Source organism: Oxyura jamaicensis, chromosome 1 (genome assembly GCF_011077185.1).
Source record: "Oxyura jamaicensis isolate SHBP4307 breed ruddy duck chromosome 1, BPBGC_Ojam_1.0, whole genome shotgun sequence".
Lineage (NCBI taxonomy): Eukaryota > Metazoa > Chordata > Aves > Anseriformes > Anatidae > Oxyura > Oxyura jamaicensis.
This window is the reverse complement of record NC_048893.1, coordinates 95,055,680-95,159,649: the sequence shown is the minus strand read 5'-3', so window position 1 is coordinate 95,159,649 and position 103,970 is coordinate 95,055,680. Positions and strand designations below refer to the sequence as shown.

The following is a 103,970-nucleotide window of genomic DNA, read 5'->3' as shown; positions in this document are numbered from 1 at the left end:
CCCCCCCCCCCCCCCCCCCCCCCGCTGTCCCACGCGTCCCTTTCACCCTCCTCAGCAGGCTGTCTGGCGTGAAACAAGTCTCTGGACGCACCCGGCACTGGAGGGCAGTCGATTTGGGCAGCTTGAGCCTCCACATGGTCTCCATTGGGGGGGCTCTTCACAGCTTCACTGGAGACCACTGACATCGCAATTCCGTCATCCTTTTCGTCCTCTGCAAAGCCAAAATCAGAGACTTGAAAGGAAGAGGCCCCCAGCAGCACTGGCACGTCCATGGCGAGGCCAGGCCTCCAGCACCTGCTCACGGCTCCCCCTCACATGGCTCTGGCCCTGCTCCCAGAGCAGACAGATGCCAGCACGGAGGGCCACAGCCGGCCTGCCAGAGACCAGCATGGCCGTGCTGGCAGGATCACAGCTTGAGGTGGCTGCTCAGGCAGAGAGCGCTTGGGGACAGGTGCTCACAGGATGGCCAGCAGAAGCCATCGGGTTCCTTCAGGACCAGGCCCAAATGAGGCTCAATTTTCTTGCCCATAGAAAAGGTTTTGCTGTGTTCCTTTCTGGCACATGCTAGCAAATGGGAATTGAATAAAGGAAAAGCACGGTTTTCTTCAAGACCCCATCAGTCCTAACAGTTGCCTATCAGCAAGTAGGTTTCTGCTCCACTGGGTCAAGAGAGAGCTGGATAGAAAAAGAGTATCCACCAAGGTGAAACCAGTTCATGCTGGGGCCATTTCTGCCCCAGCCCGTACACACACTGTCCCCTGGGAGACCCATCCCAGGGGCAAGAGAGCTCCCCACTCACTCACCTGAAGGCACTGGGATGAACTTGTGCTTCCTCTTCATGCAGCAGCAGATGACCGAGGACACAGCCATCACCAGGATAGCTGCACCCCCTGCGCATCCTGCCAGGATGTAAATGAACAACGGGTACTGCAGCAGGTCTCCTGCAAGAAGGACAGCATTGTTAGTTACCAGGGCAGGCAAGCTTCTTTCTCCCAGCTGGAGAAAGCTCCACACCAGATTAGGGCCTGTGGGCATTACTGTTGCTTTGGATCAAGGATGTTTGAGAGAAATTATGAGCTGTAGAACATCATCATTTATGTCACATCATTCAATCACAGTATGGAATTTTTCAGTATAAAAAGAGACTCGCACAACTGTGTACATCTGCTTCTGTCTACTCTGAACAGTAACATCTCAGATAATCCACACTTGATCAAATTTAATGGAGGAGGTGGTGGTTTTAAAGATGCTACATTTCACAAAACTTTGTGAAAACAGGAAGCCCAGAAGGAGACCTAAGCTAGCATCTCCTGCTGAAAGAAGAGCCACAGTCTGCCCTCAGTGCTCAGATTAGGCCTCAGAGAATCCACTTGAGATAGCAGTATAGCAACTACAAAGAAAGTGCAGTATAGCAACCTCAAAGAAAGTGCAGGCTCTGATCTGACTATGTCAGACACCAGAGGATCCAGCCACCAGAGCCAAAGCAGTAGGAAAGAGATTTCATTGCTGCTCAGGGAAGGATTTTTCTTTATTGTTCTCCCCAGCCGAGATCATGCAAAACTCCTAGCAGGAGGCTAAGGCTGCAGATGGTGGAGCAGAAGGCCAGGCGCAGGCCGGTGGTATTTATTACCCAGCTCAGAGCCCCTTGCTCAAGGCTGCTGTGACAGGTCGGACAAGCATGGACTGCTGTAGCGAAGGTGAGCAGCAAGCAGGCAGAGGGCATCACAGGCTTGCAGGAGAGAGAGAGATCCATCGAGACACGCTCCTTCAGGACGATTTGTTCCACCCTGGGGCAGCCAGTAAGAAAACTCTTCTTCCCAACATGGAAAAAGGCAACTCAAATATCGCTGTACTACACGTTCCTTAAAAGCACGCTAAACCTCACCATAGCTTTTTGAATCATTGGGACCTCTTCTTGCCTGCTACTCAACCCTGTCGAACAAGACAGCAGTAGCTTCACGTAGTGAGGCTGAGCAGCTAGCAACCAGCTACCCAAACACAGCACTTCTTCACTTTCCCTGCATCTCTCTTTTTCAAAACGCGCTGGCTAAACTCTGGGCAGCACCACTCAGGGTCCTCTGAGAAGGCTGCAGACAAGCTCCTTCCTGAGCAGGGCACAGCACAGCACCAGCACAATTCTCCTGCTTGGCCAGCCTCTATAGGGACAGCTAAAACATTTTTAAAGGTCTAGGCTCAAAATTAAACTGCCAGCAAATGAGAAGTTATTGCCCTGATCATTTATTTCCTTTTTCAGGACAACCTAAGAGAATATTGTCCAAGGCATAAAATATGTTGAAAATAGTCCTGAATGTTTCTTAAAAATTTGCCATTCGTTCAGAAGGTCTTTCCGATATGAAGTATATGTTAAAAATCAGAAATAAAACAAGCAGTAATTAAAATATGAATAATAAAATCATTTTATGTATGTTGACTTGTTAAATTCTGAGCAATTTGTTTCAGATCCTCCACAATCAGAGTCCTCTGGTGCCTTGGAAATTTATAGTAGTTCTGCCAAATTGTCTTAAACATTTAAAAATAATTTCATCAGCCAACAGGTTGCCCAAATGAGTGCTTTTACTATAGATCTTGTATCTGTATTGGAACAACTGTGGAAAAACTATATTTATCCCTTTGTCTGGAACAAATAACCCACAAAATTAGTCAGTCTTTAATTCATTTATTGAACTTATTTATCTCCATTTTTCTAGTATCCGTAACAGCTTTATCTCACTTCTTACGAGCACGGCTGCATTTGGTGACTAAAAAGTAAAATTGCTGCTACTTCCTTGCTCTCACACCCTTCCCGATACGTGTTTATGCATGCGCTCATCCCAACAGAGCTATCATCAAATTCCCTCGTGGGCTTTTGAAGAGGAAATGAGAAACTGATATCGCACCCAGGGGACTGGGCAGCCACCCAGAATAAACAATGGTAACTGTCAGCACTCATGTAGTTTACCACAGGGCTTGATTCAGAGCTCACAGACATTTGCATCCTCATTCCCCTGTGTCTCAGTTAACTTGGGTCTGACCATGCTGAACAACTGTTGGCCAATTCAACTGGACAAAATTAGGATTGCTGCTCCACAATCACAAATGCCAAACTTGTACAGGCAGGACAACTCTCCGGCAGCACCCACGCAACCAAGCACAAACAGCCTGAGGCATTTCTGTGGAGTGCCAGAGCACACAGTTCAGTGCTTAGGTCAGTGTTTTTGCTTTCAAACCAACTCTATGCCAGCCATGAGAAAAGACAGTACCCAATCTGCTGCAGAGTTGGAGCATTTCAGACAATTTCTAAAACACTAGGTGCTATATCACAGTACAATTTCTCTATCAGCAAAGCTATGTTACATTACTTATGACTAAATCAGTCAAAAATCTTATCTTTAAATTATGTTATCCTGACACAGTTCTGATGACCATCTTCACTTCCCGAGAGGACAAAAACCTTCAAATCTTCACTACTGGAGATGCAAGTGAATATCTAATCAATTTGATTTTGTTCTTTATTAAAAGTCAGTTTACAACACTGCCCAGTACTTTGCATCCTGAGGTTATGGCAGTCCTAGGTTCCAGATTTACTCTCTCATTAAAGCACCACTCATTCAAGCAGGTTACTCAGCATTTACGGAGAGCTTGCAAATGCATCAAGTCATGGCCTTCTCACAGAAGTGCATACCCAAGCAGGGACACAGAAAAAAATTAAGTGACTTGCATCTTTACCTCACCTCTGATAATGCAGGACTGATAAAGGTATTTATATAGCCTGGTATATCTTTGTGTTGCTGGTCTAGACAAGGAGAAAATAGATGAGGCAAAACACCCCAGCTGAGTCCAGCAGCAACAGGGCTGAATTAGTAGAAGTGTTTTTCCAAGGATGTTGCAGAAATTGGAAGGCAGTGAGGGTAACGGGTGAATGTTAGAGTAGGAAGCATCTCGTGTTTCTACACTGACTCTTAAGAGCATGTAAAATACCCATCACTGCAGGTAGAAAAAGAAATACAGAGATCCTTCCCTGCAGCACAGTTGGGTAGAAGGACCTGCTGAACAAACCTTCACCCTTTCTGTGACTGTAGGCTCAGTCTGGGACAGAGCACGAAGAAGGAAGTCACTGGGACACTTTCTAACGGAGGATGTGGTAAGTCTGGAAGGCAGGTGCCTGAGGAGAGAAGACCTCATTTTTATACCAACAGCAACAGGTCCTAAGATTCCCACCACAAAAGACCAAGAGGGAAATTTTCTGGCATTGCCATTACTCACCGTAGTTGCAAGACAGTACGATGGGTCCGCACCTCATGACGCCGTTCCTGTGGTGAACCTCACATACAAATTCCCCAGGCGTAGTTCTGTCCAGGCGGACCTTCTTCCCACCATCCTTAATGCAAGCCTCGGAGGTCTTCAGCTCACTGCCATTCAGCAGCCACTCAAATCTCATCCTCTCGTTGCTGGGCACGTTGCAGGACAACTCTCCGGTCCCATTGGGGAAGCACTGGATAGCAATGGCTGGCTCTGGCCATGCAGCATGAGGCAACGGGAATGGGGAGGGAAGAGAGACAATGAGCAGACTCAGCACTGACTGAGAGCTGGGCAGGAGCCTTTCCCCCCAGGGAGACTCCCACAGCATTTGTTGTTAGCCAGGGTGCACAGCAATCAGTAACTACTCTTCAGCGTCTGCTCCCAGCCCCTGGCAGCACTCACCCAACCCTACTGCTGACTCTTGGTCAATGTTCTGGGGACACCGCAAAAATACAGCCTCTCTTCATTTTCCATGTAGAAGCTGACAAAGATAACAACAGAAGCCCATGATCTGAGGATCATGGACACACCTTAAGCATCTGGTGGCCAGAGGCTTCCTCCATAATCAATGGATAACCGTAGCTTCAGAGGAGAGTCAGACCTCTCCTTGAACAGGTCCTTTTGCTTTCACTGACTCTACCGTTTTAGTGAGGAATTAGTAGAGATCACGTCTAACATAGGTACCAACACAAGACACCCACAGTTAGACAGAACGGCCCAGACTAGGACAACCAAAACTGAAGGAATGCAATCATATTATGTTTTCCTGATTTTCTCTCTGTCTACTGTAAGGAACCAAGCTACTTCTGACATTTCCCACTTTGCAAATACAGACTAAACAGAGAGGTTGTATGGTTTTATGACCATAAGAGTCACATTGAGAATATCTATGCAAATCATCCATGTAAACAAGCTCAGAAATCACCCTCCTCAGCTATGACATCATCTTTAGCTAAAATTACTGCCTCCAGAAATACCTTTACTGTGAAATTGTTTCCCTAACTTTATGTGGCAACAGAACACAAGGAGGAGACAGAAGTTCCTAAAGTAAATTCACTGAAATAGAGGTAAAAACCTGGACACTTTGCAATCTCTGCCTACTTCCAGTCTAAGTCCCTGATCTTTTTTGCCAAGGAGTCACATCTTTGACCTACTCTGTGGCAGTTCTGCTTGTTTGCACTTGAACAGTGTAAGGATTCATTTGTCTTCACTGAGATCAGTTTGCTTTGACATTTTCATTACACTTTCATGCACTTCAATTTCTCTTAAAAACTTTTAAGTGAAAGCTTTGTAAAAGGAACGGTGGAGATGAGGACAAGACCCATGGTGAGCGGCTATCTAGAGCACTGTTCAGCCAGGGGCTGAGCCTGTTTAAGCCTTCTCTGTATTAACCCAAGCAACAAGCTGTATTCTGTATCAGTGACTTCATTTCCTTATTTTCAGTCCACAGGGGGATGACCAGGCAAATGAAGGGAAGTGGGAATGCTGAGGTCACAGGGATGACATCAGAGAGACTATCAAGGTAAGGTACCTACTGCAGGTCTCTACACAGACCCAGGAGATACTGACCTCAAAGCTGATGGTGGACAGGAGAGAATCAGAAAATCATACCTGGACTCTTTCGCTACCTTTTCTCAACTGCACAAAGCAGTCTCTTCATGAGACCCATCAGGAAGATTGCTCTAGAAATGGACTGAAATCTCCAGCTGCATGTCTATATACTGTAGGCTCAGCTTTAAAAACACTTTATGCTGCTGCCTCTTACATCAGGAAAAAATAGTACATAGCTCAACTGACTGGCTACTCGAAGGGAGGCTCAACAGATGGGAAAGACTGACAACATGGATGTGCAAAAAGCAGTCTTTAGCTTACGCTTACCATTCCTACTCTGAGAGTTATGAAGCTGTGTGTTCTGTTCCAGAGGCACCTATACCTCCTGCAAGCTCAAAAGGTGTCTTTTTTTGAAAGAAATTCAAGGCAGCAGCTTCCAGACAGGCTCACAGGTTCACAGGCTATTTATTGCTAACAAAGTCACTTACCAAACACTTCCAGTGCAAAGGATTTACTGATGTTGTTAAAAACAAATTCATAATTTCCTTCATCCTCCTTCTCCACACTCCTTAGCACTAGAGAGCCATTCTGCAAGTTCAGACGTCTGTAACATGTGCCACAGCCAGCCAACCAAGTACCATTTACCACATCTATGAAGCATCTCTCATTGTCCTTGCTCATTTTGGAGAGGTTCTGCAGGTTTTCAATTCCTATAGAAAACATTGCTGAGCTGCCGCTGAGCACACCAATCGTGGTGACAGAGCCTGGAAGGAGAGCACAGAGTGTGGGCAGTGAGCTTTCTGTGTCTGTTTGTTCATCCATCCTCAGCTGCCCCCCAGCAGGGGGGAAACCGAGGTGAGATGTAAGAGGGACCCACCCCTATCAATAGGCTGGGGACACCAGGAATCAAAAAAGGGTGGGAAGGGTGACAGTATGCCTTCTATAAAAGCTAGCTTTCTTCCTTGCTACCGTGAGGGTCGTACACACACCATGCACATAGCGACACAAGTCTGAACAGCTGGTCTTTCCTCTCCCCAAATTCTACATGGCCCTACCCTTTCTCTACCACTTCTCCTGGTTGCTGGGTGTCTGTGCAGAGAAAAACGCTTAGGGCATTAATGCCATAGGCGGAGTGTAGATGGTAGCAGAAGCAATTGCTGCTTGCACAGCTTCTTTTACCCAGATAATACAGTCGCAGTGTCCGCACGAACAAGCCTCACAGTATCCCTGCACATTATTAAGTTGCCGTACTCAGATCACAGATGGGTAAATGGCAGGGTGACAGCAGCTCAGGGACTGACCAAGGTCACACCGAGTGTTAGGAACAGGACCACATCGCTCTCCAACCCTCCAACCAGCAATTTGCATACAAGGATCTTATGTTCTCTGTTGAAATGCTTTTACAGTCACAGTACACTGAGAAAGTACTATATTGTTAGTTATAATTAGTTTACCTAAAAAATAAATATCTTACTGTAGTCCGACTGCCCCTTTCATGCATTAGCAGTTACACTACTTGATGTATCCCAGAGCCTGGTAGAGTCCTTAAAGATCTTGGAATAAAATTAAGGTGTCCACCCATCTAGGCAAATCTGTGCCACAAAGCCATAAAGAAAAATCTCACTTACCATCAGTAACAGTTATTATCACCAGCAAGCACTGCAGAATAAAAGGAGAGTTGAAATCCATTTTAAAGAGCTCCTTGCATCATATGCAGAGACGACGATCTGGCTACAGAGCTCAGTGAATTTAGCGTTCAGGAAATGATGTCAGAAGCAAGAGTGAAGAAAAAAAAAAAAAAAGAAAAACCCCATACTGGACAGATTGAATAATGTTACAAAATAGACCTGCAAGGTTTTGGGTGACTGAATTCAGACTGAACCAACACGAGCCACAATGTGCTTTGCAAAGTCCTGCACCTTGGAGCAGCTTGCAAGTGTGAGAGTAGGACTGGGAGGTGAGGAGAAGGAAGAGGTCTCCTGGTCAACTCACCCCACTTAGCAAGATGCCAACACAGACTGGGCAAAGGTGAAACGTCTATTTCTTTCAGCTTTTTCCAGTTTGTTGAAGTACAGAATCCCCACGTAGGGAAGAGAAGTCTGTCCAGTCAGATAAAGCACTGCATATACAGACAGGCTGATTTTCTGCAGTACCAACAACTGTCCCTCACCAGCAGTAGGTGTGGGAGAAGACTCTCCCTCTGTATACAAACATACCTTGCCAGCCTGAACTTTGCTGGACTCTGCCAGTGTTGTGATGGTACCTGCCAGGCGGGAAAAGGCTCTCTGTACAACCACCCCAAGAAAACACAGGCTACAGAAAGCTAAGTTGCATTCCAAAACCTGACCAAGTACAGCCTGAAAGCCATTCTGGCTTCATTTGGAGTACACCTCCCGGAGATGAGACCAAAAAGCCAACCCCAAAGAACCACTGTGGAACATGTATCCACAGGGCCAGTGCGACTGCTCCACTTCGTTCACACTTGCTGAGAGGACTTAAAACTCACTGGTATTTCACACAGAGCGTGGAGGAGTGCTACACATGATCATCACTGCAGAATCTGCCTCAGCGTTAGAGCCAGCATCTGGATGTTTTCAGACACGCTTTGCAGATGTGCTTAGGAACAACTGCGACAGGAGTTCAGGATGCAGCTGGTGATCTTGTGTTGTTTCACTGGACACGCAGCCCGTTAAGTTACGGAAGCTCCACGTGGTGAAATTCTGTATGTAGGCACAATTCTAAGAAATGGTTAAATCCCTTACACATGCTGTTTTTCAAACAGTTTGGCTCTGCTTGATAATTCCATATTTTGGTCAGTGTTTTGGCCCCTCCAACTTCTTAGCAATGACGATTAAACCTACCTTCTGCTCCTAGTGTCTAAAACCTACAAGTCAGTTCAAGGCTACCACAGCACCATCCTGTCTTTACCATACATGCATAGGACAGTCCTAAATTGATCTACGATGTGACAGAAATAGCCTTCTCTGAGAAAAGCAGTGAAGTGAGTCTTCAGACACTTGCAGCATAGCAGTGGAAGGAGGAAAGAGGAAAGTATTTACAGCAAGAAACACTTTCATTTCCTTCTGTACAGCTGAAATTACTTGAAGAAACTCTCCCTCCAAATACTGCTGCAAGACTGCGGCTAGCCATCTGCCTTGGATGTGCATGTCCATCTTCATTTCACCTCCATGTTTGAAGGGTGAGCTGGTCGAGCTTAGGATTGCAGTGCTGTGGTGGAGACAGGAGGCAAAAAAGATGGCACGTGCAAGGGTCGCTTCAGACCAGAACCCCAAAAAGCTCAGAGCCTCAGAAAAACAGCAAAAGGCAGAGGGGGTCAGCCCACAGCAAAATCCAGCAAAAATTCACCTTCTCTCCTAGTCAATGACAGCAGCCTTGCAGAGCTCATTTGCAGATTTGCAGTAAAATGAAAGAAAAATACGGCCTTTCTGCTGTAGCTTCTTTGTTACAGAATAGACTGCATGACGGTGACATTGTGGTGTCCTGCGTTTAGTCTCCCTCGCAGTGACTCCAGGGCAAATGAGTACATTTATGAGTTCAATATTTCTGACTGCTAGCGCCCCATACATCACACAGGGTATGAAGTCCCATTAGGCTCCTTCTGTCCCTCAACATCCCAGCCAGTGAAAAAAAACGAAGTCACAGCCAGGATGAAGAGGACAGCACATGCACTGCCTGTGTTGCCATCAATCAGCAGTCCCTCCTTAAGATCAACCCTCCCAAATTTTGTACATAAGGAATTTTTAGGTGAGATCAAACACTAACTTCTGACATTAACTAATGAATGCTCACAACACCCCAAAGTAGCCGGAGAGAATACTTCCCCTTTTTATATAAAGATGCATGAAGTTTTCTGTGACAAAAAACACCTTGTGAGACTTAAGAGAAACCTCAAGAAAGAAAAAAAAATTGCAGTTGGAAGGTGAACTAAAATCTTTTTTACTTGGTGAGCTGCAAGTGGCTGCCCTTACAGCCACTAATGGCACTGCTAACCACTTTTAACAGAGGAAAGACACTCATTCGCTACACACCTTAAGTCCCTCTTGGAGCAGAGGAGACTGAGAAACCTGAGCTAATGAAGTAGGAAATAAGCTGTGAAGCGCTATGAAGTAAATTTGTACATCTGAGCTCTGCATACCTTCCTTTAAATAGGCCGGTGACCACCAGCAGCACACCTATTTTTATGGCAGCCTGCCTTCACGCAGGGAGGCTGCAGAGCCCAGCACCACAGCCTCAGTGCATGGAAATGAAAACAACGCAGCAGCTCTGCTGATGCACAGGACCACCTCTGCACGCTGCAGCATCTCCCCCAGGCATGAAGACCCACAGCTCGGTTGCTCAGCGGTGTAATTGTATGGCCACAACCTAAAGAGCTGCAGTCCTGGGAGGAAGGAGGCCTGTTGCCCTGTTAGTATTCCTGTCCCATCCACACCTACAACTATCGGTGCATGAGAAAATAAAATAAAAAAAAACACACTTTGAGTGCAGCCATGAGGCAGGAACAGGGTGCAGGCCTGAGAGATGCTTCCGAGCGGTGGCAGCAGGACCCCTGAGACCACAGGGAGAAGAGGTGAGGGCAGGGAAAAGTAATATGAATTGTTTGTTACATGGAAATAGCCAGAGCACTATGCTTGGACCCTGAACTCCTTCTTGATCTACATTATATATAGATCTGTATATATGATACAGAGTTCAATAAATTATAATAATTTTATATAAGTTTTATATAATTATAATACTTCCTATTATATATGTAGAGCAAGTAAGTTTTCAAAGATAAACACAAAGCTGTATGCTTACATGGTGATAAAGAGAGTGCCATGCAGCTTGTTTCTCTAACTACAAAGTTGCAGAGATCATAGCTACCCAATAACTTATTTAGGAAGTAGAATTACCCAGTCTGGGTACTCCTCTGGATCATGTTCAGAGCAAGTGACTTTTGGACAAAATATGATGCACCAGGATAGCAGGACAATGGTCATAGATGAAAACCTTTTTGTGTCAGGGAATCTACAGCCCCACACAGAGCTGTAAAATGGAAATAAACCTGTACCCTCCTAAACTCCTACCTACAGCCAACCATCAACTGAGGCATGTGTAGGATTTCCCCATCAGCTCCTGCCAAACACCGTGAGCTCAGCATGAGACCTGCCCCATTGGCCCTTGCCTCAGCTGCTCTACCACAGCTCTCATACTCGACACGTTTGTTGCACAGCACAGCAGCTCTGCTGCTTTGGGACTCCGCATCTCAAATAAAAGCAGTCAGCCTGATCCACGACATGCAGCCAGCTGCACCTTGTTGACATGGTCCTGCAGGGGCAGAGAGAGGCTGTGGACAGACAGACCTACAGCAGCCCCTTCTCACAGGTAACCCACACCTTAAATGCACATGCCATGCACTTGAACAGATGCATGCCACACCACCTGATAGTATGTCTGACAGATTCATGTTCTTACCACCACGCAAACCAGAGCGGAGAGGTCCCACGTGCCAAGCTTTAGGGAAGCGGACAGGCCAGACCCAGGTCACTGATGCTTCTCCCCACCTCCCGAAATCACTCCTTTGTTGCCATTCCTATAGAAAGTTGTACCCAGAGAATTTCATCTCGCCAGTTCTTAACCTGGGTGCTGAATAAGGCAGATTAAGGAACTGGACTTTAGCTCTCATTTCTCTTGCCTTTATCCCAGAGACATCCCGCAGGTGATCCCCTTTTCGGCCCAATCCATGCAAACTGTACAGGCTGAAATAAGCCCACACAGACACACGTGCTGAGGCACAGACAAAGAAGGACCTGGGGATCTCCTGCGGAAGGTCCACGGTACCTCAGACATCTCCATGAAACACACACCACTGGTCCTCGTCTCACGCTTCCTGCCACAGCACTGACTTTTGCTGTGCAATGCTGAGGCCGTCTGAGACCCACTGAACCAGACACTGCTCTTCTGTCTAAAATGGACCACCCAAGTAACGGGGCATGGCATGCAGGTTCCTGAAGCGGCAAAGGAGACAAGGTTCTGCACAGCAGCCTGGGGACCTAATCTGCAGAAACCCTCTGCTCAAAATAAACCAAGCAGAAAACCCACAGTAGCACTTTCATTTGCTGCATATTGCCTTATATTTTGGGGGAGCAGACTTATTTGCTGACCTGTAATGCAGAGCAGAAAAGTCCCATGTTTTCAAAACATGGAGAAGACAAACTGGAGAGAGATTTTCAGCTCCCATCTCTGACAAGATAAATTCCACGTGTTTGTCACATTCATACGCAAGCTTCCCCCTCCAGCTCTCTCTGACGTTGAAATGAGACCGATCAGGGTTACAGAAGGAAATCAGACATCTGCACATTAACAGTTGCTGTCATTCTCCCCCTTGTTATATCTGAGCCTTTCCCACTTCTACCCAGCCATCAGACAGCTCCAGGGGGAGCACCACACATTCCTCCCACCCACATGAAAACCTCAACTCCACTTAGTGCTGAGCAGCTACATGGGGAGAGACCCAGGCAGGTCCACTGAGCAGCACACACGGGGCAGCACCGTGCCACAGTGCTCCTCGGGGCGCTGGAGTACACCAAGTGCCAAGTTCCAGGTGAACGGTCTGGCGATGGCAGAACACTGCATCATCTGTCTCAACGCTCCTGCCACGTACTCACAGCCTTGGCACTCACACCGCCTGGGGCACAGGCTCAGGCTGCCCCCAGTGAGGGCACTGGTTCTGCTGCCAAAGGTCCCAGCACACCTACTACCTGCCATCTCAGTGCTCGTCCATCACCTTGCTGCCAGGGGACAAGAACATGAGGATCCCAGCTGTCCAAGCCAAGAGCAATGATCACACACATTTTCTCTGACACAGCTCTCCTACTTTAGCCCATGATAATGATATATATAAAAAAGAGTCTATATATTAAATAATTGCCAAAAACTGCACAATTTATATTCAGTCTCACTGTGTGCAGGGTGAAATGCTTTTCATTTGCTTTGTGGAGAAAAAAAAAACTTTATCATTACAAAGCTATTGGGACATATGGCTTCAGACAAGCTGCTACAAGATGAGAACTTGACTGAACAGCCCTACCAACGACAGCAAGCAAAGCCTGTAGTCTCTAGGCTTTGGCCATTTTCACTAGAATTACAGGAAAATCTGTCTCTGTGAGTGGACAACACTTGGAGAAGTCAAATTAGGATCCAAGCTGCCACAGGTTGTTCCAGGTCAGCTGTGCTTTTATTTCCCCTTTGTACCTTCTGCTGAAGCTTTGCTATGAGACACAAGAAATGCATCTGCTGATACCTGGAGCAAATTAGAGCATTTAAGAGCTTTAAGTTTTTTGTTTGTTTGTTTTGTTTTTTAATAGCACATACATACTCTTTGATCAAGCGTATGTGTGTATATCTAGCTCATCTAACTTTGTATTGCCACTTTAAATGCTTAGCAAATCCAGACTAAGATATGTAGAAAAAAAATTCTTGTCAGAAGACTGAATTTTTTTTATAAGATCCAGATCTCTACTGGGAATGTTTTAGGGGGTCTATGTACTAAATGGGGCTGAGAAGCATTTTTTTTGTGGGATCAAAACTTTAGCTTGTGAAGTTGAATCTAAAAGGCAAGTGGAAAAGTCCTGGTTGAGGCCAAGACAGCAAAAATAAATATGACCTTTTTAGGCTAGATAATTCTTGCATACACCGAAAATCTGAAATGAACAACTTTTTTTTAGAAAGTGCAAGTAATTCTGTGTATTTGGCAATGCCAAGAGGCTGACAAATGTTTCTCCCATACTCAGTGGAAACAGACATGGCCTTTTGGCCTGACAGCTTAGCTCATGGCAGAATGGACTGGGTCAAATCTGAATACGGAGGAAGGCAGAACATCAGAACACCCAGTTCTGTGCAAATGGAGTGGTCCCTGAACCCCACACCGCAACAGAGATTCAGCTCCACGGAAATAAAACCAAAGTACTGCCAGATCTAAGTCTTCTGAAAATCAGGAAGGCTACCAGGAGATGACTTTCACATGCTGAAAGTTTAAGAACATGGACTGTAGGGCTTTCTACCTTATATTTCCCAGTGGTCTACAGAAGCAGTTCTGATTACTTCCAAGTGTAGACAGTTATTCCAGTGGAGGTGTATACTCTATTAAATGAATTTCCAGCAATGCTGACAACCTTAAAGTACTCCCTGGATATCGAGGTTTACAGATCAAGTTCATACTCACCCATGGTTCTTTTCTCTAGAGAACTTCTTCCTAAATTTTTCTTGTTGTCTCACTGGAAACTGAAATTTGGGTCTATTCACCAGAGTTTTGGATCTGGGGATCTCTCCAGGAGTAAAAATCATGAAAAAAAAGGCAGAGTAATAAAATGACAACTTGAAAAACACATCACTTAGGTTTTTCTGCCTCAATCCATATAAGATTTTTTGCAAAAATATCTCACATTACTTACTGTGTTTATTCAAAAAGCAGTGGAAAACTCAATCACAGACAGAGATAACATGCATTTTCACATTTCTGTTGAAAAGACTCCATTCCTAACCATATCATAGAGACAGCATTTATAGGTTGCTTAAAATTCTTTTATGTGCCACAAGGAATGTGACGGAAGGATAAAAGTAACAGCCTGAGACACTCAATACAGCACAATAAAACACTGTGCTTAAGACTTTTAAACCTACCTTACAGATGTAGTTGAAATACTCTTTTTAAGAGAAGATCACCAGATACATCATACCTCCTGACAGCATACTGTTCTCAATCCTCTTGCAGTGCACTCTTGAGAATTAAGGTATTATTAAAGAAAGGCACAAAAACTACTGCTGTCTGAAGAGCGCTGATTCCTCTGATCATCCACGAAGGAAGAAGAAAAGTTGTACCAGACAACCTGATGAGATTGTCACTGGAGCAGAATACATTCCTGGGCAATAAAATGTTACAGGGATGCAGGGCTCTAACTGTAGGATAGCCATGTAGAACGGATTAGAAATGGAACTGGAAATTCATACAGTTCTACCCCAAAGCTGCTCCCAATTGGCCATATAATCCCTAAGAGCGTTTCTATGTTCCTCTTCTTTATTTACTGTACCTGCAAAGTGTCAACTATGGACCAGTAACGAAGTAAAACATTTAATTAAATACCTTGCAACCTACCAGTTCTTTAGGAGGCACAAGAGGCATCATATCCTAGGACAAACTCGCAAGATTTTCTTTTGGAGAAAAAAAAAAATCACTAATTCTGGATGGTTTTTTAAGTAACATTTCCATCCAGAGAGAAAATGCTTTTAACAGTTTCCAGAAGAACCTCTTTGTCTGCCTCAGATGTCTACAACAGGCTGGACCTTTTTTCTCAAAGTCTTCAGAACCACCCACTCAATGCAAGGGATGCCCTGAGGAACTTGTATACTTTAACTAAGCCATGTCACAGGCCTCTATAATTTAGGCAAAAATTGGGCCACTGGAGGTACGTCACACTGAGTCCCAGCTATTACGTTCTACTGTGACACAAACGCAACTGAAGACAGCACTCACTTCTCACAAGAGCTCTGCTCTTTTACCTCTTTCCCCTCACACCACATTTACAGCCTTTGGTAGCTGTACCTGGTTCCACGAAAGGTCACCTGCCCTTTTCCAGAACAGTCCCCCTCAAACACAAAGTGTGATGCAGTGAATTAAACTGGTGCTAGGGGGACGTTGCTTCACTTCTGCTGTTTCACCAAGAGCACAGACCTAAAAGCCAGCAGGGCACACACATTCATGCTGGAAAAATCCCCCAAAGATACAACCCCCCCCCCCCTTGTGAGTATACACTCACAAGGAAAGAATCAAAGAAAGAACAGCTGTGCCCTGAGTCTGCATCCTCTTAAACGAAGCGTTGGGAAATTACAGGAACTGGATTAGCATCTTCAACAGCAATACGTGGCCCTGTCCCGTCTGCCCGTGCAGCCCAGGGAACCCAAACAAACAGCCTTCTGTTTCAAGAGGAATGACATTTCTTTGGCGACCCATAAATTTGGGTGTGCAAATATAAGCACCAGTGAAGAACCACTACCCACACAAAGAGGAAAAGCCACAAGTATCTCCACTAGCCAGGCTCCTCTCCTGTCTCCAGTTGAAGATCACTGACCAGAGTTCTGAATGCACACACCCCAATCAATACAGACCAGTTAACCAGATCCACACAGCTCCCTGCACAGGACTCCATTCCACCCGCCACCCAACAGACCTACTGTAAGGTTTCTGAGGCTCATTTCAGGCCCTAGAGAGCCTACTAGTTTGAGCACGAGCCTACTAGTTCTCTACAAGTGCAGAATTTCAACCAGTCCCATCTAATTTTTTGTCAAGTTAGGCTGCTCTGGCCACAGATGAGCAACTAGTCATTGATTATTTTTTTTTTCATCTTTACTCTCTTAATTTTATATCCACTGACACTGAGATGAGCATACAACAAAATTATTGTCCTTTCAATAAGACTGGATGCTAGCCCTAAGAAATTCTGTATATAGTTTCCATCACCTTATCCCAGGCCCTGTGTGTTTTAGCTGTCACAGACACTTAACATGCAAACTATAGCAGCATTCCGGAATCAGCAGTGCAAATCCCTTAGGAGAAACTTAAGCATCTTGTGCTAAAAGTAAAGAGTACTTTGCAAGAGAAGATTTCATAACACTATTAATTCCACTGAGAAAATAAATCTATACATTCTGAGTGAACAGAAGAATACTGTTATCTCCGTGTCTACAATTTTTCCTCACCGGAGTGAGGATGTGCCATCAGTCTGTCTTCATCTTCACATGGCTGTCTTCAAGTTTTGTGACTCTGTCCTTCAGGGGTCACTACAATATGAGTGCATGCCATTCCATAGCTGACCCAATTGGAGCAGGACGTTGGTCTAGATAAGTTGTTCATCCTATGATCCTAGGTGAAGAAGTACACAATTTAAAAATCAATAAGCATAATATCTCCTTCTCTCTTCCAATAGTCCCTGAAATGTTCTCAAATTCCCCATCCTCGAGTGACCTAGGACTGCTCCACATACACATCCTGTTCCTCCACATTACCCACCAAGCCTTGGCTCTTTACGTTGTTTCTCCTCTGTCTCCAAGAATGATCCAAACCCATCCCAGCATGATCAGTAAGCCAATGGTTGCACTAGGGAATCCATCTTTGCATTTCCTAATTTCTGTAACTGGTCCTCCTTCCGTTACTAATGAGAGACTTCATTATTGCTGCCAAGGTTCCCCAGCTGAGTGAGAAACCTAGGCTATCATTTCACATAACAAACTAACTGAAGCCCTACCTTTCAGAAGTTAGCTGCTGCACTGCTGAAAAACCTTCACAATGATGCAGAGCATTTTGTTCAACAATTGACTGATCCACAACCCAAATTACAAAGCAAAAGTGTGAAAGATTGCAGAACTTCCAGGACTTTGTTCATGTTTATATATCATGTATATATAATTCATATATATGAACAATTCATTTATGTTCATATATACATGAATTGCTCATAATATTGTTCAAAAAGATTGTTCGTATATTTTATATTTTCATATTCATATAAGTATATTTAGAAATTACAAGACAACCCTTTACCAAAGATTATTTCCCAGGGATCTGTGAGAAGGCCACTGAGAACTGTGGTTACTGCTTCTGGAGATAGTAATTTTTTAGAGGAAATACATCTGAAGAAAATGAGCATAGTTTTCTGTGATTTCACACACTGTTCATGGGGTTAACTCTGGGCCACAGTCTAGTGCTATTGCCCCTGTTCCTTATCTCTGATTGGGAAATGCCACCTCACCACACACACAGGCATTCGTGTAGTAACAAAGCTTCTAGTTACTTCTGCATCTATACTTTTTTGTAATATAACACCACATAACAACTCATCTAACTGGAGGAGAAAAAAAAAAAAGACAGGAAAAATTCTGGACTGATATTCTTGCAGTACTTTGCTGCCCTTAGGAAAACCACTCTGTGTACCACCACCACCACCGAAGAGCAGGGAGGATGGAGAGGCCTAGACTGCAGGCAGAATTTGCTTCTGAGTTTCTGCACATCCTGTCCTATGGCACCCGGCAGCACAACACTGAATGCAGCATGAGGAAGTGAGACAAATTAGAAGAACTGAGTCCCAGCGGTCAGTCTTTGCTGAAAGACAGGCTACAGTTTCTGTCTGCAACTGAAGCCAAGTTGTCTGTAGCACCTGCAAGTACAGCACTTCACAAACTGGAGGGGAAAGCCTTGACCATAAGTCAATTAGTTCTGTAAAAATTTTAAGAGCTCAGAAAACACAAAATACTTCATTATTAAAGATGCAAATGTAGCAGGTCTACATGAAAAAATATTTGCTCAAAATTCAGTGCATTTGAGGGTAACGTGAATTATTTTGCTTACATTTCATTGACTATAGCCTTGAGGTACAGACTTCTATGACTTCAGTAAATTTAGCTCACATATTTTTGGTATAGCTAAATCCGTGCACGCATCTCACATTGCTGCTTCTGTTTCTCATCTCTGTTTAAGAAGCGATACCTTACTACAAGCAAAATTGCTCTTGGGGCATTTAGAACCATTCCGCCTTTGAGTGTACGTACAACACAGCTCTCCTGAAGATAAGGAGAATGGGCTTGTAAGGGACTTCTTTCCCAAGGGAGTAATTTTTCCAGGAAGGTACCTCTTGATACAGGATTTCCTCACGTTGAGCTTCCTGAGCATAGCAGCCCACTATTTAGAGTAAAAGCACCAAAGTAGGGCAATTTCCTCCAAGCCATTATTCACCGAATTAGCTAAAGGAACCTAAGGGAAGTGCCGCAGATTAACAAGGAAACAAGAGACAACGCAGAACAGTCAGGAAAATGTCCAGCACTCCCTTTACACTGACTTTGCTGCTGCTCCATCGCCTTCCTCTTTGTCATCTAACCTCTGCTGAGTACCTGCCCAATCCACACACGACATGCTTTGAAACCCACCACTTAACCACAGTCACTTTCTCTAAAGCTGAATGACCGACACACCATTTCAGAAGTCTCCGTTGGGCACAGCAACTGAGAATGAACAGAATCTTAGACAGCTTTAAAACTGCAGGATATATTTGCGGAACAATTGCATATTTAAGAAGTGTACTCTGGGCCTTCAAATGCCTCATGAAGGGTGCCACGAGGGGCAAGGTTTCTGTGGTTCTCTTGGCTGAAGAGGCTCATGCTTTTAGCACTGAGCACTTCCACCATAGCGTGGAGACACCAGAAGGAAAACTGCTTAGGTAAGGAGTAAAAAAATATAAGGAGACAACCATATTCTGAAACCTTGTGGCTACAGCAATGCCTGAGCAATCATTTCAGTTTCTGAGAAATCAACTGTGAAACATGATAGCAGCATGCAGGACCACTGTGCTGACAAGGTTTGCAACTCCAACTAACGTTGGCTGTCTGTGGAAAGTTCACAAAGCTTCTATGTGGGAATTTCAGCAGCAATACTGAAATCCAAGTGGAGAAATCTTCCCCTGACCTATGAAGACATTGTTTTAGTTACATCACCTGATTTGACAAAAAGATTTGCTTTTGCAGACTTATTTAATTATACATAGAAGCGGGCAAATACATGCAAGAAAAACAAAGCAGAAGAGCGAGAGCTTTCATGCGTTATGAAAGACTGGTACCTTTCTGTTTTCTTTGGAATGCTTATGGGTTTTAACATGTGCCTCCAGGCTTTGGTTTGGTCATACAATCACAGATGTTCTGCATACATTGCCACAGACTTGGAATACTTCTCTTTGCAAGGTTTTACATACTCAGTAGGGCTTGATAGTTAAGGTTTTACTTCCTCTTGCAGAAAGAGTGATAAACAGTTTCTGAGAGACAGTAGGGCACTCGAGACAGACTGACTGTAGCTGTCCTTAAGAGGACACAAAAAGCGTAACTCTGTTAATTTTAGCCACACAGTACAGGGGTTGGAGCGAGGGTTGTCCAAATAAGGTGACATGGAGCATGGGCTGTATGCTAATTCCTCCAGAACCGCTTCTGTCCTCCAGAAATAACACTGATAACTATGTCCACATTTACCGTTCCCATCAAAAACTTCCTCCAGTCTGGTCATCTTCAGACCTGTGTAATTATCACATAACACTCCTCCCAACACTCTGGAGGTACCAGATAGGTAAGTTTTCCATTAATTTTCCTTTTTGTGTGTGCTAGGGAGCCCAGGACTGGATGCCTTTTCAAAGGCAGAGAGAAAAGGATCAATCTGACTGGCCAATATCTAAAAACTAAGACAAACGCTGGTCTCCCGTCAATACTGCACACATCAAAAAGTTGCTGAATACACTATGCCTGAACAGAAACTAGTATTTTTTCAGGCCAAACTCTGTATTTTAGTAGCCTAATTTCAGATGTCTTGCGTTCAAGTCCTGACTTAAGTGTGAATGCTGTGGATGACTAAAATTACATAACCAAAATCAAAGATGTTCTAGCATAACCACCTTAAACCATCAAAGACAGGAGCTGATGATAGCGAAGTGACACTGTAAGAAAAAATGGAGGATATGATCCTTCAGAGTAAGTCACTATGATTACGTACAACTACCACATTTCAGTTTCATTTGTTAATTACCTGATAAAGGTTTCTGTTGCGCTGTTCTGCATCCATTCTAAGCACTGCTGAGGACAACAATTCCATTACAAACACCCAAAAAAATCTACCGATGAGTTCAGTTCTGTAGGAGACTCCCTACCTCCTACCTGCCAGTACGAGCCAGTTGCTCCAAACCAAGACTAACTATCCACTGTCTCACGTACAGTTTTCACACCACCACGCACTGGAAACACAATACATGCAACACCCAGATTCATACATTTCTGAGCTGCAGAATGAGGTGGTCTGGGTGATGCCGGTATCCGAAGCATAAAATAGAAACAAAGACCCACAGGCTGAACTGGAGAGTGGTGCTCAGGAACCGTTGTTAATCCTGTTCCTGACTGTGCTCCTTAGTCACTGTATGAACTCAAGAAAATAATGTCATTCTCCTCCATGTTTCCCCTATCCATACAGTGCAAAATGAAGCTGTGCCAGACTTTTCTAATTTATCTTTCATAAGGATGCTTGAGGCATACTTTATAAATGCATTTATAAAAGATTTTACAAAGCACCCTATTTTGAGGTAAGAAGGATGAATTCACAGTAATTGATCTTAATTTAGTTTTGTAACCACTTCAGGAACCATAACTACCTTCCTGCTTCTCATGAGCCTCCAGAAAACTTGCAAACGATATTAATCTGTTAGGACCTCTGAAGAAAACATGATTTTATGACGAAGTTGTCTAAACATTCAGTATTTATTTTTCCCAATGCTAATGCACTGTGGAGAAATATTATTAAAAGGAACAAATAGATATAACTACTTGCCATAAACTCACTACCCAAAACACTGTCTAGAAGGAAAACATGATAACATTTATCACCCTGAAATCAAAATCGGTCACTGTACACATGACTACTGCTTGCCACAGTGGCGCAGGGGCAGAGAGTGACCATGAAGGAGCAGCGGAGACAAAGCATCAGGGACTGACCACAGCCCCCATTCCCCTGCACCTCTCAGGGCTGAGGAGGTGGAAGAGGGTGGATGGGGGAAAGGTGGTTTGAGTTTGCTTTTGGTTTCTCACTAGTGATAGGCAATAAACTATGTTAATCTCCTTAAGCTGAGTCTGCTTTGCCTGTGATGATAATTGCTGAGTGATCTCCTTGTCTTTATCTCAACCTTTGAGCCCTTTGCATCGTATTTTCTCCCCCACTTTGCAGAGGGGGAGTGAGAGAGCAGCTGTGGTGGAGCTCAGCAGCCCAGCTGGGTAAAACCACCACACATGCACTAGTGCGTCTTAAAAACTCCTGAAGTATTTTTTGCACAGCACAGAATTAATCTGTCCTCTCACTACCACATTAGATACTTTGTGGCCTAACAAATGACTTAGCCTACCTAGTTAGGACTACTCAAAAATAACCCTCCTCGCTCGTTTACTGACCACAAGCAAAAAGAATCCGACCCTGTATGCACCATTTTACAGCAAAAGGCAAGCCATGGTTATGTCTCTGACCCCCTCTGTGCTCGGATAGCATACACAAGAATCAGGAGAAAGTAACAGGTCAGCTTTAAAAACAAGATAGCTTGTTTGGCTTTGCAACCAACATTTTTCAGTCTGTATCCATGGTGGAAAAGGTTGCGTAGCTCTTCTCAGAGCTGTTCTTCCATCAGTCCCGTTACACAACTGTTAGGCTTGAACCTTCTTGCAATCTTTACTGTCATACAGCACACAAAGGAAGATATCCATTTACAGCCAAGTCTTTCTTTTAAAGCACCGGAGCTCAGGAATAACATTTTCAGTCTACATGGAAGTCTACATCTTAAGTCTACAACTTAAAAAGGAAATTATGAGGAATCTCTTAGTATTTCCTACCATTCGCATAGCATTATTCAAGAAAGCAAGTCTTCACAAGCATCCTCCTGTCCAAAAATAAAAATAAAGTGCACCATATCAATAATTAAATTAACTTCACTTAAAGAGTCTGCATTAATATCATTACTACTGCCATCATGTTAATTTCAGGACTGATAGACATGCAACTAAAGTTATTGGCATAGGTATTGTATGTCAGGAAGGGATGATACACTGGAAATCACAAAGAAAATGTAGATAGTGTGCAGTAGAGAAAACAAATGAGCTGTTTGTAGTGTGCCACCTTTCCAACCAAGCAAAGCATACTTCTAGACACACGCTTGCTTTCCTGACAGGTAAGCATCATACTAGACAGCCTGGCTTATAGAGCACTGGAGGGGACAAAACTAAATTCCTGTGTGTGTGAATGCTGGCAAGCAAGACTAAATCAGCCAGGATATGATTTTCAAAGTTGACGTGAAAGTCAATACAAAGAGAGACTTTAAATTACATGTCCTGTGGCCCAGACTGAGACCATAGTTCTGAAGGTGCAACTGAACACAGTCTGCCGAGTTATCTTACACCAGAAAAATGACTTCCATCTTACCTTTTGTTTTATTGAAATTAATAGTTGAGGCTGAGTGGTAAATATGCACAAAAAATTCCCTTGCACAACATCTTCTAGGATGCATCATCTCTATTCTTTCAAAAAACACCTACTAACAGGGACCATGCTCATAGGGAAAACCTCCAACATGTAACTGCTTGAAATGAGACTGTGAATGCAATTCCCACCACCCTTGATCACCCATCCCTTAAGAAAATTAAGCTTCTGTTTCAGAGATTGCCAAACTCTTGGTAGCTCCAGAATAAGGCACTAGATGAAAATCGAGAGGATCCAACTAAAGTGGGAGACAGTAAACCAATTGCTGAGATGCCCAGTTTCCTTCACAGAAACAGTGATGACTAGTTATTTGGTGCAAATTATCTGTATATATAGCGAGAATACATAGTTCTCAGTTCAGCATTCATGTTAATGTTCTCCTGTACAGGTGAATACCCACTCTTGAGCAGACAGAACTGAAATAACACTTTCTGTGTCACACATTGGAAAGGAACTACCCCCAGCAACTCAACATCGTCTTTGGTTTCTTCAAGAGCTGCATTCATAAAGCAGCATATTATAGAGACTAAGACCATTCCCACTCCCATGGTATCTTCACAAACAACAAAATTTTGTTCCATGTTTAGAAGCACTCTAAACATGAGACATCCCACTTCGGATCCCACAGCAGAGAAACGAGGCTGGCAAAGCGGGCAGTTTACAGTCACAGCTTACAATCCTGGACAAGGCAGCAAAGCACAAATTCAGAGACAGTAGCGTTTTTAAAAGAACAATTAAGGAGAAAAGATTGAGACAGTGCTAACCTAATGAAAGCACTAGCTCACAAATGTACTGTCATTTAGCATAACACATGGACTTACCTCTACACTTCATCTACAGAAGAGAGCACTTTGGCCCTCATAAACATACATACATTGCTTGCGTTGATCACACCTGTAAAGAAAGGAAGGGAGGCCAAAGCCCAGGGAGACCCATTTTGTTTCCTATCAGAAGCACAGCTGCAGTCACTCAGCCTCATCTACCCAAGCAAGGTGAAAACCATACCTTCATACCAAGAGAGCCCACTGCAGCAAGATAGGAAGTGTTAAGTGTCTTGAAATAACACTTACTTCATCTGACTAGATGCAAACTGATGGCAAACTGATGACAAACTGATTTGAATCTGGACAAGGGTTTATTTGCCAAAACCAAAAGAAGCCATGCAAGGACAACTCACCAAACTAGAGAACAGTCAGATTTAGTCTACCACCTTCCCTTGCGTGGTGTACGCAACACCAGCACTTAAGAGCACACATGACAGTAATGGCAAGACACATTTTTTTCAACTAAAGAAGCCAAATCACTTCCTCAAGAGAGGTCTGCAATACAAGCATCCATCAAGGTTTGCTCACCTGGGCTCATTCAACAACATTTAAAGCAGAGCATCAACAGAGAGGTTGGACTTGGTTATCTTTCTAACGTATCACCAAGACTAACAAAATCTGCTATTTTAAGAAAGCTTTTCTGCCAGTTTCTGCCACGGCACTTCTGCCATTTCTGTCAGCAATCTGCTGTATGTGAAGAGTGATTGTTTCCTGGCACAGTGTACATTTACTAAAAAAAAAAAAAAAAAAAAAAAAAATTATTTTCAACATCCTCCTGCAGATGTCTGCTCATCTTTTCACAGAGAAGATTATTTTTCATTTTCAGGTTACATAGTAAAATTGATGGTTTTAGAGATTTAAAGCACTTAATAGTTATGCTAATATGACATAGATGATAGCTATATATTTTTTCTTCACAGCCTTGAAGGTGATTTGCATGCATACAACTGTTCATGGTCTCTAAAGAGCAGAGAAATTTATATGAAACACTGCTAGTCTCAATGACAATGCTTATTATAGATAACAAATAGCTTTTCTCCAGAGAAAACCTGAACAGACTGTAGGGGTCAGCAAAGCCAAGCTAACAGTATTTCTCATCTTTTTGATTAACAGTACAGAAGAAAAAATTCCAGCCTGAACCCCACTATAATGCCCTCTTTACTGAACAGTTGCCCTGCCTTTGTCCACAACATTATATCTACCCTGCTCACAACACAAAGCTTCAGACCTGCCTTGGGAAGACAAAAGTAATGAAGGACAAGTCAGCTCTCACATTGGCAGTTATCACCTGCTCAGCACAGCCTTGCTCCCCACTTTATGGCCACAAAAGCCCTGGGGTCCCAATAGCAAGGTCACCTTGTGTTCATATAGATACCTGGATCACACATACTCTTTAGAAGACAGCTTCCGTACATGCACAAAAATCTAGCCATGGTGACTGCAGGGTTTTCTCGTGCTTTTTACTCACTCCCCTCTCTGCTGTGCAGTATTTTGCCCTTTCTTGAGTAGATTAGAACAGCGGCACCATCAGGGTGGCTGCAGGGCTTGGCCATGCCCTGTGGTGGGGCAATGGGAGCCAGGTGGAATCAGTCACATCCTGCACGGGACAGCCACTAGATTCTTCCCACAGAGGCCACACCCAGTAGCAAAAACTTACTGCCTACACTCAATACACATAGCGAGAAGAAGTCAACAAGTAAGAGCTGACAAAGGGCTATTTTAAAAGCAAAGCATATTTGGCTTCTGGCTATGATACATAATTGGAAAACATTTCATTAGAACATCTGCTGCAACAAAGAGCAAAAATAACATTCACAATGGACATCATCCACAGGGTGGGGCATTAAGGAACCCACTTCCACACTGCTCCATCTCACACAAAGTTTTAGAGGAAAAAAAGGAAAAGAATGCATAAAGTTGGCAGGGGAAGAACCAGAAATGGAGAGAAAGCAATGTGAATTCAAAAGTTACCTTGAATCCAGGAGAAATTCACTCAGAAGGACTGGGGTCACAGAATCACCAAATGGTTGAGGTTGGAAGGGGACATTGGAGACCCTCTAGTCCAATCCTCCTGTGCTCAAGCAGGGTCACCTACAGCACACTGCAGAGGACCAGGTACAGATGGGTTTTCAGCCTCTCTGAGCAACCTGTTCCAGTGCTCTGTCACCCTCACAGTGAAGAAGTTTTTCCTCATATTCAGATGGAACTTCCTGTGTTTCAGTTTGTGCTCACTGCTGAGTCTAATGCTGAGGCCCCATCATTTTTATGTCCTCAAGATATTTATATACATTGATAAGATTCCCCCTCTCGGCCTTATGTTCTCCAGGCTAGACAAGCCCAGCTCCCTCAGCCTTTCCTCATAAGAGAAAATCTCCAATCCCCGAATTGTCTTCATAGCCCTCTGCTGGACTCTCTCCAGAAGCTCCAGACTCTTACTGGAGAGCCCAGAACTGGACCCAGTACTCCAGGAGTGGCCTCGCCAGGGCTGAGTTGAGGGGGAGGATCACCTCCCTGGACCTTGACCTGCTGGCAGCACTCTTCCTAATGCACCCCACGATCCCATTTGACTTCTTGGCCACAAGGACACATTTCTGGGTCATGGTTAATGTGTTGCCCACCAGGACTCACAGGTTCTTCTCTGCATAGCTGCTCTCCAGCAGGTCACCCCCGAGCCTGTACTGGTGCTTGAGGTTATTCCTCCCTAGGTGCAGGACCCTGCACTTGTCTTTGCTGAACTCTTTGAGGTTCTCCTCTGCTCAACTCTCTGGATCCCTCTGAATGGCAGCACAGCCTTCTGGTCTGTCAGCCACTCCTCCCAGTGTTGTATCATCAGCAAACTTGTTGAGGATGCACTCTGTCCCTTCTTCCTGGTCATCGATGAATAAATTGCACAGGACCAGACCCAGTACTGACCCCCCAGGGACACCGCTAGCTACAGGCCTCCAACTAGACTCTGTGCAACTGATCACAGCCCTCTGAGCTCTGCCATCCAGCCAGTTCTCAATCTGCCTCACTGACCACTCACCTAACCCACACTTCCTGAGCTTACTTATCTATGAGAATGTCATGGGAGATAGTATCAAAAGCCTTGCTAAAGTCGAGGTAGACAACATTCACTGCTCTCCCCTCCTCTACTCAGCCAGTCATTCCACCATAGAAGGCTATCAGATTGGCTAAACAGGACTTCAACTCGGTGAATCCTCACTGACTCCTCCTGATTGCCTTCTTTTCCTCCACATGCTTAGAGATGACATCCAGGATGAGCTGTTCCATTACCTTTCCAGGGATGGAGGCAAGGCTCTCTGGCCTGTACTTTCCTGGGTCCTCCTTGCCCTTTTGGAAGACTGGAGTGACATTGTCTTTCTTCCAGCCCTGAGGCAGCTTCCCTGTTCTCCAGGCCTTCGTTTTCCCTGGTCTTCCTCCACATCTGATCTCTGAAGAGAAGACGCATTTGAATAAACTTGGTCTTCTAGACAGTCCTTGATAGATTTAATTCCAAACAGACCTTGGCCTTCCTCCTCACATCCCTGAATATTCTGACAGTGTTCCTATATTCCTCCCACGGGGCCTGTCCCTTTTTCCACATTCCATATATTCCTTCTTCTGTTTCAAGATGAGGAAGCTCCTGCCTCATCCAAACAGGCCTCCTGTCCCCTTTGCTTCAATTCTAACTCAGACCAATGCACATATCCTGAGCTTGGAGGAAGCAATGCTTGAATAGCAACCAGCTCTCTCGGAACCCACTTTCTTCTAGGGCCTTAACCGATAGGATTCCCCCAGCTTGGTCCATCCTGCTCAATCCTACTCATTGCCCTGCTTTCTCCATGCAGGATCCTGAACTCCACCACTCACAGGTACTGCAGCCAAAGCTGATGCCAACGTTTACATCTCCAACCAGTCCTCCTTTGTTTGACCCAAGAATACTGCCATGGTCTTCCTCGACAGGCTCCTCCAAAACAGAGCACTAGGCTAACTCATTAAAAAATGAGCACTTCAACCACTACCAATAAATCACCACAGATAATAAAGAACTTGGATAACTTATTTTCAAGCAATTTTACCTCAAATATGGTGATTTTTATATGAAAGCATGTAGACAGATGACTGCTTCACTTGCTACTACTTTAATTCCAATTAATACATACTTAAATTGCAGCACAGCAAATCACAAATCTCCTGCTGCCTGCTAGAGTGGATACTTTGGTTAAAAAAAAAAAAAAAAAAAAAAAAAAGGACACCAAAGACTCAATATTGATTTAACCTTCAGTAGGATTTTATTTGTAGAATTATTTCATTTCTTATATTGAAAATGTATTCTAATTATGATATTCTTACATTAGTTTCATGTTGTAAAAAATCCCAAGTCAACCAGACAGACTAGTCCCAATCACCTTCCCAATCCCCAGCCACAGAATCTGTCCCCCAGCCGGCCAGCCAGAGAAGCATTTACACAATCACTCTTTGCCATTAATATCCGTGCATGAGAACTTAACTAATACAGCCTTTGGCCACCCATCGTGATGCCCCCGCCAGCTCTGACAGTGCCATGACCTACTAAAGGAGGTGGAATGGTTCCTTTGAAGGACACAGCACTCACTCGATACCATAAAGCCGTGTCATCCTGCAGCATCCCCAGCCCGTTGCTATTGTGTCACCCTGTCACAGGCCAAGGCAGTGAATTCTGGCTCCTCTGCACCCTTGTCTTCCCACTGCCACCACCACTGCTGCTGCTCCTGCCACCACCGTCATCCCCTCACCATCACCTCCCTCCATCTGGTGCCCCTCCCCATCTGCGCCTTGTATAGGTCCCCCACCCTCCATTTTGAATGGCACAATCACCAAGCAGCTAACAATCCCTCTCCAGGCTTCACAGCACCCCCATTCTTTCTGGAATCCCCCCCATTCTTTCTGGAACCTTCCGCCTGCTGCCACCCAGCATAGCCAGTCTGTAGCAAATGGCAGGGACATGTGGGAAGTTGGGAAACTTCAGCACTTGAGTCTACAGCCGCAATTACTCCTTCCTTCACCAGCACTGCAGCTTTTAGTAGAATGCCACCTTTCTCACTCAGTTCTCAGATACTTTGCCCTCATCAGACCGTGATTTTTCAAACACCTGTCAGACTGGGCATCTCCAGAAAGGTCATTCACTGTAACCAGATCATGACTGGAAATGAGGAGAAATTTATTCTCAGAAAGAGCAGTCAGGCATTGGAACGAGTTGCCCAGGGAGGTGGTGGAGTCACCATCCCTGCAGGTGTATAACAAAAGGTTGGACCTGGCGCTTAGGGACATGGTTTAGTGACACTGGTGGTTGGGGATGGTTGGACCACATAATCTTGGAGGTCTTTTCCAACCTTAAAGATTCTGTGTAGCTTCTCAGAGAGTCTAAGTCTCTACTCAGTGCATTCTGGCAAATAAACTTGGAGAACTGTGTGCAGTTCTGGGCACCATAGTACAAAAGGACATGAAACTATTGGAGAGTGTCCAGAGCAGGGCTACAAAGATGGTGAAGGGCCCAGAGGGGAAGACGTACAAGGAGCGGCTGAGGTCACTGGGCCTGTTCAGCCTGGAAAAGAGGAGGCTGACGGGGGACCTCATTGCGGCCTACAGCTTCCTCACGAGGGGGAGTGGAGGGACAGGCGCCGATCTGTTCTCTTCAGTGACCAGTGACAGGACCTGAGGGAATGGTGTCAAGCTGTGACAGGGGAGGTTCAGGCTGGATATCAGGAAGAGGTTCTTCACTGAGAGGGTTGTCATGCACTGGAACAGGCTCCCCAGGGATGTAGTCACGGCACCAAGCCCGTCGGAGTTTAAGAAGCGTTTGGACTGTGCTTATAGTCATATGTCATATTAGTCATATGGTCTGAATTTTTGGGTAGATCTGTGTGGTGCCAGGAGTTGGACTTGGTGATCCTTGTAAGTCCCTTCCAACTCAGGATATTCTATGATTCTATGATTCTATAAACAGCTGAATCACCTTCTTGGTATTCTATCAGCACCTATCAGGAATTTAAAGAGGACTTACACCATCAAGACTCAAACTCACACCATAAGCTGGAAAGCAAACCTCAAGTTTCGAACCAAGTGGTTGCTCTGATAAGCCTGAATGCGAGCTAGCAGGTGAGACTCTCAAAATAATAATAATCATCATCATCATCATCGTCGTCGTCATCTAACACCTTTCTGAATGCAGTAAGAAGGGTAAGAGTTGTAAAGACAAGCAGTTATCCTGATAGCTGTAAAATTCAATGGGAAAACTGCACTCAGTTGTGAGAAACCCAGGTGAAGAAAGATGTGGACAGATTGGGTGCACTCTCCACAGCAAAGTAAGAACAACCCTCTGAGAACAAGACAAATAGGTCTCGTTCTGCTTCCCAAGGAAGGGCAGTCAGGAAGTGAGACTGTAATCATGGCCATATCTTTGCTCTAAAGAGCCAAATTATCTCTGTTTAATCTAGGGTTAGAATACAAAGTTGTAGATTCTGTCCACACACAGGGCATTAGGATGTACTTAGTCACATTATATGAACAATCCCAATTCATAGCAATACTCAGCAACAGCTCTTCAGTTATAACAGAAAATACTTTTATTCAGCATTCTATAAGGAAAAATACTTCGTGAAACCTACAAGCAGTGCCTTATACCTGTAATACAAAAACCATCCACAAAAATTACTACACACCATTTGAGATTCAATTTAATATGGGTAATGAAGAAAGCACATCTAATTGCCGTTAATGAACAGCCTTGGTAATTACAGATATGGCTATACCCCTTTGCTAGCAATGTTCTAGTTTCTCTGTGGTCCTTTTTTTCCTTCTAAAAAAAAAAAAAAAAGCAAACAGTTCCTTAATGTGCTGTCTAGCAAACACTATAGTGAAATCATGTCCAGGTCTACTGAGTTACACTGCAGCTTTCGTATCATCATACACCAGATGAAGGCTTTGGCAAGCTGCCCACGTCCACCAAGCTGTTAGGGTGTTCATCGTCTTCCCTGTGCATTTACACAGGTGCATGGACCACACAACAAATGGGGACTGAGGTCTGGGGCCTGACCTGGCCTCCGGACATCTCCAAGGTTCTGCTTTTCTTCAGTGGAGCCTTTTAGCAGAAGCAAAGAGGCAGAGGCTCAGCTCAACTCCTCTCATAGTTAGTTACCATGCCTCTTTTCCAAGGGGTTCCTAAGGGATCCTCCTGGAAGACCTTCGGAAGCACAAAGGGTAGAGAAGGGCTTATCCCTGGAAAACAAGCTAACCCCCAGAGACACTTCTCTTCAGGCTTCTAGCCAATTCTTCTAAGCATGTGAAGCAGCAGATTCATCTCAGCAACAGCAGAACTGCAATGTTAGCTCAAAGCCAGCTGAGAGAGAAGGGAAGAATCCAAACCTCAGTCCAATTCTGTCAACATGTTTCCTGGCAAATCTGATAGTAAGAACTCCATTCCGAATCTCCAGACTTGTCCTCTGTAGACCCCGTTCTGATCAAAGCATACGCAATGGGTTCACCTCCTTCACTGCATTTCCATGATACTTTGCACCTTGAAGATGCATGGTATGCATTGTCCATAACAACACCGTCTTTGTCCTTCAAGTCCTCAAACCCTGGAGGAGGGAACTCCTCAAATTCTGCAGGAGCACTGGCAAACACTGGGGGAGTGGGATAATCAAAATGTGACGGAATGCAGTCCCCAAATGCTGGATGGATGTTGTTCTCAATGCTGGGGACTCCACATACTTCACTAACTGAAGCAGCAGGCTCTGCAGCTTTCCTGCCTTTCAGCTCTGGCAACTTGGGTCTTTCTTCAGCTGGAGGAAAAAGTCAGTTAAACAGAAATCTCCTCAATGCCAACAACTAGACAAGACAGTGAAGGCAACACAGAAAAGAGACAGGGCCGCAAGTGGCAAAGGCTGGCACTGGTGGTAGAAGCAGTCAAAGAACATGTGTGAACAGGACCGCCTTAAATCAAAGGCTGTCTTACTGATTTTCTTTACATGATTTGTAGCCAAGTGGCCAGGTGCCAGCAGAGAAACATGACACCCCAAGCCAGAGCTCACAGTGCACTCTCCCTTGCAGCTTCACAGGGGCACCCACAAGCACAGACTGACCCCACCGCAGGGGACTCTGCTACCTGGACAGGTAAGGGCCTTGGGACACCACAGTCCTGCTGCCTTCCTGGGTTCCCTGTTCCCCTCACCCTGCAAACAGTTTGTACCTGCTCCCCTCACCCTGGCTCAGTTTGTACCTCTGCTTTCTGATGGCACAGGCCCCAACTCTGGACTTGCTTACACCCAGCAATGACACATGGAGAACACCCAGAACATCCCAGTCATGCCTGAGGCAGCAACATGCAAATGGATCCTTCCCTCCATACTGAGCTGGTGGGAGCAGGGCTGCAGGCAAACAGCAAATTGGAAGGACCGCTGCAGTTAAGACAGGAGAGAAACCTGCCCTACGTGATCTGAACAAGCCCCTCTGCCCAGAAAGTGTCATGCCTAACAAATATGCAGGGTAAGCGGAAGAACAGGCAAAAGCACCAGCAGTCCCCAGGCAGTGAGTAGCTACCAGGAACCACAAGCCTGCACAGCGCTGAAGAGAACACTGCTGTGCTGGGGCAAGAAGGATCTGAGACTGCAGAAAGAACTCATTATCTAGATAGTCCCTCGTTGTCTAGATAGTGCAGAGCACATGTGATCATCTTAATATTAATGCTATCGGCAGCTCAAAGTGCAGTCTTTGGATCTTTCAAATTTCAGATGTTTCTATGTTAGATAAAGTTCCCCTTGATTACAGTACTCTGCTTGCATAAGACAATCATGCCTCACCAAAGCAAACTCAGACAAATCACATCACACTCTTAGATCCCTGTCTGTGACCCATAGGAAGGCACATACTGAAACATACTCACCATTTTCAGACCATTCATGTTGCTCGGGATAGTCTCCGTCATCTGTTAGTCTCAAGCTTGAATGCCGTAAGACTGGTACTCCTAACCAGGCGTTAAGCCAAGTCAAGTGAAAAGCAGATAAATATACTCACTCAAAGGGTGGTGAGGTGCTGGAACAGGTTGCCCAAGAGGTGTTCAAGACCAGGTTAGTTGAGGACCTGAACAACCTGGTCTAGTGGGTGGCATCCCTGCCCATGGCAGGGTGTTGGAACTGGATGATCTTTAAGGTCCCTTCCAACACAAGCCATGTTATGATTCTATGAAGTCCTCCCCCTCTGTTCAGCTTTTAAGCCTTTCAAGTAACTATCTACTCCTTCCTACCGGACGGGACAAACTACCTTATGTCTTCATTACCTATGTGCTGGACCAACTTTGCATTTTAACTGCAAAGCACCCCGGGGCAATAACTAACAGCTTCTTGTCAGAAGACCACCCTCTTCCACCCTCTCCTACCATTAAGCATTGCAGCCAGGAAAGGAGATGCTCCATCCCATCTTGCCCACATTTGGGGGTGAGCTACTCAGAACTAAGAAACCAAAAGATCTTCAGGTAGAGGTAAAAACTCACACAGGCCTCAGAGCTAGTGGGGCTCTGGAGCTGCAATCAGCTTCATCCATACTGTGCTACACTGCCAGGCACTTGGGAAGGTTGACTTGGTTTCAGCCCCAGCTCACCAGCTCAGGAGGAAACACAGGTCCCTCCCCTTGCCTGCACTCACCAACTCTGTGCTCCCAGAAGTGACCAATCCCAGGGGAGTTCAAGGGCACAAGTCCCACAAGCAGAGATATGAGGCCCTATCCTACCAGTCAGTGTCCCACCACAGGAAAATAAATAAATAAATAAAAACACAGCTCTCATCGGACTACACACCACACAAACAGGAGAAGGGCAGCTGCCACAGCCTCCTAAGGCCTTGACGCAAATCCACCCTGCAGACACAGGACCAGCCTGGACACTCCCAGCACAGGACCTTGGCAAGCAGGGCTGAAAATTCTCCCATCAGTGTGGAAAGGCCTCGGGCAGTCAGTCCCTACAGCAGAGCCACGTGCTGTCACCAGCACTGACAGCAATGCAAAGCTGCAGCCTGCTCCTCTGGACCAAACTCATACCAAAAACCAGTCAGATATCTCCTGAATGCAGAGAACTGGATCACGCATCACTTGCTATTTAAATAGGTGATTTAGGTGTTGAAGGAGATTTCTTACCTGTCCTATGCCCAGGCTTCTGAAAACCCCATATCAGTGCAACCAAGAAAATAGTAACTACAACAGCTGCTGCTACTATGAGAACATAGAGAGAAGGATTTCTTCCAAGCGTCTCCTTTTGCTCTACAATGAAAATTCAGTTGTCAAAACACTTACAGTACAGCAGGTTGAAGCTACACCATTAGCTTTTGTGATCTTAATCATTTTTTTTTACGTCCTGTAAGTACAATATCAGAAAGCTGACTTCTAAAATGAGAAGCTGTCCTACTGATTTTCCTTAAGTGATCTGCAACCAAGTGGCTGCTTTTCACAAGGTGTATACGGGAACCTCTAACCCAAGGCATTAGGACAGACCTCAGCCAACCTGCCACCAGCTGCTCTTTGTCTCATGCCACCAACTGAGAAATTGGTAAGGTGTAGTGGTAATAATAGCTAGTAAGCTATTTTCACATGGTAGGCAGTTTGCTGTTGCAACACACCTCGCTTAAACTTGTGAGTCTCCCTATATCCCTCTGGTTTGGTTTCTCCATCACAAAAGCTGTGAAGTTTAGAACAAAACCATCATTGTAGGCAGCACTGCATTGAAAGTTTCCCGCTTTCCCCACCACAGGAACCCGTGCAGATGTGCAAGTGTATCTGTTCTCAAGTTGGGGAACAGTCATAAACTCAAATTCACCAGAAAGCCCTTCTGATACATCTAAACCAGCAATCGTTTAAAGATACAGCATTTACTGGACCCCCAAAAGTCATTCTTCTATGGCAGCTCATAGTGTTTCCTACAGTGGAGTAACAAAGTAGAACTCAAATGACATTTTCTGCCACTCTGACTGAAGCACACACTGGCAAAAGAACACCCAGCTTTACCCAGCCAGGCTTACCCCAGGAAGTCTGTGCTTCATCTCTCTGCTAATTACATGACTGCTCGTGCATTTGGGGCCATCTCCTACATAATCCTGTAGGTAAACCAGTACACCATCTCCTACATAATCCAATACACAGACAGGTTTCTGTCTCCAGTCTCGACCCAAGAAAGCTTTGCATTTTTTAGCAATACTCACCAATATTCACATGAGTGATGCCTTCGTACACAACTCTGCCATCTCTGTCTTTCACTTCTATAGAATAGCTGCCACGGTCACTTGTCTCAATCTTGTCTAGTCTAAGGCTGTGACTAGACACAATCTCAGACCTGTTAACGTATTCTCCATGGTACCAAAACCAAGAACCATTTGTCCAAGCTACTTCTGTGTTCTCCTTTTTCCAGACTACCTGGAGGAAGTGTTCCGGCATCATCTCTGTTAGATTCAGGAATATGGACCCACCGATAAGTTCTGTGATTTCTTGAAGAGTTTCCACTTCTGAGGGGAGAAAAACATCAGCTCGTCACTACAGGGTCTTACATGCCACACAGTGACCACAAGCAGGAATATTCCTCGCATTTCTTGTTAGGTGGAAGTGTGCTTTGCTATAATGGATGTATCAGCCCCAGTTCAATACACACAAACTTGTTCTGAGACTGCCCTGATAACTTAACTTTTAACCAGGTAGCTTCTTTTCCATTTTACTAATGCTTCTTCCCTACCACCAGCTTCTTCCCGACAAGGGAGAAAGATAGTAAATGAAGGGCATTGTGAGTGCTGGAAAGAGCAAAGGGAACGTGGCGAAGGACATGTGGATTCGGAGCTAGAGCACGCCTTCACAAGGCCTGGCATGCCTCCCTTCAGGAGCTGGTTTTACATCACACCCAAGAGCCAGGTCTCCTGCACTTTGGAGAAGGCTTGAAATGCACTAGGACTTACAGCTGAAAGGCTGATCTGAATGCAACGAGAACCACCCTCAGGCATATGACTGCCCCAAGCACTCATTCCAGACATTAACCTGTGCATATAGAAACCCTCTCCCCACAGGCAAACTGTTCTGTGGCACAGCACTCACAAGCGGGGATAGGAGCCTGGCTTCTTGTGCCAAAATGTGATTTGAGGTTGATACAAACATGAGATAAACCACAGGAACATGGACCCTGGTCGGACCCTCTCCCATGTCAATGTTTTATAGGGATTGCTTACACCTCTATTTTATTTCATGCTGGCAAGGAAACCACGAGCACACCCTGGCTCAGGGGAAAAGCGACTGGTCTTGGGCCACCATTTTGTTGAATTTCATGAAATAAGACACCTTTGGAAAACAGGCTCTGGAAAAAGAAACTTGCTAGAGTAGCGTACACCGTCTACATGTTATTTTGAGAACTTGCCGTAGAATTAAGTGCATCTCCTTTCTCTGCTACCCCCATCCAAGCTACACATTTAGACTTGAATCCTACAACACAGCTACACTCAGGAAGGGAAGCACAAATGTTTCTCCAGATATTTCATTTGTCAACAACATGCATCACTGGGGAAAAGACTCCTCTAATCATTTTGTAACCCAAAGTGAGGCATGCAAACGCGGAAAGGACACCTGAAAATACATACATTAATGCATGCGTATAGCATGCTCAGACTTACTCTTCAGTTCCAGGTGAAAAATCTGATGCAGATGCAAGCCATCCTGATCATACACTTCTGCCACGTACTCTCCCTGATCTCTCCATTCTGCGGGGCAAAGACTCATGCTGCCGTTGTAGAACACACGGGCCCTCTTGCAGTAGACCTCTGAAGCGTTTACCGGTTGCCTTCTGATCTGTGCCACTCGCTGTCTGTCTTTCTTCCAGATGGCATGGATGTACCCAGCTGACTGCAGGCAGGCCAGGTGAAAAGCAACGCAGTCACCTACAATCCCTCTGACAAGGTATCCTGTTGAAATACATGCATGTGAATATTTACTTCAGGGAGATACAGCACATCCTATACTTCTGCTTTTTGAAATCCTTTACTGCCTTGGAAGCATTTCCACACAGGCTTACAAGTAATCTACCAGGACCTGCACGCCGACAGAGCTTACTTTTAAGAAAAGGCAGATAATGAATTAAGTCCCTGAACAGTTCCCTAAGAGCCCTAAGAAAGTCCATTGCCTCGTCATGCTGAGGAAGCAGTTTACTTGGATTAGATTTAAGAAGGGAGAATCCTACTGGGAGGTCACAAGACATATCAAAAGCGCATTATGAATCGGCATCCGTCATATATATTAATGCCTAGGGACACATCTAGAATATTGTTTTTGACACTGACCAAAACCCAAGGAATAAGTTTTCACAGTTTCCCTACAAAACTGGATCCTGGCGTTTACAACAGCTGCTGTGTCAGAAGTAAATGGAAACAATAAGCCTTATGCCTTTTGTCGTAAGTGGAATTCAGCATGTCTAAGTTATAAAATTACTATAGTCTCTATGGCTGAATGAAAATAATTCCCATGCTAATGATAATTGCTTGTTTCCAAAAAGCTAATCACTTCTGGGCAAAGATTCTTTTGCCCTGACAAGCAAGGATTTTGCTTATCTGTACTTAATTCTTTCATCCCCAAACTCTCAAATCAGTAAATATAGTACTAGAGCCACAAGGAAAAAAATATCTTCAGAATGCAGCATCTAATTTATGCAACACAGAGTAACAACCACCGTGCAACAATAAGCAGAGGGTGGTGTTGACGACATGGAAAGCAGGAAGGCAGAACAGAGCAAAATCCTGACTAATCTTCAAGCAGTGGGTAAGATGACAGCAAAATCAAGATCCGAAATAAAGTCATAGTTGCATTTAAAAGTCTAACTGTAGCATTTGCTTCTAGACCTGTGGCACAAGTGTAGATACTAATCATGAGCACAACAAATGTTTAATCAAAATCATGGCATGCAAGTGTTCACAGAAGGTTAATACGTGAACTCAAGAACAAAAAGGCAGAAGATGCCAGCCAGGATACACAACCCATACATTGTAATGCAAGCTAGCGTCTGATCCAGGCATCCCTACACAGTAAGGGAAGGTTAAAGTGATAACTTGCACCCACCATGTACACGTAACTGAAATGTCCTTTGGTGGAGACAATGCTGAGAGCTGGCGCAGACCTTAGCTGTGTACCGTCCTGCATCCTCCTTCCCAGCAACGCGGAGCCCCAGTGTTCCATTACGAAAGACACGAATCCGCTGGCCGTACCCAGTGCTGCCACGTGTCCCCTGCTTTAAGGGCACGTCTCCCTTGTACCATCTGATCTGAGAACGATGCTCTGACTGGGCATAGCCAGGGTCAAAAATAACATAGTCGCACTCATTCCCATTTACCGTTGTCACATTGCCGTCAGCTGAAAATACAACACACAGAACGAGGTCATTGCAAACAATTTTCTTTCAACATAATCCTCAAATATCGTCCTGATCCCGCAATTAACAAACCAAACCTCTAGGAACACATCCACACCACAACACGTTTTCAATCACAGTTCAGTGTAAAAGCACGTTATGGATACAGGATTAGGAATCAAATTTTTTTAAAAAAATCTTACCTTCAAGAATAACAAGTGCACACAATGCAGCCTGGAAGGTGAAAATAGGTAACATTTTAGAAATGACCGTTTCTTTGCTCTTATGTATACATTTCTGCATGGGCTTGTTCACCAAGAAATCATTAAATCCTACTGGCTTAGGTCACTAATGGATGATGTGACTTGAAGTAGGTGAGGAGAAATGTTTAAAGGATGCTTTTATGCTAACCGCTTCCTTACTGATAAAGTGCATTAATTTCTCAGACAAACAGAATAGCTGTTTTAAAAAAACACACACTGTGGTTTCAGCCTCTGTGTCAGAGACGCGTCAGCTATGAACCTGTGGGTAACCTTCCCTTTTTTCTTTCTTTTTTTTTTTTTAATCACGCCACAATTGCTATCAGACTACTTTTCACAGCAAAGTCCATCAAAAATATGTCTGCCATTGCTACTGTGTGCACAACCTTAGGGCAAATCATGACCTGGAGGTCAGCTGGGTTGCAGCTGGGACAGAGTTAATTTTCTTCCCAGTAGCTAGTATGGTGCTGTGTTTTGGATTTAGGATGCGAATGCCGATAACACGACAATGTTTTAGTTGTTACAGAGCAGTGCTTACAAAAGACCAAGAACATTTCTGCTCCTGGTGCTGCCCTGCCAGTGAGGAGGCTGGGGTGTAGCAGGAGCTGGGAGGGGACACAGCCAGGACAGCTGGCCCGGGCTGCCCAAAGGGATGTCCCATGCCATACAGTGTTCTGCTCAACCCTAAAACCGGGGAGTTGTCTCCAGGGCTGCTGCTGCTTGAGGACTGGCTGGGCATCAGTCATCTGGTGCTGGGCAATTACGTTGTGCACTGCTTTATTCTGAGAAATCTTTTCTTTTTTTTTCCCCTTGCCTTTTCTTTCCCATTGAACTGTCTATCTCAATCCACAAGTTTTACTTTCCCCCCCCCAGTCCTCTTCCCCATCCCACTGGGTGGGAAGTGAGCAAGCAGCTCTGTGGCGCTTTGCTGCCGGTCAGGTTAAACCACAACAGGTGCACAGTTTTATAACCACAAGTGTAAGAACGTCTCCAAAAAAACTTTATCTGCAATACTGGAACTTCCCCCAAGGAAACAATTTAAGTGAAATGGTGTCACACTACACAGCAGCCCAAATAGCGTCACACATCCCGTTCAGCTTCCAGTTGTGCATGAATGTGCACATGACACTAATAAAGCGAGCCATGGGAGACGATGCAAAGTGCTTCTTGATAGGCCAAAGGAACTTCTGCAAGTCTCCAGAGAGGTCCGTGGTGCCAACGCATCTGTCAGCTGGGCAGTCAGCTCAGCAAGTGAATTTATTTCTGGAGTGCACACCATCTGATTTCTCATTCTCAAGCCATAAATTAGGGTGAATTTGCTTTTGCAGTGCACAGGCACCACCACGGCTGCAATTTGTGCACTAAATTATTGATTGAACTTATCTTTGCTGTCTCCTGGTTGCCCCAGAAATGACTGTTTCCACTTGAACAAGAAAGAAGCAGAATTGCACATAGGGCAGAGCTGCCTCAGAGGCCCAGGATGAACAACAAAATGGACAGGATTTCTGGGGAGGAAAGCAGGTTGTCTCTGTGCTTGTGAAGCAATGCCTCATATCCAAGTAGAGCAAGTGCAGGGCCATAGAAAGGCATGTATCTGAGAGCCGGAAGATGAAACAAGTGTCAGCTGGCTAGCACTGACAATCCAAAATAACAGCTTATGTGGTTTACACTCATATAGAAAATGAGACATCCAAAGTGTGCGTCCTGAAGACCACAGCCCAACTAAAAATGTATGCCGCCATACAGGTAATCAACCTGTCAACCACTTCTGCTATGTTAACTTGACCAGAGACTCCATAACCTTCACTGCTACCTTCTTCACTGGACGTGTGTTTAGCCATGAAATATGGCTTTGTGGATCATTTCACTGCCTTGTTTCAGCAAATGCAAACACTGTGGAAACTACAGAAGACTTAAGAAGCTATGACTGCACATTCAGAAGAAAAGAAGAACAACTGCAAACTAGTTTCTTCCAACACAAAAGCATTCAAACCAATAGCAAGAAACAAGCACAAAAAGCCATCAAATACAAGTCTAAACAGTCCCGTTCCAGCTCAGAGTTATAAATGAACCTGCTGTTTATTCGCTGGTGGTGGCACAGGTGCTCTTCTTTCCTGCCCTTCTAAACCGGTGATGCTCCCTGTTAGATGGAAGAAGGTCAGCACTTTTATCAGGTGGTCAGTAATTCATTGAGTCAGCCAAAAATAGTAGCAAGACTTACTAAATAGTGGTAGTCGGCTTTTTAGATGTAGTTTCATGCCAGGCTCAAAGTGGAAAGATGTTGACTGGCACCTTTAGTCACACTGGTCTTGTTAACTTCAGTGTGCCCTTTGCAGTTCTCATGCTGTATGAAGAGCTGTGTGCACGCATGTGTGCATGTGCCCACGTGCAGCTACACTTGAGACTTTTGTTTTAAGCTTTGCCTTGCTTTTTCAGCCCTCAGTCACCATAAATAGAAAAGGCTAACAGAAACCAGCTGAGTGACTCCAGCCCACCTCTGACAGGCTTGCAGACAGAGCCTTCCCTGGGTACTGGCCTCCAGCATTCTCATAATCACCTCAAATGCTAAAAAAGTCTCCTTTGTTAATCACTTCTCAGCGCCCACCCACAGACCGCTGAAGCCCAAATAATTTGCGTACCATTACCTTCAGGCAGATAAGGCATGTGCATGCCATTTGGGGTACACATTTTCACTTGTAACTTGTGAAGCAATCAATTCCAGTTGAAATTACGCTGCCACGGGACCCGAGGCTGCTATCTTTTACTTTGCATAACACAATTACCCTGATGAGGGCTACGAAATACATATTTAAACAAATAACCACGTTAATATAGTTCAATTCCTGTATCAGCCTTCACCCAACATGAAGTAACTCAACACCACGTTGCCCGAGGGAAGAAACGGAGAAAGACTGCCCCCTCCTGTACACAGATACGCAATTCTCGGGATAGCTGACAGCAAAAATCTGTCTTAGCATACCTTGGAATATTGATTTAATTGGAAAAAAAAAATAAAAAATAAAGCATAGTTAAAGCTGTACAAAGAAGCTTCTGTCACTGTTTCTGACAAAGATAAAATAATGAGGGTACTGACTCACTGGTCAAATATGTAAAATCCCCAAATAGGCCTGGCTATTGAAAACACATGAACAAACGCCAAGCTTCAGTAGTACAAGGCTCAAAACACTATGTAGTGCATAACCTATGTTTTTTTCTTTCCTTGAGTGTATTTCCTCCACGTCACTCACCCAAGTCTTTTTTCTTCCTCCAGACTGAAGTGTCACTGGAGACTGCATTATCCTTCTTGCAGTCTGAAACACCTCAACAACACGAAGAACAGCAGCTGGCATTTTAGGGGCAATTCCCCTTGTAGGCATGGATTCCTTCCCACAGACCCCTGGGATCATCTTCTCGCCCTAATTAAAACAGTAGCGCTGTTTATGGACCCAGAAAACCTAGAGAGTAGGGCATTTACTAAAACAACGCACTGACACCTGCGAAGAAGGCGGGACAGAAAAACGTATTTAACCGTAATGCAAGCTCTACCTGAAGCATTCACCCCTGGTCTAAGACCCCTCAGAGACCTCTCCCACCATGCCAGGGCCCCCAAGCCCACCCGACCCTGGGGTTGGGGTTAGCTGTAGGGAAATATGTATTTTTAGTCTTCTCGTTGGTGGAATTGTTGTTCTTTCACCTGGCTGGCTAGTGCTTTATAACAACAGTTCCTTGGAAATTGATGGGTGTTCCTGGATATTTGAGGGCAGATATCCCTAACCTTTCATTTACAGACACACTGAGGGAAGGCTGAACAAAAGAGGGGAGGACGTGGGGCAGCCACGAGATGGACTAAAGTAATCAAATGAGACCTTGGAGAGCACTGTACTACTACAGGGAAGAATCACCTGCCACCAGCGCAGGAAAGGGAGCGTCCCTTTCCTCTGGAACAGGGAAATGGGATGCACAGGGAAGTAAGACGATTTAGACTGTTTAATGAGCAAACTACATAAATTGGGTGTCTTCTAAAGATAACAAGCCATTCAGAACTTCTAGGAAGACGCCTCCATGTAGTTTCTTTGGCCCTACTTGGTTTTGTAAGAGCATTGCCAAACCAATAAATCTAGGTAATGGGCAATGAAGTAATCAGCAACTGAGATAAAGTGACTCCTTTAGCACACAAGTTTTATTGGGTACATACCCGATTGCATAAAGCATAACCTCCATTAACAAGCATTCACCACTCCATTGGCCATCTGTCTCAGTAGCCCTGGGAGCTTGAGGATTTTCTCCAATGGATTCATGCAGAGATTTACATAGTTGTGTTTGCTTTTTCGTTGTTCTAGTCCTCTTGTATAATTTTTCCATTTACTTGATGTTCAGAATGCCTCTGCTTATACAGTGGTGTTTTTTTTTCTTCCCTCAGATATTACCTTCCTTTCTACATTGTTTTGGTTGGTTGTTTTTTGTTTGTTTGTTTTTGTTATCCCTGATCTCTTTCTGTTTTACTTAAGGATTCTTAAAATTATTATACAATGGCAGCTACTCTCTGTTTGGATGAGACAGGAGCCAGTCACAGGTTGCTTATGCTAACCATCATTCACGGCTACAGATTGCTGGTCTACAAGAGTGTACCCGGGCAAACCCCCAATCACTACTTTGTTTTGCAGGGCGTTTGAACACCAAGTCTCCTCAGCTGTAGGTCACCTGCTGAATTATGCAGTGCATCTCATATGTAGTTGGCCAAACACATTCAAGTTACTGATTTCTTCAAAAAGGAAGCGTTATCTATTGCAAACAAAGTAAGACCTTAAAAATAACAGATGCATGGACATGAACTCTTTTTTTTTTTTTTTTTTTTTTTTTTTTTTTCTTTAATTCCTATTTGGAAAATCTGTAAATTATTCAGCAATTTAGGCACACTTGAATCAAACCTACCAAGAAATTTTTTACAATGGGTTGCTGCTATCCCTGGGCAGCCCTGACCTGATGTGTATTATGAGCATGTCTGATATATAATAGCTTTGATGGTCATTTTAGTCCCAGTTGGTCAAAGGTGTCCTTGAAGCTTCTAGCAGAAAGTTCTTTCTGCATTCATTTTCAAGACTGCTAGCAGATTTGATTCAATGCAACATGCTCAAAGCAGCAGTTACTACCAAGATACAACATGAATACCTCAACCTGGAATCCTTCCAGGGAACTGGCACACATTGTAGTCTAAAGAATGTATGTCTTTGAAACACAATTAAGCTGCTCTGAAATACTAAAAAATGATACAGTGATGCTGCTACAGTTCTGAAGTTTGCTTGCTTGTTTATTTGTAAGCACATGCCTAAATTCACGTAGTTCCATTTTTGCACTAATAAAGCAATTGCTTGCTTTCCAATTTTTTAATTAATCTGGTAGTGGTTTGCTTCCTGTCTTTTTTTTTTTTCTGCTGTGAAATGTAACACGGATGTAATGGAGACATACTGATATTCAGAACCTGATTGGATGTGATCCTGGGCAGCCTTCCTTAGGTGGCTCTGCTTGAGGAAGAGGTTGCGCTAGATGATCTCCAGAGGTGCCTTCCAACTTCAGCCATTCAGAGATTCTGTAATTCCCATGTCAGAAACATCTGGGGGGGGGGAATGCTTTTGTACTTCAAATCCAAACCAGGGGATATCATTATCCTCTTGGAAGGCACTACACTGAACGTTTTGCAGCGTAAACAAGCAATCTTACCTAGGCTATGGAAAATTGCATGTGTCACTGGTTTAAAGCTAAAATACTTACAGGAGTGTTTTCTGTCAAATGAAGAAGAAGACAGCAAACTGCTCTCATTGTTTAATTCTCTTCTAGTGGCTGTGCAGAATGTCGGTGCTCTACATATGAGTGATTAATGTATCACTCTGCACAGAACGCTCTTTCAGCGCAGGTGAAAATGGTTGATCAATAGGTAGGTTTAAGAAACAACCTTCAGTGGGCAGACACAATCTTTCAAATGTCTTTAAAACTTTCCTCCATTCTATTCAGATGGCAGTTTAGCTGATTGTAAAGTAATTATTATAAAGACTGTTGGGTAGATATGGCATTCTTCAATATCCAGAGAATGGTAATGCTGAAGGTTAGCTAGAGCTAACGGCAAAGTGGAAAAAATGGTTATTCCCCTGTGTAGAGCTTCTCCTTTTCTACTGTAATTCTCATTGGGGTTTTTTTCATTGCTTTGCTCCAACAAACTCTTCATTAGACACGGGGTTTTGGTCATTTCCGCTGTTGAAACATTGTTGGCTTTTTAACAACAAAAAAGCACTTCTAACACTAAATGCATAGAACCTTTTAAAGCTGATACATCAGCTTTGTCAAAACAAAAAGAGGTACTTCCAAATCATTAGCCAACTGAAGCTCAGAATCACGGAACAGTAAAATTGCTCTGAAGTAGTAAAAAATGGAGCCAAGGCTTGACATGGTGGTGTGTCTGATCTAATACAGCTATTTTGGAATGCAAGAACTTTTTTGAGAGCACATGTCCAGTTTCAGGCAGTTTTATTTAATAGTGACCTAGTAAATGCCAGTTTACCATTTTTATCAACCTGGAGACGCTTTGTTTCTTTTTCTCTTCCTTGAAATATGATTACACTACCCATTTTGAGCACTTTATTGCTTTATGCATTTTTAAGACAGCTAAACTTTCCTGGGAGGATTTCTCCCAGATTACCGACTTGTAATTAATGAATGGTCCGCAGGATGATATGTGTATTGTGTCATGTAATTGCTAACATCTTGCTCATGGAATATGGAATCACAGAAACGTTGATTGGAAGAGTCCTCCAGAGTCCAACCTCCTGCTCAAAGCAGAACTATCACCAGCACCAGATCCAGTCAGCCATGGCTTTGTCTAGCCAAGTTCGAAAAACCTTCAAGAATGAGATCCAGCAACCTCTTTAAGGTAGCCTGTTCCTCTCGTACGCTACCCTCATAATGAAGATTCTCTCAATATCCAGCCTAAATTTTTCAAACCACATTTGCCTTTGTTTTATCATCTCCCACTAAGCAGAACAGTTTGATCCATCACCTTTGTACATCCTTTCAAGTAGTTGTTTGAGCATCCTCTTTGCAAGAACAAACAGCCCCAACTCCCTCAGCTACTGCTCACTGGTTGTGTGCCCTAGGCTCCTAACCACCTCAGGAGCCCTCACCAGTTTTTCCACATCCTTTTTGAACTGAAGGGCCCAAAGCTAGGCACAATATTACAGGCGTGGCCTCAGCAGCTCTGAACAGAAAGGGATGATAACCTCTCTTGATCTACCAGCCATGCTGTTCTGGATGTAGCCCAGTAAGCAGGTTGCCTGAATTGAGCATACTGAGCCGTATTCTGCTTGGCCTACGACCTCGGTGCAGATCCTCTTCAGCTCCCAGCCTGTGCTAATGCACGTACTCTGACATGCGTGAGGAACTTTGCCCTTCTCCTTGTTAAACTATGTCAGGTTTGTTGGCCCAATTCGTGAGTTTCTCAGGTTTCCTTGGAACTGAATCTTTGCTCTATGAATATCTCAGCTCCCGCTCAGCTCAGTATCACCTGCTAACTGGCCATGGATGCATTCTGTTACGGGTCATGAACTAGACATCAAAATGTTGGCTGAGCCTGGAGGACCAGTAAGTTTTCAGCCTCTCAGCTTCCAAAGCAGATGCAGTAACCCATCAGGGGCCTTATTAGAAAGAAGATACATTACATCCCCTGTTCTCTTTTCATCCCTATCACCAGTCATGTCTTGACTGAAGGGAATCAGGGTGGTCCGTTGGGGTTTGTCCATGGTAGATCCGTTCTGAGGTTTTCTAATCACCTCTTTCTCAACGTGTATTTGGAAATTAATTCAGCAGTTTTCTTCACCAATGCTGGACAGCAGGCTGATGCCTGAGCCTGCAGCATCCCCTCGTATCAGTGTTAAAGCCATGGGCAGTACTTTAATTTCATGTGCAGGACTACTTTCCTCTTTCTATCGTCTCTATACATTTGTACTTTGTGAACATATTGGTCCTCTACCCTCCATATTTCTAAGCAGATGTGCTGTGCTGCAAACATGACTGGGATGCAGCAATGCGCCTGACAGTCGTACTGTTTTACAACCTGATGGGGCTGTTTTCCCTTTCATTCTATTTTGGTATTCCCAGCTTATTTTGTTGATGGCCATTTCTCCATCTGTCCGGACCCAGTGAAATTACAGACTGCAAGCCTAACGAGCCCGTATCAGACAGACTTCTCCAACAGAAAGTCTTTAATGCAAATTGATGCTTAAACCTAACAAACAAAGCCTCAGCATGACAAAACAACCTTGCTCATTTCGCTCTTAATTGCAATTCCCATATTGTTTGGGGCACACAGTCACTAAGGTTTCTGACTAATTCAAATCGCTTTTGTGCCTTGCTAACAATAGCTTTAAGCGAAAAGGAAATTTGAGTGGCTTTGGGGGTGGTTTTTATGCTTTGTTTCTAGGAAAGAGTTCCAGATTCCTTGAAAACCACTCGTTCATGTGCTGAGCCAGTCAGTCTCTGTGTACCACCACTAAGCCCAAGCCGTGCATTTCGGCGTTTTAGCTCCTAAAAAAAGCTGGGTAGTTTTCTGTAGTGTGACACTGGAGCGGTGTAGGTCCAGGCCTATGGTAAGGCGGCAGGGAAACCCAAATGTCCCCACGGCGAGAAAACAAACTCCCCCAGGCCACCACGGCAAGAAAGAGGGCTTCCCTAACACACAAGAGGGAAGAACTCGTTCGTGAGGTAAGACCCGGCCATCTCCTCCCACAGCCGCCCCCCGTGCACCCCACCCGGCCTGAGCTCCTGCCTGGCTTGGGGGGGGGCACAGCCGGGAGTCGCCCCCCGCCACCCCATCGTGCCGGCCCCAAATCAGCCCGCCTCGGCCCCGCCGGGCCCGGCTCGGCCCGGCCGCTCCGCCCAGGAAGCGGCGCCCTTTGCCCGCGGAGCAGGAAGCGGCTGCCGCCGGCAGCGGGGCCGGGCGCCCTGCAGGTAGGCACGGCGTGGCTGGGCTGTGGGGAGGGGGGCTCCCATCGCTCCCAACACGAAACCAGTACGTGCTGGGTGAAATCGCGCAGCTGCACCGTTAACTCTTTGTGTGTGTGTGTGTGTGTGATGAAAACGTGCTCGCCTTTGATTTCAGCATTGTGTATCCCGGATACTAATTAGGGAGGGGAAGCTTTGAACGCCTTCTTCTGAATCGCAGGTCCGTGCCTTTGTGCCCGGGGTGACCATGCGGAGAACGCAGCGGCAGCGCTTCGGGAGCCGGCGGCAGGAGCCCGAGGAGCCGGAGGTGTGGAGCTCCACGCTGCCATGGCTCCCGGAGGCTGCACAGCCTGCTGCTGCAGGAGGGCTGCGGGGCTGAGCGGTCCCAGGATGAATATCCGTCTGCAAGGAGCCGAGGTAAAGAAAGTAAGTTGTTGGACCCAGCCACGAAATGTGCTATCGTGATACATGCTATTACTATACTAAAGTCAAAGACCCCAGAATGGTGTGGGGTGTTTGCCAGAGGTCCAAATCAGACACATTTCCCATCTCATTTTAGTAAAGCTGTGGACGTTGCATTCTGTAACCTCCCAAACCTACATTGACAGATGTTCTTACTGTCTTGGTTTTCACATTCAAAGAATAACACCCAAGGATGTGCTTCTGCAGGGTCAGAAGGGAACTAACTCTTCCTTCTACCTTGCCTGCTTGCTTAGAGGCTTACCCAAGTGGTTGTGGTTGGACATTTATCAAGATGGTAGTCCCTCTGAAATGTGGAGGGATCTGCTTCTCTGAAGCTCCTGCTTGTTGACAGCCTTCACAGAGAAACCCTGCTGCTTGTGGTTAGCTGCCTCGGGGGAAGTCTCTGTGTGGATGAGGTTTTGTCTCCTCCTGCTTTAGAATGAGGGCAAGCCATCTGGTACACACTGCAGCATGTGAACAGCTCTGTTGGCTTGTCCCATCAACCTGTTGCAGCAGTTTCTTGGTAGTGGTCAAGTCCTGAGAGCTGTAAGGCTGCAGAAAGCAACCTGCCTTGGAACAGCTTGAAATGCATCTGCAGGGGTGGTCCCCTTCAGCATTCAGGGAATATTTAAAGTAGGCACTCAGATTATTCTAACTTCTACGGTTTCTTTTTTGCATGTCTGTTTTCTCTTGTTTTCTTTCTTCAAGGTTCTATAGTTCAAGAAGTCTCTCTTTTGTTTTCTCCCTTTCTTTCTGTCCAAATGTGTCGCCCGGGATCAAAGACTTCAAGACTGATGTTTTTGTAATCACTGGCGTCTGAAGTCCAAAACCATTACCATCACCTGAGTTGTCTCCTTGATTCTGGCATTATCTAATTCCTTATTAACAACTACCTTTTGGCAAATAACTGCTGGTGATGAAGTGGACCACAGCTGGGTACCCATCACTTTATGGTGTTCGCACCAGAGCCCAGCTGTCCAGTTAGTCAATTGCATCTGGAGCTTGAATAGTTGTCCAGAGGTGTATTTTTCCTTTGGCTCAGCCATAAGCAAAAAGGAAGGATTGGTAGCTTGAAGCACAGTGCAGGGAGTATGTTTCTGAAGTGATGCCTGTACCCTCTACTCAGCAGGGGCAGTAGGTTTTAAGGTATATTACGCGATGCATTCTTACTGAATATTCAACTAAATTTAATTGTTTGCTTTTGTCAGAAGGATTCCTGACTGCTGAACCTGACGTAAATGCCCAGATGGACCAAGGAGAAGAACAAGATCATGAAGATCATGAGGCGCTGGAAGAGATGCATATGGGTGAGAAATAAATCAGAAAAGTTTACAAACAGAGCAAGCAAATTGTTCTTTGAGCTTCCTCAAAGTTATTTAAGCTGCTTCATTTCATCCAGCTCATATTGAGATCTGCTCTTTCCTCCCAAGGGCAGGCAGACCACCTGCCCTTGTCAGCATGCTGTTAAAATATGTATGAGAAGATGTAGTATTAAGATAAAATGTGAAGGTTTTCCTGGGGCAAGAAAAGACCCAGCCCTAGAGGTGTTCAAGGCCAAGCTGGATGGGGCCTTGGCCAACCTGATCTAGTGGGTGGCATCGCTGCCTATGGCAGGGGGGTTGGAGTTACATTATCTTTAAGATCCCTTGCAAACCGAGCCATCCTATGATTCTATCAAAGACCTATAGCATTGCCCTTGGCCCTGCTGTTTGTGGCACACATGCTCTGGGTCCCATGGTGAGGCTACGCTCCTATGGCTAGTTTTCCCTTTGTTCCCCGTCCTTCCCTTTACTGCTTCTCCTACCAGAGCAGGCCAGGCTCCCTGGGAAAAGAGCTTGCCCGTTCTCTGCCACGCCATCTCCAAGCAATAATCACAATAATCACAATTACTTGTGCATTTTTTCCAGGTGGTGAGGTAGATCCCCTTCATGACCAGTTTGCAAGCGCCGATCAGCAGGACATGTTGGCAGTGGGAGCCAGAGGAGGAGAGCAACAGTTGGGTGATGGCCATGGAAGTCAGCGCGGCTCCTCAGAGGCACAGCGAGGTGACTATAGGGCGGCAGAGGAGGCTAAGCTGCCTTGCTCTGCCATCAGCCTGGTGAAAAGACAGGAGAGAGGGGTGGCAGCAGCCTCACGGCGGGCCCATCGCGCAGAGCGGCCCACCATCTGCTCCGAGTGTGGCAAGGGCTTCAGCCGGAGCATCCACCTCATCCAGCACCAGCGAATGCACACCGGGGAGCGCCCGTTCCTGTGCGGGGAGTGCGGCAAGGGCTTCAGCCAGAGCTCCCATCTCATCCAGCACCGGCGGGTCCACACGGGCCAGAAGCCTTACACCTGCGCAGAGTGTGGAAAGAGCTTCAGCCAGAGCTCCAACCTCCTGAAGCACCAGCGCATCCACACCGGGCTCAAACCCTACGTGTGCAGCGAGTGCGGGAAGATCTTCAGCGACAGCTCCACCTGCATCAAGCACCAGCGCATGCACACAGGCGAGCGGCCCTACAAGTGCCCAGCCTGCGGGAAGTGCTTCAGCCAGCACTCCCACCTCCTCCAGCACCAGCGAGCCCACGACGGTGTCCGGCCTTACTCCTGCGGGCAGTGTGGCAAACGTTTTGGGCAGAGCTCTGACCTCATTAATCACGCTCGGACCCACACGGGCGAGAAGCCTTACAAATGCAGCCAGTGTGGCCGGGGCTTCAGCGGCAACTCCAACCTCATCAAGCATACCCGCATCCACACGGGCGAGCAGCCGTACCGCTGCACCCAGTGCGGGGAATGCTTTCGTTTCCAGCCTCAGCTGGTGCGCCACCAGAAACACCACACGGAGTAGCTGGCCCTGGGGACCACGGGCAGCAGCTACCTGGTGCTGCGAAGACACCTGGACACCTCATGTGGGGCGTGAACATGGGGGGAGGGAGCCCTCAGAGCCCGTCCCCTTTTCTTCTGGGTAGGCCTGCTTGTGAGCACTGCCCAGGCGCTCAAGAAAAGAGGGAAGCCACTGCCAAATGAACTAGTGTACGTTCGCTGCAGTGAGGTGGCTGTTCCCAGCCCCTCTTTCAGGGACGAGGAAAAAAAAAAAGGTGCTTACGGTATGGTACGTTCAAGGCCAAGAGGGGAGAACATAGAGTCATTCCAAGGATCAGTGCCTTCTGCTTTTTTTTTCTATGGGGTATGATTTTTGCCCTGGTAAAAACCAGCTGAAATCTGTTTTCTCTACAAGCTGCCTGGATTTTGCCCTTGGGGTAAGGCCACAGCCTTCCGTGATCGCTCCCCTTAGAATCCACATCTCCCACTTGGCAGTTTTCATGGTTTTAGGTGGTGTTAGCAGCTATTTATTTTAAACCCCCACAACACTGCCTATGTCGTAGGCCCAGCCGATACTCTGTGGAGGCCCTGTCTATGGGATTGTGTTTTTGCTGGGTTGTGTGGTTGTTAAATTAACAGTCCCACAAATCATGCTGCTGTTTGACAGCTCAGTCCTCAGCAGCAATTAAGTAAATTAACATCCTAATAGGTATTTCTCCCAGGTTCTTGTTTAGGCGCTCTTGTGGGTGGCACTTTATGAATGTTTTTATAAGGCTTTTAAAAGTATTTAGGATGACTTTTTAAATTGTGATCTTCTAATTGTCAGTTGATGAAAAGGAAGAGAATGATGTTAATGATGCTTGAAAAATAAGCTATGTCAAACTTCGACTTTATATTAAATGTTAAACATTTTTTCTTGCATAAAACTTTTTAACTCAAACACTGGTTTTGAGCTGTTAATGATTACAAAGAGGTGATTACGACAATGATTTCTAGAATTTCTGTGCATTTCTGCAAGCGGTTTTGATGTCATCTTTAGTATCGACTTTCTAAGGAATATGGGGGAGGCAGAATTCTGAGAAAGCAGAATGAGCTGACCTCTGAAGAGATGATCTTCGCCTTGAGGAGGAAAATACTACTACTGGGAATCTGTCCTTAAAAGGAATTCTAGCTCAGACGGCCACTTGGTACGGGGGAGGAGAGAACTGGCAGTAATAACAAAGATGTTAATATCTCTAGCACGGAAGAACTCCTTGTAATGAACGTGGCAGTGTATACTGAAATGCCTGTTCCACCCACGGAGCCAAACAGGAAGCAATCACCGTGTGCTTTAGGCAAGAAAATGCAATGATTGAATCTGTTGTGCTGTAGAATTTTTATTTTCAGCATTGCATATTGGCCTAATGCTCACAGTGAGCTTTCAGATGGAGATGAGCTCCCAAACAGCAGTTATCAATAAGGGCCAGGAGAAGGGCCCATCTCATACAGCGCAGGATCCTGGGGAAAGAAGCAAGCTGTGAGCAAAAACAATGTGACTGGAATTACTGGCGGAGTACTGCAGGCACATCTACATCTCCCTTAACCTCCAGATGGTGCCGTGGAGGGCTCAGCTTCATGCTCCACTGGCAGTAGAGATGGTTTAAGTTATTTGGTTTCACTCCCACCTTCTCCCCCAGAGCCTGAATTAATGTAACTGTGCAGACTAACTGTTCACATGGCAGTGCCCTAAATCAAATCCATGAGATGATCCACATTTTTAAAATGAAAGACTTCAGAGAGTTCATTTTAAACTGTATGAGTCTACTCTAGACCACAGCCTCACAAGCAGTAGGGTGCATACCACTGAGAGGCTTTATGTCAGAGAAGAATGGATGAGCCAACAAGCAAATAAATAACGTGGCCAGTATTGTTGTTAGTTCCCAAACAAGACATCATTTAAGATGTTTCCTTGTTACAGGTTTGGGTTTGCCTGTTTTTTCATCGATGTTTCTAGGGAAGATTAGACATTAGACCTGGAAAGGCCTGACACATTGCCTTTATTATTTCTGCATTCCCCCAGCCACAGTGGGAGGACATGTACCCCCCAATGCTACAGCATGGTGGAAATTACAATTCATTTCTGGTGCCCTTAGTGCATGTCCTGTTATCAAAAAGGATATTGATTCTAAATGGCAGTTGCTTTTCTCCCCCATAAACTGGCTGAAACCCTCTGCCTCTGAGTTGGAATGCCAGCATAGTAAGAAACAACAGCTGAGGACATTTTCTCTCCTACACCTTTCATTTATATACTCTTAGTCATGCATTCAGCAGCTACAGCAGGCAGGAAGGGCAGTAGGCCATTTTGGGACCAGCCTCCTTCCAGGAAAGGCAACTAAAATTCTGTGAGGAGTTGCCTGTAGCTGCATGATTTCATGGAGAGCTGGTTCTCACGATACCTAAGTGCCAGGTTGCCACCTAGCTAGACAGGGCACTACCCACACATTGCTCTTGGTAGATCTGTTCCCTGCTCTCCAAGACATGTCACTGCTGCAGGATATCCTAGTGGACTGCCCTGATCAAGAGGTGGTCCTTTGGCTACAATTAAGAGCTACTGTTTGTGGACTGTTGCAATTTCACTCTGCAATACAGTGCAGAAGTGCACAAATCTGTTATGCAGAGCAGATGATCAGGGACTGGGCACCCATGTTCACTCCCTTGGACTATATTAAACACCAGTGCAGACATAACCTGAGTAATCAGCTAGGATTATCAACATTCATGCAACATTTCTCAGTTCCCTGCATTGCCACTTGATGTGTTGAAGCACACCAGCACACACACCCCATTTTCCTCCTGTGCTTGCTTTTAGTGCTTATCTGCAGGCAGCTGCTTTCCTGTCCTCCTCCAGGCTCTCACTACCAGCTGCTTCACAGTGTCCTCCCTCAGTAGCTTAAACAGTTTATCTAATATTTTGACCAGGGTTTGATATTAATTGGAACAAGATTAATCATGAAATCAGAGTAATTGAGATGCTCAAGCAGGAACCACTTAAGCTTAGCTGCAAAGTCTGTGGGTGTTGTTTTATTTTATTATTGTTATTGATTTGCCTACAAGTGAAGATGAGCTTTTCACAGAAGTGGCCAGATCTCAGGCCTGCCAGGCAATACTTGGGATTCTACCTGCACTTTTCCTTTCAAAGATCTTTGCAGTGGTACAAAAGCATGCTAATGCCTTTCAAATATGTTTTGAAAAGTGTGCTGCACATGCCCAAGTATTGAAACTTTTAGATTTCTAACTTGTTTGAAGGCCTCTAATACCCCATGCTGTTGGGAGCACTGTAACTCCACACCTTGTTGTGATGAGGGGAGTTGAGACACTTTTGTTTCAGCTACAATATGGTACCTTAGCTTGATTAAGAAGTGTTTCATATCAGGAGAGCAGGCCGTTCGTGGAGACCTCTTGATTACAGAGCTCTACTGCAGTAACTTTCCTCTTACAGCTATTTACAAGAACCAGCCTGAGCTGCATGCTACGGAAACTGGAGAGTCATATTCCCTATTCAGGCACCATACTGGGCTGAACAGAAGGCAGCCTCTGATCTCTCTGCTTAGAAACTAAACACAAAAATGACTATATATAAAAACATGTTTCTATAGAAGAAAAAAAAAAAAAAAAAAAAAAAGGCACTACTTAAAGCATACCTTAGTCTCCGAGTCTGCTACCCACACACGTTCTGTCACACCAGTCATTAGGTGAAGGCCTATTTGTGCACAGGACCAGGTGCTCTCCTCATGGTCTCTGCGGCTCAGTTGTTCAGCAGAGATGCAGGTCCCGCATAGCATCATTTGTTGCTGCCTCAGGGGGTGCACAATGCAGCCTCTGTAAATAGGCTGCACCAAGATGCTCACAGATTGTTTTTGCTAATTTGAGTTGTTTCACCTCCACAGAAATCCTGGGTGCTTGACTCTGCTGATGGTTTCAGCACTAGGTGGCAGAACTCCAAGTTCTAAAGAAAACTGTTCCAGGTAGCAGGCCCATACATCCCTTCGGCACGCACTTCGTCGCAGTAACCAGGTACACACAGACACTTTTAGAGTCCTGCATTTTAGGAAGGTATTCCTCGAACTTAACTTTACAGGCCTATCCTTCAAAATCTAAGATTGCCAAAAAGTTTAAAAAGAAACCAGGAAGAGCTTATATAGATAAGCTCATCCTCCTTGCAGAATGTTACTGGTCAGAAGACGAGAGGCAGGTGCTCCTTGTCAAGGTGCTGACAGGGGGCTGCTCCCTAAGGGGAGCCTGTGGCAGGCAGCAGCAAGCCAGGTGGAGCCATGCCAGTCCTTCAGTGCCAGAGGCCTCTGGGCAGTGCTTGTTGGCTGATTTGCATCAGCCATGCCTTACATCCTGCAGTCAGGAGGGATGCTGTTTGCAAGGACCACCAGTGTCTTTTGTGGTTGTATATCAATTTAGTGACGACAAATAGGTGCAGCTGTCCTTAGGTAGGGCACAACAGTATATCAGTAAGAGGTAAAATCTTTAGCATTTTAAGGTTTACCCGATCTCCACCTTCCTGGAGGTTAAAGTCCTTGCCAAAACTTCTAAGAAGTCCAAGGTGAGTAGGACTGAGGCCTGTAGAAATACAAGCTCTGGCTTTACCAGGATACGGGGTACTTCAAGAAACTCATCCCTCTCCATGGCAGGGGGTTGGAACTGGATGGCCTTCAAGGTCCCTTCCAACCCAAGCCGTTCTATGATTCTATGACTAAATAAATTAACCATTTAGCAGGCTCTTGAGTATAGAATGCATCCAGTTGGAACTCAGACACTTGCTACCCTGGAGTACCTATTGAGAGGTAAATATGCTGACAAATCTGTTGCTCACAGAAAAGATGTGATAAAAAGGACATGAAAATCACCAACAGCTGCTCTGGAGAGGGGCTGGTGGAAGTGAACTTGGGAAGTAACCAGGAAGGATTTCTGCCACGCACTAAGGACTGACTGAAAGCACAACACCTCTTGTAATAAGTGGTCCTTTTGCCATGTGAGGCTTTTCTTTTTTTTCAAGCTAATTTCTCTAATTCAGAAATGGGCCTGAAACACCAACCCACACCTAGAGCAGAGCACGCAGGCCCAACTGGATCTGAACACCTCATATGTACACCGGCAGACTCATATGTACACCAGAAGACACCAGCAGAGCTTTCAGAGCCTCTGAGCCCTTGGCCTGGACATGAACAGGGCCATTACCACATGGCCCCTGGGTGCCTGTCCCCATTGTCAGCAGTGGAGCAGCAGGGTCCAGGCCTGGGCCACTCCACAGCGTGTGAGCAGGCGTCCAAAAGCAAAGTGGGTGACCAGGCTGGCGGGCAGCTGCGGGTGAAGCAGGGACAGAATCGAGTCCCCCCAAGTCCTCTCCCCAGCACAGAGGGGTCAGGGGTGGCATTGGGCAGGGGTGTGTCCCCTCAGCTCTGTGCTCCAAGCTGAGGGGTCTGGTGGGTCTCCAAGGATGGAGCTTGCTTACAGGTGTCTGTAGGCTAGGGGACATGGCTGTTGGCTTGGTAGGGTATGAATGTGAGGACTGAGCCTGTGCCTGGATCCATGTTTGCTAAGGAAAGAAGCTGTGGCATGAGCTCAGCATGTAGCAGGGCCACTGACGACGCAGCCCAGCACTCGTGAGTGGCTGCAGGAGTGGGACTGGGCTCACCAGGGCCTGGCCAGCACTGCCCTAGGGAGCAGGCGGCTCTGGATTGCTTCCCTCTTCACAGGGAGGCAACTGAAGAGCCAGGAGGTGACGGTCCTTGCACCATTGGTGCTGCACGCTCTTCTTGCTCCTGCTGGCACTGCCTGGCAGATAGGGATCTGAACACGTAAATGCTGTTCAGATTACACCCGCAAACGGTGAGAATCCACATCCATTATTTACAACAGGGAGACGGGGGCTGCATGAAGGCACTTGCTTAGGAGAGAGGAGAACCATCAATCCACAGTATTGCAGACATGAGGACAAAAAGGTCAAACTGCCAAAATGAGAGAACGTGTCTGTAGAAAAAAAAAAAAAAAAAAAAGAAAAAAAAAAAGGTAAAGTTCCTCAACAAAATCTGCAGGGAAGAAGCTTTTAGGTCTGCAAAGCCAGGGAAGAATCCAGTGAATCTCCATAGGGTACATCGAGGCATTTCTTGTATGAAGGGACAGTGGGCAGAACGTGCTTGTTTATGTTATCCCATGAGCTAAGATATTTATGAAGGGCTCTGCTGCTCCACTGGAATTTTTTTGTTGTATCATCCCTTAATCAAAAAATGTCAACTCAAGTCAACTGCTCATTTCTTAGCAAAAAGTGGGCAAATTGTTTTGCCTGCAGGATAATAAAAAGGCAGATTGGTGGTAGCTTTTCCTGCTTTTATTCGCCATGGTGACAACTCAAAAGCAACAACTGTGAAACTGCAAGCATAGTAAATGCATGGTAATTGGGGTTGAGGATGTGTCCCAAAAAGCTATAAAGTGTTGTATTTTCATTGTACACAGCATTGGTAGGTCTGTCTTACCATCACCCCCCATTTTGAAGATTAATTACAGGAGAGAAAGGAAATCTAAGGAAAATAGCAAAAGCTGAGTACAGCAAGAAAGCCATTCACTCACTGCATAATGGGGGAAGAAACAATTGTTGCAGATAAGCAACCACAATAAAAATAGAAAACTAAACAAATATCTCTTTGATAAACAGCAAGAGGACTATATCCCTGGCTGAGGATTTCGATAGGGTCTGTGAAAAGCCCATGGCAGCAGGGCACCTGGCTCCCACCCAGCATTCTGTCACCTGTTGGGATGCGTGATGGGGACAGCACGGGTGCTCCACAGGTGTGACAGAGATGGGGTGCACAAGAGCCTCCTGTCTTCTGCACACTCATATCGTGCTTTGGGCACAGAGGGCTTGTGGTTCTCAAGTAAAGGCTTTGCAGGGAAAAAAAAAAAAAAAAAAAAAAAAAAAAAAAAAAGTTTTTTCTCTCAGAGTGAGCAGAGATCCACCGAGAGGCACTGGAGATGAAAACCTTGCCACTTCTTTGACCTGAGTTTTGTTTTTTAAATGAGCCTGTCAACTTTTAATTCATGCTTTTAAACTCAGATGTAACTAACAGCATCTTGGAATCCCATTTACTTTCTATGACTCATAAAACGCTGCTTCCCTCTGCCACTGCTCTCACCAAGGACAATGAAATGTGAAGAGATTTGCTTCTGTTGTTTGCACTCCAGAGCTTACTGCAGCTGCCCTGAGGTTGAAAACAATATTTACTTGTTTTCAAATTGTGTTCAGCTAGAATTTTTAAAATATTTCCAGTAATATCCATGCTTGGGCTTCAGAGAATATAGAGCAGGCTTGGGGTTTTCTTTTGTGTCTTCTGTACTTTTTGCCTTTATAGTGTTTTGTTTTTAATTTTTGTTTTTATTTTGCTTTTACGGTGTTTTTTGATATTGTTGTTGTTGTTTGGGTGTTGTTTGTTGTTGTCTTTTTTCAAAGCGCCACTTGGCCCACATCTAAACTGACTGGAACCCCTAGGTGTGAAGCTGAAGGTTATCTGAAAATAGCCAAGGCAAGCAGAGTGGTCAGGGAGGGACTACAAGCTTAACACAAGATGACTGGCAGACAGGGAGAGGAGGGGCAGAGGTCCCTGCACAGGCTGGGGCGAATGTCCAAAAGCAGTTTTAAAGATCACAAGAGAACTAGAATGGGAGTCATGGCAGAGTCCTTCCTTTAGAAGCAGCTAACTTGATTCTTAAGATCATTCTGTGTCTGATGCTGGCAATTCAGCTGGCATTTTTGAGGTGGTATCAAAGCTGATAGCCACCCCGTCCCATTATGTACAGGGATGTCCTTCCTGATCTCCCAGGCAATGGGAAAGAGGCTTCATGACCACCGGGTGAAGATGAAGATGAATTCAGTGGCACAGCTGCTGCAGAAAGCACCTATGCCGGTGCTGTACCGCAGGTTTCAGGAATTCTGCAGCACCTGGCTTATGCCAAAGGCCTCTTTGCTCCTAGACCCCGTCAAGGAATGAGCTATATCCACTTCAGCTTTCATTTCCACATGTCCCAAACCTGTATTTAGTGCCAAAGAGCAGATCCTCCCCCACAACTTCATGTCAAAGGCCCCTAGAGGAAAAAGAAGGTAGATCTACGCATTTCCTCAGTGGAACAGACTCCATGACGTTGTATTTATTTTCAGAATAGCCCAGGCATGATAAACCCTGTGTCTATGTACCTGTAAAAGTCTGTGGCTATGTTTGGCTTGCAAAATGTTTTGTAATTGCTCCTTCTTAGGGATCCGTATCTGTACAGCCCAGGGGCTGCCCTGCCTCTCTTCAGAGAAGCAGCTTTTGAGGGGACCTTGGGTTAAAATGAGACATATAGACACCCCCCCGAGTACGTGTGGAGGGAGCAGTCACTGCGCTCAAGGCAACCTGCAACCGTAGGAGTAGGCTGGCAACTTGGCCGAGAAAAGCTTTTCTGTGCAATGCCAGAAGGAGGCTGGTCACATGCCAGTGGTGCCATCCATATGTGGTTAACTCTCCTAAAACTCCTCGAAAAAAATTATCCGAGAGTGAGAATTTTCTATTTTTAAAAGGCCAGTTTCATCTTAAGGTGCCTGATCTGGATATTTTCTTTGCTGCTCCCTCCCACAAATTTCTCTGGCCAGTTTTAGGTGACTCTTTGAAGGGGATTCATATGTTAAAGTCTTCATTGGCTGCAAAACCATTCATTTTATTTCTGTTGCAGGAGAACTGGTATTACCCACCTAGAGAGGACTTGTCAGAAAAAAAAGGGCAGGGAAGCAGGGTAACTGCTGGCCCATGGCAGTGGTACCCACAGAGTCACCAGCCAGAGCTAAAGCCACGATGCATGGAGCTGCTGAGGGGCCCATGCATCAAAGCAGGAGCAGAAACCTTCCAGGGAAACTCAGCACACGCTTCACAAAAGGTGAGGTGTGCCTGGGGCACCTTGCCGATGGATGTCTCTGACTTAATAACTCGGGCTATGATGTTTACAGTTTCAGTTCCTTCCCTTATATTATATGCTAACACAAAGAATAATGCTGGCTGGCTGGCTGAGCCAGCCATGTCTCTGATGTCTGTTGGAGTTTCTCCAAGTTTCTAAGTATTCAAGGTGCTAGTTTTGTTAATTTTCCATTTCAGTGGAAGTGGATTGGTCTGAGGATATTTGCACTAAAAATTTTGCACATGGAAATTTTGCAATGTACCTTAAAGGAATAATGGGATTACTGAGAAGTCATCACCGTTGGCATTTATTTTCCCATTCCATTACGTCAAAACTTTTTTCAGTAGCCCAGATAACATTTTCGACAGCACAGCCAGATTTACTGCTGATCCTCGATCCTGCTGTTGCTCTGAGGGCTCATATTTTTTTTACAGGATTCACTCGTCATCTTAGTTGTCTTCTTAGCTAGTCACTGTTGTGATGCTTCATTTTAAGGCCACAAAACCATCTGCATCCTTGACATGACTCAGACACCTGTATCCTGTATGAAAAGGATTTTAATTTTATGCCAGCAATAAAAATTGATCACTGGAAAATTTATAATTTGAGACCCCGGTACACCCACGTCAGATTAAGTGCAGTAATCAGGCTCGTTATTTTCCAGCGCCTGCATCCTGCAGGTGCTCTGAACGATGGTGCAGGCACAAAGCTACCGCTACCTCTTCTCTGAAACAAGTGACTCCTTACGGCCCCTCGATCAGCCTCTGGCTCCCTGTTCCTCTCTGCTGCTTACCCAAGAGTCACAAACCATTAGGGCTATGTAGCTATGGAGATGAAAGCCCTGCTCTACGTCACCCCTTGCTTTCTGATTTGGTCCATTTGGTGCCAATGCAGACACATTTCCTGTGGGAAAAATAAAGATGGCTTCAGGACACACACCATCAGTAACTGAGAATTCCTTTGTATAGGGAGACATGAATTGGCTGCTAACGTATTTGGGAAACGTAAAATTTTAGAGCAAAGGCACAGCCAACTGATGGGTGCTGCCCAGATCTGACTTTAGGGAATTAAGACCTGCTCTTTTTTTCTGAGGCTGAATTTTTTATCATCTGGTGAAGCTTGTAGAATCACTCATCATAAAATCTTCAATACTACTCCAGGTACTTGGGTTCAAAAGAAATGTTGGACAGTTCTTACGAACAGTTGTTCCTACCATTAAAATTGTTCTCTTAAGAGAATTAGCTTACAACTACTTTTCTACATGCTAGGTAAATAAAATGGCAACTTCCTAAACACAGTGTGCAAATACACTAAAGTACCAGGCATCAAGCAAACAAAAGTGATTCAGATAAATGAGGGGAAGGATTGCATTTTTAATATACACAACTCATTCCTGAGGGCTTGATCAAATCAACTACAGTGACTGAGATAAGGGACAGACACAAATGAAATGAGATTTCGAAAGCTCTGGCTTTCAGAATGATTTAAAAGATACAGGTATTCAGAGGATGTTAAATCACTGTTTTGGCCCCTTTCTGACACAATTATTGTTGCAGACACACATTCAAATCTCCATGTAAAATGCTTCCTGGGGCTGCTGGATGTCTGATGGAAGGACAGCAGGATAAACTCCCCTAAAATCCTAACATCGGGGTTCCCAAGGTTTTCCAATCCAACAAAACAATACCAGTTTTGCTGGCTGTATCAGCATATGTCAGAGGTGAAGTATTTAATTTTAAATGGCACGTAGTGTAGCTCTGTATGCTTCTTGAGGCATTGGAGACCTCAGATGTAAACCACCTGCCAGCCTTTTGTTAACCATCCTGTGGTTTTCCTAGGAACATACATTAAAGATGAGAAAAGATCAAAATGCTTACAGTTTAGTCTCTCCAGCCACAATGCAAAGCAGAGACAGGTATAGTATGCCCCTACAGGCTAATCCTTCTTTGGCCAGGAAGACCCAGGACTGGAATTTACAAAACTGCACTCACCACTATAGAGAAGCGTGGAGAAGAAAGACATCCTTGTATCATTCACCTAGTGTGAAACACTGGAATGTCATGACAGCTGTGATCATTCACCCTCTCCTCTGACCATTCCTGGTGAACTCATACGGAAGGAGTCGTACAGAAAGTAATCTGCAATTTTTAATGGAGAACTGCAGTGATGTTCATTAATCCAGCGTTCAAAAACGTATTGCTAGAGTGAGCACCTAACAAATTTGAGGCCAGGTAGCTACCAAATTTCCAGAGTTAAAAGAGAGATGGCATTTCAGAGGCTGACAATGTCCGTAACACAACATGGCACTAATTCGTTTCTAGGCCTGACAGCAGTCAAGATATTGGACCTTAAAATATTCCCACCGTTTTCCCTCGCATTATGATTTTAGCAGCTAAAAATTAAAGAAATGACTGCATTATACCCTATGAAATCCAGACTGCATTATACCCTATGAAATCCAGAATGTAAGGCTTCCAGATGGCGCGAAGCACTCACTTCCAAATTCAGCTGTTCCTGAGACAACAGCCACTAAAATCATGTCACAAGTGTAGTGACTGAAACGACTGTAATTGAAAAAGGTGACTTTCAAAGCTTGTGTTCATCCACAGCGTTAATTCTTTATCCATTGCTGTTACTGCTCTGCTCAGTGCCTGAGAACAATGACCAGAAAGGAGTGATACCAATAGCACAGAATGGAGATCTGCAGCCTTCTCACTGCAATCTTTTCCCTTTTGCTTCTTTAAACAAAAAGGCCGCTATGCAGAGAGGTCTGGTGGAAGCAGAACGCCAGCAAAGCTAGAGCACTGCTTCTGATAGGGTGGTGTAGGTGTTCTAGCTTGAAGCTCTACAGGGCCATAGCTCAGCTGCAAGAAAATGCAACTTTATCAAAACAAACCACAGTTGGGGATGGGGGAGAAAAACACATCATGCTCTCATCACAAGAAAAGCTACTTTGATCCACTTTCAAAACAATACATCAATCTCACTTGCAACTCTCATCACAAAATGAACATAACTAAATATATTGAACAAACCAGCCCATACTTGTCTCTCTCTCTCTCTCTCTCTCTCTGTTCAGCCCTTGCCAAAGAAACACCTCATCAGTCCCTGCTCTATGGTGTCTGAAAGGATGTAGGTTTTCTTTCATAATTTAGGGCCTGATCAACTGGAGGCAGTCTGCAGCTGTAAGAATGAGGCCTCCTCCCAGCACGGGGATGATGCTGAATAGGCTCCAGGTTTAAGCATGGGATGATACTGATCCAAACAGAGAAGAGAGGAGACAGAGAGAGCAAGAGGTATGCACACGGACCTCTCCCTGCACGTGAGACAGGGCGAGAGGCACAAAGGCAGCCTCGCTCGTAGTTCAGGGCAGCAGGGGCAGCAGGGACGTGGCTGCCTTCCAGCGCAGAATGGAGGGTGCCAGAGAGAGCCCCGGCCTCATTTTCCTTGCAGACTCCCAGAGCCTCTGAGATCAGGCGCTGTTCGTGGGAGTCTGTCTCTTAGGAAAGCCTCTGCCCCCCTGATGAAATAAATGATTGAAACTGAGTCCCAGGCTGGTGGCTGCAAAGGTTCACGGGGGCCTGTTTTGCTTGTTGCTCTGTATCTTTTCCACCACAGTCACCTTGTGGTATCCAGCCCATCAACATGACATGTCCACAACTTCACACCACGAGGGACATCCTCGTTGGGAAATCGTTCTGAGAGGAAAGAGAGGAGACAAGTGTCAATAGGAAAGCACCCACAGATGGACAAAGACAGATGTAGCTTCGACAGAGACACAACTGGAGAGTGACAACTTTCTGCTCACACCCTCTGTTCTTTCTTGCACAGGCCATTTTGGCTCAGGGTCAAGAGCTGAGCTACTCTTGGCTCCCCCTCCCCAGCAGCCAGTCTCATCAGCCCTCACAAGCCCAGACTGGGGCAGGATGTTTCGCACTTGCTGGCATCCTAGGTGACAGATGCCTTTGGCGTGCATGGCACACGTGCACACAGCTGTGGGCACGCACCCACAGGCATCTGTCACCTCACCCCTTTTATTATGATCCCGTTGAGGTCTCTTGCAGGGCTCCTCGTGCTATCTGGGGTTCCCCACACTCCGACTCCATCCACGCTCTGCCCTCTCCTGGAGAGCCCCCTGCTCCTGAACTCTGCTTTGTGACCCCCGCCTGGCGGCTCACGCCTCAGCGTATTTGGATCAGGATCACCAGACATGGCCTCACTGTTTTCTTGGGCTCCTTTTTCCTCTTCTTGTCAGAGGCGTTGAGGTAGGCCTGCTCCCTGGCCCGGTACGAAGGGCCTCGGCTCAGCTCCCTCTCGCTGTAGGGAGGCAGGGTGTCCTCCCCATCCTCCTGGTCAGACGACGGCGGCTGCTGCGACTGCTGCTGCGACGGCTCGGGCTTGTAGGTAGAGGGTGGTGACCAGGCGTAATACGTTCCCCCTCCTCTCTGGCTGGGCTGCGAGCTCAGCTTTGAGGGGGTTTCACAACGGTCACCGCTTTCATCGTAGCTCCGGGATTTCCTCTCCAGGACGCTGCTGAGGTAGGAGTGATCGTATTTCTGGCTCCCTCCGGGCGTCCGGCTCACCAGCCGGGGCAGGTGCTTCTCCTCGTGGGCCCGTCTCCGGGGCGGGCTGTACGACCAGCCCCGATCCGAGTCCGTCAGCGGCTCTCGGTTCCCCCTGCTGCGCTTGGTGTAGTACTCCTCCAGGGAGCTGTCCTGGTGGTGCAGCCCTCCGCCACGCGACTCCGAGCGCTCGAAACGCCGAGTCTCCTGGCTGTCCGCCCGCCGGGCCCGCTGGCTGTAGGACTCCGCGAAGGCTGCCAGCTCGTCCATGGAGACGGCCGGCACTCCCACAGAGAAACTCTTACGGGACAGCATCTCGGACTTGGATCTCTGCTGGCTGGAGGAAGGAAAAGGTAGGGTTAGAGGCCAGGATTCAGCTGCACTCATCCCCTCGGCAGCCTTCAGAGACCATGGAGGGAAACGGGCGCTCCTGGGGCATGAATCATCTGACCTGTTTTCATCCCTTCCGTAGGAAGAGATGTATCACATCCTAGAAGAGCCTACTTCCCTCTGCTGACTGTAAGGGCAGCCTAGTGTGGATAGCTCAGATTCTACATGCCTGACATTACCAGAGATTAACCCCGGGATGCACCTTCCTTGTCCTCCGCTGGGCAGGGCTGAACTTTCTTTCTTCCCTTAGCCCCAGCACTTGGAGGTGTATGTCCTGCTGGGAAAACCCAAGAACCTGGCTACAAAAGCTCACAGGAGGGCAATTTTGAAGCAGGTTTAAAGGGAGTGAACTGGCACAACGGTCCAGTACTGAGGGGACTAAATCCCTGCCATTCCTTTTGGGAGACTGGGCTGCTGGTATGAGGGAAGAACCACATGACATCTCTTCTAGGGGCCAAAGTGCCGGCCCTTCAGACCTGGAATACAGGTCTTGGTGCACCAAAGCACCAGCGTGTGATTTCTAACACAGTGCACCAGCACTGAAAAGTGCCTGAGGGATCAGGTACAGATCTCAAGGGAGCACTCTGGGAAGGTGACTTTGTTTCCTATTTATCTCACTTTTACATCCTACCTGGAATGGTGTCAGTATCTAGCACTGCCCAGCTGCGGAGGCTTCAGCAGACCTGTAGGAATCAGATCGATTCTGTCCTCACCTACGACATCTTCCATCCCCACCTTTCTCTCCAGCTGCATCCCCTCCATCCTACTAGGCTGGACCAGAGCAGGACGGTACAGAGAAAAAGTACCAGTACATCTGTCCCTTCTCCTTTCCTTACTACTTTGGCAGATACAGTAACCTCCCAGACACAGCCCTCCTCACCTGTGCCGGAAACTGTCCCTCTCATCTCTGTAATCAGAGACAGCCTGTGATCTTGACGTGCTGCCCCCGCCGATCACTCCTGCCCAGTACTCAGCATCCCCATCCAGGTCTCCTGCCGGAGGCAGAGGTTTCCTCCGCACCTGGCGGTACGGCTGTCGGAAGTTCAAGTCGTCCTCATGCAAAGAGCTGAGTTCAGAGATGGTGTTGTTATCTGAAGGGGAGGTTGCAGAAATGAAATGAGATAGGTATCATCTAGTAGCATATGGGAGAGGAGAAGAGAGGACAGGAAGGCTGTGGAAAGCCCGGCTGCAGATTTTTCAGACAGAGGCTGAGCTGCCCTTCATTAGAAAAAAAAAATCAAAATGGAACCCAAGGTCCAAACCCTTGTGTGACTCCTGGGGCTCAGTTTGGACACAGAGCTGATGTTGGACCTACAGGTCTTCTGAACTGGTTAACCAGTAGCCAGAAAGGATATTCTAAGGGTATCTCAACTGGCATCAGATGCTTGTATTCAACCAAGTTCAGTCTTTGTGCAGAAATCCCCCTTCAGCCCTGATTCGCTAGCACGTGTGAGCTCTCCACCCTCACAAGGTGGGCGCTGTGCTTGGTGGTGCATCATCCCAGCAATTGTGCCACCTCCCCCTTTCCTGGTGTGAGACAAGCTGGCTCTGGAATTGGCCTGACTTGCTCAGTTAAAACAAAAACAACCCCCTCAAAAAAAAAAAAAAAAAAAAAAAGTAAGAGACAGTCTGAATCACTGTCAGTCTCTACCCCGTCAAGCACATTGACATCTGGAGGCCTGACATACCAATCTGGAGAGGTCTTTTTATAGTAAATCTTGTGGGTGGAGAAGACAGTGTGCTCAGCAATGACTGTTTTAGAAGTACATATAATTTGTTAGTTATGCCTAATCTGTACAGAGCCTTGATGTAATGTCATTCCCTAAAGCCCCTACCTTCATTGATTTGCAGGATCTCACGTGTCTGTTTTAAAAGAGCCTCTGCCAGTGCCTAATATGGGTTAGCTCTGCATCAGTCGGATGCTGCATGGAGGAACCGAGCCCGCCAGCCTGCTGTTGTCCTCAGAACAGCTAGAGGACAAACACCAGCACTGCAGGCCCTCCTGGTGCACATAAACTGTCCCACCACTGCACCTCTGTCTCCTAATGCAGAAAGATCCCCACTAGGGTTTGTGCTGACACCCACTGAACACCCCTTCGGCTTTATTTAGGATAAATAAATCCTGCAATAGGAAGACAGTGATGAATTCCCAGCAGAAGCTCCCTTCTGAGCTTGCATCACGCCCCTCCCTTTCACCTGCAGTATCTGACTGCCAAGCCATCAGGGCTGCTGCACATAGTGCCTCTGATCTTACATTGACCGGTGTCACCAAACCTCCTGGCAATCCCCTTGCTTCCTGAATCTTTCTTGTAGTCCCTATTGCAGGGCAACAACCACTCCAAACTACCTTTATGCATCATTCAAACCATCCTGAGGGCACTACAAAACAGACCTGGCTTTTCAGACCATGATGCTCAATTACCCAAGCAGCCAATTTTCATGATAGTCTAAGTCTCCCACACCTTGTTTAGTCTAATGAAGGATGATTAGTAAGCGAGCAGTAGCTCTTTAAAATCAAAACCTATTTGTAGATTCCTAAGATCCAGACTTTATCCATCCCAAGATTAATATCCTAGAGGCTAGCTTTAAGACAAAGCCAGTGAACCTTTAGCTCTGAATTTGCAGAGTATTCTTCAGGTCAGTGAAAAACAAAATCAAAGCATTCTCGTTCCTCACATCGTTCTCGCATCCTCCTAGCTGGGTCAAACTGAGCCAGTTCTTTCTCGACGTAGTACAGCACCTTCATGGAGTCCCTTTCCTTGTCAGTCTGGATCCTGTACCCTTTGCGCACTGCTGGGGAGAAAATAAAAGGATTTAGAGGAAAACACATTTAAGTTCGAGGAGATTTTCAGACAACATTGCTTCTACAGCTGAGCTCCCATTTGCAGGCAGGTAGGCTGCATCTTCCTAAACAGTGAGTCAGTCCTTGCTTCAGAAGAAATTTGTCTGTAAGGTGGGATGTGAAGTTGTGAGCAGCTGCATCGTTTAGAAAGTTTGCAGCAACAGCAAAAAATGGCTTGGAAATGCCCGATCTGCACAGCCAAACGCATCAAGTGGTGACATTGCCACAGTGATTCCACCTCCTACAGAGGATGGCAGGGAGAAAGGTAGCAGTCTCTTCCCCTTCCTTAGCACTACCGAAAGGATTTGTCATGGTATGGGAGAAGCAGTGCCAGCAGATCAGGCTTCCTCTATGCAGCAGGGACTGTGAGCTCCCGGGCTGCAGGGGAAGCAGGTGGCTGAGCATGTGGGAGCTGTCACTCTGCAGGAGCACTCCACACTCCCCAGCCCTACGAATTCTGCTCACACAGGTTGAAAAGCATGTGGCAGGAGATGCTCCAGAACACGGAAGGAAACATAGAAAGTCCCATAAAGCACATCGCACTGAGATCTATACCAAATCCAATAATGCGGCCAATCAGGTCACTGGGTAACTGCGAAACTGCTTGCTCTGGCATTCTTTATGTGCCATATTTTACAGAAAAGGTAGGTTTCACACATGCATTAAGTGCTGGGCTCCACTTGCAGGGGAAGTCTGGACAGCTTTTTTGGCTTTGCCGCCTTCCTGTGCATAGAAAAGAAGCTCCTAAACACCCAGAGCCACAGCAGCTCTAACCCTGGCAGGCTGGCTCCATGCACGCTTTATGTGCTAAGCCTGTGAATAGCCTGGCTACCTCAAGGCCAGTCTACAGTCAGCAAGCAAAAACCTATTAGGACTCCGAAGAAAATAAGGCTTCTATAGCAGATTGTTTAAGAAACGTCTCAGCCTGAGGCTATTCGAAGATTGATAGAAACACAGGTCTCAGTCCCAAGGAGCTAACCCTGAAATTCAGCCTCATTAGAGCACTGCTGTAAGGATGAGTCGCTTATCACTACAAAACGGACCTGTCTGCCTTGCACGGGGTTAGTGTATTCCCTTGTGTGAACACTGCAGCGTTGCACGAGCCCTCCTCTTGATGCACTATTTTAAAAAATACTTGGACGGTGGTAGTGAGCCAACCTCTTCCTTCTGTTTTATCCCATACCCCGATACATCCGTACCTAACATATGGGTTTGGTAGTACGTTGCATAGTATGCAGTGTGGGCTGAACAAGGACTTGGCAGTGGTGTTCTTAGGCACCTTCTGTCCTAAACTGCTGTGCTTGTGTCTGTGCACTATGAAATAACCATGCTCTGCCACAGAAATTGGTGGAACAATTCCTGTAATAATCCTGCAAATTGCTTCAGGAGGAAGTGCTTTACTGTGGATTTTAACTGTGTATATGTAAAGTAAATTACTAGATCTTGAACTATTGCCTAGTCTATTTGTATCTGGGAAAGGTATTAGGTGTTAAAATGTAGTACGGGTCTATCACAGTCCTGCTTTCAATGTGTCTCCAGGACAAACCCAGATAGCTCAGCTGATGGCAGTCTGGAGTTTCACAGTTTTATCATCACGGTAAATATGTGTACAATGAGTGTAAATGCACACCGTGACTTACAGAACAAAAGCAACCCTGCCTCTGCCTTCCACAGTGGAAGACCAGCATGTCTCTGCAGGTGAGTTGGACTGACTGGCCTCAGAAGCGGTGACTCGTGCTGCACTGACACAGCAGGAGCAACACCACTGCAAGTTCTCCACTTTGCCTCACCATCACAGTGGACCTCTGGTCTGATACACTGCCAGCTAAGAGTCCTCTCGCTGTTCTTCCTTCCAATGCATCTCCTAGGAGCTCAGCTGAGCTACCACCTCATTTTCACACAGGCCAACAACCAAGCATTAGCTGGAAATGACTCTGACCTACTGATAGCCTTTGGGGGACTTAAGCAGGCAGCTTCCAGATTCTGTCTCGCAAGAACCACTAATCATGCTGAGGCTGTGCCAAATATCTATTTGGGCAACATCTTTAGCTCCTGGAACCGATGGGAGAATTAGCTAGGCTTCATGCTAGCTTCACGCTTGACTTGCTATTGCAGCTATGTATCAAAAGGAAAGTGACTTTCTTGGGTAATTCTGTAAGCATCCAGAAATTAACTTTGGAATTAAATCTGCAAAGATGACTGTGAGCAGCCCATAAAAAGGATTTTCCATTACAGATAAGGCATATTTTTTCTCTACTTTTATTTATTAAATACTTCCGGCAATGATATTGAACATTCAACTTATTAAATCTCTTTATTATTCCTTTGTGTGAGATTCAAAGATATTATTGCTTCTTCCTCATACCCTTCTTCATCCATAAATTGCCAAAATCCTTTAATAAGGTCTGCATATTTTTAGGCCCATCTCAATTATAAGGAAATGAAGATGCAAAGATGTTAAGCGCTTGTCCAGAACCATTCCATTAAGTCAAAGGGAATGGAACATTCTTCCCTGTTAGAGCGTATTTTCTTCTCCTGAACAGTTCATAAATTTCTAATGCTTAATTTGTGTAACTATGGACGCTTTTTTTATTCTTCTGTGGGTGGAACCAAGTCAGACAAAACTGTAAACTGTTTCCCTCCCCAGAAAGGACAGCACTACTATTTTTTTTCAGGCAAGCGTGGTTAGGAAGCGAGTGATTTCTCATCCTTTCCTACTTCTTTTCACTTTCTATATTGGAGGTCTGGAGTTCAGCTCTCAAATTAAAAGCTTCCCTATGTGCATGGTTTAGGGAATCTATGCCAGAGTCTCCAGGTAACCACTGCATTTAAAATAGAGAGCATACATCCTAACTTCTGTGTTGCCAGCAGTCCTCAATACGAGAACCAAACGTTCATTTTTATTTCCTGTTCAGCCCTAAGTTCAGGACCGAGTTCCTAAGCTTCACTGGAGCTTTGTCACACGGCGTTTATGTAACTGTAGGCAAATTTTTTAAATATTCTCGTGCCTTAGTTTGCTCAGTACATCGCCTCACAGGGGTCAGCTACCAGCACAGAAGCTAACTAGGGCAAAGGCTGCGCTTTTTAGACTGGCAGCCAGAGTTACAGAATCCTCCAGTCTCCATCCCCTAGCACTACTGATCCTATTGACCATTGTTAAATTAACAAGACAGAAGTTTTTGGTATCAAAGATACCAAGTTTTTACAAGTTTCAGATCAGACCTGCAATAGCTGTGTGGAGGATGCGGAGACCATAATTAGTGCTCCTCCTGAGCAAAGACCTTCATTATCCATTCAACTATTATCTGTTTTGTTTAGCTTGCTGTCTGGCCAACCAGCAAATAAGCAGCTTGGAAGAGCCACGTAACGTGTTCTCTTCTACAGCATGTAATTAGGGGATATTCTGGAATGATAACAGAGCTTAAGAGACAAGGAAGAGAGCGCAGGGAATCAACCTGCCTTAGCTGCTCAGTTCAAGGAACACCTTCTTTGTGAGGCCCCCTGCACAACAGCAGCATGATCCAGGCTAAGGGCTTGTCCATATTATTACAACAAATATTAATTTAAAAAAAGCCTAAGAACCCGTGTTGCCTCTCCACAATGTTTAAAACTCACTATAGTAATAGTTTTATTTGCAATATGCAGTATTGCCTGTCAAATAGTGAGTTAAGGGTTTACGTCTTGACAGTTTGATTCAGATTATATAATAAACGCATTTTTCTGTTTAATAACCACGGATTCGAAGAGCCATTCCATTTGGTTTCCAAACACATCCACAGTTTTTTATTCAGCATTTGTGCTCTGCTAGTAAAGCACAGCAGAGACAAGCACTGGGTCTGTGATTTGACTCTTAAAAAATCCCTCGGGTTCCCACAGCCAACACCATGTTCTACAAGCAGTGACATTTTGCACAAGAGAAAAAAAAATAAGCACTGTGGCTGTCATTCATCACTTTCTGACAAAGATTTTTGAATCGAATACGTTCTGCTTTGGATCAGTGACTGATTTATTTCCTATTTCAAAATGCACCATTCCAGAACTGTTTTGATTTTGGTGGGGAAAAAAAAAAGTATGACTGTTGAATGAAAATACTTCTGGTAATTCTGGAAAGGTTAATATATTGACTGGGCAGGGGAAGGATGCGGAAGGTTATTCCAAAAGCTTAATTATTTGAGTAGGCTACTTGATTGTGTCTTTTTGGAACTGTCTTATCAACACAGTGTCACGAGTAAATTTAACAATTGATAATTAGTGCAGAGCTTTCAAATCAGACGTGGCTGGATCAATGGAAAACACACTGTCAGTTTGGTGACTATCTTGGTAAGTCACTGCTGCTGCTGCAGTATGTTTGAGTTCAGGCAGCCACTCTGATCCTGAAATGCTGCAAGGATGTGGCTAAACAGCCACCCTCTTCTTCCCTGAAGGCAACTTCCTTTACAGCAGAAATGACCCTCACTGAGACAGAAGCACCATACCCATATTCCCTCTGTCTGACATTGATCTATAACTCCCTTCTAGTTAGAAGCCTTTTATCACACACTTTTCATAAATGGAAAGGCTGAACAAGCCAAGCGACCTACTGACTTCTGTAAGGTATGGGAGGGGATCCAGCTGCAGACGCTCTTGGGCAGAAATGATAAGGGAGCACGTACCTGTGCTCAAATTGCTACAGGGACAGTAAAACATGCTGCAGCAAAAACTGCTGCCAGAGGGGAAGCAGTGCCCTACACAAAGCAGCAAAAGCAGTTTACCAAGACAGAGCAGCTTGCAAGGCATTGGCTCTAAGGGGAAAACAGCCACTGTCTCTGCTCCCCTGCAACCACCTTCATTCATCCTTTTCTCCCCTGCAAGTAAAGGTTTAGAAAGGGTCCCAGAGCACGAACCTGGCCTCTCATTTTCTGCTGGCCTAATTCAGTACGCCCAAACAGACACTTTGCTGATGGCACTAGAGAAGTTGGACCACATGGCCCTAAGGGATGCAAATGTCATTGTCAGCACCAGGATCAAAATGCAGTTTGTCTGCGTTTATCCTGTTTGTGGCACTCTATCAGCAGTGCTTACCCCTCCCTTTCCCAGCCCTGCTCCCAGTAAGAGGACTGAACGCCGTGCTTGGCACTGCAAGTTACCATTTTGGCTTCCTCCGGTGGTGTCACTTGGGGCTAAGGGAGGTGGGTGCGACTTGTCCATCAGCACAGCAGGAGACGGGACACCAGCTACAGGGACGCTGGGGATGTAGTATGGACCTGGCATGGAGGAGACCGCAGGAGGGTACCCTGCCTTTGCTGCCTTGCCTGCTACGTACACTGAAAAAGAAAAAACAGCGGTCAGCATCACACCAGCCTCCCCCAGACCCACACGGCTCGTGGCAGAAACCTGCACATCGCTGCCATTGGTGACAATCCAGCAGGAGACAACTGGACAAGTGAAATGACAGGGACCAATATGAATTTCTCTAAGCCTCAAATAGCACTGAGGGGAGTTTTAGAAGTGTTCACGGCATGTCGCGTGAACACTCCAAGATGCCCAGCATCTGGAAGATTCTCAGCGTGTTAGAGCCAGCATTACTGCTGCCACAACTTAGCGGCAGCTCAGCTTTAAAAACAACTCATGCCTCAAACTGCAGGGGTGAAACTTGACAGATCTGCCTGAGCCTGACCAGGAACCTTGCTGGGTTGCAAGGATTTTGCACTGTTGCAGAGGGCAGCTGCTTTGCACTGTCGGGAAGAAACCTCCCAGGATGCTTTTAGCTCTGCCCCCGCAACACTCGCTGACATGACAGCAACTTTGGAAGGGGAGCATGACACCTTGGAGAAGCAGACGCAGCTGCCAAGGCAGGGAGGCCTCAGAGAATTACATTTGTAATTAACTTTGAGCGCTCAACCATTGAGCAATGGGTCAGATGCTTCACTCCCCGAGAACTAGTTCTGAAGTCAAGCAAAGTGCTCAGGGCAAAGGAAGCAACATGAGCACATTCTCCTCCTGTTCTGCCAGGGAGCAGAAGAGGTAAAGGAGATCCGTGCCAAGCCTGGACAGGGTCACTCACGTGCCCGGGGACAGCAGCAGGACTCGGGACAGCAGGGGCAGCGGACGTAACAACAGCAGCTGTGTGGGCAGCACTGGCACCAGCAGATCCCCACCAGGAGGAAGAACAGGAACGCGCCCAGGATCACCAGGCCCACGAAGACCCACTCTGGAAAACACGGGGAGAAAAAGAGATACGTACAGGATTGCACATCGCTGGGGAAGCAAACAGCAGCAACATCATCCCCGTGGAGAGCACAGGGGCAGAATAGATGGGTGAGGCTTTTAATAGAAATGGACTCCCTGCTGGTTAGGGAACATGTCAAAGCAGAAATGGCACATGGCAGTGAGAAACAGAGCTACCAAAATGTGGTCCCTTCTCAGCCTCTCTGGCTGGCTGAGAGGAGAGCAGCATGGAGGCAAGAGCTCTGGTTCCCCACGCATAAACCCTTCGTCCCATGGCAGACCTGTATGAATGCTGCAAGACATGCCCTATTAGCATTTGGGTCTCATTAAAGACTCATTCTTCTCAGCCATGTTCATGCCCTGCTTATGTGTTTGTTCCCTACCCATATTCTAGTTTTAATGGGACAAACGACGGTGAAAAGCAGGCTATAAATAGCCCAGCAAATGAGCCAGGCCTGCCCCTTCACAGCTAGGCCCACGCACACAATTATTCTTTTGAATGTGCTGAACGAACATCCTATTCAGGCACTGCAGCCAGCCAGGAAACCTAACAACCACTTTTTAAAAAAAAAAAAATTCACTGAAGCCTCAGATGAAGTCTGTACAAGTGACAGGGCAGCAGGGATGGTCCACAAAAACCGTGATGGGGCTGTAATAGGCTCTATTTACATTACATAGGAAGGGGAGCAAGAAAAGGTCCCTAAAAGTCTGCTGCCAGGAAATCAGTAGCAGCAGCAGCCATGCTAAGGGCAGGTGCCCAGCTCTCAGCTTTGTGTCTGGTCACCCTTCACTTCACCGGGGATGGTGGGCGCAAGGCCCCGCATGCTGCCACATGGAAGTTCCCTGGATCAAGGGAACGGTCAGCAAATGCATCTAGAACAAGAAATTTCAAGACTTTGAATGCAGAGGAAGCCTGGGGTTGGATTTACATCAGCGAGATGTACCAGCCTATCTGGAAATCAGGCCACTGGAGAGGGAAAACCTGTGGGGAAAGACACCAGAGGTTCCCAGGTGGTTCTTCAACCACCTTAGAAAGCTGGCAAGAAGGCAAAGAAAGAAGTGGTGGGGCTGCTCAGCAGTGAGGCGGGGTTTATACCACGAGAAGAAAAAGCAGCAGGCCACTCTTTCTGAACTTAAGTCAAGCATTTTGTACAGGGCCTCCTGGCACAATGGCATTTGGGCTGCAGAAGGGTTGATACAAGGGCTGCAATGCAAGTATGGAACGACACGGCGTCAGGTGAGATGAAAAGTTGAGGAAAAGGTTGTTCAGCTTGGAACAACCAAAACGCAAGTTCTTTCTAGTTCTTAATAAAATGCAAAAAAAGAGAGATCTCATTGTTGATTCATCTGCAGCGTTCTGTTTGAACAGAAGCAAAATTCTTTTCTTTGTTCCATTTTCCTTCACTCTTCTACAAATAATTGCCTTTTTAAAATGCAATTTTTAATTTCAAACTTACGAATGTCAGTGAAAGATCTGGCATTTACAAATCAAAACACTTCATTTCAGAAGTGTAAAGTGAAACATTTTATGTTTTTTGAATATTTTATTTCTCTCTTGGCTGAAACAGATGAATTTCATTTAAACTTGCAGATAATTTTGGTCCTTGTGGAATATTTTTTGGTGAAGTTACTCTATGTTGAGAAAAACTCAGCTAATGAATAAGGAAATAGCTGGAGGGAAGCATTCATGAATGGAAAAGTAACAGCTGATAGGAAATTGTTAATACAGTTCCTCAGGTCCCTTCTAGGAGCCATCTTATTCAATGTTTGCATGAATGACCCTGACGCAGAAAATAAGAATGCGCTAATGCAACTTAAGGGGCAGAGGTAGGGAAGCATTACCAGCAAAGATGAAGACTGGAATATCTTACAGAAAGGGCAAGTTGTCGTTGGGCAGGCCTACAATAAGAAACATGTAACACAGCAACATGCTGAATTTCAAGGTGTGCAGCAATACTTTCAGGGTCACGCATTCAAGGATCAAGAACAGTTTCTCCTGTGAAAAGGACTTCATTTCTTGAAAGCAACCAAAAATAAAGGACACACTATGCTATTCCATCACAGGACAACTGTAACCACTTAGGCTACACAGCCACAAAAAATGTAATTGTAATCCTGTGCCCCATAGAGGAGGAATTTCCAGTAGTGTTAAGGAATGCCTTCATACAAGGCCTCCAAGTAACTTCATCTGAAGTTACTGACGCTATACAACTCAGGTCATCATTGTACAAGAAAAGATGGATTCAGGCCGGAGCTCAAGCAAAGCAGGGATTCAAGAGTGAAGAACAGATTCGACAGCCTGCCTTGCACAGAGAGAGCAGAAGCTTGCTGCATTAGCCTGTCATAAAGAAGGCTGCGAGCAGACATAGTCGCTGCCTGGAAATATGCTAGGAGGATGAAACCTAGGGGAAAAAAGCAGTTATTATAGTTAAGGGTCCTAAATAAATGAGCATAAACAGGCTGTGAGTAACGTAGGTGGAAGCTAGAAGCAGCACATCAAAGAAGGCGATCAAATGTGAGAGAGAAAGGCCAAAAACAGGCTACTTTTAAGTTTTTTAAAGTTTACAAAAAGCATGAAATAACATGGTGCTTGGGATAGCATGTAAGATAGTAAGCCAGACGTCTTTCCAGCCCTGTACTTCCTAAGGCTATGCCACTCTGAGCAGGGCAGAAGCTTTCTTCTTCTGTCACGTTCTTGTCATGAAATATTACTGCCTGAGGGAAGTGGCCAGCCACAGCTATGCGATGAAGCTCAGGTGTCAGATCTCCAGAGCTGTGAGTGAACTGTTCGCTAATAAAGGATAAAAGCCTGGTGGAGGAAAAAACAAACAGCAAGTCCACTGAAGTATAAAAAGAGATCAGGTTAGTATGTATGTTATGTGTTACTCAGCACCAGGAGAAAATGTTTGAAATCCATATCCCAGTCACAGGAAGGATTTGATCTCACAGAGTTAGACCGTTTGCTTCTGTGATAAGGTTAAGAAAACAGCAGAAGAGCTCGCTGGCTCCTCCTGAATGCACAGAACTGTGAGTTCAACCCGTTGTTTTACCTGCAATCCCCTAATCCTCGCCCTGCCACAACAGCCATTACCTCCTCTCACTGCCCTTCCAGATACACCTGTGTAACCCTGAGGTGTAAGTGATTACCAAGCTGAAATGCTATGAACCTCACTGTCTGAAACTACACGTCTGTGCTTGAAAGAATATCTGATTTTGTTAGTTCAGGTAACAGGTAATGCAGATGATGTGTAGTCTGTCACTGCCTTTTATACTTATTTTTTGCATTACTTATTTTTAATTTATTACTTTACTATTTATTTTAATTTATTACTTTGCTATTTATTACTTTACTATTCATTACTTATTTTTTTATACAGATGCAGTGGGGTACCAGAAAGCTACCTGGCCAACATACAGGTATGGGTCCTACCCATCCAGTAGGACCGTAAATAGCGGGGGAAAAAAAAGCAGTAGGCAACAGAGAATCAATCTCTGTCTATGCTGAAAAGGCCAATCCTTCTCCTGCCATGCTGAGCTTCCAGGGAGCTCTGGGTTTCACTGGAGGTGGAGGAGTGTCTGCCTTCTCTCCATTTGCATCTCTGGGACAGCTTTGAAAATAGCTTCACACATTTATATGGAGATGTATTTCTGCACAGAAGTGTGAAAGAATGCCTTCCTGGGCACTGTCAGGGGATGATCATGACTCTAGGGCTAAATGTTCCCACAGCTCTTCCCTTTCAAGGACAGTGTGTTGCAGTCTGTTTCCTCTTTAAGGAGTGCCCCAGTTGGTGGCTCTCATTATTTGGCTGGCGAGGGAGTTGTCATGGGCAGAGATCCCTCACAGCCACCTGGAGTTACCTAGGATAATGCCCAGGACACACGGCACGAGAGGGACCGTGCCACTGCCGGGTTGCTAGCCAGTGCTCTGCTTCTAGCACCTCCTGTGCTGCCATCTGGGGCGATGGCTGTAGCAGTACCTGCAGCACAGAGCCCAGGGAGGGGAAGTTACTGGTGCACGAGAGAGGATGACGTACAGGGCCATCTGGGCACACGAGGCTGCTGAGGTCTCCACAGGCTGGAGCAGCGTTGCCTCTGTTCTAGCTGAGAGCTCGATACAAAACTTCTTCTGAACAGCGCTGGCATTTCTGCTCTCACGCTGACCCTGGCATGGCATTAACCATTTCTGTAAGTCACCTCCCAGCACGGCCAGTCCTCCCCCAGACCCAGCATCAGCTCTCAGTTCTCAACCCAACACGCGTTCCCAGTAAGCAATAGGCTTTTTTCTTTTCTTCCCCATATAAAATACACATAAAACGTACACCACATAGAAGATGCTGCAGAGGAATACACAGACAAGATGACAGATGACTGCATAATTAAAGGGTGAAATGGCTGAATACCTGGCATAATCTCCACAGCAAAACTGGGCAAGAGATCAGCAAGCAGCCCTGTCCTGCCTAGAAAAGACAGAAGGAGGAGAAGAAGGAGAGAGGTTACTGCAAGAAAAACACACTTCCCAGCCCCTGCCTTAGCTCCCAGTCCCCTTCCTCATCAGCTCACTCGCACTCCTGGCAACCACAGCTGTCGTCATGCTCAGTGCCTGGTGTCTGCCTCGGCACCTCTGCCATTTCTCTGTCCTTGCACTTTATCAATTTCTCTCTTCCATCAGCAAAGCGTGGGGGGAACAGAGCTTCTCTGATTTGGGCACAAAATGACAAGAAGAGGGGGGTCCCCTTCGTGTGATTACAAGGTAGTATCTTTCTGGAGTTATGCTCTACACATGCAAAAAGCTCCTGGAAACACACAACATCCCTCCAAAAAGATTTGGATTACTTTAAAAATATACAGATGTAGTTTGAAAGGACGTGCAACATCTTTAACCCAAGGCCCTTGACAGCCACGTGCACTGAACACCCAGAGGTGGTGCCCTCCACGTGGGGCTCTGCAGCTCCAGAGACCGCTCCAGGAAAGCACAACTGTGAGTGTGTGCCACTGCTTTCCAGATGCACGAGCAGCTTGGTGAGGCTGTATAATATAAAGCCAACTCTCAAGTGAAGCAAACCAACCAGAGAAGGACTCATGTACAATTTCACAGAATCATTTTGCAAAAGGAAAAGAAAAAAAATAAATAAATAAATAAAAAACAAGAATTTTACTTTTAATTTAGAACTGAATACAAACAGAATCCAAGCTCAAAGGCAGCTTGGTGTCTGTTTGTTTTGGCACTGTGTGTCTGGGATATTTCTAATACACAGCAAACATCCTACACAGCGTTCAGCTATAATTCACATGCACTTGTGCATTGGCAGAACAGGACTGTGTGCAGTTGTGCTTTGTGCTCTTTTAAATAGCACTGGGATCGTGCTCAGTTTTTTTAAGATGTGCTGTAGGGCAGGAGAGCTGCGCTCTAGAGAGGCATACATTGTGTCTGGACCTTAGCTGATGCAGCTGAGGGTTAGCCCGTGTGAAAGGCAGTAGAAAGCTACCCCACGTGTCTTCCAGGTCCCGCACTGAGCAGTGCTCAGACACAATGATGAATGGGACCCCCAAGTTCCTCGGCCTCAAGCCTGTCCTTGAAGTGTGTTATAATAAAAGAGATTGCCACTCTCTGTTTTTCTCAGTGATTCAGCTGAGCTTCTGTAGGGATCAAAAATCCACCAGGATGTCTGCTGGAGCCATAATAAACATCCTCTGAATACAGGCAGTGCTTTGCAACCAGTTGCAACTCATCAAAGGTGTCTAGTGCTCACTGTACCACCACCACGAGGTGCTCCCGAAGCCTCAACAAACGACACAGTTCAGGTAATGGTTCCTCATTTACTACTTTGAAACCGGACTTCGGCCATCCGCCTACTGCGGTATTTTCATCTGCATATACAAAGAGTTTCACGACCCCCGTAGTCCATTTGCTGGAAGGATCAAGTGTCCAAACTGCTGATGGCAAGCTTGTTAAATGAAAACACTTGTGCATACTCTAGATATGGGCATGCACATCACACGCACAGGGTAGGTCTTGGGTGTCACAAGAGGGCTCCGACTGCATGCGTTGTGTCAGGATATACCACATTTACGTTATGTTCCAGACGCACATTAAATATATTCCCTATTTTCTCAGCATGCACAAACAACATGCAATTCTTGCGCAGGACTCGGCGCCTGCCTGTGAACAGCGTACACGGGGGCCACACGCACGTAGAGCACGCAGGCAGACACCTCCACACAAGCTTGCGCGCAGTCCTTGCCTGACAGCAGGTGTCAGTGGGCAAACAGCTGGAAGTAAAGAGCTAATGGGGTTTGGGATGGCAGAGGTCACGTAGCAACAGCTATAGAGCAAAAACTCCATCTTGCTGGTCCACGAAGCTGCCTGCTTTGTTCTGAACCTACCCAAAAAGCCTCTATCCCTGCACGTGCTGGGGCCTCACGATCCCCAGGAGGAACTGAACGTTCAAGGGGTAAGCAGCATCCCTCAAAAACAAAAGTGCTGTGACAATTTTGGTTAAAAGGACAACTGGGGGCTCTGTCCCCATCCCCAAAATAACTCCCCATTAATCCTTCTCCTCGCCGCCAGGTCCAGGCGGGTGGGACCAGGCCTGGCCACAGGGACGAGGTGGGAGGCTCTGGCCAGTGCCCCTCACAGAGGCTGACCTTCCTCCTCTGCCAGCACAGACAAGTAGAGCTGAAACACCCTGGAGCAGACCGCGGGGGCCGAGCTGCAGTGCTGCCCCCCACCCGCAAGGGCTCCACGTCCTCTGCACAAGCTCCCGCCCCTGAGCCCCCACAGGCACCGCGGGATGCAAAAGGGAATAGAGGATACAGAGGACGGCCCCATTTACCAGGGTCATCCAGGAGGCTCTGATCAAGCCAGGTGTGTCCTCGTCCCAGCACGGATCTGGGACACGTTCCCATCTCCATTCCCATGGCGCTGGAGGCTGCGCTCCCCCCGCAGTGGGCACCCCTCCTTCCCCTGGCCAACCCAACAGGGGGGAGGCAACCCACCAGCCCCAGGCTGTTTTGAGGTGGAGGAGAAAGGGGTGAGGGAAGAGCTGAGGGGGTGCAGAGCAGGTCCCGACGGTGCGGAGATACAGGGGGCACGTGGGGACAGCAGTCAATACACAAGAGGAAGGCGGGTGGCAGAGTGAGGGCACAAACAGCAGCGGCTCAAGGAGAAGCAGGAATCAAGCAGCTACTTAGCAAGAGTCTGCAGAGAAAAGACACGAAAATAATTAGGGTAAGTGGTACCGATGAAAAAGAAGTGACGGCAGGAATAAAGTAGGTGCAGGTGCAGTCGGGAACATGGCAATTGGGTAAATACAGGAACATGGTAAACACTGGCGACTGCATAAATGCCATAAATATTGGGTAAATACAGGAATAACTGTTGAATTGGTGTCCCTGTTGGAAACCACCTGCAGCAGCAGGGCCCACGGGGGGCAGCAGCTGCAGAGGGAACAATTTCTTCCTCAGAGGCGGAGAAACGTGCCAAGCCATGCCACGGCCAGAGGCTGCTGGCATGGGACGCTGCCCCGAGGGGAGGCTGGAAAGCACCGGGGAGGAAGTGTGGCGCCTGTAAACCCACTGCTTTTCCAAGGAAGCTGCTGCGAGATTTATTGGGAGAGCAGGGCTCCGCAGCAAGTAGGGCCCTGTAAACTTTATCCTTTCTTCCCATCCTTCTCTTCCCTCTTTTAATCGGAAGGAGAAACAGCAGCAGCCCTTCTCGGAGATCAAAGTTTTAGCAGGCAACAAAGACCTCCGAGGAGGCTGTTGCCATGGCTGCCTTGGTAACGGAGGCCTTTTAATCACGCCAGCCTCCTTTGTGAGCAGCGTGTGGCTGTCACTGGCAAATACGGAGGAAAAGAGGGGTTGGAAAAAAAAAAAAAACCCTTGGCAACAAGTAGCACTTGTAAATGGCGTGAAATAAAGAACCAGGAGCAGCCTGGCATGGGACGAGCGGGATTGGACCGCGATGACAAAGGAGGCAGCGCAGCGGTGCGGGGCAGGGCAGGAGAGCAGTCGACACAGGACGCCCAAGGAGGACAGAGGACGTGCGTGCCAGGGCTGGGGGGAGGCCAGCGGCCTTCCTGGCCTCCAGGCCTCTGCCAGCTTTCTCGGCGGAGGCTCCCACGCCCGTCGCTTCCTTCGCCTGCTGGCGCTACCTGCCTTCGGCCGCGGAGGCGCAGCTCAAGGTCGGAGAGCCCTCACTGGGACGCTGCTCGCGGACACATCCCTGGCGGAGATCTGGCCCTCTCGTCCCCAGCACGTGGCCAACAGCACTGCCATCCCCGTCACCCGCTGCAACCAAGTGCTGGCTCCGATGCTGCTGGCAGGCTCTCAGCGAAACGTAGTGAATCCCAAAATTGTCATCTTGGACGAGAAAATTTTGCCAAGAACTTTCCCGTCTCCGAAACCACATCAACCACATCAGGAGACTCCAAACCTCCCTTTATTTATCCCAGGTATTGAGTCATTTTGCTGAGTAAGAGCCATCTTATTAGCACTCCTTGCCATACACACACGTCCCAGGAGAGACTTATCCTCTCTGAAAGCCAACGCACGTCTCTGTTAGTACATTAGTTACTGTACAATGTGCTGTGTGTACGTGCATCTACCTTCATTCCTACCTATGGGTATTACACTTGCTAAATCTGGGGTTTAGACTCTATCAATATTGACTAGGAATACAAATTACCAAAGATCTTGTTTTACCCCTCAGGTAAGTGTCTGCTGACTTCAGAAATTAAGGAAAACTCACGTGCTAAAACACAGTAACGATAGAAGCTGAAGCATCCGAAAGATTACTTATAAAATAATATTTCACTAATACATCATTTATGCAGTGTTGGCTGCTGAATCGGACGGAGAAAAGGTAGGCAAGAGCTGTCTGGCAAAGCGCATGGCTCACTAACCAAAGCATGAAACCAACAACCAGGATTAGTGGATCACTTTCCTGGCTCATCCAGAAATGTGACATGTTCTGGGGAATGAAGCCGCTGTGTCTCGAAGCATGTCGAAGCAATGCACGATCTCGTCAAGCAAACATTCCTGAGCCTGCACAGACCTACGCGTTTCAGGGCAGCCAGCTGTGCCTGGCTACGCCTATAGCCATTGCCCTCCAGATGTTAACAGCCTGGGAAGGGAGCAGCACAGCTGCTTTCGCAGGACCCCGCAGCTGATTAGCAAATTCTGGCTTTCAGAAAGTCTTACTGGGTATAAGCAGCGCTGTGCAATTAAGCTAGGCAGCTTCCCAGTGTGAGCTGGGTCACATGAAGCTAGGACAGGGTATCTCCTGACAGCAACCTGCACTCCTGATTCCAAGGTTACTCCAGGTACCCTGCACGCGCTGTGCCGATGCTCTCACGGTTTCCTTCAACAGTGAAGGAAATGCCACGCTGAATGACTTTATCAAAGCCCACGGATGTTCTCATACAAAAAGCATTCCTAGGTGCTATGAATAACGTTTTGATTAATAGCACTGTTTGTGTGTTTCTAGAACCAGGTCGCTCCGCTGCTAGCTACTAAGAAAGTCTACATTTCTATCTTAAATTTAGGATTCAGCCTTTTTGGTTCAATCATACATCAGTTCTAAAAAAAAAAAATGTATGAAGTTGCAAATGGATTCACTAGCCCAGATGTCATGCCAGCAAAGAGTTCTAAAATTCTAGTAAAATACAAGTGCAGCAAGCCTTAGATGATTCCTGTTGTGCAATTGCTAAGCAATGCATTAACCCTGATGCAGCAGAAGTGGAGTTCATGCATTTTCTAGCATGCTAGACCCTTTTAGGAGATGCCAAATCAGAACACAAATATTTGATAAAGGTGTAATAATATTTTAAAATTGAAATTCTCTCCTTTCTTTTTCTGGATTCACTCTCTGTGCTTCTGAGGCACAGAGGTTACCATCCCTCCTCCCTTGCCTGCACTGATTTCCGTAGCAAGGGTTAAAGACCCTGATAAGCAAAACCTCCTGAAGGGTCTTTTCCCCAAGTACGTAGGCACGTGGTTAACATCAGGTATGCTTTATAAATCCTGTCAGCTTTGCTGGGCATGAATGGATGTACATAAATGCTTATGTGCTTTTCCGAAATAGGCCTGAAATGAAGACAGCACGTGGGATTCTCTGCAACTACCTGCAGTTGCCCAGTCTCTGTGTGTGCCAATGTGACACACTGAGGCAACAAAACTCAACGTGCAATCCCACCATGACCTAGGCAGACTGGCTACTTAGACTCCGTCAGAAAACAGCAAATAGAGACAGAAGTCTCTGTGATTATTTCCCTAAGGAAAAAAAAAAAAAAGGAATACTGTAATTTATATCAAGTTGTGACAAAGCAGCTTTTGACCACGTGTTAATGTTGTGATTCACCGTGTAAAAGCAGGATCCTCTACTTTGAGCTAACTAAGCTGCTGTTCATGTATTGATACTGCTAGGCACCTACCATTGTTGCCTCTCAGACCTTGCAAGGTTCCTAAGTGACACTAAGCTGCCCTGAGAAGCAGCATCTTTCTCTAACCTAAACACACCTTTATATCTTAGCATTAATATGCAGCAGCCCCAAAACAAGCAATGTAAATTATATCCAAAACACCACTGCCAGCACGGAGCAAACAGCAATGTGCCGTGGGAATGGCAGTAGCTCTTGCAGACACGATCTCTCTGATGCTCCAACCCCTCTCACAAGGAACCTGGGCTCCACTCAAAGAGCAGCAAACAGCAACAAAAATCTCTTACCATGTGTCCCCTAGGACTGCTAAAGTGCTCAGATCTACATTTGTATTCAGTGTCTCCCTGCGAGTCACTAAGATCTGGGAGAACAATGATACGAAATAAAAAATGTCCCTGAAGATGCCAGCATATTAAGAAATGGTATTTTCACCAATGCCTGCCTCCTCCTCCTCCCCTGCCTCCTCTAGCCATCTCTGGGAGAGGTAAAGGGAGAAAAAATACCAGCATAGGCAGAAGGAGACATCTAAGGTGGGAAGAGGAAGAAAGGAAGGAAGACGATTAGGTAACCTGGACTCACTCCAAAAGCGGGAAGGTTGCCTCTGTACACATTACCCAGGAAAAGAAATACACACAGGCTGCACCAAACAGCATGAGGCAGAACAAAGTATGCCCACGATAAGTATGTTTTCATGCTGCTGCCAAACTTAGCTGAGTGCTGCACAAAGTGCAAGGTCAGACCCACGGGCTGTAGTGAACAGAAAAGCAGATGTGGCCAAGATAACACAGCCTAAGCGACATTTCCTCCCAACATGTCCACCACAAACCAGGGGAGCATCACCAGGCCAGCTTCAGAGGAGGGGATTTCTTTGTTTTACCCCACGTAGTCCTCTGTACACACTGAAAACCAGATTCTTCCTGTTACCATGGCACTGCATCATCACTGGTGCCTGAGCGCAGTTGTAGACACAGATACAAGAAGACACCAAATCATGGCAAGGAAGGTGAGGAAAGGACAAAATTCAGCAGTACACCACCACACAGTCAGTCAGCTCCTCTGAGGCTACGTAACAGCTACAGCTCCACAGAGCAGAGAGAACCTCACCTGAATTAAACACAGGTCGGCCTGTTATTAACCAGCACATGATACAAAGGCACGCTGTGGATTTAGATGAGGGTATGACGCTCTTTTGGACGGACCCATTCTCCAGTTGCCTGCCACCTGACTGACACCTGGAGGAATGAGTAGAGGAGATAGCACTGGCCCTAACCCATGCCATTCCATCTGATTTATTTTGTGATGACATCTCCAAATAAAAATGTCAAATAAGTTCTCACCTGAGCCTTGAGACCAAGGGCACTTGACAGACTTGTTCTACTGTATGCCTCCAGGTACCGCTACACACTACAGACACAAGACTTTTTTAACGTCACAGGATGTACAGAATCTGTACGCTCAAAAACCATACGAACACGCTGACCAGGCAAACACTGGTGTCAGCAGGTCTTACAGTAAGTTATACCCTTCTAGAGCAGTACGGTACTACAGCTGGGTTAAGGCAAACTCAAATGCCCCTGAAGGCTCAATTCCACTCTGTCTTCTCTTATAGCTGGGATGGGTCACTTTTTGACCCGTAGAGCGAGGCAGACTGTGGAAGCCAGGGCTGAAAGCTAATCCCATGACTAGGCGAGACCACATTGCACGAGGAAGCCTAACAGACACACGGAGAGAGCCAAGAGTGCATACTGCAGAGAGGACAGGTCCTTGTAGTGGCAGCACCAGCTGAGACCCAACTGAGATCATGGAACTGTAACTCTAAGTGAACAAGTACAATTAGGCAGGCAGAAAAATATCCCAAATTGCCACTTTCAAGCAGATAAACAGTGCTTCTTGACATCCCCACAGGTCAGTAAAGTAGAGCCAAGGGAAGGTCATAAGACTGCAAAAAGCATGTGATTTGATGTCTTCTGGGTGTCTATTTTTGAAAGACTCAATCTCAAGTGTTCACTTTGCTGCAAGTTTATTGTTTTACGCCTTAAAAACAAGGGTTCTGACTTTCCCCAGCCCTGCACTTTCTGTAGTCATTTACGCCTGTGTAATGTGTGAGCAGCGTGGGTGTAAACATTACTATTCTGGTTTGGCAGCATTTGCCACCCACTTTGCCTAGGTGTGAATGACTGCACAAGGTGCAAGGCAATGGTGAAGGTACTGCGGGGACTGTTTTACATAGATTTTACACCCATAGTAATATGGTGCGCGGATATGCAGAGAGGGAGAGAGAGCGCGGAAGGAAAGATACATCAGCTATCGACCCAAGACTCAATCTGGCAAGAGGGCTTACCAAGTACAAGCAGCTCCACCGATTCTTCATTCTTGCCCTCCACGTCATCTGGTGTGATGATAAGGCAGTAATAGAGCCCACTGTCTCCCCACATCAGCTTCCCAATCTGAAGGTCTGCATCTGAAAGGCAAAAAAGAAAAGTCAGGGGTTCCCTCCAGCACCAATTGGTAGAGTGGGTCTGTCTTCAAGTCCCAAATCCAATTAATTTCCTTATGAAGATGAGTGGTCAACCTTACCCAGAATATCAAGAAATCCAGGAAAAAGCTGAACAGACTCGGGACTCTGTGGCTGTAAATGGGAGGACAAGTAATGCCCCAGAGGAAGCTCACTCTGCAAGCACCGAAAGCAGGAAGAATAACTAACACTACTCTGCCTTCCCATCACCACATTCGTGCCATTCAAGAAGGGATTAAACAGTACCTCCTCTGCAGCACTTCAGTCACCTGCCAAGGAGATCATATGGAGACAAAGGAAAACACTCACCCTCGCCAAGGCTGATCACATGCTCGCCTCACCAAGGAGCCCTGTACTTCCCCCGCTTCTGGCTAGGTGGTCTCCTGAGCTGAGCAGAAGCCTCGCACACGTGACAGGGCAAGGTTTCTCACATAGACTCGGTCCAGAGCAAACATTTAAGGACCCACCACCCCCCATCTCCTCCCAAGTTGGCTTCACCCCGTGGAAATCTCCTCCACACTGCCCAAGGCTGTGTTGAGTTTAGGTTCACAACAGGGTGAGCTGGTGAAGTACAGAGCTAAATGAATACAAGCTGCAGGGTAATTTTCTTATTTTGGAAAAATCTGTGGAGTTTGCAAGGAAGAAAAACCCAGCTCACAGAGACTGAAATTACACCTCTCTTGCTGGCGCCCCTGTATTAACGAAAATCTATATACCGAGCAATATGCAGACGCCAGTAATAAAAAGCTTCGTTTTCATCAAAGGGAAAATAACACTGTAGCAGGCTTGGAAGCCTACACACAGCAGCATGAAGTGCAGCACCAAGGGAAATAACCTTTGGGTCCAGGGTTGGTTGGCTGAATCCTAAACATCTGTCATAGGAAAGTCTGCTGGAGGGGAGGGAACTCTTATAAGGGATTTAACTGAACAATTCCTGCCAGCCTCCAGCACCCCAAATTGCAAAGGGTCGATTCCAGCCCCCATGACACATCACGGGGGTAGGAGAGTTACCGTGGACAATGCTGACATCTCGTTCCTTATAGAAGTCCCCTATAGTGATGGCAGATCCTTGCTTGGAGGCCACGACGCGGACCGTCCTCCTGCTGTCCACACAGTCCAGGTAGGGATCCCAGTCCAGGTTCCTCTTGCTCATAGTCTGCACACCAGAAGTCGCCATGCCCAAAGCTTCTCCCATCCGGTCCTGGCAGTAGGATTTATACCTCCATTGTACCACAGCTGGTTGGGTGGAAGAAGTAGAGAAATGGCAGCGAAGCAGAGCAGGCTGGAACAACATGGCCACCTTCTTCTTCTCAGGCACGGTGACTTGCAACCCTTCCACCTCAGCTAAAAGACAAAAACATGAGCATCATATACCTTGGCATTGCCTCAAGAGGAGAACTTTATCATAGCACCACTCTCCCCACGTGCATAAAATTATAGCATCACATCTCTTTGAAGGTCAGGCAGCATGCAGAGCCAGCCCTGCACACCGCCCTGGTGCCCAGCCACTGCTGCTTGCTCTGCCAAACTAGAGATGCAAGAAAGAGTAGATCCAGATCGCAGAGCTCCTGCTGTGGCTGGCATGTAGCGCTGAGAAAAATTGCTCCATGTGGGAGGTGTGGAGAAAAATGGCCCAAACACTCAAGCTTTCACATTCCCACGGAGGATACGGACCTCGACACGTAATGTTTATCTACCAGCTGACAGGAAAGCTGCAGCCTGGAGCTGATGCATTAAGGCTTCTGAGAAGATATATGGGAATGAAATAAATACAGGACTGCTGCCACATCCTTGTGTAGCTTCGGGAGAAGCCAAGAGATGGTGAGCAATGCCAGCAGGGAGCACTCGGGGGAGTGAGGCACTCCATCTACCCGCAGCTGAATGCCCGAAGCCTCCCACACGTGCCCCTCATCGCCTCCTGCACTGCAGGCAGCACTTACACAATGCTGCAAACACACACAGTCGCTTTCCCAAGCCTGGATGTGCCGGCCTGCGGGGGCACAGAAACAGCCCAGGAGCAAAGTGGGGCATCTGAGAGGGAATAAGTGTGTAAACGGGGTCTGCTCGCTGCTGCTGAGGCACATCGGGGCCCGAGAGCAACAGCTCATACGGGAAAAGGAGCCAGTTTCAGTATGACAGCAGCTCCCTACATCCTGCTATGATATACCCCAAGGCCCAGAGCAGCGCGCACTGAAAAAGAGGACAAGGTGCAAGGAAACATTAAAGAGAGGAAAGCAAAAGAGGGCATTTACACTGCATCATGAGAGACTGACGGACTTAGGTGAGGCTTAGGGAGGAATGCAAGACTGAGGACAAAGCAAGGCTTTGGGGGAAGGCAGTAGGAGAGAAGGGCAAACACCAGGAAAGAATAAAACATAGTAAAGTATTAGGGTAAGCACAGGAAGCAGAAGGAGAAGTACACAGATGATAATCAAGGAACCAGCTGGAAAAAGCTGAAGGTGTCTTAGCCTAGGTCAAAATTATTTCAAAGAGCTGGAGCCAGGTTGTGGGAGATGAAGAAAACATGCAGAGAGGAAACAGTCAGCAGAAAATAAACCACCCATTCCAGAAGCTGGAGATGAGAAGGAGCTGGAAGCTAGCAAAAGAAACTGAAATGGCAGGGGATGTCTTTAGGATGGGGGGAAAAAAGGCAGAGAGACAAAGCAGTGGAGCTTAATGCAGAGAGAGAACAGCAAGTATACCAACAGTATGACAACAGCGGGCATGAAGGGACAGGGTCAAGATGGAGACAGCCACAGACCTGAAAAGCAAAAGCAGGCAAAGGTCTCATGAGGAGGAGTCAGAACCACCACAAAGTGAGAAGCTTAGACCAACACTGCATATTCGTCTCAACAAGTTATCAACGTCCACATCATAAATCACAACAAAGCCTATAAACACCAGTGAGGGGATAAATACGCAGTATGGACAGCAGCTAGGAGGAAAGCTTATTTCAGAGGGGTAAGCTAGTCTCTGATAACCACAAAGAGTTACTGATCGAGGCAGAATCTGACCCTGGGGACTACTAAGCAAAGGCTCACAGCGCACAAGGGGTGCTATGGCATTCGCAAGAGGAATGCTGTATTATGCATATAATGAATGCATGGCGTTATGCATACAGCACTTGTGCTATATGGAAATTGCACAGGGGACATCACGAGTTTTCACAGAAGTGCCTGGACCCAAATCCAAACGCTGATGTTCTCCAGAGTACCACGAAAGGCAGCTGAGGTTCCAACAAGATGCTGCCACAGGAGAGGCAGCTCCTGAGGGGCAGGCAGAGACAACTCGAGCAGCACCAGCTGGGACGTTTCTGCTGGGCTTCCTGCTCCCAGGGCCAAAGGGGCAGAAGCAGGGGGGGCGCACAGCACTTGGAGAACATCACCACTCGGTTCTCGTGGTGACGTTGTCTCATCCCCTCCTCCCCTGGGGGCCGTGCCTCCTGGGCTGCATCCGAGCCTGAGAGGCACAACAAACACTTTGAAAAACGAACGGGTCCCGGCCAGACCTACATCTGGCAGCTCTGCCTGGCCCCACGCAGTCTGCGGCCAAAGTCGACACATGACGTGAGCTGACCAAGTGACTCACCACGTTACTTCAGCTTCGGGGACAAAACAGTGACACAGGCAATATTTAAAGCTTTCCCCTGTGAGCGAAGTACGCCGCTCAGTAAACACGGTGCTTTCGGCTGTCTGTGCGCTGTGGCCCTCCTTCCCTGTTAATGAGATTAATGAGTTTGGCAAGCCGGGCTCTGCTTTAATAAATGATTAGCTGAGCTTTAGCAAATTCTCAGCTGACGAACTTTCCCCACCCCACTCCCATGTGAATGTCTATATTGAGAAAAGAAACTTGTAAGCAGCTTTTGGGAAAACACAGGACTTCTTTCCAAAAGTATTTGGGAGATGCTCAGTCAATTATCTGGCATCTTTTATATCCCATCCCCAGGGCTTTATTTACTTTCAAAGTATTCTTTTCGGACCTTTCCCAGAAATAGCATTTGAGAACAACCCAGTGCCTCAGACAGAGACTGGAGCAGTGGAAACTCTCGATCTATTTAAGTCAAATTGTATATAATTATATATGGCTGACCTGGGAAATTATACACCTGTTATTTCCACTGCCAAAACAAAAAAAAAATAAAAGTCAGAATCTATTCATGTGAGGTGTCACTGGCCATCCAAAAGGCCAGGAGGATGCTAGGCCCACATTTTCAAATGTGGATCAAGCCTAACTTAGGACGTTGGACCAAAAAGAAACTGAATTGTGCTCTGCTATGTTTTGACTAACATGGACAGAGTAAGATTAGCCCTTATTTTGAAATCATCACGGAAATATAACTCCTGCACTTCAGAGAATCAACCTGTTTATTGTGAATTTCAAAATGTTTGAACTTCCACAAGAGAAATTTAGCTCGTGGGAGTCATATGACGTGACAATTTTACTTTTTTCTTGTTCTCCTAAATCCCCAGGAGAAAAAAAAAGTCTGCAGATATTAATCAAGAACATCTTAAAACAGAAATACCCTCACTCTCAGAAAGTAAAAGGCATCTGTATGCGAGTGCATATGCACACATAAAGAGCTTAAAAATATCACCCTTCAGAAACGCATGTATGCTTCTTGTCTATTTCTCATGTGCAATGTTTATTTGCCTTTTTTTTTCTCTGAATCTTTCCCTAAACTATTCTCAGATAATGCATGCAAACTGTGCAATCAACATTACACACAAACTATCCCTAATACATTTTAGCTGTGATTAAAGAAAATTCCAGGGAGCGATTATAGAGGGCTGTATTCATATGGGCACATTGGAACCTTGTGAGACCGATCTCCCGAGTACCTTCCGTGAATAAAAAGAAATAGAGAGGGCAGCTGAGAGGGGCTAATTTAGGTTCTCAATTTTCAGTTGTCCTTCAGACACAGGAGAAGCCCGTGCCTCCCTAAGGCCAGATGAATCCCAGAAAGATTTAGGTTCCCCACGCAGCCTTAAGCTAGCCTTTATGAATAGAAAAAAAGTTGATCTGAAGCACTACTCCCTGTAAATAACAACAAAGCCAAACACTGTAGTTCAATGTAATAGGTCTTAAACTGCATCCTTCTACTGCATAAGATAGGAGTCCAAGAGAAGGCAGTACACATTCTTCAGGTCAGCATGGGTGTCCTTATCCGTGCATGCATCACCACATCTCTTTCTTTGCTATTATTTGGCCCACATCACCATTTGCAAGAGGCAGCATGGCTGATGCTATGAAACTACAGAAATTACACGCCTAGATTTTATGCATCTTTACTGGTATGAGTGCCAGATATGCATATGGGAGAATGGAAAGTCCTTATGCCCTGAACCCCTAGCCCACACTTCAGGGCTTAAGGGCTTTGGCAGGAAAACTTATGTTCATAGGTAAAAGGCAGGGGGCTCCTCCTAGGGGAAGCCCACTTTTCCAAACAAAATTAATGTGTAAAAGGATGCTGTATCTGTTTTTATTGTGCTTTGGCTACTGCACATCAATTGTAAGTACTTCCCCCCCCCCAAATACAGGCGCTCAGTCCACATTTTCAAATGTGGATCAAGCCTAGCTTAGGACGTTGAAAGGATGGGCTTTGAGACTGGAAACCTGAGATGATATGCAGAGATGAACGGAGAGCCAGTGGGATCACTGAGATAGCGTTGTACAGATTCTTGCCTACTCAGGCTGCGTTACACCCAATCCATGCAATTAACCAGCAAAAGCCATCACCAGCAGACTGAGTAGTTTGTGGGAAATTAATTACATGTCTTGGTCTAGTTGCTACCAGACTTGTGTTCTTAGCTCCACAGCCACTAATTGACAACTTTTTTAGCCAGCAGGAAACCAATGCCTAAATAGGTCAGCTGCAGCTGAGGTGGAAGGACGGCACTGCTTTATACAGCTCCAAAGCAAAAGAGAGGATTTCGGCTCCTAAACTGCTTAACCTGGGCAGGTGCAAAACCTGAGCAGTGGCAGGAAGGCAGAGCCTTGCACACCCAGCACAGAACCTCAATACAAAAACTCTCCATTAAGGTACAGCTCGGACTCTGCAAACCGACTGCAGTAGACTTGGACTTTCTTGCTCTTCCAGCGTGATCACTCAGCAATCGGTCACCACCAGAAGCCTGAGAACTAAGGCAAGAGATGGCAAGAGTCTCTCCAAGCCTCGTAACAGTGAGGCATGACACCTGTTCTTGAGAGGGCATTGGGATTTCCATCACTACCAGTCCTCCTCCAGGGTGATCTCCCAGGAACAAAAAGTCATTAAAATGTGAGGTTTCTTCCCAGCCGCACTAAGCTTATGCTGGGTGCAGCCAGTCAAGGGAAGTCAGATGAATAGTTTAAATCAAGATAGATAAAACAGTCCATCCATTTTCCTGCCTTCCTGGGGAATCTGCTCAGTCAGCCAGGGAACAGCAAAGCACAACCATACTCCACTGTGCCCCTTCTGCCTGCCTTTCCAAACTGTAGATGGGAAGGCAGGGCAGTAAATCTACCCACCTTTGTATTACACCACGGCATTGCAGTGGCTCTTCTGCACAGAAAAAGCAAACAAGCGCTGAGTGCTAAATTACCGGAGGACAATGACTTCACAGGGAGAGGTCACATTTTAATGTGGACAGAGTCTCCTAACCATAATCTTTCCAGGCTTAGGCTGAGTCTTGAAAGGAAAAGAAAATTTGCTCTGCCTGTTCTGCGGGTAAAACCAGAGTTCAGTCTCCACTGCAACACTTCCCTCTAGTTTGAAATGCATTAGGAATTACTGCATTAATAAGAACGATGGTAAACGCGAGGGGAGAATCCATCCCAGAGTCAAGCAGCACCTGGTAGTTTATGAGAGCCAGCTTTACAGAGGGGCCTGGAGATACTTGACAAACTGTACCTTCTTTTTCTACACGGAGTCAAATAGTCCTGCACATATCCCAACCCACACCACTTCACACGAAGGAATAAAGGATGACCTGCTCTTCATCCTTCTGCTGTTGTTATTAAAACACGAGCTTAAGGCATGTGGGAGAGTAGGGCAGGAGAGAAGCTGAAACAAATCCATCATACTTCACACGGGATTTTTTTAAATTGGCAGTAAGAGGTCACAATGCAAAACCAAACAAAAGATAAACGCAAGAGCCAAAAATTAAAGACAAACAAAGGACAGAAAGGCATTATTGCTGGGAGGAAAGGAACTGCAAGTGCTGATTAGAAATTTCTCAGCCCACCTAGAGGAGGGAGGAGGGGAGAGCAGGGGGCGAGAGCCTCCCTCTCTTTCTTGCTCCCTTTTGTCTCCCTGCTTCCTCCCTGTCTTGAAAGCTCAGTCTCCTACCCTGGCCCCTCCAGCTCCCAGCCCCCACTCCTTTCCTAGAGCAGAGTAGTGCTCCGGCTGGATTAGGGCTCCTTACCTTGGTACAGACCCTTCATTCCTTTGCACAGCCACAGGGGAGAAGAAAATCTTGAATCCGTGTTTGCCAGCCTCTCTCCCTGTTCCGTGCACACGCTCACACTCACTCGCTCACACGCACACACCTTTGCTTATTTGCTTTCTCCCAGCCACTAAAAAGGCCAGCAGCGCCTGCTCTGACCCTGGCTGGCAGCGGCTGGAGGGGAGCGAGCTGACACCGGCTGCCTCCATCTCTCAGCGCACGGCTAACCTGTTGCCTGCCACAAGCCTCTGCCTGCCTGCGGTCGACACCAGCAGCAGCAGCAGCAGCAGGCAGTCCTGTTGCCAAAGCCCAGGACTAGAGGAGACTGGAAGGTCTTCCTACCGCAGCGGTACCTCGCTCTGCACAGACCCTGCACGCTCCACAGGGCGGACGCTGCCAGCAATCACGAGCTGCCTCTAATGGAGGGAGAAAGGTGTCAACAGCCCAGCCTTTTAGCTTGATGGAAAAGTCCTGACTGAGCCAGACACGTCCAGATAACGAAGCTCTTTAAGAAGAGGGAGGAATGCAAAGTCGTGTTTATCTACACCTTGCGCTCCTTCACCAGTCCCTGGATGCTATTTATCGGCACGCTACTACAGCGAGCAGGGAAGGAGCGGTAGTTGTGGGTGCGCTGGCACTCCAGACCAACTCGCAGAAGTGGGATACATTCGGAAGCAGCCAAATGGCAGGGAGGGAGGCGGGGAGGGAGGGAAGATGAGCCGGGAGCTGCCGAAGCCCCAGATGAGGCCGTGAAACCCTGGAAGGGAGCAGTAGGCAGGCACCAGCGCTGAAGATGACTCAGAGTGAAAAAGCAGGGAAAGGGGTGGGTGGGTGGTGGGAGAGAGGTGTTATGACTAAAAGCCGAATTTACTGCTTGTGAATCCTCAATCTGAAGAGGAAGAGGGAAGAGCCCGAGATCTTTTTTTGTGGGATACATCAGCGGCGGTGTGAAATCCAACTGCTTCTGCTTCTTCCCCGAGCCTGTAGCCAGCCTCCCTGGCTCAGCCAGCCTGCTGCAGCCTTTTCCACAGCCTCCTGCGCCCGGCTGCTGCACCGGCCGGGAGGCACAACCATTCCCTGCTGCCCTTGCCCTCCCCTCTCCTCGCTGCCCTCCGCTCACCCCCTGCCCTTCCCCATCCCGGAGCCCCGCTGTGCTCCCCCTCTGCCCGGGGGGACCGGGGGAGCCGTGCCGGGGGGGCCGGCCCCGTCCGGGGCTCACAAAGGGCCGGGCACCGCCGCTCCACAGGCCGGGTCCTGACCCCAGCCCCGACCCCAAGCCCACCAAGCCCGGGCAGGGCAGTTCCCTCCCCTCGCTCCTGCGCTGCGCGGCCGGGACAGCGGCGGACAAGTTCCCACGATCGCTCCCGGCCCGGTGGCGGGGGAGCCCCCCCAGAAACCCGCCGGGAGCCCTTCGGGACGCCCCCCGCCTACCTGCGAGCCACAGGAGGACGATCCAGCCCAGGACGTGCCCCTCCATCTTCTGGCGGGCCGGCGGCCACCATGCCGCGGGGCGGCGGGAGAGGCCCGGGGGGCGCCCGGGGAGCCGCTGCCCGGGCTGGCTCCGTGTGGCTCGGCTCCGCACGGCTCGGATCGGCTCCGCACGGCTCGGATCAGCTCTGCACGGCTCGGATCGGCTCCCCTCGGCTCCTCCCCCGCCGCCGGGGCCGCCCCCGCCGCTGGCCGGGAGGCGGGCGGGGGGCCGCGGCCGTAATTGCCGTCATTTTCGATGGAGCGGAGCTGCGGAGGAGGTGTCGGGGGGAGGGGGGTTAGGTTCTCAGGACAACGCGGGGTTGGAAGGGGACGGAAGTTGTCCCGAGGGAGCCGCCGGGTAGATGTGCTGCTGTGGAAGATCGTTTTGTAACGGGACGGGTGGTGCTGTGAAATCAAACCAACGCGGCCCCACATGTATACACAGTGTGCTTAAAACTTCTGCGCTCCGTGCCAGAGTGAAAGAAGGCGGTGGGAGTCTGTGGGAACTGCTCCGGGGCTCAGAGCTGACTGAACAGCGACCTGGTTTCACAGCATCGCAGAATCATTACGGTTGGAAACGACCTCCAAGATCATCTGGTCCAGCCATCACTCTACTGCCAATGTCCCCGACAAAACTTCTGGTGGGTCAGCGCCTTCCAACGCGGCCCTCGCCAGCACAGCTCCCCTTTGTGTGCTGCTCATCCTCGAGGCGTTTTCTTCCAGGGGCTTGGCTTGCATCTGTAACCGAAGCGTGGATTCTGCAGATGTCAGTGACCCACATGGGAGAAGGGAGTAGTCTTCAACCTCTTCTCATCCAAAATCTGCCAAAGAACATAAACAATCTTGATTTTCTAACACCAAGTTGGGCCCCGGAGGGAGCAGCACGAGGTGTGTCTCTCTGCCAAAGGCACCCTGCAAGTGATGCCTGCAGTAAAACTTTATAAACTATTTGCATTCTAGCAGGTATTTTCCCATTGCCTGTAGATTCCTTATAATTTTGCCTTTCAGACTGAACTTCTCTACAGGCAAAATAAGCTTTTTTTCAAATGAGTGAGCAAAAATAGATCAATAATTTCCAAGTGAAAAAGCAAAACAGCATGTTTGCTGTGATAAAAGATGTGTTGAAACATTTTGGTTGTTTTTGAACAGTTGTAGTTCCTCTGCTAATGTAGTTATAGTGGAACTGGGCAAGGAGACAAGCCCAAGGCAGCCAGTCTGTTTATAAGTGTTTTATTCCAAGCTATTCAGTGTTATTTAAAAATACTTTTCACATAGAAGTTTATTTTTATTCAGCATTACTTAAAAAGAAATACACACCCATCCCCAAATAGTCTCCTGACCTTTTGGGGCTCAGAAGATCCCTCTGATGTATTAGTTTGCAGAACCAGCTAAAAGCCACAATTAAAAACTAAGACCCCGCGATGCTAAATAGCATACATACGCAGCAGCACAGTGCTGTTCTCCTTCAGCTCGCAGTGATCTGACACTTGACTGCCTTCATGCATACTCACAGCTGAAAGGCAAAGTAGAAACTCTTATTAGGGCTGCAATTTCAGCCTCAAGAAATACATGGAGTTCCAGAAAACTCATAGTGCCACGATACTTCAGAACATGAGTGCTTGCCTCACCGCGATTAAACAGCTATAGCGTATAATCCATGAAGGTTTGTATGTACTGAACTAACACTCCTAAAAGGTGAACACAAAGCTATTTTTTCTCTCCCTCCCTCAATCATTTTTCTTAATAACCCTCAAAAATTCAAGTGAAATCCCTGCGCCTTGCCTTTCTTAACTTAATTGGGCAGGAGGCTGATCCAGTTTCCTGAGACAATGTTGATGTGATATTATCTCATATGTTAAAGGTTGGGAGTAGGACAATCCCTTATGTATCACTATTGTTAGCTACTCCCAGCTTTTTTTTTTTTTTTTTTTTTAATCTACTCCAGCTTTTGCAAATAAATTTGGCATACAACAGTTTTGCTAAACTTTTGACTCACAACAAAGGAAGGAAAGATTTTCAATACATGGAAGCACCATTGTTTTGCATGTAACGTTGGATTTATAGCTGCTTTGAAATTTTCATAAACTCAGTGTACAGTTCTTTTTCACGTAAAGTGAGCTGTCATTTGTATACATGCGTGTATGATGGATTAATAGATGTCTGAGCCTTGAATAGATGTTCCAGATCTCTGTAGACCTTTGATCTGAATATTGCAACATCTGTGCTGGCTTAATAGCTAACGTAAGGATGTTGGCTTTCATTTTAGCCAAGTCTTGAAGACAGGAAAGGTGCACTACCACAGTTAGCCCCATTTCACCTTTGGACAGTGGGTGAATTCCTAGCCAATTACCCTGATCACTTCAACCTGCAGTCCAGCAGGGGTTCTTTGTCCCCTGAAAAACAATTCCCCCGTGGCTGTCCTGCATAATTTAGCCACAGACTAAACTGGAAGAATACCACTCTACAACACTGTTTGATGTAAGCAATACCTCAACACTAGCTGAGAGCAGTTCTCTAAGCAATAGGATCATGCAAAATTCAGTTGAGCAATACGGAAACAAACTCACTTCTTGTTACTCACACCGTAGTAACTGATGGCTTTTTTATCTTCTTGCAAACTACTTCATTCCTCCCTTCCTTCTTTGGTCTTCCAGTACCAGTCTTTTGTGGTCATTTCCTCTGTTGATAAGCAGAGTCAGCTTTTTAATATGTTTCCAGCATCTGGAATGATATACACCAGCACCTCACTCAAAATGATCCATCTTGGCAACATCCCCCAAAACCTGATATGTCGCATTAAAATATTTATCTTCATGAGTACTTTTGTACTTCCATTCAGCCCCCTGGATTTCCTTGGAAGAAATTTCCATACAAATTCTCTTGATTTAGTACTGAGACCAGCACATTACAGAAGCTATTAAGTGACGCATCATCAAGTCACGGTGTTTAGCGAGTCTCTTCAGAATAGCTACTAACTAAAACTTTTCCTCATTTGCTTTGTTATCCTGGAATCTCTTACGAATCTTCAATAGCTTCACAGCAAGACATTGCAGAAATATATGCATTCTCTCTGTATATGCTATTTTTTTCTCAGCTGCCTGGCTACATTTGATCTCACAATGATATGGAGTTTTTACTTCCCATTAACATCAGGAGTGGGTGATGTGGGTATATAAACTGCTTTTGTTCTTAACCATGTCATTTGTACCAACTAATATTTAGAATGCTTAATGGAGGAACTTGATTTTCTTATTCTAATGAGAACATAGTATATTGTGTATCTGTAATATAAATTCAGCATTATATATAAAAAAAAAAGAGAACAGCATCTTTCTACAATATTCACTCCTCCATATAAGTTTCCCATGCTGTTCCCAATTATTTCTTAGACACCAAAAATATTAGTTTCTATTTGCTATGCCTTGAGATAGGACCTAAAAATTTGCACTTAAATAAAATACCAAGTGCATATCAGCAGTAGTGTTTTGTGAGGTTAGTATACAGGTACACGTTCAAAAGTGAATCCTCCCAGCTTGTAATCGTTTATGTGTCACTGTACTTAAAAAATACACAGAATAGGAACAAGACAAACTCTACTTCATATCTACAGTTAGCCAAGGATATAACAAGTTGTTAAATTGTCTGTGATTGTTGGCTATAGAGAAACTGTGGCAGCACGAATGCCTTCTGGGAACTGGGATTCAGTTGTGATAGTCTTATCCAGCTTTCTTAATGAAACAAATCACACCACTTTGCCACGCTACATCCTGTTTGAACCACAGCATATCTGTTAGAAAAAGAATTACAGACTACTTCGAGTTGGAAGAGACATCAGCCTGTGCCTAATTTCATCCAACTTCAACTTCTACTACTGGCTAGCCAGATGGAAAAGTCTTCTTAGGGGATTTCTGAACAGAGGCAATGACTGTGATCAAAGCACCCTTTAACGTTTGCTTTGGAAGTTCAACAGACTTTTGTTAATTTGCTATATTCTGGAGCTAACACCAGATCTGGAGAGGGGATCCCAGGCACAGTTGCTAAAAGTATGAAGCTACACCATTGTCTCTACTGCTGATACTTCGTTTTCCTTTCAGGGATGAACAGTTAGTCCTTTTGACATAGCATCACACAGGGAGATCCCATTTGGTGGATATCCCACTCTGTCACACTCATTACTAGCTATTCACTCCATCTTTGTATCCTTTGCAAGTGTCCGTGACAACTGCGTGTTTGTTTCAAAGGTATTAAATATTTAGTTGCACGCAGCCAAGAAATGGCATAAGAGGGATCCTGCTGAAAATGTGCAATAACAATTCCTCATGTAAAATTACATTTTGAGACATCCTAAGCTAATGTTTTAATGCATTTACTGGGGACTACATTGTCTCTGTGTCATTCTGTTTCCTTGATTTAGTGTTGTGTGGTCGAGTCATATGCCTCACATGTCTGAATGCATTACCTTTAGGAACCACACTTAATATCTCTTTGATGCAATTACAAACTAATGTGACAGAATCTATTTTTCTGCAAACCCAGGTTGATTGACATTAATTACGTTAGTTTTCTTTAATTCATTACTGAAGCAACTCCTGTATCAGTGATTCTATTCTCTTGCCTGGGATCCTCATCAGTCTGACAGGTCTATAATCACACGGGTCATCCTATTTAGGGCCAGATCCAAAACAAAGACTTTCAAATTTTTTCAGTACCAAACCGTAGAACTGCAATCTAAAAACCACAAATTCAGCAGCAATTTGAGACATTTGTCAAAGCTGACTGACTATACACTTACACAGTTTTGCTTCCCTGCATGCCCAGACCGTTGTAGGCACATAAGACATTAAACAAGCACCCAAGCTGAGGCTTACATACATGTGGGTTGTCCCGGCCAGCTCCAAGCTTTCGACCAGAGAACTTAGCTGAGGTCTTACCAGATATTAAGGATTTCTAGTATTTGCCCAGGATACTGGACCAGTGTGGTGGCTTCACTGGAGCCACAGCATTACAGGTATTTGGAATACATGGCATAGATGGGATGCAGCTGCACCCCACACGGGCAGCTGGTGACACGTACCTTGTAACGCGTTGAGTGCTTCAGGGACATGCTGATCAGCAGAGATACAGCACAGGCCCGGCAAGCCCCATGCATCCCACAGCCACATGACCTGCTGCACTGCAATTCCCAGCACAAAAGCGACTATTTTGGAAGAGCAGACAGAAGCATAGCAGCACCCTCTTGAGTCCCCCGCAAAACCTGGAAGAAAGATGCCAGTGTCACCTGTGAGGCCTGATCCAAGACATTCACAAGATGTCCGACACTCAACGAAGCCCTGCAAAGGCAGGCAAGGGATCAAGGCAGGGGCATATGGCTTACCTTTTGTAAAAAGGCCTCCTGACTCTTAGGTGTCCAAAGTTACATCCTCAATCACACAGCGGAGATGAACGGCAGTCCCCACTCCTTTTGCAGTTGTGACACTGTTCAGAAAGAAACCCAAGATTCATTAGACCAGGGGTGAGACCAAGAGAAAAGCTGACTGCTAATAGCTTACTGCTTAAATCATTTGCCTGAGGGAGGGGAAGCCTGAAGGTTCTGATTTCTGAAATGCTTATGTACTACATATAAACCATTAATAATTACTGGAAAGCCAAAGTTCCTATTTTATGTCACTCTCCAGGGAAACTGGCATAGGTCTAAAAGCTCCTTTACCAGGCTGAGAAAGAGATAAACTGCAAAATTATGTGGTAAAAACTCATCTGCACACCCACAAAGGAGTGCAGGGAGGCAATGGCACGGGGGGGGGGGGGGGGTAGCCCAAATAATACCCCGCCCTGGCTCCTCCCTGGCCCATCACAAAAGCCCTCAGCCCATCAAAGGCCCACCTCCACTAGTCCAGAGAAGCACAGGAACAAAAGGGCAGGCAGGATCCCAAATTTAGGACTGAGGGGAAGGAACAACTTGTCTGGGCCCCTCCCAGGGCTGTTCCAGAACAGCCCCAGCCCCAGGGTTCAGGTGTGAAACCCATCAAGTCAACACCACAGCAACTCTGGGACTGCAGCTTAAGAATATAGGACACATCATGGGATGCAGGGGAAGAGCAGTTCAGGATTGCACAGGACCGGAACGTTTAGGGGAGGAATCAAAAGCAGAGAACGGGAGGGAGCTAGGTGATTTGGGAAGGGACATGTATGGGGAAAGGGAGGGATGAGGGAATAAGAAGAGCTGGTTGCATGTCAACAGTTTGCTGTTTGATGTGCTTGTCTGGCCATGTCCTGCGCCTGCTCAGCACAGGCTGTCCCATCTTCTAATTAAATTCATTTCTAGCTCTTTTCCTGGGTTAGGGACTGCATTTTGTGTGTATGTGCGTGTATGAGGGGTCTGAGCACCAGCGATGAGACTCAGGCCATGGGTCAGAGGACCTCCATGCCTTGGTGCCAGTGACCGGAGAGACCCAAGTGGACAAAACCAAGTGACCCACTGGGGTGGGCCAGGGCCACAGGAGAAGCTGGCTACTGGATCTCACCCAATTCCCCTGACGTGAACACCAAATATTTCCCACTCTGTGGGACAGGGCTCTAGCCCCAGAGCAGCAGATCCCTGGGTAGCAGCAGATGTAGTTGCCAAGTTTTTTTGTTTGTTTGTTTGTTTTCAGAATATCTTTGCTTGTCCTTTCTAAGGAACAACTGTAAGACACATCTTGGAAAGAAGATGATAGCCGTGAATCCTGAATGAATGAAGATGCGTTACTGGCAGAAAAGTTCCAAATAGATTTTCTCTTTCAATGTATGTAGACTTTTTTGAGACATCTAACAAACTACATGCATTGATGGGAAAGCATAGGTCCCCAGTTGTGGAGCTGGGTTCCCAAGGCCAGCTATTTGAGAGTTAGGTGTTGGCATATCAAGTCATTTAATTGAATTAAGTACTTTAAAAAATAATAAACACTGGCACAACCCTTGCTTTTATTTCCTGGAATGGCCCCAATGTGACCTACAAATCAGCATAAATGGTCTAGAGAACTCATTTGCCAGCTAAGTTAAACAGCAGGCAATCAAACAGTTAAAACATGAGTTTCCAGTTAAAACATGGGGCGCTTCCCAGGGTCCCAGCCAAGAACACTGATGACATGGTGCTCCAAAAATGACCTTTTTCCTTTTTTTTTTTTTTTCTCTCCCCCAACTCCACATATGAAAATCCTTTCTCTCTTCACTGCTTATGAATTTTATTTTCCAACCACACCTCTAGCCCTAGGAGAGCTATTAGTGGAGCCTTGTCTTCTTTAAAGAGTTGATGCGCACATTATCTAATTTTTTTAAGAGGATGGGCTGTTAGAGGGTGGGTCACAAAACTGCACACAAGAAAAGAACATGGTGTGAAGGAAAATAAAGCAACTGTGCACAGATGTACTCCTAGCAACAACTCATACAGTAACACAACAGCAATATTCGCCTTTCAGGCTAAAAAAAATAGACTCTGCAGAAGTTTGTATTTAAAAGATATAAGTTATTTCTTGCAGTCTCTCTTCAGAGATTTAAACTAACGTATCAAGAACTAGTGATGGATATAAGTAATTTTCCACAAGAGTGACAGTGACTTTAAACATGCTCATCTATTCTCATTGAGTTTACATTGTGACTTTATACGTTTTTAACAATGTGATTGGCTGCTCCTGTAAATTTAACAGCAAATTCCGAAAGTGGTTTGTAAACAGCATAAAATTAATTGTTTCATTGGATTTGAGCAAGACAGAAAAGCCTCCAGAAGACTAAACTTCACCATCATATTTTAACCCTCAGAGGAAACCAGCCACCAGTAAGATGCAAGAGCTATGTGATCTGACCTTACCTGCCAGTGGTTCCAGCAGCGACAAACATAATTAGCTGAGCCAAAGATCTAAGCCTACACAGCAGCTACCTCCTTTGGAAATAAACAGACTCACAGTTACCTAACCAGAAGATGAAGAAAGCAGACAGACTGAAGGGAAAAAGCAGTTTTCCAATGAAATGCATTGAAGTCTTCATCACTGTTTTATATCCTCATGTCCAAATTTACAGCAAATTCAAAAGGACTCTGGAATAGAGGGTGGGAAAGAATCTTCCAAGTCAAGGCTGTACCATCCATCTTTAATGAGATTGCTGGGGTAACTTCACTGAAGTCAGATGCACAAGCGTAGTGTGCTGGCTCCTGTTCTGCTACACCATGCAGGCTCCGCAGGAACTGCAACCACATACTGAAGATGGTCCCCCATCAAGATGGCCCCCAAAGACAAAAGGAACAGTGATGACTGCGGGAGATATCATACACCTGGGGTAAAAAAAAAAAAAAAAAAAAAAATGGCCAAAAATTTATTCAGAGCCTTTGCTGATGCTGACACATTGGCAACCCTGCTTCAGGTTAAATTTTGGGTTCTCTACTGCAGGCAAACACATTTCACACCCCCTTATGTAAACTGATTAAACTTTCTTCTACGGCCAGTTGTGTGGATATATATATATTAACAC

General features: G+C 46.1%; 4 protein-coding genes and 1 long non-coding RNA gene across 8 annotated transcripts in view; 2 read left to right on the top strand and 3 right to left on the bottom strand.

Annotated features, from left to right (window-relative positions):
• Positions 1–24,492, bottom strand: part of LOC118160501 — a 28,465-nt gene extending 3,973 nt beyond the window's left edge. The window contains exons 1-5 of one of the 4 annotated variants that reach the window (XM_035315265.1): positions 24,295–24,492; positions 6,339–6,614; positions 4,264–4,512; positions 804–941; positions 92–211 (exon numbers count right to left, since the gene is read on the bottom strand). In XM_035315265.1, the coding sequence (XP_035171156.1) occupies positions 92–211; positions 804–941; positions 4,264–4,512; positions 6,339–6,614; positions 24,295–24,304 (793 nt within the window). In that variant the 5' untranslated portion in view covers positions 24,305–24,492. Of the gene's footprint in view, positions 1–91; positions 212–803; positions 942–4,263; positions 4,513–6,338; positions 6,615–7,478; positions 7,600–14,532; positions 14,556–23,763; positions 23,795–24,294 lie in introns of those variants that run through there. The other 3 variants (XM_035315264.1, XM_035315266.1, XM_035315263.1) reach the window with 3 other exon arrangements.
• An 8,823-nt stretch (positions 24,493–33,315) lies between these two features.
• Positions 33,316–38,541, bottom strand: LOC118160499. Its single transcript, XM_035315261.1, has 5 exons — positions 38,347–38,541; positions 37,855–38,145; positions 36,420–36,707; positions 34,974–35,273; positions 33,316–34,038 (listed from the first exon to the last, which is right to left on the bottom strand). The coding sequence occupies exons 1-5, from the start codon at positions 38,444–38,446 to the stop codon at positions 33,878–33,880; spliced, it is 1,140 nt and encodes a 379-aa protein (XP_035171152.1). The 5' UTR covers positions 38,447–38,541; the 3' UTR covers positions 33,316–33,877.
• Positions 38,542–47,644: 9,103 nt separating this feature from the next.
• LOC118160500 (zinc finger protein 239-like) lies at positions 47,645–51,595 on the top strand. The gene is made up of 3 exons (XM_035315262.1): positions 47,645–47,808; positions 49,062–49,160; positions 49,761–51,595. Exons 2-3 carry the CDS (start codon positions 49,100–49,102, stop codon positions 50,678–50,680), a joined length of 981 nt encoding a protein of 326 aa, XP_035171153.1. The 5' UTR covers positions 47,645–47,808; positions 49,062–49,099; the 3' UTR covers positions 50,681–51,595.
• An 8,318-nt stretch (positions 51,596–59,913) lies between these two features.
• On the bottom strand, positions 59,914–95,510 carry ILDR2 (immunoglobulin like domain containing receptor 2). Its single transcript, XM_035315258.1, has 10 exons — positions 95,433–95,510; positions 87,589–87,921; positions 86,404–86,523; positions 78,024–78,080; positions 73,460–73,606; positions 72,543–72,719; positions 67,251–67,364; positions 65,455–65,665; positions 63,843–64,521; positions 59,914–63,320 (listed from the first exon to the last, which is right to left on the bottom strand). The coding sequence occupies exons 1-10, from the start codon at positions 95,476–95,478 to the stop codon at positions 63,285–63,287; spliced, it is 1,920 nt and encodes a 639-aa protein (XP_035171149.1). The 5' UTR covers positions 95,479–95,510; the 3' UTR covers positions 59,914–63,284.
• On the top strand, positions 68,945–84,789 carry LOC118160498. The gene is made up of 3 exons (XR_004747530.1): positions 68,945–69,114; positions 76,375–76,381; positions 84,778–84,789. It is a non-coding gene; the product is annotated as an uncharacterized LOC118160498 (long non-coding RNA).
• Positions 95,511–103,970: the final 8,460 nt, after the last annotated feature.

Coding starts and splice junctions, on each gene's coding strand:
- LOC118160499 (XM_035315261.1), bottom strand. CDS start 38,446: ATGCAGAAATGTATACATAAGAGCAAAGAAACGGTCATTTCTAAAATG. Junction 36,708..37,854: donor ATTTCAGTTACGTGTACATG/GTGGGTGCAAGT, acceptor GTATTTCAACAG/GATACCTTGTCAGAGGGATT. Junction 34,039..34,973: donor CATCACTCATGTGAATATTG/GTGAGTATTGCT, acceptor TTTTCATTGTAG/AGCAAAAGGAGACGCTTGGA.
- LOC118160500 (XM_035315262.1), top strand. CDS start 49,100: ATGGACCAAGGAGAAGAACAAGATCATGAAGATCATGAGGCGCTGGAA. Junction 49,161..49,760: donor GCTGGAAGAGATGCATATGG/GTGAGAAATAAA, acceptor CATTTTTTCCAG/GTGGTGAGGTAGATCCCCTT.
- ILDR2 (XM_035315258.1), bottom strand. CDS start 95,478: ATGGAGGGGCACGTCCTGGGCTGGATCGTCCTCCTGTGGCTCGCAG. Junction 72,720..73,459: donor CTGCTGCTGTCCCCGGGCAC/GTGAGTGACCCT, acceptor TTTCTTTTTCAG/TGTACGTAGCAGGCAAGGCA. Junction 67,365..72,542: donor CACCGGAGGAAGCCAAAATG/GTAACTTGCAGT, acceptor TCTCCCCAGCAG/TGCGCAAAGGGTACAGGATC.